Raw genomic sequence first — 144,179 nt, forward strand, 5'->3', positions numbered from 1 at the left:
GTGACCAAGGAGGATGGGAGGAGAGGGAATACATTCCACAAAGACCATTCTGATCTATGGATAGAGAGGCATGTGGATAGATTTTGGATAAAAATAAAAATATATCCTATGAGATATACACATTATTTTAAACAAAACTCATAATGCTCCATTGTATAAACATTGTACAATGTAATCAAAACATCAAAAAGATGAACATTCATTATTCATAGAAACCATTACATTGCATATTACACCTAGTAGCATCACTTTACATGTTGCACCCACAATCAATTGCTGGAAGGCTTTGGTTTTATAGTGTTGTTGTCCTATCCATGTAAGAGATTATTCATCACGTGCCCTAGCTACTCATACTCTGTGGATAGAGGATAGATTTTGGATAAAATAAAAATAGATCCTATAAAACATACACATTATTTTCAATAGAACTCATAATGCTCCATTCTATAGCCATTGTACAATTTGATCAAACATCAAAAAGATGAAAATTCATTATACATAGAAATCATTACATATCATATCACACCTAGTGGCATCGCTTTATATGTTGCACACACAATCAATTGCTGGAAGGCCGTGGTTTTGTAGTGATGCTCTCCTATCCATGTAAGAGATTATTCACCACTTGCTCTAGCAACTTCATCAGTTTCTCTTCATCCACCTTTGCGATGATCCCAGTTCTCTTCCAACAATTGATGGAAAATTTATTCTTTTCATTCAAGTTTTGCAATGAATGTATTTTGATCCTCGTGCACATTTGATAAAGGCCATACATTTCCACCATTGTACTGATAGCATGCTTGAACCATTGATTTCCATATGTTGCTTCACCATTGCGGATGAACTCAAGGGCATCCCAAGCAGATTTGATGGACGTCTCAAGATCATCAAACATTGTGGTTAGAGAAAGTAGTGCATAATGTTAGTTGTGCACCACTTTAGTTAGTCGTGCACAACATTATTTGCTAAGTGGTGAACAAAAGAAAATGTGAACATGAAGCTATTTTATAACAATTGATGGCAAATTATTCTTTTCATCCAAGCTTTGCAACGAGCGTATTTTGATCTCCGTGCACATTTGATAAAGGCCGTATAGTTCTATCATTGTATTGATAGCGGGCTTGAACCATTGACTTTCATGTGTTGCTTCAATGTTGGGGATTACCTCCAAGGAATCCCAAGCAGATTCGGTGGATGTCTCAAGATCATCAGACATTGTGGCTTGACAAAGTAACGTTGTGCACCATTTTAGTTAGTAGTGCACAATATTATTTGTTAAGTGGTGAACAAAAGGTGTGAACACAAAGCTATTTTATAACATTTAAGAGGCTATTAAATTAATATTCAATTAGATTACTAATTTGACACCTCAACAATCTCTTTCCTTACGACACTAAATAAAAGAAATATTTTAAGACAATGCTCTGTACAAATAGGGCCAAACAAAAAACATATATTCAACAAACATTCATTGATGGAATTATAACATGGCAAACACATTGAGGAGAGATAACAACAATTGTTGTGGAGAAAAGAAGATCCAAAACCAACTACATATCTATGGTACTATAGGTACGCTCTCTATTGACTCCTCCCAATAATTGGTTCGTGGATAAACATATTCTCGTTTTGGCTTAAGCCTAGGCTTAATCTTAACATTGCTTGCGTGCTATACGATCTTGAAAATCTGGGCATGAATAAGTTCAATCTTTGCAAATTTGAACCTCGTACATATTCACATGATTATGCTCTCCATGTGATTCGACCTTGACAACTTCATACACTCTAGGAAATTTTCTTTACCACCCTTGCCTTCAAAGCTAAATCCAAAGTTGTGCGACTTGCTTCTAATGAGATTGTGGTACGGTACTTTGTTTGCACCCCATCTTGAGTGTTGGAAGGACCGCTTTGTGATGACTTCATCACTTTCTCAATGGTATTCAACGTCTCCAAAATATCTTGTAATTTTTCCAGTTTCTACTATTGAGAAGAAAATGAACAAAGCCTGTTTAAAGAGACTTGAGTTTGAAATGTAATGAGAACTTGCCAGATGATATCAAAGGTTGGTATTTTTGGAATCTTAAGCACAACTCTTAAATGATGACATATTTGAGAAAGTTTATGTAACGCAGCCTCGTAGTTTTGTCATTGAAGGGCACGTGGATAAAGTGTGAAAATGTAAGAAACCTTTGTATGGGTAGAAGAAATCTCCTCGTGCTTGGTATGCGAAAGTTGAGACTCATTTGGTCAAACGAGACTTTTGTAATAGTCCAACAGAAAGCACATTGTATATAAAAGTGTGAGGGCGATGTACTCCTCATTGTTGTTTTATATGTGGTTGATTTGTTGATCACTAGTACGAATGAGGCACATATTGCTGAATTTAAGGCTCATTTGAATGCTACTTTCAAGATGAAATATTTGGGATTGTTGCATCATTACTTGGGCATACAGTTTAAGCAGTGTGATGGTGGTATTTTCTTGTGTCAAATGAGCTACATAGAATCATTACTATGTAAGTTTGGACTTGAGGATTGTAAACCTATTGCTACTCCCAGGGAAATAGGTTTGAAATTGAGTCTTCATGATGCTGGTGATCATGCCGATGTCATTCTTTACCAAGCTGTTGTTGGATACCTTATTAATGTATGCAACACAAGGCATGATATTCAGTTTTCAATCTCACATGTAAGCACATTTATTCGTAGCCCAGGGTGTAAAAAATTGGCAAGTCATCAAGAGGATTTTTCACGACTTGAATGGCACTTTACATCTTGGGTTGTTTTATCCCAAGGGGGAATCATTACTGCCAGATTTACATGCTTTTTTGGACTCATATTGGGCTGGTTGTTTTGATACGCCAATGTCCACAAGTGGTTTTTGTTTCATGCTCGGTAGTTCATGCATATCATGGTTGAGCAAGAAGCAACCTACTGTGGCCACTTCCAGTTGTGACATTGAGTGCATGACAGTTGTGAGACTGAGTACAGGGCAGTCGTCACATCTACGGTTGAGTGTGTATGGCTCAGACGCCTTATGACTGATTTGGGTATTTGACAAGACACTGCCAACATCATCTATAGTAAACAGTTAGAGCGCATTGACAATTGCAAGGAACCCAATTTTTAATGCTCACACAAAGTACATTGGGGTGCATTATCCCTATGTCAGGGAAAGAATATTAGCAGGAAAGACCAACTTGGCTTATGTGCCAACAAAGGACAACCTTGAAGATTATTCACAAGGGCATTGTCTCATCAGGAGTTTGAAGCTTTCCGCAAATCTTTGGGCTTACTCCCCTTTGTGGATTGATCATGCACTCAAGGCATGGCACTTCTCTATACATTATGTGCTAGCTCTTGTTCACCGCATCACTCCTAAGGGGGATTTGTTACCATACATATGTGGTAGTGATGTGTGTGAACACACTTAGGACTATCGGAGCATTTTTTCCCTCACTAGGAAGTTTTTCCCCCCGTGCATTGTTTATATACCCATCATTCGCTAACTTATCTTTCAATTGTGAACTAAGCATTACTACTCTCTGTTGTGTGCCTTGAGCTTCTTCGTCTTCTCCAAGTTGTGTGTGTTTTCGTACAACCCTATTTCCAATAAGAAGTTGCACCAATTTAAAGCTATGATTGTACAAGAGATAGTGTTGGGTTGCGGGTGAGTGTTTAGATATCAAGCTCGACACATGGTATACATGAATAACTGCACATGGTAACAAACACGAGAATCATTAATAATGACAATACAATTGGACTTTGCTGGCTTGGTCTACCTACCAAGAGTGATGGCCACTTATCTAGCTATTCACTGGCGGTTTCACATTGACCACCATTGTAAGTCTTACTTAGTTGTATTTCCTACTTATGTTTCATAGACCATCTTCGTAGTTAAGAAGAATCTACTTTGTGCATCCATCTCCATTGTGTGGTGTCTTAACAGTGTGGATTGTGTTTGTAGGGTGGATATGGTCTATGTGGTTACATGATTGTAACCACCATGTCACCATCATTAGTGACATGGTGGCTACAACTTGCATTGTCCTTACAAGGAGGATGTCTTGCAAGAGATGGTCAAATGCCACCTATATCCTTGTACTTAAGTCTCTTTGGGGGATGATTAGAGATGTCCTATTTGGCCGCCTCCTGGTTCCAAGTGGTCTATCCCTTTGCCATGAGTAGCCATGTGCAATGGATCTACTGAGAATGCCTCACAAAATTACTTGTAGCAATGATGGCATACTCAATCAGATTCAAATGCCCATATGTGTGCGTGGTTTAGGGGGAGACACTATTTGTCATGACATAAAATATTGTTGTCCACTTATTACTTGGCTTGATTGCTACAAACTCATTCTGGTGCTTCTATTGCCCCCATTTCATTGCTTTATGTTGTTGCATCCTCACATCTTTGTCAATCATACATTTCCTCATATTAGCTTTCTAAGATTCCAACCTAGCACTAGTCTCATTCGTTTTCTTGTCGATCACGTTCACCTTCGATGTTAGAAGAGCTTGCATTTCCTTTTGAGTACTTTAAACCTTCCAAACACCATCTGATCCATACAATACCTTTTCTATGATGTTATGTAACCTTTTTTCTAGGGAAGTTTGGAAGTGTCAAATCGTCTTGATAGCATAATACTTTAAACACTCAGCCCTAGGCTCCCACACTCTTGCCATTAATGCCAGTCACTCATTTGAAAAGCTATTCAATAAGTAACAAGAATTCATCACCAAGATCTAAGTTCTTACCCTTTGGCCAAAGGTATTTTATTTTGCTTGTTTCCTCAAGTCCATTCTTATGCCCGTGTAAGTATAAGGTGCACAAAAATGACCTTATATTGGGAGCTGAAATACATGTTCCTACATTGAATTGCAAGATGATAGTTTAAAGGGCCAATTGTCTACGAGAGGTTTGTCAAAAACCCAAATTGTCTAAAAAAGGTTTGTCAGAAAGCACAATCAACATCGATAGAATAGAGAAAATAAGTCATGGAGCAAGCTTAATGGAAACCTACAATGCGAGTCTTCAGGTGAGTACAAGACAAGTTTGATAAACCAATTGAAGATTCCTGCAAAGAAGAAGAGCTTATTCAGAATTGGCTATGCATGACTTCGGGGCTCTTATTTAAAAGAAGAGATACATTCAAGAAAATCAAAATAAACAACCATCATCACTTTGCGTTTTGAAACACAAAAAAAGTAGGTCAATCCATGAAAGGAACAGACTTTCTATGCTAGTACCACCTGAATCTAGCCCATGTTTCCATCAATTCAAGAGTATATTCAATTGATGAGACATCAGATCAGCTTGATAAAATGGGCTGGGACTGATGACGCACACTTCTTTCTTCTTCAATCAGCTAGGACTGAGCTTTCTTCTGTGCTGGCTCCTTTCACGAGTTTATCTCAGGAGAGAATTTCTTCTTTCTTTTTTTTCTGTGATGGCTCCTTTCACGAGTTTATCTTTCTTCTTTCTTTTCTTTCTGTGCTGGCTCCTTTCACGAGTTTATCTCAGGAGAAAATTTGGGATTGATGTAGTTTAATCATGTCATGTATGATGGGTTGAAGAACAATCCATTTTCTCTTCTCATCCATATAGTCACCTTGCATAGAAAGTTCTTCAAGTTTACACGCTTGACACCACCACCTTTTTCAACAAGAGCTTTAACCAAAGACATTTCTCTCAAAATCACTTTTATTTTAATTTTTGGCATATTTGATATCGTCGGTGTCACGTGTACATAACTTTCTTTTGTTTCCATTGTACATCCACCCATTCAATTATATGCATTTGAGTTAATGAATACAGCCCGGGACAACAACCTACTATCATTGTCAACCTTTGAAAACCCACCTGTTGCCTCAAAATCATTTTGCTGCTTCTGAGGACAAAAGCAATTTAGAGTGGGGGTAATGGTAGCCGACAACAACCAATCAACAATCAAAGATGGTCAAAGCAAAGCCAACCATTGCCAAAGAAAGCCAGAGTAGGTAAATCCATGCTAAAGTGGTGCTAATAAGTTAAATGAAGCAATATGAAGCCTAAAGAACGTGCAAGGACCATATTTTTACATGTTGCTAGAATCTTGAGGTCAAAATGGTCACATGTTAAAAAGTCTATCATGGAGTGGCCAAGTATGGTACTCTAGTAGTAGTTTTTTAAAATGGGCATGAAGAGTAGAGGAGGACTACGTTTCACCTTATTTAGAGCTATAGAGAGCAAGTTTATGGTAAGATGGAGTCGAGCACCTTCTTACCATTCTGTTGGTTCTGAGGGGTACTTGACTTGTTCTCCTTCGGCTTACCTTTATTGTGCTTCATTTCCTATGCGAGAGCGTTTCTGGCAGCATCATTGTAGTCCTTAAACCAAAGAGGAAAGCCTCTTTTTGCAATCCTCATCCGAATTACGCAATTGAACACCAACCTGCAAAATATGGTTAGAAAAAGACATAACGGGAGTTCCATTTTTCTTGAGGCCTCGCCAATCTTCTTTCAATCGATCAAGGTACTGTGGTGGCATAAAACGAGCCTTGAGCTTGTCTTGGAAGTCAACCCAACTGAAAGACAATGGTTTGCCATGGCACGATCAAGGTGCTCGACCATCTGTGCCTCTTGTCACGCCTCATACCAATTAATGGCATCACCCAACAAACATGGCAGCAGTCAAAACTTTATTGTTACTGGTTTTCTTATTAGCCGCAAAGTGAGCATTAAATTGATGCAACCAAGAATGAATCACAGGAGCACCCATCTTACTGAATGTCAACTTCTCAATGACTGAGTTGTTGGAGGCGTCGTCTCTACTTGGGCTACGTGATGACTTGCCGGCCTCCTAGAGTGGCTCGCTCTTCGAGGATAGGACTTGTAATACCAACTCTTGCATGCGTTGGTCTCACTTTTCTTTAGCCGCTAGGCGTTGAGCTTCGTGTGCTTGCTCCATAATTGTCCTTGTGTCTTCGGCTGCTATGCATTGAGCTTCACGTGCTTACTCACGATCTAGCTCCATAGCTGCCCTCTTTTCTTCAGCCATTATGCGTTGAGCTTCGTGTGCTTGCTCAAGCTCGAGCTCACCCTCCGTTCTTCACGTTCCCTTTCCATGGCAGCCCGCTGAGCCTCTTGTCGTAGCATCATCTTCATCATGGACTTCATCAAAATCTCCATAGAATTTGGTGCAATCCGTGGCGTAGATGGGGATGGAGGAGGATGAAACCGGCCCGTAGGGCGGTAGGCGTTGGCTTTCACCCGAAATTCTTTACTTTATACACACACACACACAACACTTTGCAAAGAAAACCTGCGACGGGAGTTAACACTTGAATACACACACGGCTCGGAAGCTAGAATGCTCCGAGCAAACGCCGACAACCTGTAGGCCCCAAAATTGGCGCCCCTTTCGGTATTTCTTTATTCTTTAGGAGGGTAAATTACAAGGTAAGGTCCTGGGAATCCTTCACGTGTATCCACCTAGATACCATTTGATTTGGCCAAATTTCGGCAGCATAACAGCCCCAAAACTTGCGCGAAACCAATTCCCCTGCTGGAACTCGCTTGCACTGTCATATACCCTCTGATTCCTGTCCAAAAACAGTAAATTCAGCACGCTGTATTTACTGGTTTTTGCCCTGTTTTCAGCCCCAAACAGTCCCCTAATTGTCCTTTGCCAGTGGGGCACGATTCCCAATGGTCCTGGCGTCCGTATGGCTGAAAAACAGTGAAATTACAGCGCATACACAGCGCTGATTTTGCACCTGTATGGTGAGGTTATGACCCTCACCAGTGCCTGCTTTGGAGCAGCAACTAGCTACCCCTGTTCCTGCTCAAGGAGGCTCTTGCCTCAGCACAAAAGCATGAACCCACACAACTGTACATCAGTCAAATGAGTAGCCCTCTTGTGGGGCATCACATAACTGCACGTAGGGGAAAGAGAGAGTAGTGTGTAGTGTGCAGGGCATCACTCCTAGCAGTACACTGTACATGAGAGGGAAAGAAAGCACTCCATAGCTCTTAACCTGTGACAGGTTGCAAATGAAGCCTCTCCCTTCTCTAAATTCAGCGCCAATTCTTCTGCAAGAGGAAAGTGCATGAAAAGTTGACACTTGGCGCATTTACAAGCATTTGCCCGTTTCGGGCTTGCCGCTTAAAAATATCCTGACCGGTTGCCCAGTTGACTTCGCGGCAGAGTTGTAAAATGTTTCCCTAGTCATACCGGAGGTAATGACGCGAACACATTTCACGGCCCAAAATAGCAGTTCCCTAAATTTTAGGAGATGCTTCCGTTGGGCTCCCACTGGTCTTCTGACCATCTATCCTCATTGGGACCGCATCCAAAATTGCAATGTGGCCCAACTGTTGGATACTTTTTGTTGGTAGTCCCACCTTGACTTTACGCCTTAATTGAGTTCACTTCCTAGTATCCACCAACTTGCTAAGTGCGACGGGGGGACCTATATGATCTTGCTCTGAGCCTAGACATCCTCTTACCATACGAATTCCAGTGCCGACCACTTCCCGTCTGCGGGTGAATCTACTGTTCACATTGGCCATACAATGTCCAACCGTTTGCTACTTCAAAAAGAGGGTCTCAAAACAAATAAAATAAACCCCATTGGAAAGAAACCAACAACCAAGGTTAGCAGTTGCCACATCTCTGTGACATGGTTAATAACTGCCACGTCCTCGTGACATACCCCCCTCTTGAAATCGCAAACATCCTCGATTGCATACCATAAATACACGCCACTGATGATCTTGTGCTATTAACACTCTTTTATCATCGCATGTATCCGCAAGAAAGGTCGTAACATACATAGATACAAATGACTTAATGAGGCCTTCATACTTTTGCCATTTCAATCTATGGCACTGAATTCATATGTACATTTGATGTACTAGCTCTATCATTACCCCTCCTTTGCACACGTTGGGTTGGGGCATAAGTAGGCTGTAACCCAAAGGCTTCAAGGTAAAGCTGCAATACATTTGGTGACTCTGACAGTTCATGCTCTTCCATCCACTTTGCATCCATAGGCGGATAGTTCTTGAACTTCACCAAATAGCATCTTGCAACTTGTCCTTTAACTTTTCTGTCCTTATGTGCCAAAACTTGCTCAGGTACCAGGATCTCATCAAGTTCCTCAACTTCTAGCTGATCCTCAACTGGCATATCTTCTGGCACATCACCCACGAAGGGTCTTAGAAGACTCACGTGAAACGCATTATGAATCTTCCATGCATCAGGCAATTTCAACCTGTAAGCCACATCGTTGATCTTGTCAAGCACTTGAAAAGGCCCATAGTAACGCATGCTGAGCTTAGGAAACAGCCGTTCCTTGCCCTTCATCTTCTTTAACCTTGCCTTTTCGAACCTTAAGAGAACCCAATCACCAGGTGATAGTAACAATTCACGACGGTGACGATCAACAACCTTTTTCTGTTTTGCCTGAGTTTTCTCCAAGGCAACTTTAATCTTCTTATACATCTCATCCATGTTCTCAACATATCGATCTGCCTCAAAGATCTTGTTCTTTGTATGCAAAATGGGAGGAACCTTTTTGCCGCCTTCAACAATTTCAAAAGGTGCTTTGCCAGTAGACGAATGCACCGTATTATTGTACGCATACTCAAGCATAGGCAAATACTCTTCCCACTTGCCCTTATTATCTGACACATAGCATTTCAGCAGATCTAAGACAGTAGAATTGGCCTCTTCTGACTGTCCATCAGTTTGTGGATGAAACGAAGACGAGAACTTGAGCGTAGTACCCATGTTCTCAAACAATCCTCTCTAGAACAAACTGGTCATGCGAGGATCACGATCACTGATAATCGATTGTGGCATACCATGGTACTTAAACACATTGTACATGAACAAGCGTGCCATCTGATCAGATTTTATCTTCTTCCTGACAGGGATAAAATGGGCCTGCTTGCTGAACCTGCAGATAATGGTCCATATACCATCATTCCCTGTTGGCGTCCTTGGAAGATCAAAGATAAAGTCCATAGCAATGCTTTCCCATGGCTTATCCGGAATCGGCAGTGGTTGTAAAAACCCTGGTGCCTTTTGCCTGTCAAACTTGACCTTTTGGCAAACTATGCATGCTCGCACAAAGGCATCCACATCTCTCCTCAAGGTAGGCCAATAGAAGAACGTCTCTACCGCTTTAACTGTTGCATCAATGCCACGATGCCCTGCATACGGTGGGACATGACTCTCTTCCATGACCTTATGTCGCAATGGCCTAGTGACACAAAGTCTGCCATGCATCATCATAAAACCGTCTCTGAGGAGGTAGTGCTCGTGATGTTGCCCCTCTTGTAACTGTTCAAAGATCCTTGCAAAATCTTCATCAACAGTATAATGTTCCTTCATGTCATCTAACTCATGATGATAAGGAATTGACACAGCTGAAATTTGTGGCTTTCTTGATAACGCATCAGCCACAACATTCTTCTTGCCTTCCACATGCATAATCTGGAAGTGGAACATGGAAAGAATGTTTGCCCATCGCATATGCTTTTCGGATAACTTTGACTGTGTCAAGAAGTATCGCAAGGTCTGATGATCTGTTTGGACAACAAAATCAGCACCTAAGAGGTAGTGCTTCCAGCTAGAAAGCGCATGAATAACGGCCAAGAGTTCTTTCTCATAGACTTGCATAGTCCTCTCTGGCCCTTGCAAAATTCGGCTTTCATATGCTACTACCCGTCCATCTTGCATTAGCACTGCTCCGATGCTACTGCCACACGCGTCACATTGGACCACAAATGACTTCCTGAGATCTGGCAAAACAATAACTGGATCTGAAGTCAACTTTTCCTTTAAGAGACTAAAAGCTGAAATCTCTTTTTGGGTCCATCTGAAAGTGACCTCTTTCTTTTGCAATGCGTGAAGAGGCGATGCTATCTCGGCAAAATTTCTGATAAACCTTCTATAGTAGGAACACAATCCCAAGAAGCTTCTGACATCGTGCACAGTCTTCAAGCCTGGCCATGTCTTGATAGCTTCGACCTTTGCGGGATCCATTCTAACACCATCCTTTGAGACTATGTGGCCCAGAAAGTGGATCTCTTCCAGGAAGAATTCACTTTTCTTAGGATTGACAAGTAACCTGTGACTGCGCAGCTCTTCGAACACAATGGTCAAGTGACGCCTATGCTCCTCTTCATTCTTCGAATACACAATCATGTCATCGAAGAATGTTCCAACAAACTGTTGATGCGAGCGAAAAATCCGGTCCATCATTCTGTTGAACGTGGCAGGAGCATTTGTTAGCCCAAACGGCATCACTAGAAACTCATAAAGACCAAATGTCGTTCTAAACACAGTCTTGTGCACATCCTCTGGGCTTATACGAATCTGATGGTACCCACTCTTCAGGTCTATCCTGCTGAAAATTGCAGCACCCTCTAAACGATCGAGAATATCATCAATGCGAGGAATAGGAAACCTATTCTTGATGGTATTCTTATTCAACGCACGGTAATCGATACACATGCGCCATGAGCCATCCTTCTTCTGCACTAGGAGCACTGGGGAGCAAAAAGGTGAAGAACTAGGCTGGATAAGCCCCTTCTCTAATAACTCCTCAATTTGGCCCATAATCTCTTTCTGCTGCGCCGCACTAACCCTGTAGGGAGGTCTATTTGGCGGACTACACCCTGGCACCAAATCTATCCGATGGTCCTCAGGTCTCTCTGGCGGCAATTGCGACGGTAATGAATCAGAAAAACAGTCACTAAACTTTTGCAAAAATGCTGACCTTTCTTTATCTAACACAGATAAATTTGACTGATCACTATCTGAGACATCACGTGCAAAAATCAAGTACACAGAAAGATGATTCTTTATTACAGAAGTGATAGCAGAAGCAGATACAATAGGGACTGACTCTCCTTTAAGCTTTACATCCAAGATGTGAGTTTTGCCCCTATGCTGTACAGTGATCTTTTTGTTGTAGGCATCCAAGACTCCATGCACTCGGAACATCCACGGGATCCCCAACAAGGCGTCACAACCTTCCAGCGGCATGATGTAAAACTCTTTAGTGTCCACATACGACTGAATATGCAGACGCAGTTTTCCAATGATGGGAGTAACACACTCTGAGTGGCCAGGACATGCCAACCCTGCCTCTGCGGTGTACCCCATCTCTTCAGCTTTGATGCCGAGCTTCATAGCTAACTCTGGTGAGATAAAGTTGGCTTTGGCACCTGGATCAAAGAAGATGAGTGCCGTCTGATCCCTAACTTTACCCCATGCCCTGCATAACTCACTTGCATCTGTGCTGGGCTTGTCACCCACCATGTCTGGCACTAAACCTGCCGTGGGTTTTGGCTTCTTGCCTTTCTGGTCTTCTTTATCCTCTGAGTCAGCTGGCCTTTTCCTTTGTGGACAATTGATAGAAATATGACCAGGCTGCTCGCATATAAAGCATATGTTCTCAGCCATTAGGACCTTCTTTTCCTCGAGCGACTTGCGCACAAAAGGCTTCCTTTTCTGTTTCTTTGCCTGCGCTCCAGAAGTCCCAGCTGAATCCTTGTCCTTGGTGGCCTTTTCTAACCCCTGTGACGCATCAGGAGCCGTCTTCACAAAGGGCTTCTTCGCTGAATTTTTCTTTTGCTGCCCTCCTTTATCACTGCTCGGAAATCCACTGTCCTCTCCTTTCAACAGGGCAAGACCAGTGTTCGCAACTTCCATAAGCTGAGTAAGGGTAGCCACTCTATTCTTTGTACAGTAATCGCGAAGCCCTTTAGGCAGCCCACAACAATACTTCTCTATCTGCTCTGTCAATGGCACAAATCTGTAGGAGGTCACTGAGAGTAATGCTTTACAAAACCTCCTATTGTACTCCAGCAAGCTCTTGCACGAAGCTACCGTAAGCTGGTGCCAATCTGTCAAGACATCGGCTTCAAATTCATTTGATAGCCAAGCAGATGCAAACATTTGCTTGAAGTAAACCCAAGTGGCGGGTGCCTGTCCTTGCATTAACAATGTCGTCCACCATGTAAGCGCATTGTCCTTTAAGAAAGTGGCAGCTTTCCTGACCTTCAAGGCCTCTGTAAAATTCCCTCCCGCATAAGCTGTATCAAACTGCTGGAGGAAAGTGAGTGCCTTTGTCTTGTCCTCGAAACCACTGAAGGTACTGAACTTTACCGCTGCACCACCTTCTTTGTAAGCCTTCGGCTTCTCTAGTGCCCTCAAATTGTCATACGGAATGGTCTGCAACATGGGCACTGTACTAGGCATGATCGGCACCTGTTGGCCATTCACATTTTGCGTCAGAGGTGCGATATCTGGCTGCTGTCCAGAAAAACCAGCCATGCCAAAATGACCCTGTGGCACCCCAAACTGGCCCTGGTTGCCGTGGAAACCTTGCTGCATGCCGATAGTACCATACATGGGGTTTGGCATGATGCCTTGCATACCCCCGAACACTGTTCCTGGCATGTACGGCTGACTTCCAGACGCATAACCAGCCATACTTTGGAACACTGATCCACCCCCGAAATACCCAGGATGTACCGTGGGTGGTGGAAAAACTGAGTGCATAGCCTGGTATCCAGCTCCCTGTCCATTCAAGACAGCATGCTGGCTCTGAAAGGTGGCGGGCTGAACTGGCATAACCTGTGGAATAGGCGTTCTAGCCACCTGTTCAAGCACGGGAGGAACCTGCTTTGGAGCCCCCGACTCCGCAACATGCGAGTGTTCCCTTTCCTCCTACGCCTCATGAAGTACCTGGGCTTGAGCTTCAACAAGCTCCGTACGCGGCGTAGGTTGCCTATTTTGATGTTGCACTGTTGGCGCTTGCAAGAATTCCATAAACCTCGGATTCTGCACCAGCTGCGAAAAGACATTCACCGCGGCAACTAACTGAGTCTTAAACGCATCATCCTCAAGTTGCCCTGTCATAAAGCCCTGTACTACTGGAGAGACATTCACGTTGACAGGAGGTACAGACTGACGTGGCCGTGAGCTCTCGCCAATCTCAAAAACCATAGGAATCTCCTGCCTGTCCTTTAGAGAGGAACCCTCTTCCATAATTCCCTTCCCCTTGTCGGCCATAGTGTAATCCCCGCGTTCTTGCACTGTGTGTCTTTACCCTGAACAATCCAGGCTCACTCTTTGAGGAAAAAGTGATTGATATCCCGGCAATGGAACCATGAAACCGGCCCGTAGGGCGGTAGGCGTTGGCTTTCACCCGAAATTCTTTACTTTATACACACACACAGCACTTTGCAAAGAAAACCTGCGACGGGAGTTAACACTTGAATACACACACGGCTCGGAAGCTAGAATGCTCCGAGCAAACGCCGACAACCTGTAGGCCCCAAAATTGGCGCCCCTTTCGGTATTTCTTTATTCTTTAGGAGGGTAAATTACAAGGTAAGGTCCTGGGAATCCTTCACGTGTATCCACCTAGATACCATTTGATTTGGCCAAATTTCGGCAGCATAACAGCCCCAAAACTTGCGCGAAACCAATTCCCCTGCTGGAACTCGCTTGCACTGTCGTATACCCTCTGATTCCTGTCCAAAAACAGTAAATTCAGCACGCTGTATTTACTGGTTTTTGCCCTGTTTTCAGCCCCAAACAGTCCCCTAATTGTCCTTTGCCAGTGGGGCACGATTCCCAATGGTCCTCGCGTTCGTATGGCTGAAAAACAGTGAAATTACAGCGCATACACAGCGCTGATTTTGCACCTGTACGGTGAGGTTATGACCCTCACCAGTGCCTGCTTTGGAGCAGCAACTAGCTACCCCTGTTCCTGCTCAAGGAGGCTCTTGCCTCAGCACAAAAGCATGAACCCACACAACTGTACATCAGTCAAATGAGTAGCCCTCTTGTGGGGCATCACATAACTGCACGTAGGGGAAAGAGAGAGCAGTGTGTAGTGTGCAGGGCATCACTCCTAGCACCACACTGTACATGAGAGAGAAAGAAAGCACTCCATAGCTCTTAACCTGTGACAGGTTGCAAATGAAGCCTCTCCCTTCTCTAAATTCAGCGCCAATTCTTCTGCAAGAGGAAAGTGCATGAAAAGTTGACACTTGGCGCATTTACAAGCATTTGCCCGTTTCGGGCTTGCCGCTTAAAAATATCCTGACCGGTTGCCCAGTTGACTTCGCGGCAGAGTTGTAAAATGTTCCCCTAGTCATACCGGAGGTAATGACGCGAACACATTTCACGGCCCAAAATAGCAGTTCCCTGAATTTTAGGAGATGCTTCCGTTGGGCTCCCACTGGTCTTCTGACCATCTATCCTCATTGGGACCGCATCCAAAATTGCAATGTGGCCCAACTGTTGGATACTTTTTGTTGGTAGTCCCACCTTGACTTTACGCCTTAATTGAGTTCACTTCCTAGTATCCACCAACTTGCTAAGTGCGACGGGGGGACCTATATGATCTTGCTCTGAGCCTAGACATCCTCTTACCATACGAATTCCAGTGCCGACCACTTCCCGTCTGCGGGTGAATCTACTGTTCACATTGGCCATACAATGTCCAACCGTTTGCTACTTCAAAAAGAGGGTCTCAAAACAAATAAAATAAACCCCATTGGAAAGAAACCAACAACCAAGGTTAGCAGTTGCCACATCTCTGTGACATGGTTAATAACTGCCACGTCCTCGTGACAAAGGATCGGAAAACTGTCCTCCCGGTGTAGAGACTTCTTCTTCTCCAATTCCACTCTCATCACCTTAACACAAAGTATCCATTCCGCTTTTGGTGATGACCATGTACTCAGTACTTGGGGTACTTGGTTTCTTGGGCTACTTGGGTACTTGGGGTTCTTGGGATTCTTGGGTACTTGGGATCTTCGTACTTGGTACTGCTTGCAATCTGTGTTTAAGAAGGCTTTTCTCTTACCCAAGGTCAACTCCTTCCTGCCGATGCACCCCTTGGCAGCCTTGCGCTCACACCAAGGTTGTTTTTTCCCACCTCACATCGATTGACAAGTTGCAATGTGCCAGGTCCACTCTGATTGAGTGGAAAAGAGAAATGAGGGAAGGTTGGACGAGCCCTTCTTTTTTTGGGTTACCTGTCACTCTTCAAAAACACAGATTAGAGAGATCGACATGCCCAAGTAGGCTTAAGTTGCATGGAATCTCACAACCTAAAGAAAAAAAAAAATATAGTTCTTTATGGCTTAATTGACTTTAAGACAGAGCAATGAAGACGGGAGTGCGTCCGATGCGCGATGAACTAAGGGTGGGAGTGGCTAACAAGTCTGGGGTCGAGACACGAAGATTCTTAGAGAAAAAATTCTGAGAGAGATTCTTTAGGTTCTTTTCTTGAGTGAGGATACCGAACACTGCCAAAGAGCTCTAATACCAATGTTATGTGCAATAGAAGTGATAAATGATGAATGCTTAGGATGAGTGCTCAATGCGTACTCAAGCTTCTTTTTAGTAGAGGAGAGAGGGCCCCCCTTTTTACTTCATGAGAAGAGAATGAAAACTGTGAGTGAAAGAGAGAGAGAGAGAGAGAGAGAGAGAGAGAGAGAGAGAGAGAGAGAGAGACCAGCTCAATGACACTTGGGATGAGAGCATTGCTTGTCATTTAATCTACTCTAGCTTTGGGATCGGCTAACTCGGTCAATTCTGAGGCTGATCTGCTTACTATTACTCTCACCAAATTTCTAAGAATTTCAAACGGCTTCTCAAGTTCAAGAATGGAAGATGAGCAAGTGAATGCTTCTTGACAACATTTATAATGTGTGATAAGTGTGGTATAAGCAATATCCTGATAGACACCTTGAGGGTTTTACCAAGTAAGTTCCCTTCAGCAGGCAGATAACATACTACATAGATGAAGCTATGTCCAGGGCTAGAGAGAGATATCCTCAGCATGTAATCAGCTGCCTCCGGATCAACACCTACACATTCTCATACAGCAAGCAAGTGCTCATTGCCAGCAATCCCTTTGACTGCATCTAATCCCAGCAAGCAAGGGTTTCCTCCCTTGAATCACAGGTATCAAAAAAAACATGTGGGCAGTCATACCAATGACAAAAATGAACAGAAATGACTCCATCTCATAACCATTCTTGATAATTACAGAAGTCTACAGCCAGCAGCATTGGTTGCAAGAGCCCTTCCTCTTTCACAACTCATCAGCCGTAACCTGTACGCCTACAATCTTGCAAAGGCTCTTCAATGGCTTTACATAACTGATTCTGGCCTTGCATGTTTTATGCAGACCATACAGCATGCGAGGATTATGGTGACACTTCGCTTCACGAAGCTCTTACACGCCCTATAGTGAACGGTGGGCCTCGTCAAATTCATTAGCTTTCGACAATACATCTATCAAGTTGTTGTTCTTCATTATGCTCGTACTGCCTTAAGGCTGATACATCAAGGTGTATCAGGTCCTTGTGAACTTTTTTTAAGGCTCCTGTATGTAAGGTGTATCTGGTTTGCAAGCACTTCTTAGCATCTAGGATTACTATGACACAATGCTTAGCAAAGATGCTTATCAGGTTCATTTGCCTTGAGCAGGCCATCTGTCATGCTCCTGTAGATGATCTTGTTTAGGCTGCGTCCCCTTTTGAAATCTGGGTTAGTTCATCAAGGGTCTTATAATCGTCCTTAACCTGCTCTTTCAAGCAGGCTGCTATTTGTTGCATACGCATTTGCATTTCATGATGAAGTCAATGCATCTCTTCACTTGGGCGAGCCAGAAACCTGACATTTTGCAAGCACTTTTCAAACTCACTATGCTTAATGACTAATGATAGGCATGTGCACCTTATGCCCTTCTGCATCTAAGGGCAAAATTTACAATTGCCCTTCCGATGAACAAAAGAAAAATTTGCATACGACGTTAAAAAATTTTCTTGGTTGTCCCAATCAAGTGTTAGAAAAAAACCGGGGTACAGTGTATTTTAACCGGCTAAAATCACAAAATCTTGGTTAGATTTTGAGCTTGCCTCCAAGAAAACCAGTAAATTTACATAAGTTTTAGTGTGAGTACCGGCAAAAGCTTCAAAATTTGACCTAAAAACCGGTAGAATTTCAACTTTGCCCTTATTTTCTTCCGTTACGAAAAATGTATTTTTCTAGCCCTGGTCCCAGTTCTCTCTCGAGTATAGGTCTTGGGTTCAAGACACCTCAAATAGATCTTTTAGGTCTCTTGAAATGGTTCTTATGACGTCAAAGTTTTTTCTTGATTACCCTAGTTCCCTTTGGAGTATAGGTCTTGGGTTCATGACACCTCAAATAGATCTTTTTGTCTCTTGAAATGGTTCCTACACATTCAATTTTTTTTCTTGATTATCCTAATTCTCTCTAAAGTATAGGTCTTGGGTTCAAAACTCGTCGAATAGATCTTTTAGGTCTCTTGGAATTGTTTCTATGTTGTCAAATCTTTTTCTCTTCTCACTCTTTACTCAAAGACCTACTAAATAAACGATGTTTAATCAAACACCGTATTGTCTCTCTCTAAACTCTCCAATTTCCATGGTGCTAAAACATTGCTTGAAAAAATATTCTAAAACTTCCAGGAATCTGTAGACACTAAACAATCTCTATTGAGAAGGCACAATCATTCGCAAACTTACAATATAGGGATACTTTGGTTTTATAAATTCATAACCAACTATCATGCTGTTTAAATACACTAGTACCAAATATGAGAGTACAAAAAGTCCAGAAAAAAGATGGTTCTAGAAATAGACTAGGGACTTGAGCGCGGTTCCCTTGGTACCGTCTAAACAGTAATGTCAAAGAAAATGAGCACAGATAGACCACTGTCAGAGCCATACAAAGTAGTGAATCACCTCCTTTGGTGGCGAATCCTAAAATCTAGAACATCATGATCCTACAAAGAAAGCGTCATATGCAAGTTAAGAGAGACTATTTAACCACTATCAAGTTAAGCTAGTAAAAATAGAGTTTTGGAACCGGTGGAATACAGGCTTAAGTAATAAGCGTTCGCCCAACACTGGAAAAGAAACTCAAGAGGCAAAACAATTAGCGCATGTTGCGAGCTTTAGGCAGCTATCAGAAGCCCACGTCTCAATAGAGCTGGCCGCTAGTAGCCACAAGCCTGGAAGCCTGAAGGTGGTGTCTTGTGGGGCTTGGGTGCCAAGCCCATAGTGAGCTCGGAGTGACAATGGTGAACAAGGCCATCAGAGAGAGAGAGAGAGAGAGAGAGAGAGAGAGAGAGAGAGAGAGAGAGAGAGAGAGAGAGAGAGAGAGAGAGAGAAATGAAATGTTATATTAACGTCTTCAAAAGGCCAAAATGTCCTATCAGACCAATGATCAATCTGTTACAAAATGGTGAATCTAATACCACGTCTGGGTACAAAAGAGCTAGAACAAAGATACTACTACTAAAATCCATCCTCATTTGCACTCATTTGCACTCTAGATGTTGAGAGAGTATGGCTCGAATCCTCGACTGTAGTCTCCGTCAATGCTCTCTCCTCAATCGTGGCCATCTGGATCTCCATAGCTCCGGTGCTCGGTCGATGAGAGTGCCGGTAGTGGTCGAATGAGTGTGGGCCGAGCTCTGCACTGATGGCTGATCCTCTGGCTGTCCCATATCTAGTGAAAAGAAACCTGTAATCTGTCTCTGGGACTGTCTCTCTCTCTCCCCCCCATAAAGTGTCTCTATATCTGTGTAACTCAAGTAGATATAGCCCAAAACATCTCTCATTCTCATAACTCACGACCCTAGAGAAAGGACCGAAACCCTCTCTGAATAAGTAGTGGAAAAGGCCCCGTATCTCATAGTACACTATGCAATGACATATGTAATGTAGCTCTGTCTCTGGCTCTAGCTGGCATAAGCAGCATATCTTGCTGTCTGCTGGTATTCCTTTGAATCTAATAGTCTCAATCTCCAGCTGATGTGAGGATGTGCATATCTGACCAATGGCACACCGCAAACCATGAGACACGTCCATGTAGCTGGGTCGAATCATAAACCCATCTCTTGTGAGGTGAAGAAGATGCTTGTCACAAACGGGAGCGCATGACAATATAAAATACATTCGGATAAATAGGATTTCACTTATTACTATAGCCAAAGGATATAGAGAGAAATAAATAGAGAGAGAGATAGAGAGTGAGAAGATCGACACAGTACTGGGGACCAGAAGATGGGCCGGTCCCCCCGTAATAGTATCTTTATTACTGAGGAGAAGTCTATACAAGCACTTGAACTGAACGTATTACCACGTTCGTTCTAGAATAAGACTCGTAGTTTTGTCATTGAAGGACAGGTGGATAAAGTGTGCAAATGTAAGAAAGCTTTGTATGGGTAAAAGCAATCTCCTCGTGCTTGGTATGAGAAAGCAGGGACTCATTTGGTCAAACAAGGCTTTTGTAACAGTCCAACAGAAAGCACATTGTATATAAAAGTGTAAGGGCGATGTACTTCTCATTGTTGTTCTATATGTGGATGATTTTGATCACTAGTACGAATGAGGCACATATTGCTGAATTTAAGGCTCATTTGAATGCTACTTTCAAGATGAAATATTTGGGACTACTGCATCATTACTTGAGCATACAGTTTAAGCAGTGTGATGGTGGTATTTCCTTGTGCCAAATGAGCTACATAGAATCATTACTATGTGAGTTTGGACTTAAGGATTGTAAACCTATTGCTACTCCCATGGAAATAGGTTTGAAATTGAGTCTTCATGATGCTGGTGATCATGTCGATGTCATTCTTTACCAAGTAGTTGTTGGATACCTTATTTATGTATGCAACACGAGGCATGATATTCAGTTTTCAGTCTCATAGGTCGGAACATTTATTCTTAGCCCAGGGTGTAAACATTGGCAGGTTGTCAAGAGGATTTTTCACTACTTGAGTGGCACTTTACATCTTGGGTTGTTTTATCCCAAGGGAGGATCATTGCCGCCAGATTTACACACTTTTTGCGACTCAGATTACGCTGGTTGTTTTGATACACCAATGTCCACAAGTGGTTTTTGTTTCATGCTCGACAGTTCGTGCAAATCATGGTTGAGCAAGAAGCAACCTACTGTGGCCACTTCCAATTGTGACATTGAGTGCATGACAGTTGTGAGACTGAGTATAGGGCAATCGTCACATCGACGGTTGAGTGTGTACGGCTCAGACGCCTTATGACTGATTTGGGTATTCGACAAGACACTGCCAACATCATCTATAGTAACAGTCAGAGCGCATTGACAGTTGCAAGGAACCCAATTTTTCATGCTCACACAAAGCACATTGAGATGCATTATCCCTATGTCAAGGAAAGAATCTCAGCAGGAGAGATCAACTTGGCTTATGTGCCAACAAAGGACAACCTTGCAGATCTGTTCACAAAGGCATTGCCTCATGAGAAGTTTGAAGCTTTCCGCAAAGCTTTGGGCTTACTCCCCTTTGTGGATTGATCATGCACTCAAGGCATGGCACTTCTCTATACATTATGTGCTAGCTCTCATTCACCGCATCACTCCCAAGGGGGATTTGTTACCACACATATGTAATAGTGATGTGTGTGAACATACTTAGGACTGTTGGAGCATTTTTTCCCTCACTAGGAAGTTTTTTCCCCTGTGCATTGTTTATATGCCCATCACTCGCTAACTTATCTTTCATTTGTGCACTAAGCATTGCTACTCTCTGTTGTGTGCCTTGAGCTTCTTCGTCTTCTCCAAGTTGTGTTTTCGTACAACCCTATTTCCAACAAGAAGCTGCACCAATTTCAAGCTATGCTTGTACGAGAGATGGTGTTGGGTTGAGGGTGAGTGTTTAGATATCAAGCTCGACACATGCTATACATGAATAACTTCTCAGCTACATTCATTAATCGCACATGGTAACAAACACGAGAATCATTAATAATGACAATACAATTGGACTTCGCTAGCTTGGTCTACCTACCAAGAGTGATGGCCACTTATCTAGCTAGCTCACTCACTGGCGGTTTCACATTGACCACCATTGTACATAAGTCTTACTTAGTTGTATTTCCTACTCATGTTTCATAGACCATCTTCTTATTTCAAGTAGTTAAGAAGAAGCTACTTTGTGCATCCATCTCCATTGTGTGGTGTCTTAGCAGTGTGGATTGTGTTTGTAGGGTGGATATGGTCTGTGGTTACATGATTGTCACCATCATTAGTGACATGGTGGCTACAACTTGCATTGTCCTTACAAGGAGGATGTCTTGCAAGAGATGGTCAAATGCCACCTATATCCTTGTACTTACTCTCTTTGGGGGATGATTAGAGATGGCCTATTTGGCCGCCTCCTGGTTCCAAGTGGTCTATCCCTTTGCCATGAGTAGCCATGTGCAATGAATCTACTGAGAATGTCTCACAAAATTACTTGTAGCAATGATGGCATACTCAATGAGATTCAAATGCACCAGGGTAGTTTTCGTTCGACGTACGGGACGTCTAGTACCGTTCGGTCGGACCCGTTCCGTTCCGTACGTTTAGTACGTTCTGTACGATCGAAAAATGTAGCCGTTTATGACCGTTGGCGGCAGTTTTTGCACGTGTTAGTGGGCGTTTAGGGAGCCATTTTGGAGCATGTTTGCAATCATGTGGCATGTACCAATGCCTATTGCCATGCTCTCCCTCTCACATCCATAATGCCCCATGCTCTCCCTCTCCCATGCTCTTCCTCTTCCTATAATCTATTTAAGCAACTCCTCCACCTTGTTCTCAACACAACTTACAAGCTACAAGCTCTAGCCTCTCAATCCTCTCATCATCCATGTGCTCCCATTGAAGCTCTCAAGTGACAAGGCTCAAGCTTTCCTTCTCTCCCTTGGGTTTCTCCCCCTCAAGCTCCCATTGAAGCTCTCGAGTCTCAAGTGACAAGCTCTCCATCGTCTCTCCCTCTCAAGCTCTCATAATTGTAATCTGTCTAAATGTCAAGTTTCTTTAAGGCCTAAGCCTTAGGCTTAAGAATTATTTGTTTTTTTTTATTTTGAACGTACATAACGTCATCGTACATCATAATTTTTTTTAGTTCGTTTAGTACCGCACATCGTTGTACGTGTACAAAACGTACGAGACCGTACGAGACCACCCCGAAATGCACATATGTGTGCTTGGTTTAGGGGGAGACACTATTAGTCATGACATAAAATATTGTTGTCCACTTATTACTTGGCTTGATTGCTACGAACTCCCCATCCATCCATTATGGTACTTCTATTGCCCCCATTTCATTGCTTTATGTTTTTTCACCCTCATATTAGCTTTCTAAAATTCCAACCTAGCACTAGTCTCATTCATTTTCTTGTCGATCACGTTCACCTTCGATGTTAGAAGAGCTTGCATTTCCTTCGAGTACTTTAAACCTTCCAAACACCATCTGATCCATACAATACCTTTTCTACGATGTTATGTAACCTTTTTTCTAGGGAAGTTTGGAAGTGTCAAATCGTCTTGGTAGCATAATACTTTAAACACTCAGCCCTAGGCTCCCACACTCTTGCCATTAATGCCAACCACTCATTTGAAAAGCTATTCAATAAGTAACAAGAATTCATCACCAAGCTCTAACTTCTTACCCTTTGGCCAAAGGTATTTTATTTTGCTTGTTTCCTCAAGGCCACCCTTTCTGCCCGTGTAATCATAAGGTGCACAAAAATGACCTTATATTGGGAGCTAAAATACATGTTCCTACATTGAATTGCAAGATGATAATTTAAAGGGCCAATTGTCTCCAAGAAGTTTGTCAAAAAGCCAAATTGTCAAAAAAAGGTTTGTCAAAAAGCACAATCAACATCGATAGAATAGAGAAAAATAGTTAACTTCTTAATCTGCATCAACTATCACATTTTCCATGCCTAATAACAATTGTGCCAACAAATAAGGTCACATCGTTTTAAGGTCCAGGAATCAAACTTGCGTCTTTACGCGCGCACACATCCACCCTAACCACTAGATTATAATCCCATTGAATCTCACACCATTTATTGCTCAAGCATGCCATCAAATTTAGCATAGATATTAACATTTAACACATGAAAGTAGGAGCCATGCCTTCAAAACTTTTGAACTCTTCGAAGGGTGAGGTCATGGAGCAAGCTTAATGGAAACCTACAATGCGAGTCTTCAGGTGAGTACAAGACAAGTTTGATAAACCAATTGAAGATTCCTGCAAAGAAGAAGATCTTATTCAGAATTGGCTATGCATGACTTCAGGGTTCTTATTTAAAAGAAGAGATACATTCAAGAAAATCAAAATAAACAACCATCAGCACTTTGCATTTTTAAAGGAACAGACTTTCTGTGCTAGTACCACCTGAATCTAGCCCATGTTTCTTTCTTCTTTCTTTTTGTGCTGGCTTCTTTCACGAGTTTATCTCAGGAGAAAAATTGGGATTGATGTAGTTTAATCATGTCATGTATGATGGGTTGAAGAACAATCCTAGGTAGTGTTACACTACATTTCTCCATTTTTTTACACAAAATCCCTCCTGCTATTTTCTCTTCTCATCCATTGTCAACCTTTTTTTTGTTTCCATTGTACATCCACCCATTCAATTATATGCATTTGAGTTAATGAATACAGCCCGGGACAACAACCTACTATCATTGTCAACCTTTGAAAACCCACCTGTTGCCTCAAAATCACTTTTGCTGCTTCTGAGGACAAAAGCAATTTAGAGTGGGGGTAATGGTAGCCGACAACAACCAATCAACAATCAAAGATGGTCAAAGCAAAGCCAACCATTGCCAAAGAAAGCCAGAGTAGGTAAATCCATGCTAAAGTGCTGCTAATAAGTTAAACCAAGCAATATACGTACAAGGACCATATTTTTACATGTTGCTAGATTCTTGAGGTCAAAATAGTCACATGTTAAAAAGTCTATCATGGAGTGGCCAAGTATGGTACTCCAGTAGTTTTTTGGAATGGAGCAATATCCTGATAGACACCTTGAGAGTTTTACCAAGTAAGTTCCCTTCAGCAGGCAGAGAACATACTACATAGATGAAGCTACGCCCAGGGCTAGAGAGAGATATCCTCGGCATGTAATCAGCTACCTCCGGATCAACACCTACACATTCTCATACAGCAAGCAAGTGCTCATCGCCAGCAATCCCTTCGACTGCATCTACTCCCAGCAAGCAAGGGTTTCCTCCCTTGAATCACAGGTATCAAAAAAAACATGTGGGCAGTCATGCCAATGACAGAAATGACTCCATCTCATAACCATTCTTGATAATTACAGAAGTCTACAGCCAGCAGCATTGGTTGCAAGAGCCCTTCCTCTTTCACAACTCATCAGCCGTAACCTGTACGCCTACAATCTTGCAAAGGCTTTTCAATGGCTTTACATAACTGATTCTGGCCTTGCATGTTTTATGCAGACCATACAGCATGCGAGGATTATGGTGACACTTCGCTTCACGAAGCTCTTACACACCCTATAGTGAACGGTGGGCCTCATCAAATTCATTAGCTTTCGACATCGACAATACATCTATCAAGTTGTTGTTCTTCATTATGCTCGTACTGCCTTAAGGCTGATACATCAAGGTGTATCAGGGCCTTGTGAACTTTTTTAAAGGCTCCTGTACGTAAGGTGTATCTGGTTTGCAAGCACTTCTTAGCATCTAGGATTACTATGACACAATGCTTAGCAAAGATGCTTATCAGGTTCATTTGCCTTGAGCAGGCCATCTGTCATGCTCCTGTAGATGATCTTGTTTAGGCTGCGTCCCCTTTTGAAATCTGGGTTAGTTCATCAAGGGTCTTGTCAACGTCCTTAACCTGCTCTGTCAAGCAGGCTGCCATTTGTTGCATACGCATTTGCATTTCATCTTGAGCATGTCGTGATGAAGTCAATGCATCTCTTCACTTGGGCGAGCCAGAAACCTGACATTTTGCAAGCACTTTTCAAACTCACTATGCTTAATGACTAATGATAGGCATGTGCACCTTATGCCCTTCTGCATCTAAGGGCAAAATTTACAATTGCCCTTCCGATGAACAAAAAAAAAAATTGCATACGATGTTAAAAAATTTTCTTGGTTGTCCCAGTCGGTGTTAGAAAAAAACCGGGGTGCAGTGTATTTTAACCGGCTAAAATCACAAAATCCCGGTTAGATTTTGAGCTTGCCTCGAAGAAAAACCAGTAAATTTACATAAGTTTCAAAATTTGACCTAAAAACTGGTAGAATTTCAACTTTGCCCTTATTTTCTTCGGTTAGGGAAAATGTATTTTTCTAGCCCTGGTCCCAGTTCTCTCTCGAGTATAGGTCTTGGGTTCAAGACACCTCAAATAGATCTTTTAGGTCTCTTGAAATGGTTCTTATGACGTCAAAGTTTTTTCTTGATTATCCTAGTTCCCTTTGGAGTATAGGTCTTGGGTTCATGACACCTCAAATCTCATATAGATCTTTTATGTCTCTTGAAATGGTTCCTACACATTAAATTTTTTTTCTTGATTATGCTAATTCTCTCTAAAGTATAGGTCTTGGGTTCAAAACACGTCAAATAGATCTTTTAGGTCTCTTGGAATTGTTTCTATGTTGTTAAATCTTTTTCTCTTCTCACTCTTTATTCAAAGACCTACTAAATGAACGATGTTTAATCAAACACCGTATTGTCTCTCTCTAAACTCTGCTAAAACATTGCTTGAAAAAATATTCTAAAACTTCCAGAATCTGTAGACACTAAACAATCTCTGTTGAGAAGGCATAATCATACTCATGGGCATTCGCAAACTTGCAATATAGGGATACTTTGGTTTTATAAATTCATAACCAGCTATCATGCTGTTTAAATACACTAGTATCAAATATGAGAGTCCAGAAAAAAGATGGTTCTAGAAATAGACTAGGGACTTGAGCGCGGTTCCCTTGGTACCGTCTAAACAGTAATGTCAAAGAAAATGCGAACACATCCTCTCCAAGCCTCCCAAGGTTGCAAAAGCTCTAGTCACTCTAGTCTCTGCTGCTCTCCCCAAAGAAAACCTCGGCCCAGTGAAGACAACCCCAAGGTAAGTGTATGCATCTGTATACTCTACAATCTCCTGACTTTATGTGAAAGTCGGTGTTGATCTCCCGATCCACTGTGGTGTGGTGCATATCCTCTGGTTGCACATAGCATGATCATAAGATTACAGTCAGAACCCACAAGGAGCATTTTCTAGTGCATTAAACCTATTTTCCCTATTTTTGACATTTTTCGGTTATTATTTTTAAGTGACTTTTGTTGGAAACTAGGTAGGGCAATTTTGCTAAGTTTGTATATATAGAAACCTAGCGCTAGCACTTTCTGGCAGAAGAGACAACAGGAGCACTTGCTCAACAGGCACCTTCTCAGCAAGACCCCCAACAGAGGAACTCTAGCGTTTTGCAACAGGCAAGACCTAGCGTTTTCAGCAAAAGACAAATCAACCAGAGCTTTGCACTTGCACTTTCCTGGCGACAGTAGTACCTAGATCAACCTTGGCATCTTTACATTGCAGAGCAGCCCGGCAACAACAGGACAAGAGATCCCTAGCGTTTTTGCAACAAGGACAAGAATTCAGCCCCTAGCGTTTTTGGTTTGCAAATCAACTTCAGTGTTTTGCTAGATCTTCGCAACGGAATCAGCCCTAGACTCAGCGTTTTCAGCTTTCAGCAGTTAGAACCCACAGAAGAAGTCCCAAACCTCGTAGATCTCACCTTCCCGCGGCAGATCCTCGCCGCACGATCAGATCCAGCACAGTTTGCAGATTCAGCCCGGACAACGCAGATTTCAGCATTTGCGTTTTCAGCGCATCATCGTCGCATCGTCTTCATCGACATCGTCACCGACATAGAGTCGGAATTCAGCAAATAAAGATTTGCAGCTTTCAGCCCTTAGCATTTTCAGATTTCAGCCCGTCTCGTCGTCGACATCGTTGGCAAGTCCAAGCATTGTAGAGATTTGTGCAATCAATAGTAGACCGCTCTCGCCATAGAGAGTGGGGCCTTCGGAGGAGAGTTTGACAACATTCTGGTGTCATATTCTTCTCTCTCTATCTCTCAGTCTCAGCACCTTCATTCACAGTGTTCACCACTTTGTATGTGTCCATAGAACTCTCTCACTAAAGGAACGGAAGGCTCTCCCTTCCGTAAGTAAAAAAAACCCTTGAGCACAGTTCGGAGCACTCATCTTGAACAAAGTTCAACATTCATTCCACTCCACCTTACATTGGTATCAGAGCTTTGGTAGTGTTGTGTATCACTCAAGGAAAGAACCACAAGAACCAGAGATTTTTTTTTGCTTGTTGCGGTCGCACGTAACCCAAGTCCACTTGGGCGTGTCGATTCCTAATCATGTTTTTGAAGAGTGACAGGAAACCCAAGAAAGAACGGCTTGTCCAGCCTCCCCTTGTGCCTCTATTCACTCATGAGAGCGGACCATGCACTTAGCGGCCGGCCAATCGACGTGATGTGGGAAAAAGCAACCTTGGTGTGAGCGCAAGGCCGCCAAGGGGTGCGCCCGCGGAAAAGAGAAGAGCTTGGGTGAAGAGAAGATCCTTCTCTAATACAGATTGCAAGCGAAAGAAGAACCTCACGACCCCCAAGAACCCAAGAACCCAAGACCCACAAGATCCCAAGTTCCTTGTGAACTTAAGAACCCAAGACTTCAGTGGATGGTCATCACCCGAAGCGGAATGGATACTTTGCATGAAGGTGATGAGCATGGAGTTGGCGAAGAAGAATTTTCCCGACCAGGAGGTTTTTCCAACCCTCCCTCTTCCCCATCTACGCCAAGGATTGCACTAACTCCTATGGAGGAGTTGGAGCAGATGTTTATGGACAGCAAGTTAGAACGCGAAGCAAGAAAAGCAAAAATACAGCATGAACACAAAGAAAGAATGGCAGCCATAGAGCATGAGCACAACGAAAGGAAAGCCGCCTTGTTCCGATTCTTTTCTCGAGTGCAGGCACAGATGCAAGAGATTCGGGAAAAGGAGACTCTCTCAGTTTCTTCTTCTTCAAAGCACGACACATGATTCGGTTGATAATAATGAGCAGGATGATTTGAATGATGATGATAAGCATGATGATTTGAAGGATAATGACAAGCATGATGAATTGCATGATCAAGATGTGATTATTCACAAGCATGATGATTTGCATGATCAAGATATTATTATTCACGAGCATGATGATTTGAAGGAAGATGATGTGATTGTTCACAAGGATGATGGTTTAGTTGATACTTTTTCTAGTGAAGTTAACCTCATTGTAGATTCGATCCCACACGAAGAACCGATTTTGGATCTCGAGCCTAGGTCCAGAGACTCCGCATAGGAAGTATTATGTGTTCGAATGATTAGTCAGCACGCATTGTTTGAGTGTTTCATTCGTGATGCTTTCCTGTATTTTAGTCAGCGTCTTTATGTGATCCCTTTTCCTAGGCATGATATATTGTACGTTGAGCACGATTCATTAATGAATGAGTACAAATGTATGTGAATTACTCATGAAAAGCTGAAAAGTATACATTCAAGGAAGTCACATTCCATGTCTCTTCCTTGCCACAGTTGATAGATTTAGATCAGAAAGTCAAGATTCGACCCCATTGTTTGCGTGTGTTTTATGAACAGTTTGGCACTCCGTCACTTTGTTCATCTGCATTGCATGCATAGTTTTTTGAGGGAATAGTCTTTTTCCAATCACTTGACATGGAATGGGTATATTCATGTTTTGTTGGAAGTGGTTTCAGGAATTTTCAGCTTCGGAGATTCTTGATGAAGGTAGACGCATGAATATAGACGATGTTAAAGCATCGAAGGAGCCACAGAAGACTTTGTGTCGCTTTCGGCGCGGCCCAAAGAAGCAAGCGTTGTAGACCTTTATGAAGTTCAAGTATCGCATGACCCACGCATCAAGGTAGGCCGGCGAAGAGTCCTTTCCAAGATTCCAGACCTTGTTCGCGATCTCTCTCGACGCCATACAGTTCGGTACCAGTACCTCACTTAGAAAAGGAGGGAATGTCACGTGACACATCCAACCCTATGTGTCCGTGGACAAGCTACAGCATGACCAGGGTTCAGTTCAGTCAAGTCAGTCTAGAATAGGAAGCGATCTGGTACTTTTGTGAGTCTATTCGCAAACCGTGCATGCCCAGACACTTAGAGTAGATGCATATCCTCTGGTTTCACATAGCATGATCATCAGATTACAGTCAGAACCCATCAGGAGCATTTTCCACTCCATTAAACCTATTTTCCCTTATTTTGACATTTCTCGCTTATTATTTTTAAGTGATTTTTGTTGGAAACTAGGTAGGGCAATTTTGCTAAGTTTGTATATATAGAAACCTAGCGCTAGCACTTTCTGGCAGAAGAGGCAACAGGAGCACTTGCTCAACAGGCACCTTCTCAGCAAGACCCCCAACAGAGGAACCCTAGCGTTTTGTAGCAGGCAAGACCTAGCGTTTTCAGCAAAAGATAAATCAGCCAGCTTTTAGCACTTGCAGTTTCCTAGCGACAGCAATACCCAGATCAGCCCTGGCGTTCTTGCATTGCAGAGCAGCCCGGCAACAATAGGACAGCAGATGCCTAGAACTTTTGCAACAAGGACAAGAATACAGCCCCTAGCGTTTTTGGTTTGTAGATCAACCTCAACGTTTTGCAGATCTTCGCAACGGAATCATCCCCAGACTCATCATTTTCAGTTTTTAGCATTTAGAACCCGCAAAAGAAGTCCCAAACCTTGCAGATCTCACCTTTCTACAGCAGATCCTCGCCGCACGGTCAGATCCAACGTAGTTTGTAGATTTAGCCTGGAAAACGCAGATTTCAGCATCTGCATTTTTAGCGCGTTATCGTCGCACCATCGTCATCGACATCGTCACCGACATAGAGTCAGAATTCAACAACAGATAAAGATTTGCAGATTTCAGCCCTTAGCATTTTCAGATTTCAGTCCGTCTCATCGTCGTCCTCATCGTCGTCGACATCGTTGGCAAGTCCAAGCATTGTAGAGATTTGTGCAATCAATAGTAGACGCTCTCGCCATAGAGAGTGGGGCCTTCGGAGGAGAATTTGACAACAATCTGGTGTCGTATTCTTCTCTCTCTATCTCTCACTCTCAGCACCTTCATTCACAGTGTTCACCACTTTGTATGTGTCCATTGCACTCTCTCACTAAAGGAACGGAAGGCTCTCCCTTCCGTAAGTAAAAGGAACCCTTGAGCACAGTTCGGAGCACTCATCTTGAGCAAAGTTCAACATTCACTTCTGTAGCACCCTACACACACACACATATCTGTGTGTGTGTGTGTGTGTGTGTGTGTGTGTGTGTGTGTGTGTGTCTGTGTAATAAAGAGGAAACCATGGTAAAGAGAAGAAAAACCGATGAAATATGTGAGAACTTAGTTCAAAAGTCCATAAAATTTAAAATTTTTGCTAGTGTTTCCGGTTCGCTTCTTTGGAAGGAGGAAACTCGATCGCTTAATAAAAGAGACATTCCTGAACAATCCTTCACCTTATGTAATTCTAGTTAAGCTCAATGTAATGATTTTATCACTTTCTTATTGTTTTAGAAAGCAATCGTGACCTTTTCACTTGTTGGCTTTCTAAAAGAAGCCTTAGAGAAGTGTTGGGTTATGCATATTTTCAATGTTTTCAATGATGATTGAGACTTATCTTAAATGTTATTTTGGTTTTAAAGTATTAAATGGATATTTTTATTTCACCTTTCATTTCATTTCCTTACATGGCTTGACTTCTCTTGCATTCTATTCTTTTAGAATGATAAAGTGAAGCTTCACCTTGCATAATTCTAGTAAGTTCTATACATAAACATACACACACACACATACACACACAATATAAATAAGTAAATATATAATATATGTTAATGAGTTATTTTTATTATATATGTAAATTTATTTCTTTATTTATCTATTCACACACACACACACACACATATACACACACAAAAAAAAGTAGATATATAATATATGTTAATAAGTTATTTTTATTTTATATGTAAATTTATTTAATTATTTATCTATTTTCACACACACACACACACATATATACACACACACACACACACACACACACACACACACACACATATATATATATATATAATTTATTAATGAGAAAACCATGGTAAAGAGAAGAAAAACCGATGCAATAATGTCAAAACTTAGTTAAAGATTTTACAAATTTCAAAAAAATTGCTAGTATTTTTGGTTTGCTTCTTCGCTTAGTAAAAGAGACATTCCCGACCACTGCTTCACCTTATATAATTCTAGTTAAACTCAATCTAATGATTTTGTCATTTTCTTATTGTTTTAGAAAGCCACCGTGACCCTTTCACTTGTTTTTTTCACCATCAGTGCAGGGAAGGTAGTAGGGAGAAACTATACACATATCATGTATTTACAACTGTACATTGTTGTACATTACACCCTCGAGGGGCAACCGTGAGAACCACTCCCAACCCCCCCCCCCCCAATAGAGGAGGATAATACACCCAAGAGAATGCAACTCGTGAACCTCGAACCCTCAACCTTGGGGTTACATCACAAAGGTCTCACCAACTCAGCTAGGGTAGAGGAGCCGATTTAGAGATGCCGAAATCTTGACACATCTAGCAAGAGCTTCGGTTAGCCATTTTGAGTTGGGAAGGGTGCAAAGGATGCACCATGAGCGCGCGCATTTGCAGCAAAAATGAGCAAGTCAAATGGTGCTCGCTACCTCAAACGCAATACAAAAATACGATTTCCTGTGTAACAAAAATGGGGGTGAGTTGCAAATCCATCAAGGGGGTAATTAGGTACAAAGCTGCCAACAAGACTTGAACATGTGATCCAATGGCCAAGATTCTCTAAAAGCTATGCTAACCACAAAAGCATTCAAGCTTTCTTATCTCTAATCTGGTGCATTTTGGTGATATTTTTTGGAGGTAGGACGGGTCCTAAAGAGGGGCCCATACTTTGACTGGCACCTCTACCTTACACTTTTTGGCTTTCTAAAAGAAGCCTTAGAGGAGGGTTGAGTTAGGAATATTTTCAATGTTTTCAGTAATGATTGAGACTTACCTTAAATGTTATTTTGGTTTTAAAATATTAAACGGATCTTTTTATTTCACCTTTCATTTCACATTTTCACATGGCCCGACTTCTCTTGCATTCCATTCTTTTAGAATGCTAAAGTGCAGCTTGACCTTGAATGATTCTAGTAAATTCTATACATATATACATACATACACACACACACACATATACACACACATCACACATATTATAGGTTAATGAGTTACAAATAACTCTCTGTCATCTAGAGCCACTACCATCTCCTGGGGGAGGTCGACAGAGGTATCCATCTCTATGAGCGCCTGTGGGTGCCATGCAGGGATGTACTCCCCCCTAGGTCTTCCCCCTAGGACTTTCCCTAGTTGGGCCCCAATGACACGAAGGTGATTATGGAAGTGCAAAGGGAGGTTCGGAAACTCCACCCACACAGGGTAGTTAGTGAGGGCATCTCTTTCTGTGTTGTACTCCATGTTTAACCCAAAATTGGCATTTGAAAGGATTTGATGAGATGCGATACAATCTGCACCTTTCAAACACTTTTCGTAAACATGATAGATGTTTTTTCAATGAAGAATAAACACAAAGATCACTTAAAAAATCTTCGTAGAAATCTCTTAAATATTCCCTAAAAGCAGTGTTTATTAATCTTTTGGTCCTCTAGCGCAATCGTGATTTGATTGTAACCAAAGTACCCATCTAAAAAGCTATAAGCTTCCTTTCCTACAATTCGTTCAAGTACATGTTCTGAAATGATGGCAATGAAAAGTGATCTCTCCTAGTGGCTTCATTAACCTTCTTGAATCTACACACACTCGAAGTTTCCCATTCTTTTTTGGCACAATAAGTATTGGACACACCCATTCTGAGTGCTTGATACGGTATACAATCCACGTTTGATAAGTTTTTTGAGTTCTTATTCGATAATCTTTGCATACTTAGGATTCATTGGGTAGGATCTTTGTTGGATTGGTTTAGCAGTGCTAATCATTGGAAGTGTATGTTGCCCTATGGAAGGTGGAATGCCCTTCATGTCATGATACTTGGGCAATGAAAATAGGTTTGGACTCCTCACCTGGGTCCGCTAACTCTATTTCTTTAACTATCGCCAGACCATCATAGACTCCATTACTTCCATTAGTAGGTGTTCTTTGAGCCTTTGTATACACAACCTTACACTCCTCCGTTTTGCAAGATTTAAAATTATGAATTGTGAGGTCTTGTTGCTTTATGGACTGTGATAATGCTTCCGCTTCCCTTAGTTGTCAAGCTAACTCTCAATTTTGGCATCTCCTTACAGTATGGGTCAACTTTGGCTTCTCGGCGACCTCTAATTGTGCAATGTCAAGGGGTTGTGGACTACACCACATGACGCTTCGAAGGTATTCACCCCAATTATCTACCAACTTTTGATCAGCATCACATGCCCCCATATAACTGAGCCATTTTGCAGTAGATTTCTTTTCATTTATCCTAGCATGTATATTTTCTCGATATCGTCGCCTCTTATATCGCTTACGCTTCTTATATAATTTTTTATTATGGCCGGTCTCTAGTGCACAGTAGGCTAGACCCACTACTTGTGTCTTCTCCTCTCTAGGATAGATTGTCATCTTGGGTACCACTGGGCCTTGAATGGTTTGTCCCCACATTTGTACCAATATTTAACTCAGATTCTTCATCCTAAGAGTCAATGTCAACTAATGATTCCAACTCCAAATTATGTGGGCTATAGTTTTTTGAGACGCTACTCGTTCCACTATTAGTCAAACATTCATCTTGTAGGTCATCAGAAGCTATATGTATTGCTCTTGTCATATTTAAAGGTACAAGTTGTGGAACTTTGTCCCCCTCAAGTGTCACCCAAGTCCTCCCTCTATTTCTCCAAGTGTCTATTATGGTGGCTAGGTGGACCTAGTCTACGTTGTCAGACTCAACCATTCCAAGAAGAACATCCAGATAAGGGGAATCTTTCCCAACATCAGTGTCCGTTTTACACGTGTAACAATACTGCAAGGGAGCTAAGTGAATTGTGGTGTCAGATCGATGGTCAATTATAAATCTGTTTCCTAGAGGATGTGCTCAATCAGTCACAAGATCAACTCGAATGATAGAGTCTTGGAACTGTAAGTAGACATGGTTTTTTAGACCAGTCATGCACCATCTTTGCTTCTCTCATGAAAGGACGTTCTAATATCATCTCAGATGACATAGTGCGCTTGGAAAATCCATAATAATGAAGGTGTTCCTTACCTTGTGTCCAAGAACCTGGATCTTGAGATCTTCCAACATCCCAATAGGTTTATTGATGGTCCCATTGGCCATCTTTACCACTATGTTTGTAGACCCAAGGTGGGTCTTCCCATAGATTCCCAACAGTTTTTAGTTACAATGCTAACCCCAATGCCACCATCAAGGATTCCCTTCACAGTTAATCCTTTGATAATGATTGGTAGGGTTGCATCGGATTTATCGCCTTCAAAGTACTAGAGCATCACACTGTTTAAACTGTATGCCCAAGTAATGATGCAACAACCCCAAATCTTTCATCTTGAAAGTAGCATTCAGATCAGCCTTAAATTCAACAATATGTGCCTCATTGGGACCAGTGATCAACAAATCATCCACATAAAGAACAACAATGAGAAGTACATCGCCCTCACGCTTGACATACAATGTGCTTTCTGTTGGACTGTTACGAAAGCCTCGTTTGACCAAATGAGTGTCAACTTTCTCATACCAAGCACGAGGAAATTGCTTCAACCCATACAAAGCCTTCTTACATCTGCACACTTTGTCTTCTTGTCCTTTCTTGACAAATCCGCGAGGCTACGTTACATAAACTTCCTCAAATATGTCACCATTCAAGAAAGCAGTAACAATGTCTGATTGATATACATCCCAACCAAAATGAGCTGCCAATGCACATAGAAAATGCACAGTAGTCATACGAAAAGTGGGAGCAAAAGTTTCTTCATAGTCTATGCCTTTTTGTTGTGCATAACCCTTTGTAACAAGTCGAGCCTTATGGTGATCGATCTCACCATCCGGCTTGCATTTCAACTTGTAAACCCACTTCGTACCAATGGCCTTGTTGCCAGGAGGCATTTCACATAAAGTCCATGTGTCATTTTCTATAAGTGCATCATATTCTGATTGCATGGCAGCCATCCAATTTTCTGAATTCTGTGCTTCATCAAAAGACAGAGGTTCCTCAACATCATGCAAGCTAGACAGAGCCAAAGCATAACAATCTGATGTATAAGATGCATGGCGAGAGCCTGAAAGAGTGCGACTAGACAAAGGTGCATCCAATTTACTGTCACGCAAAGTGTGCACCAATCATTTTGACATACCTCTAGAGCCTGCTCATTTTCAGCCCTTTCCTCATCAAGTACATCATGTACATCTGCATCAGTAATAGGCTGATCTATAACATTTTCGGAAACCCCCATAGGCTGTACATTTGCCTCATTGGAATTTACATTCGAACTTCCACCACTTAAAAGAGGCAACAAAGTGTCATAAATGTCCTGTGAGCTTACATTACTGTCTCTAGTACATGACAGCAAGGGCTGAACAGAATCTTCCACAAACACTACATCCTGTGAAACCAAAATACGCTTTGTTTGCGGATGATACAACCTATAACCTTTGGTTTCAGCACTATAACCAACAAAAATACATTTGATAGCCTTCTCATCCAATTTTCTGCGATGTGTTTGCGACACCAAACAGCCAAAAACACGCATGTGCTCAATAGACGGCTTTCTATCATGCCATGCTTCATATGGAGTAATAGACTGCAAAACTTTCGTAGGACACCTGTTAAGTATATAAGTGGCACACATGATGGCCTCAAGCCAAAAAGAATGCGACAAAGCTTTGACTTTTGACCATACATCGTGCCATTTCTGTAAGTCACCTATTTTGCTTCTTAGCAACACTTTTTTGCTGAGGTGTATAAGGCATTGTACATTGGTGTTTTATCCCACGACTAGCCAGAAATGCATTAAATTCATGAGACATATACTCCTCCCCTCGATCGGAACGGAGGGTGCCTATAGTACATTTCGATACATTTTCAGCTATAGCCAGAAATTATTTGAAGCACATAAAAACTTCAGACTTCGCTTTAAGCAGAAATACCCATGCATGCCTGGAGTAATCATCAATGAAAGTCACAAAGTAAAGATAATTTCCCAAGGACGGAGTTTGCATGGGCCCACAAACATCACTATGTACAAGCTGTAACCTGCATGTGGCCCTAACTCAATCATCCTTTGAAAACTTAGAACGCTGCATTTTACCCAAAATACAGCCTTCACAAACATGTTTGACAGGCGGCAAAGAAGCAACCATATCAGATTTCTGTAAACACAGCAAACTGGCAAAATTCAGATGCCCAAAACGTACATGCCACAGTTTTGCATCTGAAACATCCCTTGAATTTGCAACTGCATTTGCAAAATTTTGTCCACACTTGTCATACAAAGTGATCTTATACAACCCACGACACAAAAGGCCAGATGCTACAATTTCATCACCAAAACTGAGATCATGAACTGTACATCTGTCATCCACAAATTTGACTACAAATCAAAGTCTAGCAACTGCAATTACAGACAAAAGATTCTTCTTGATCCGAGGTACATAAAGTGCATCGACAAGTGTGAAAGAACTGCCATTTGTAGCAGTAAGCACAATCTTTCCAACTCCCTGAACCGGATAAAAGACATTGTTGGCACAAGTGACTAAATTCCCATGAGGGACAGACTCGAGAGAGGTGAACAATTCTCGATGTGAGGTAATGTGCTTTGTAGCACCACTATCAAATTACCAACATGTGAATCTGCAGCAACTAACATGCATGCATCATGGAAAACAGAATTATAAGTGCACTCTGCACTAAAAGCCCATTCTGCATCAACATCAGCATCACAGTCTCCTTCCACAGAAGACTCAACCATGACTGCATTTGTAGTGGAACCAGCATTTGCAGTGGAACCACCCTCTTTCTTCTTAGCCTCTTTGGCCTTCAACTTAGGACACTGCTTGATCAAGTGATCATTAGCTTTAAAATAATGGCAACGCATCTTCTTTTTGCCCTTATCACCAGAGTTTCCAGACGAATTGCTGCCAGCAGAAGCATTTTGCCACTCGCAACAGAACCATAAGAAGTGGTTGCATTGCTGTTACCACCCTTTATTTGATAAGCAATAAAAGCCTGTTTAACTGCATGCTGCCTAGTCCTGTTTTTTCTGGAAAGTGACTCTTGCAGCAGCAATGTGCATAATGTATCAAACTTGACAACTTCAGGATTTCCTTGGGTCATAAGTCTCCAAGTACTAGAAAAAGTCTGATAAGAATCTGGTAAGGCATCAAGAATAGTCTGCACAAGGGAACTGTCTGAAATGACTTCACCTGCAGAAATAAGTTGCTCATTCATATCCTTGACACCAACAAGGAAAGTGTCCATATCATCTTCCTCATGCATAATCTTCGATTCCAACTCTTTACGCAACAAAGCAATTTTAGCCTCATTGCGGCTTGCATAAAGACCTGCTAGAATATCCCAAGCATGTTTTGCAAATTTAACTGAATGAATGTGAGGAGTAATGGTGCGCTTCACAGACAACGCAATCAACGCATGAGCCTGCGCATCCTTTACATCCCAACGAGCTTGTTCTATCGTAGGCAAAACAACTCTAATAGCAACAATCCTTGCAGCAAGACCTGCAACATCCTCAACATCGCCTATATCCTCAGAACCAGGACGTACATCAGTGCCCTACACAATATTCCGGACGCCCTTTGACACAAGAACATGTTGCATCATGTAAGCCAACATAGGGTAATTGTCACCATCCAATCTGTCCTCAGCAGCAAACATCTTGAACACATTTGTGTTGTTGTCAGCCATGGAAAATAACTGCACCTGATGTGAAAACTGCCCGAAATAAGGAGAAACTGAGTGAGACCAGCACATGTTATATAGCACAACCCGCAGCAGACTATATGGGACTTGTTATGCAGTAATTGGCGCCGAAAAAAATTATGCACAATATGAAGAAATTGCCTATGCAGACCTGGTTGTAGTGGAAACGGAGGCCGAAATGAGCCCGAATCAGAAATATGAGCAGACTCAGCTCTATGAGTTCTCTCAAAATTTTTGTCGACCTGCGAATGCTCGCCAAAGCTCACAAAAATTGGAGAAAGTGAGCAGGCATGTCATGGAGCTGCTGGCGACTAAGCCCGAGAGGACGCAACCTGCTCTGATACCAATTGTTGGAATTAGGGTTGCACAGAAACGCACACAGCTTGGAGAAGACAAAGGAAGCTCAAGACACACAACTGTGAGTGTGTTACTCAATGTGCAATGGAAAGATAGATAGCCCTAGAGTAATGGACGTATATACAATGCACGGGGAAAAAACCTCCTAAAGAGGGAAAAAATACCCCGACGGTCCTAGTGTGTTCACACACATCACTACCACATGTATATGGTAACACTAACGTCGTCAGTGCCCAATAGTGGGTGTAGAACTAGGTACTAACATATGCTCCTCAACACAACACACACCACACGCACACACATGAGCATACATCAACACAAAAGTTCAACGTACTGAGTTTCTGTCATGAATCCGGAGATCAAGGGCAGACTCAGCCATAATGAAGCCTAGCACTAAAAGAAGCATTAAATCGAAAAAATTAGCACAAAAATGAGGTAGTTGATAGGGCATACGCACCACAAAAGATAGAAAGAATTAGCACAATATCAACCGGTCCTAACTCGAACGAAAACTTCACAATGTGAAGTCTGCATGTTCGATATACGACTAAAAAATGTACCTAGATGAATCCAGGATAAGCCGAGATTCACCCTTGAAGGAAAGTGCAAGGTATAGACCCATGGTAGTCACCCACAAGACAATATAACCATCAGCTCCATCATGCATAGTATTGACTAAATACCATGACATCCCCACTAACATCGTCAGTGCCCAATAGTGGGTGTAGAACTAGGTACTAACATATGCTCTCCAACACACCACACACCACACGCACAAACACATGAGCATACATCAACACAAAGTTCAGCGTACTGAGTTTCTGTCATGACTCCGGAGATCAAGGGCAGACTCAGCCATAATGAAGCCTAGGAAAGCTTAGGAAGTGTTCTGGTACCCTTGTAAGCCTGTACGCAGGACCTGCATGTCCAGGAACTTTAGATTAGTTGTATACCCTCTTATTGCACATAAGCATAGCCAATGTTTGCTATGTGTAGGCACTCGGGAGTGTTCCAATATAATTGTATTAGTACCCAGCCTAGGTATTTATCTGCATGTGAAGCACCTCTTATTAGTAATTCATCAACTTATTAATAAGTGACATTTTAGCATCATTTTAGAAGGTCGTGGGGTTCAATCTGACACTGCTCACCCAACTATAATCCCCTATATAAGTGATCCCAGGGGTCACTTTTCAAGCATAAGTCAATACCCTCAGTACCAGTACCAGTACCCAGTACACACAGTACCATCAGAATCCATGGCGTTTTTGCATCAGCGTTTTCAGCCATGACCAGCAGACCATCAGTGTTTTCAGCCATCAGTAGCAGATCGCATCGCCGTCAGTTTTCAGCCCTAGCATTTTTCAGAAGTTGCAGATTTCAGCCATAGTCCCAGCGTTTCCAGATTTCAGCCCTAGCCATATCGTCAGATCAGACTACCATGTTAGATCAGCCCTAGCGTTTCAGTTTCGAGCCCTTAGCATCGCAGATCCAAAGCGTCTACCGCAAGATCCCATCAGCATCTCAGCATCTAGGACCATTGTATCAGCATTCGTGCAATCTAAAGTGAAAACCTCTCTAGCGATAGAGAGGGGGGCCCTTGGAGGGGGGTTGAGACCCCCCTCTGGTGTTAGTCTTCTTTCTCTCTCCCTCTCTCTTATCACTTACAAAACCTTCTCATTCACAGTATCATTCTAGTCTTTGCACACCTCTCATAAAGTGGAACCTTGAGTACGCACGGAGCATTCATCCTGAGCATTCACCATCAATCAAAACTGAAGCACATTACATTCGAAGGTCTGCATAAAGCTGGAAGCCAACAGCAACTGTTCTTACAAAGTGTTAGTAGAGTTCTTCATCGACCTCACCCAGAAGAGTCAAAAGCAGGAAATGTTTTCCGAAAACCTAAAAAAGAATGGCACTGAGCTTCCTTGGCCAAAATTTTGCTCATCGTTGTTTTCCCCCCTAAAAGCAAGACCGCTGGCAAGGAGAAACACGCGCTTTCTGTGTGTGGGGAGAACCAAAGATCTGCAAAAGGAGCCTAAGCATGAGGATAAGTTGAAAGAAGAGGGACAACACAAAAGCGGTGGTGATGGTAGAGATGGTAGCAGAAGTAAAAACGACGCTCATCATGAGGGCAGCAGAGATGAAGATTGAGATCACAGTAGACACGTGATGGAGATCGCAGTAGACATGAGAAAAGGTATTAAAGAGACCATGACAATAGAGGATGAGTACATAAGGGTTAGTAACCACAAGGCTAGTGATTAAAGGACTAACAGAGAGCATCATTTACAACGATAAAAAGAATGGATATGCTGGCAGTGACAATGATGATGGACAGAGAGACCGGAGCAATCAATGTTGGGGTGAGACAATGCCGACTCTCCACCATACTTCTAAAAGAAACTTTTGTATGATGTGCACTATATGCAGTTTGTAGTTTGTGTCATTTCCTCATTGCATGATGAAAAGTTAAACTACTCACATGGTTTACTTCTAGCTTGACAAAACAACACTCTCTGCACACTCAAATGAGACACCTACTTGATTATGTCCAATTTAAATTTTGCATTTGTCCACACTACAATCTACTATCTCTAAACATATTGTTTCTAACTCACAACAACACATCAATACTAAATCGCATCAACAAATTTCTTTGGCAAGGCCAACCAAGCAAGACTGGTTGGCCTCTTAGGCTAGCATACTACCTGAAGGACTTACATAAGTACATAGAAATGTGTTTACGTCCTCCAAATACCACATCAACTTGTTGGACAATGTTGAGAAATTTTATCATGGCCATTAGTGTCATCATAAGAGAAAATTAACAATTAATGCTCTTCCCTCCTCAACAGCTATTAGAGTTGGCACACTCTCTTCAAGCTAAGTGACATTTGCACACTTTCCTTCCTGGATTTTTGGCAGCAAAGAGTCAGATGGTATAATCGAAGACGATTGAACCATGATTGCGGACACTCCCACATGCTACTTATTCTTTGGAAGAGAGGAAGCCATGCCTCAAACCACTTTGGACATAGTATTCTGGGCAATATTATCCTTTGAGAGCGCACGACCGTCTATAAGATTCCCCTCATCTTGTTTATTCTCATAGATTTCAATTCCTCTCTTGCTTGCTCTAGTGTTTGGTTTAAAACAAGTGAAAAAATCACAAGGCCTGCCTAAAAGCATTGGTCATGAGAAAATTCAGAATGATTAAAATTTTTAAAAGGGAAAATTACCAAAATACCCCTCTAATTTGTGGAAATTCCCAAAATACCCCTCAAATTTCAAAAATTCCCAACATACCCTCAATATTTTGCCATAAATTCCCAAAATACCCCTGGTTGTGAGATTAAATTTCTCCAAAGATAAACTTTTTTGTAGCTTTTAATAAGAAGACTGATTGTCTTTCAATACAAGATGCTAAAACTAGAATTTGGGTTGATTATGTAGGCTTTGAAGATAGACTGCTTCATTAATTTTAGACATAATTGCCCTTTTTGAATGGTAATTTGTGACAAATTACATGCTAACCACTCAAAAATGAATCTCAATTGTCAAAAGGGAATAAAATTAGAAAATATTGAACAATCCAACCAAATTAGATACAAGGGTATTTGGGAATTTCCACAAATTAGAGGGGTATTTTGGTAATTTCCCTTTATAAAAAGCAACTCTAATAAGTGGGCGTGTGTTCATCAGCCACTATATGTGTTCATGGTACCAATGGTTAACGACCTTTACCACGAACCTGCTAAGAGTGGGGTGCGACTCTTACATACTAGACGACATATTTATGTCATGATCTTATTCCATCTTGCCAACTTGTGCATCGTGGCATGATGAACGATATCACTATCTTGTATGACACTATATGAAAGAAAAAAGAAAAAGAAAGAGAGAGAGAGAGAGAGAGAGAGAGAGAGAGAGAGAGAGAGAGACCCACTCCAACTAGGCCCAGCTCGCCATTAAGGTTGGAATGCTTCAACGACAACTCTTTGTGTGTGTGCACACAACACACAATACAACTGTGAAGTTGTGAACTTGGCTCTCCCCCCGCCCCCCACACACACGCGTGTGTAAAAGAGAGAGAGAAATGAAATGTTATATTAACGTCTTCAAAAGGCCAAAGTGACCTATGAGACCAGAAAGTTACAATGTGGTGGATCTGATACAAAGTCAGAGTCAGAGTAACAAGATGACAACAATGACAAAAATGAAATGACAAATGTCACAATAAAATACTATGGAATCCTAAACTACTAGGTGTGAACAGCAGCTAGCTGGGATAGCTAGATCACAAGAGATCCAACATCGGTCGCTGGAGGATCTCATCAATCTCCTCCATGGTCAGTAGTCTGACCGGGCATCGTGCATGTCGAGCCAAAGTGATCCGAATCCTCTGATGCAGCCTCCGTCGATGCTGTGTAGTCCTCCACAGTCGTGGGTGTCTGGATCTTCCAAACTCAGTCGCTCGGTCGATCAATGTTCCTCTGGTGTGAGAAGACGAGCTCTGCTGTGGTAGTAACTCCTCCGGGTGTCCAGTGGCAGCTCTAAAGAAATCTGTGATCTGTCTCTAGGACTCGCTAGCCTTCCCTCTCATCAGGCTCTCTCTGTGTCTGCGTAGCTCGAGCAAAACAAACCCAAGCATCTCTGATCCTCGTACTGCATGACTCTGGAGAGAGAGAGAGAGAGAGAGAGAGAGAGAGAGAGAGAGAGAGAGAGAGAGAGAGAGAGAGAGAGAGAGCTGTCGCTGAAGCATTCCAACCTTAATGGCGAGTTGGGCCTCGCTGGAGTGGGTCTCTCTCTCTCTTTCTTTTTCATTTTTTCTTTCATATAGTGTCATACAAGATAGTGATATCATTCATCATGCCACGATGCACAAGTTGGCAAGATGGAATAAGATCATGACATAAATATGTCGTCTAGTATGTAAGAGTTACACCCCACTCTTGGCCGGTTCCTGGTAAAGGTCGTTAACCATTGTTCCCGCCTAATTGATTACGAGCAGCCAATAGCTACCATTGTTTGACAAAGGTTTGCCTCAGCTTAGCCTAGAGCCGGTTGAAATTGGCGAAAATCCTTTTGCTGCACTAGTCCATCTCTTTGCATCTGCTGAAAACAGCCCAAAGCTTCCTGGCCCTGTCCCTGTAATCAATAATGCACTCCAGGAGACCACATTCCGGACAAGAAGCTCCTGGAGCAAGAACTGGTGGGGCCTTGACTAACAATATCATCATGAATATTATCAGTGTCTTGCATAGTGCCACATACCTTCAAAATGCAAGCGTAGGTGACTGCATCTGGAGAGATGCCCTCGCTTCTCATCCGCTGAAAACAGCCCAATGCTTCTAGGCCTTGCCCTTGTTGGGCGTATCTTACAATCAAGTGTGTTCTACGAGACAAAGTTCCGGACAAGAGCCTCGAGGGGGGCATCACGTTTCTGTATTCAACGAGAGCAGAATCATCGTGCTACATAAGACAAGGGAGAAGGCAAGCCTTCCATTAAAGGTGAGATCACTTGCACCCACTATTTACACACACAATAGTTCACAATAAGCTTCAATTCAGCCCCATATCAAATTTGGGCGTCCCCTCTTGCTAATGAGTGGAAAATTCACTTGGAGCTTCCATGTGTCCTCTTTTGAGTTAATTTCCAAGTACCCATCAACTTATAAGTGTCGCGTGGGGCCTAAATGACTTGAACAGAGCCTAGACATACTTTTACTCCTTGGATTTTAGTGCCGACTGGCCCGACCATTTCGTGGTGACCTGCCCTTCACTGCTATGGGTGAAACTCTCGACCGTCGATCGTTTCACATTGGCTATACAATGTCTAGCCATATGTGACTTCAAAAAGAGGGTCACAAAAATTAAATAAAAAACAAGGGAAAGAAACCAACAAGTAAGGTTAGAGGTTGCCATAGCCTCGTGACATATCCCCCTCTTGAAATTGCAAACGTCCTTAATTGCATGCCAGATATACATGCCAAAGATGATTTAGTGTGATTAGCACCCTTTTATCATCACATGTATCTGCAGGAAAGATCATACAACATAGATAAAAATGACTTAATGAAACCTTCATACTTTTGCCATTTTTATCTACGATAGAAGTGAACGTTACACCTTTAACATTTGTAGAGGAGTGGCCACTTCTATTGCACTGAATCTGTATGTACATGTGATGAGCTGGCTCCATTATTTCTGATCTTTTGAACACGTTGAGTCGGGGCATACGTAGGTTGTAACCCAAAGGCCTCTTGCTTGCTAAACCTGCAAATAATGGTCCATATACCATCATTCCTTGTCGGCGTTCTTGGAAGATCAGAGATAAAATCCATAGCAATACTTTTCCATGGCTTATCTAAATAATAGGCAGTGTTTGTAACAACCCTAGTGCCTTTTGCCTATCAAACTTGACCTTTTGGCAAATCATGCATGCTCGCACACAGGCATCCATATCTCTCCTCAAAGTAGGCCTATAAAAAAATGTCTCGACCGCTTTCACTGTAGCATCTATACCACGATTCCTTGCATATGGTGGGACATGGATTTCTACCATAACCTTAAGTCGCAATGACCTAGTGACACATAGTCTTCCATGTATCATCATAAAACCGTCCCTAAGGAGATAGTGCTCATGGCATTGTTGTTAGATTTACACCACTATGCTGCTTCACAGGTCTAGGGCATGCATGTACGGCTAGTGTGCCTCCAAGTTGGCCACCCATAGCATAGGTTGTACCTTGTCCGGCCGCCCGAGTTTGGGGGCGGCCGTCCACTTTGTCCGGGCACCCTCATACTTCATTTGTTTCTTGTTAGGTCGTGGGGGATTTTCCAGGCTTTGCCGTACCCTTCCTTAGGTGCCTATTTATGGGGGCAGGGGGGTACCCACTTCCATCATCTGGTTGTTGTATTGGGTCTTTTGCTCATGGTAGTCATGGGGGGATTGATCGCCCACTCTTCACCACTCATAGCGTTTGTGTTCTCTCTCTCTCTCTCTCTCTCTCTCTCTCTCTCTCTCTCTCTCTCTCTCTCTCTCTCTCCCTCTCTCTCTCTCTCTCTCTCTCTCTCTCTCTCTCTCTCTCTCTTCCGCACACGCGCACTCTCACATGGTATCACTCGCCAATTCACATGGTATCAGCAACTTCGGCTTTCCATGGCCTGGGACCAGCGCTTCATCATCGCATCAGGTACCCCTCCCAAGATCATATCTGCCAGCGTTTTGCAAAAAGCTAGGCAAGCGGTGAAATTTGGAGTTTTTCATCGTGGAGGACCCCCCCTCCACCTGCGTTTTTGCAGATCAGGCCAGTGTTTTTGCTTTTGTCAGCAAGCATTACACTTTTTGGGCTCTTTCATCGCGGAAAACCACCCCAACCTATCTGCGTTTTTGGCAGGCTGGAGCGTTTTGCATAAGAAGGGGCAGCGCCAACAGCAGCCCTCTACAGATCTTGCCTATCCTACCCAGCTTGGCATCCGGTGCTTTGCTGGCAACAATCCTCTTTATCTGCTACAAATTCAGCGCTGTTTTTTCTCTGTTTTCATCCATCCGAGGTTGTGACATTGATTCCCCACCCTCCCCAAACCCTCTGCACCGCTTTGAATAATGCTTTCAAGGACATACTATCAATTTGTTCAAAGATGGACGTGAACTGGTTTTACACATGCTTTATCATGCGAAACGAGTGATTCGAGCCTCACATATACGAGTCAAACGACATGATACAGTGGATTATGAAGAGAATATGATTTTCGATGCAGATGCAGATATTATTATTAATGAATTTTTGAATTCATTAACTTCTCCTGAATCAATTAATAAAGACAAAGATGATTTCAAGCAAGAAGTTTTTCCAAGTGATACTTCATTACCAAACAGAGATAAGAACATAGTTGCGGATTCCGCGTCTGAAGACGACTATGCTTTCTTTGATTCGTTGTTTTTTTTTTTTTCCGAGAAAAAGATCCTTCTATTAGTTAATGAAAACTACCCATAGGGCTACAACCACCTCTGCAAGAGAGGGATACAACAAGCATGATGGGGAGACTCTCCCAATGAAAAAACAACATATATACAATGGGGCTAGATCAAGAGATGGGAGGAGGGAAAAGCCACACAGGTGGACAGTAGTGCCATCTGAGCACCCCCTGGACTATGGTGTAGAAAGGCCTAGGGCGCCAGAGTCGAAGGAAAGCCTCGCGGTGCTCCCGCATGCGGTCGGAGCTGCCCTGTAGTCCCTCAAGCTGTCCTCTGAGAGTATGGATCAGCTCTAGCCAAAAGTCACGAACAGTCTCTGATGGTGGCACAAGGCGAGCCTCAAAGATGCGGAAACAACGGGCCCGCCAAATGAACCAAAGTGTCAGGCCACTGATGAGCTCCCAACACTCCTCTCTCTCACTGCACCACTCCTGTGGAGTAAGCTCTGTAGCAGGCTGAAGTGTAGGTCGCCCTCCCTGTATCACTATCATCCTGCTGGTGGAAGATAGCTCAAACTGAAGTGCCGGGCCCGTGAGGGTGGACCAAGCCGCTGCCCCCCAAGTGTACTGTCGAGCCGTGGAGAGAGCAGGCATCAGCCAAAGAACTCGTAGCCACACCTTCTGGGCCGAGGGATAGTCCCAAAGACAGTGACGCTGACTCTCCACCAAATGGTCACAAGCTGCACATGTGGCCGAGAGACCACTATGCACAAGCCAGCTCCCTACTGTTGTGGCTCTATGTGCGACCAGCCACTGAAACAAGGTGACTCGCCTCAGCTGTCTGGAGTCCCACAGCCTCTGCCAAAACGCTGCCAAGAACTCGACAGTGAGGCCCTCCTCCTGCCAATGACGTGCTGCAGCGGGGCGGGCCTCTCTCTATGCTGCAAGTATATGACGTCCAAGCCGAACAGTGTACTGAAAGAAGGGGACTCCTGGGCGCTCTGCAGAAGAGAAGGGGTCCCTCCATAGCCACTCACCAGCATCCCACTGTACTCGTGCCAGTGGACAACACTGCCAAGCCCATAGTCTCCAGTGTCCTGTCTCAAGAGCTGCTGGGTCAGGGTCTAAGACGCAAGTCCTCCCACAAATGCCCACAACTCGGATCCTCTGGAAACAACACTCTGCTACCTGTGGGGCCTCTACTGCAACTCGCTGTAAGCGTCCCCCACCCTAAAGCTCGAAGAACAGGGCTGGGACAATCTTTGAGCAAGCCCTGACTGAAATGAGAACCTCCAGTCGTGTGAAGGCTCCCATCCACCGGGATACTACTGGCTCGAGAGGCGTGAGCCACTCAGCTGGAACTGACTCTGAGATGTCCTGACAAATGCTCTGAACCCCTCTCATGCCCTCTAGTTGGACAACCTGCACCTCCTCCAACAAACCTGTGAACTCTAGCCAGTCACCTAGAGAGCGCGCTAGACTAGTTGCCATGGAACCCCAAGAAACATGAGACCGACTCCCAACCAAGTGGCCTCTCTGAGTGCTAACCATGGGTTCCAGATGAGGGGCTGCCGTAGGCGCTCCTCCGTGCAGGCCGGCGGTCTCTGCTCTAGACCACGCCGTAAGAGCTCCCAAGATCGAAGCAAACTCACAGCAAATCGGTCCTCCAGTCTCCTGCTCAAACCAACTCGGCGTAGCTCTGTAAAGATCCATCTGGTGGAAGGTTGCCAAGGGCCTCCTGACCGAGGCACCCTGGCACGAAGCCTCTGCAACAAGAACTCCTTCCAAGGCTCCTCGCCTGGAAGAAGTGCTCTGACTACGAACTTCCCAAGAAGGGCTCTGCTCTGCTGTGCTCGATCAATGATCCCAAGCCCTCCCTGAGAACAAGGAAGTGTGATGACCGACCAAGCCACCTTGGCTCGGGCAATCTGAGTGTCGCGACCTGACCAAAGGAAGTTCCTGATCAGCCTCTCTACCTGGCTGATACAAGAACTCGAGAAGATCCAACAAGAAGTGATGTACCACATAGTCGCCAACAACACCTAGTTAGCAACTACTACTCTACCAGCCAGCGAAAGTCGTGCTGAGCTCCAATGTAACAGCTTTCTCCTGATGCACAGGAGAAGAGGAGCAATCTGCTGCTCGGGGGACAAGTCCAAACCAACCTGACAACCCAAGTACCGAACTGTAGTCCCTAGAGGAATCCACCTGAAACCCTCTCCTGGCATCCAATCTAGCACAGGAGCACTGCCAACCGAGAAAGCCACTGTCTTTCTCCAGTTGATCAGTGCGCCCGATGCACAACAGAAGGTCTCCAAAGCCTGCTCACATTTGTGTAAATTGGCCTCCTGGCCCTCTAAGTACAAGGCCGAGTCGTCGGCAAACTCAGCGTCCAGAAGCTCATCTCCCCGTATAGGGAGTGCTAAGCCCCTCAGACCAACCTCCTGTGACACAAAAAATCTGCTCATCGCCTCCGCAAAGAACAGAAAGAGAAAGGGGGCAAGAGGACAACCGTGTCTGACCGATCGTGTGAGCATGAAGCGCTCACCTCTACCGCCTGCCAAAAGCACCTGACTCTGAGCCTGTCTGCACAAAGCTGACACCCCTTTGATCCAAGCATCTGAGAAGCCCATCCTGCGTAGCGTGCCCTCTAGAAAGTCCCAGTCCACTTTGTCGTATGCCTTCTCAAAATCGAGAAGAAGAATCACAAGGTCCTCCCCACGGAGTCGTGCCAGGGAAGAAGCCTCCCAGAAGGTGAAGATGTTGTCAAGGATACTGCGTTCCTTGACAAAACCTGTCTGAGTCCCATGTATAAGGCTCTCCAAAAGTGGCTGAATCCTCAAACTCAGAGCCTTGGCAAGAATTTTGTAGGCTGAGTTTAGGATGGTGATGGGGCGCCACTGTCGAATCTCATCCACGGAGCCACCCTCCTTTGGAATGAGGTAAATCAGGCCCTCACTCATGCTATCCGGCATCACTCCTGTGAGCAGAATGTACTGAAAGGCATTACACAGATCTGGGCCAAGCAGGTTCTAGTACTCCAAGAAGAAACTGGGAGTGAGCCCATCCTCACCTGGACAGCTACCACGAGGGAGGGCCCTAAGAGCCGTGTGCAGCTCCTCAAGCTGAAGAGGTATCTCTAGCCTCTGGCGCATCTCCTCAGTCACAATACAAGGCATCTGTGCCCAAACCTGCTCCCTGCATGCATCTTGTCTCTCTGACTGGGGCTCAGCCGACAGCAACTCACGGTAAAAGTCAGTAGCAACTGCATGCATATCCTCGGGCTCACAAACAACTGACCCATCTGGTCTCCTCAACTGATTGACCTTGGCATGCGAGTGCCGAGGTCCCACTGTCTCAAAAAAAGCACCTGTCACTCTGTCACCCACCTGAGTCCACTGAGATGCCTGTCCGTGAAAGGCAAACTCATGGCGCCTCTCATCTGTGTAAGCAAGCTCCTGTCGAGCCTGCTGTAACTGCTCCTCCAACCATGGATTGTCTGGATGCTGCTCCTGCATCCTCTGTAGTGAAGCAATGACTCGTCTGAGACGCTGCTCCTCCTCTCTCGCTGCAGCCCGTCGAGCCAGAGACTCCTGTAGAAAAAAGTGGCTAAGCTGAGCTAGGCCTAAGGCCACTCTGTCTGCACGTAGAGCCTGGCTGTCCATGCCCTCTGTCCAGGGAGCCTCTACCCTCTCTCTGAGTGCTGAGTCCAACAAGACCCGCTCTGGGATGCGAAGCATCATGCTCCCACTCGTCTGCATGTCTGCCACTGTGAGAATCACTGGTGCATGGTTCGAGAAGGATGTCCCTGCCACGATGCCCACTGATCCCCCAAGTCACTGAAGTGGTCACTAGTGTCGAAGCGATCTATCCGCGATAGATTCACTCCTCCCACTCTGCGGTCCGATCTAGAGAAGGCAAGACTCTCTGGAGGCCTCACAAAGCCAGAATGCTGCCATGTATCCGAGACCCTCAAAGTCATACACAACCTCTCCCAAGCTGCTAACTCGACTCCATGCACAGTAGCATGGCTGCCTCCGATCCTGTCAGAAGGCTCCTCCAACATGTTGAAGTCCCCTCCTACACACCAATGGTCAACCTGTGGTAGGGACTCAACAATCTGTGACCAAAACTCTGCACGAGCACTCGCCACATTGGGCGCATAGATGTTCAGGAAGCCCACAAGGGCACCCTGAACCTACATAGTGATCCACTGAGCCCTGCCTGGCACAATAATCCCTCTGTCCACAATGGCCTGCTGCAATGAGTCCGCAATAGTCATACATACCCCTCCCTGGATGCCTCCAGGTCCAAAAGCAGCTGACCAAAAGGTATCATAACGTCCACGCAAAATCTGACCACATCGCCGAATGCGGCTCTCAGACAAATGGTGCTCCTGAAGCATAAGGAGATCAGTCTCTCCTCCCACAAGGCAACATTGAAGCTCCTGACGCAATCGGCCCCGCTGTCGCTGAAACTGGGGCCCACCTAGTCCCTGCACGTTCCACGAGACGATCCTCATGGGGAAAGAGAGAGAACAGATGCTGCCGCAGCAGCAAGACGGGCTATCTTCGAGGCTGGCTTGGATGGGGAGTAATCCGCATCCAAGCGTCCTCTAGATAGACGAGTCTGCAGTGAGTGCCTGGCCCAAGCCCAAGCAGAGCGAGCCGTGCGTAAAGCAACCTCCTCTGTCCAGGAGTCCTCATGAATGTATACATAGCAAGGCAAACACTACGTATCAGCAAAAAAGTACTCCACAATGTGCCTACATCCTGCTGAGTCTGGGGGTGTCACCGCAAACTTGGCCAGTGGCCACAAAGTCTGTAGCAAATCTGTAACTCCAAGTTCTCCCATGTGGTGAGAGAACTTGAGAACGTGTATATGCAACCATCCCACCACTGAGTAAAGGGACCACTCTGTCTCGGTCCTACCACAGAGGGGGAAGGAGAAACCAACTGCTCAGTCCAAGGCCTTTGTCCCCCTAGCGGCGAGGAACAAAGCATGTACCCTGAAGCAGGCTGCCTCGTGGTCTGCTGCGGAATCGCCAAGAAAGCGAGTGAACCCGTAATCGAAGAAATCCCAGCGGCGTTGGAGGTCAATGCTCGTCAGACCCCGAGGGATAGCTGCAAGGGAAGATCTCTGAATCTGCAGAGGGGGCCGCAAGAAAGGCTGACCTTCTCTCGCTAGGCGACTCGTGGCAAAAGCGCTGCCAAGAGATCTCCTAGCCGTCGGCGAGGGACCAGTCTCTTGAGTCGACTGTGGTACTGAAGCAGGAGGAGGGGGAGAAGAAGCTGGGGGGGGGGGGGGCGGAGGAGAAGAGAAGCGGGGTGGGGCGACAGAGGCAGGGGAGCGAGGTGGGGAGTGGACGGGAGCAAAAGGCGGGGGAGGGGGGATGAGGAGGAGGAGGGGAACTCTGAAGGGGGGGCGGCTGGCGAGGGTGAAGCGGAGGTGGATGCTAGTGTAGGAGGCTCCTCCTGCTCAAGAGGACCAATGGGGTTCCCCGTGGGAACCCACTGCTGCTGAGTAGCCACCTGAGGGCCACTCTAAGTGCCAAGCTGTCGCTGTGGCCCCTGGCGTCGACGGCCACGGGCCTGCTGCCACCCCTCCTCCGCTGGAGCCCCAGGCTCAAAGGGTGGCTTTGAATCTGTGCGCTGTGCCGCTGGCTGTGGCTGCGGCCCAGCCTTGGCAGGCTGGGGCTGAGGCTGAGGTGCAGGTCGTGGTCTCCTCCGTGGACAGGCCTTCACTAGGTGGCCCATCTGTCTACAAATGAAGCACTGGTTCGGGAGACCCGAGTACTCCACACTTTTTCTAAACCAACCCCCACTCACCCGAGGCAGAAGGATGACCTTCGGGAGCGTGTGGGTATCTCTGACCGAAACTTGAACAGAAGGGATGCCAGCCGCCTTGGCAGCTACTGATGCTGCCATACGAGGTGTCTCTAGGACTGTCCCGATGGCGGAGCCAATCCTGGAGAGAAGTGGAAGGTACTCCCTCCGTAAACCCGGAAAGCATACTGAGATGGGGATGTCTGCCTCCTCTACTAGCAGATCCGAAGTCGGGTCAAAACCGTGTCGCCACTGTCGAAAGTGGGCGCGTGATGCTCGGATGGCCAGTGGACTCATAGCAATGACCTTGGAGGCCATTTCGGAAGTCTCGAACTCGATCTGGTAGTACCCTTGTCCGAGAATCTGGACATCCAAGATCTTGCCCACCTCTGCGAGAAGGCGGGCATGGAGAAGGTCTCGCAACTCTCCTCTGCTAGGTCGGATGCCGAGAACCTTGCAAATGACCGAAGTCGCGTGCAAGTGCTCTACCTCTGCGGCAAGGCTCGCTTGCTCTGTCGGCGAAAGAGCAAGTCGAATGGTGGGCTCAGCGGGGTCGGGCGAGGGGGCTTCAGGCGAGTCCCTCTGTGGTGAAGCTGGAGCCTCCATCTGTGTCTACTGCTGTGGCATAAGAAGAGGATGGCGAGCGGACTCTGCAACTTGATACGCTAGGCACTACCCCAAAAAACGGAGTCAATGTTGAGAGTATCGATGTGCAGGATGTACCAGTGAGGAACAAGAGCAGGCAGGTCGAAGGGGGGGGGGGACAGCGGGTGGAGACGGCTACTGCGAGAGCACTAGTAGCAGCGGGCGGGGGCAATGGCGGGAGCGGCGCAACAGGGGGGAGTCGGTAGCGAATGGCAGCGGTGGCAGTGGCGGGAGGGGCTACAGCAGCGGCAGTGCCGTGATCTGCTACAGCTGGGGATGGGCAGCGCACGGACACGCAGGGCAGCAAGGGGGCAGTGAGGGCTGGCGGGGGGGGCAGAGAGAGAGCAGGCGGGCAGCAATGGGGGGGAGGGGGGGGAAGGGGGGGGCGCAGCGCAAGGCAGACAGTAGCAGCCTCTTTGATTCTTTGTTGGATGATGATATGCCAATTGCAAGTCATGAAGTGACAGTTTCTGAAGATGATTCTGAAGAATTTTGGGATTCATTATTGGACGATGATTACACTCCCAATCCAAAATCCTCTCCAATGATTACTAAAGTTGAAGTTATCCCATCTGAAGAGTACATTGAGAAGATTTCCTCTTCCCCAAATATTTCGCAGTTACTGGAAAATTTTGAACCAAAAATCTTACATCGCAAGAAGAATTTTGAAGATCAACCTCTTGTTGCAGTTAACTTGATTATGCCATATTCCTCTAAAAAGTCTTTGTATAATGCAATGACATGGGATTTAGCAGTCAAAGTAAAAAGGATTCACAAGAGGCAAATGTTAAAGACAAAGGTATAAGATAACTCAAAGATTGAAGATTTTCGAAGATTCAATGCTTTTTCAGAGTTCTATCGACATCATAAGTCATTTCTTTGACACGGGCTCTCATTTTAAATAGGAGGGAATGTCATGATTGTGACTATGTTAACAACATTACATCTACTCCTAGTTGTAGATACGCGAAGTGCCATGCCAAGGAGGACCCCTATGCTTGAATGGTCACACCCCTTCGCTCAAGAGACGTGCCTCTTCGCCAAAAGCCACACTCCTCGACGATTGGTCACACCCCTTCACTCTACGGGTGCGACTCTTCGCCCAATGGTTGCAGCTCTTCACCGAAAGGATGTGTCTTTACGTCTAAAGTCGTGTCTTCACCAGGAGACGTGTCTTTTCATTTGTCTCTTCGTCTCCTATATAAGGAGCCCTTGTATCACACATTCAATCAATCAACACAGAGTCTTCTAAGTCTTGTTTCTGAGTTCAGTTCAAGTTTCTCAAGTCTTAATCATGAGTTTAAGTACTTAATTAAGGATTAGTACCTAGAATCCTGACACGGCTCGTGTGAAGACCAAAAGAAAAATCCTTGTTTCGATTGCCACCAGACCGGCCACTTTCGCGGCAGTAAGGCGTGTCCCAAGCAAAAGAAAAAGACGTTTACCTCCGCAGTGACGAATACTTTTGATAAATTCCATCAACAATTCAAGTACTTTATGCGTAGATATGTATATGTTGCCTCACATGGATGACTTTATAGATCGATTTTCAGGTGCTCGTTATTTCATCAAGATCAATCTACGTTCTGGGTACCATAAAAAACAGATACTTCCACGTGATGTCCCAAAAACCGCGTTTCATACACAGTATAAACATTACCAGTTTTTGGTTCTACCCATTGGGTTAACCAACCATCCTCCCTGTTGGAGCTATATATGGCTCACTCTACTCAACTTGGTCTCACCTATATATTTGTATCTTGTCCTCAATATGAATCAGTCTTTGGGAGCGTATATGGTGTGTATCTTGTCTCGTCTCTCTCTCTTTCTCTCTACATCTCAACATAGTATCAAAGCAGTAACGATCACGCGCCGATTCAATTCATGGTGACAAAACAGTATGTGTATGCGATTTGCATGTAAGATTCAAAAATTGCTACAAAATTTATTTTTGAGCATTGATTCTTGTTAACTGTGGTTGTTTTGTGTTAAGAAGAATATGATTAGTGTTTTGTGTGGCGTTTATTGCTAATCAATCTAATCGTTGATTACATTTTCTTGTTGATGACACCCTGAACTTCATCTCAATTTTTCTTGCTGTTCTGCTCAAAATTTAGAGAAACGGGAAAAGCGCAATGGGAAGAGCGCTGTGCGCTCCTTGCCGCACTATCGAAGCAAGGGACTTGCCAATACACCGTATGCGAGCCACAAACGGCTCCAAGCACACAACAAGCCTAAACTAGCAAGCTCAAGAAAACAAAGGGTGTGTCACTCACCGCTCTACGCTCGCCTTCGTGGTGGATTCCTCGCCGCGATGAAAAAGAAGCTGCAGTCGTGCCGCGCTCAACCGCTTCGCCGCCGTCGTGCCTTCGTAATGCTCGATCGCACACACACTCTCCCTCTCTCTCTCTCTCTCACACACACACACACAAGGAGGTGAAGAAGAAGAAGATGGAGATGGAGCAAGAGCACTCTTCAATTGCACAAATGAGAGAATGAGTAAAAATTAGGTTTAGTTGGCTTTTATAGGAGCTCACCCCATTCACACTTGGGCGCCCATGCTTAACCAACTAATCCCTTAAATGTCCAAGTTAAAGTGCGCCTCTCATTGGCGATCACTCTACCTTTCCCTATTGGACCGACAAGCCCGGTACCTGACTCTACCGAATACATAATACACGTCCGTCGTAGGTGGTGGGGTGTCCGTGAGCCGTGAGGGTTAACATTCCCCCCTTCCTGATGTAGATTCCGTCCTCGGAAGCTATTGAGTTGAAGCTGGTTCGTCGAGGTGGAAGAGCATTTGAGATGAATGTCCTTAGCCTTCTTCAGTCACTGCAAAATCAAACAACATTGGCACAGTAATGGCATTCTCTTAAAAAGCATATGCAGTTTTAGGTAGAAAAATTGATTGGTAAAAGAATTTCAAACAATTTGTCAGCAATGAACATTAAATTGCAATGTAATCAAATGCATAAACAGATGTAAAGGTAGAAAATTAAACAAGTCTGGGGTCGCTAATTTGACGGTCGAAAGGCACTAGAGATCGAATATTAATACCATGGGTAAGCTTCTTAATTTTCTGTGGTCAATTAAGTTGTTTAATCGCGAGAGCCAAGTATTCATGTTCGAGGGCTGACTAGAGGCTATATCTAGAAGACTTTGTAGTTAAGCTACCATAAAAGGAATTTCTCATGAAATCATCGCCTGACTGATTACTTTTTCTTTGACCCCCCAAGGTCTTTTCACATTGATTCAATTATGATGTGTGTGCTTATTTTGTATGCCTTGGGTTTTTTGCTTTTCAAGGAAAAGCGCCCACGCTGGGAACCTCTAGGGCTCTAGTACCATAGGCGATACATGTGAGTGAAGTACCAAATCAAGCTGAGATTTCTCTTCCAGCTTAAAATTTTACATTGTGGCACTTTGATTTTTTATTTGTTCATTTTCATCATTTTAATTTTGTAACTTTGGGGGGTCATATAACACTGTTACCCTCCCCAGGCTCATCACATTAGTAAACTCCCTTTATAATACTTACGCTAAAGGTCAATAGGGTTAAGCCCACTAGAAAGCCCTAGTACATTTCATACAATGCTGCCTAAATCGGATTAAGAACCTAAGTAACCATTGCTTATTAGAAAGGCATTCCCCATGGTATTAAGAGAAGATTTCTAATACCTAGCTTGGTCAAACTAGCTTAGTCGGACTGCTTGATTTTTAAACCTAGACAAGTGATTATGACAAAACATTACATTGAATTAAATGTTTGATGCTAAGCCAATGCGCTGAAGATTATGCTACCAATCACAATCAAAGCAGACAAACATGGATGCAAAAAAGATAAGGGCAATGCTAATGGATAAGAAACACCTGTTTGTGTTGATGGTCGCGCTTGATTTGAAGGTGCCATGAAGGTCCAAATCCTATCAATAGCAACACGCTCCTGTACACACTAGGAAACAAAAGGAATACCTCCAGGAGGCACATTAGTGGGAAAAGAGATCTTTGCTAATCACTCAACTCTAAAACAGAAACACTCCTATCGTACTAATCTTACCTACCCTCCATCACTCAAGTGATGAGGATCAAAAGGTGTTTTATGGCATAGGTTTCTGTTTCACTGTACCAGATGTGACATGTGTAGGTCTGAGTCAATGTTTTGACTTTTAATGTGCATACTCGTTTGCTAATTGCTCTTGCTCTTTATTTTTTGTGAGTATAAAGCTTTATATGTACATTCCCTAAGATCGGAGATTAAGAGGTCAGGGAAAAAGGTTGAGAGGGAAACAAATGAATGAGGACTGTCAGCAAACACTCCCCCCTTCCTTGGGTAGATCATACCTTTTGAAATGAGCTTGTCACCCTTTGAAACCAATTGTTCCAGTTGGTAATAGGTGAGGATTTTTGCCAGTAGTTTGTTATTACCCTAGGTGCCTTGTCAAGTTGCAACGGTGGTAAGGTACTCTCCCAGGATCGAACTTGAAGTGGTTCATTAGGTGATTCTTGAACACTGGAGGTGTGGATTCTTTTGTAGCTTCATGGAGGTCCACTACTATAGATGGAGGCGGTGTAGAAGCTTTTACCTCTATAGATGTATTACATGATGAGCTAGAAGCTTCATGGGACTCCCCCCTTCCTGAGCTAGGTGGAACAATTCGTTCTTTCTTTGGTACCCAAACTAGCTCGGGAGCGGGTGTGTAACATTCTGTGATTTTTTCCTTTCCACGATCATTGATTCGTTTTGGAACTACGGGATTGGGCTCACTTGGACCAGGTGACACGTAAGAGCACAATCTACGTTTTGGCACCCAAATTTGATCATTTCCTTGATAGTAGCCTTGGGCTTCCAATAGTCGTTTAGGGATCCATCGCAACATTTTCTTACTTTTCTTGGAGCGAGTGGTACGTTTCTTACAAGGCTTCTGTTTTTTAGCACTAGCTATGGTCACTAAAGAAGCTTTAGGGACCCACTTGTATGTTTTCTTCGTTACATTAGGATGAGTCTTGTCGGAAGCGATATGCATTGCTTGTAGCATATTTAAGGGTATAGGCATTTCATCCCCCTCAGGTGTTACCCAGGTCGTCCCCCTACTTCCCCAAGTGTCTATGGTTGATGCTAGGTGGACCCAATCCACATTGTCTGATTCTGTCATACCCGGTAACACATCCATGTAAGGAGAATCTTGGCCAATGTCTGTATCCTTCTTACAAGTGTAACAATATTGTAGTGGGGCCGAGTGAACTGTGGTGTCAGAGCGATGATCAATAATGGTTTTACTCCCTAAGGGGTGTACCTTACCAGTCACCAAATCCACTCTAAGGACAGAGTCTTGGAATTGCAAATAGACATGATTTTTAGACCAATCGTGAACCATTTGTGCTTCCCTCATGAATGGTCGTCCTAAAATCATTTCATATGACATAAGGTGTTTAGAGAAATCCATTACAATGAACGTATGTCGAACCTTGTGTCCTAGAACTTTGATCTTAAGATCCTTGAGCATCCCCATAGGTTTGGCTATGGTACCATTTGCCATCTTTACCACAATGTTAGTAACACTGAGGCGGGGTTTTCCCATGGATTCCCAACAATCTTTTGTAACGATGCTAACTCCCGCACCACCATCAAGAATTCCCTCTATAGTTAATCCCTTGGTAGTGATGGGTAGGGTCGCATTAGACTCGTCGCCTTCAAAATACTGCCCTAATTCGTTAATGGGTACCTCGATCACAGACTCGTGTCCATCTAAGTCAAGTGATTGCACATGATTTTCCTCATCAATCATAATCGAGTCAGGCCTATTTGGTTGCGCAAACTGCGGTAATCCCGTTCGTAGCTCTCCGTTAAGGAATGCTCGAAGTGCAAGGAATAACTCGGGATCTCCATACAGCTTTGCTATGATCGTGGTTCGGACCTCAGAAGACATGAAGTCCACTAGTTTGGCAACATTCATTGGCGTTTTGCAGGGTGTAGGTCCTTGACTAGGAACTGGTGAGGATGGAATCTCATATTCCTCAATGGGATCAGGTATTCCTTCGTTAAACATCCTTTCCAACAAGAAGGGTGTATGCTCACTTTCTGATGTCCCGTCCTCACTCCCTTCTTGGATGATACTAGATATGGCTAACGGTCTATGGTTCATGTGGGGTGGATGAACTTGCGTGGGAAACACTGTGTCATGAATTTTGACCTGCATGGGTTCTGGTTCTAGTTTCCTTTGAGTCTCCTCCACTAAACCTCTTAGATGTTTCACCTGCTTAATCTCGTCTACAGGGTTTGGGTACGTCCCAATCTTCTTTTTACGATTCTTCCCTTTTTGCCCCTGCGGTTTATCTTGGGGGTCTTGGATTGGATTTGGAAACACTTGTGGTGTTTTCAGAGGCTCTTTATGGTTTTCTCTCATTCGGTTTTCATTTGGTTCCATGTTACGGTTTTCTTTGTCGGTCTTTCCCTTTGTGGTATTGGTTCTAATCTCCATTGTCTCGACTGAATCTGAATCATCCTCGAGGTCATTCATATACACGGGGTCATCTCCTGTTCCTATGTTTGTTTTGGAACTTGGCTTTGAATTTTCCGTATTCTGTGACTTCTTCCTTCGTGTCTTCTTTTTCTTTGCTTGGATAATTGACGCGGTATCTCTCTCTTCGAGGATATGTCCTGGCCCTTGAAGCATGGACCGTGTAATCGCATAAGCGGGTGCGACGGGTGGTATTGGCGACGTCACACTAGCAATTTCGACCAAATTCAGGGGTGTGATTTTAGGCGCATTTGGGTTATAGGGGCATTGGGCAATCAAGTGATCTATGCCACAACGATTACATGTGAGTATTGGCATTGCAGACGTGCTCCCTTGATTCACTTGCATCTGTGCAGCATTCTTTTGCAGCCTAATAGGACACTCCGCTACTCGATGTGGTCCACCACACTCGTAGCATTGAAGAGGTGGCCTCCTAGCCTGGGTGTTGATATTTTGACCTCTGGATGCGAGAGCAGCAGCTTGATAAACCGGCTTGACTTGTCCCCAACAATCTTCCATGTAGTATATAGGACACTCTTCCAATGTATCAAGTCCGTAGGCAATACTAGTGTCTATTTCCTCCTCACAGCCATCTGCATAAGCATTTGATGGCTCGCAACCCACTTGGTTCATAGGGGCGACTCTTGGATGCGGGGGCTGCGGTCCTAGCACAGGAGGTGGTAGCAGTGTAGCTTGTACAACATTTTGAGATCTAGGGACCATGTGTTGCGGTAGTTGCTCAACAGGTGGAGTAGGCATCAATACAGGAGCTCGAGGCGCATCCGTCCAGGCTACAGGTGGTCTATTTGCCATCATACGTTTGATCATTAAACAATCCTTAGCTTGGTGACCATACCTACCACATGCGTTGCAAGTTCCATTAAATTTTACTCTAAACGTAGGGCACTTACTAGTGCTATGTGGACCTAAGCAAATGGAACACCATTGTTGCTCCCTTCTTGGATACATGTGACTATTTTGAGGGGGTCGATTATCCTTAAGAGACTCTTGGATTGCCTTGGTGAGGTCTGTCAAGAATGTCTCAAATACCTTTGGCTCATTGGCAATGGGCTTTGCAGTCATGGGTTCATACTCAATGGCTTGTGAGCTAGTGGATCTCGTGTCAGTAGACACCCTCATGCCTGCTATCATCAAGTTGTCCTCTAATTGGATTGCATTGGCAGTGACATCTTCCCAGGTTGTGATACCTCTAATCACTAGTCCATTATAGATTCCTTCATTCCTCAACCCTCGAATGAATCGATCAAGCAGTTGGTTATTGTTGAAGCGCTCATTTACAGGGCAACGAGAGTTTAAGTGCTTTAGACGACTAATGAAGTCCCTTACTGACTCGCCTTCCTTACGTTCGGCCTTCTGTAGCTGAGATGCTACACCCCAAAGCACACCTTCTCGTATGTACTCCTTTAGAAACAACCTTCGAAGGGTAGGGTAGATTGTTTTCTCGTCCACCCTTAGGGTCCTATACCAATCTCCAGCCTTCCCACTTAATGTCAAGCTTAAGGCATTGCACTTATGTAGTTCGTTGTGTTCCCCTAAGGAATCACATACTTGTTCAAACACTTCAATGTGTTTCCTAGCATCTTCGTCCCCATTGAATTTTTGCGTGAGTTTGGCAATTTGTACTGCCTTACTTCTAGGCTCTCTATCAGATGCGTGACGCATATTTTCCGCGATAGATCGACCTATGGTTTGAGCAAACACTGCCAAGTCACCTATGTGAGGAGGTAGGGCCGGTGGAGGTACTCTTGGAATCATATGTGGGAGAGGAACGGGTACCGGTCTTGGCATATATGTGGATGATGCAGGATATGGAACATAACCGGGCATAGGTCCACTCGGATAAGGGCTAGGGAGCGGCACTCGAGGAGCATAAGCAAGTGGTACAATTGGAGGTGGGGGGGCCATGTGTGCATAAGGGGCTAGAGGTACATATGGTCGAGGCCCCATATTAGGTACTACGACACTAGGTAGTGGCACTGCGCTAACCGTAGATGTCATCGGTACATTCTCTGTCAGGCTTATCCCTGGAGTGAGCACTGTGTTTTCCTTGATAGAGGGTTGAGCCAAGTTAGGGAAGCTAAAGTTTTCGCTCGGAGGCTCAGATTGCATAGAGACCCCAGGTGAAATGACGTAAGATGGGTCCATGGGACTCATTAGAGGAGTCTCCATTTGAGATAGAGTAGGCTGTTGAGCCTTGCTCGTATCCAGAAATCTCATGGGGCCAGTTGAGAGTATATTTACCCCTCGGTTTTGCCTTTCTGATTGAATAATGCCATGGATAACATTACAGATCATTTTCTGTTGATCTTCGATGCTCGTGGCACTAGAGGTGGATTGTACAATCTCTATCCATCCTACATGGTAGGCGTGGCCAGAGTGTAGATCCGTCAACACCTCAGTGTGGAGGTCGTATGTCCAATGATCATTAAGGAACAATCCTTCTAGAGTCGACGTGCTAACGGTTTCTTGTGAGGTAGAAGCAATGTTGCTCCCCGTGGTTTTACTTGTCACCAACGGTACTCTAGAGGGAACTTCTGAAGGAGGCAGCTCAACAGGGCCTTCTTGGTAAGAAGTTGGCAGGATATCCACATGGACACTCTTTGGGGGTGTGGGGTCCACGTGCGATGTGAAAGAAGATTCCACTTCCCCACCCCCTTCGCGTGCTTCATTTGCATCAGGTTCCGAGCGAGTAGCTCTACCTAATGTTTCCATGAAACGGCTAAACATACTAGTACTAGGTTGTGGAGCTTCGGGAGGTGCATGGCCTTCTCTCTCAGTGTTTTGGGTAGGGTATGCTTCCATGATTTCTGAGTCGGAGGAGGAATCACTAGCGGCTATTTTAGGGTCTTGGGTGGTGCTACCTTGTGTCCCCGCTGAGGGTCTAGAGCTTATCGTGGATGGGTAATGGGTGTCCGTATGAACAGATGCACTCTCAATATGCTCGTGTTCTAGCACCCGCCCAGAGCGTAAGTGCATGTGCTTTTGATACCCTAAGGTGTCAAAAAGCTGCTCTAGGAGGCCTTGTGACTAGTTTTTAGCGTGTTTTTTGTTTGTTTTTTTGCTAGATTTTTTAGAGCGTGTCGTGGAATGGGCCGTGTGATAGCTCGAAACGAGCGTATCGGTCAGAGGATCGTGCCGTGCTTTACAGCCCTCCGTTTGGTCACTCTATGCCCTCGGAATCCCTAAAACTGTCAATTTCCAGTAGGGAACTAGGCCCAAACTAGAAAGTCTAAGGGTGCAAGTGGGAAGAGAAAGGAGGAGAGTGGAGGACTTGTCCCACATGCTCTCATTCTCTCTTGAGGGAGTAGGGTATATATATAAGAGTGAGTTTAGTATATATCATAAGACTGAGGACTGAGGCCTGGGCTTGGGCTTGGGCTTGGGCTTGGGCTTGGGCTTGGGCTTGGGCTTGGGAAAATGATCCCGATCCTGATCTATCTTTTATACAAACCAACCCGTCCGTTTTAAGAGTCACGTTTTTTATTTTCAAAAAATTTAGCCGCCCGCTCGCTCGCGTTTTTGATTTCCGTTTTTTTTTTTTTTTTTTTTTTAAGAAAAAATAAAAAACCTTTTTTTTTTTTTTGGCTGCAGAAAATACAGGAATTGAAAACGCAGATATGCAAAAAATGCAGAAAACGCAGATATGCAGAAATTGAAAAAACGCAGTTATGCAGAAAATTGAAAAACGCAGAAATGCAGAAATTGCAGAAATTGCAGAAAATAACGCAGAAAATGCAGAAATTGAAAACGCCGAACTTGGAAATGCAGAAATTGCGGAAATTGAAAAAACGCAGACAATAGCAGAAATTGAAACTTGACAGCAAATGCAGAAAACGCAAAAAACAGAAATCTCCACACACCCCTTCCCTGCCTTTCCTATGATAGAAATTGCACCACAAGGAAGCGTAAAGTGCTAACCGAGCTTAGTGTAGGGCATATCTCCGGCAGCGGCGCCAAAAATGTGCGCTCCTTGCCGCACTGTCAAAGCAAGGGACTTGCCAATACACCGTATGCGAGCCACAAACGGCTCCAAGCACACAACAAGCCTAAACTAGCAAGCTCAAGAAAACAAAGGGTGTGTCACTCACCGCTCTACGCTCGCCTTCGTGGTGGATTCCTCGCCGCGATGAAGAAGAAGCTGCAGTCGTGCCGCGCTCAACCGCTTCGCCGCCGTCGTGCCTTCGTAATGCTCGATCGCACACACACTCTCCCTCTCTCTCTCTCTCTCTTACACACACACACAAGGAGGTGAAGAAGAAGAAGATGGAGATGGAGCAAGAGCACTCTTCAATTGCACAAATGAGAGAATGAGTAAAAATTAGGTTTAGTTGGCTTTTATAGGAGCTCACCCCATTCACACTTGGGCGCCCATGCTTAACCAACTAATCCCTTGAATGTCCAAGTTAAAGTGCGCCTCTCATTGGCGATCACTCTACCTTTCCCTATTGGACCGACAAGCCCGGTACCTGACTCTACCGAATACATAATACACGTCCGTCGTAGGTGGTGGGGTGTCCGTGAGCCGTGAGGGTTAACAAGCGCAATGGCACTTTTCATCCAAAACTTGTTCGTCTCCTTGAGCTCTTCGATTTGAGTTCTAGGTTTGCGTCAATCGGAGTTCGCACCAGAAAGTTATGCTGTTTTTTACTGCAATTGAGCTTGACGCAGCTTTCTTCGTCCTACTTCTTCGTGAAGCGTCCACGATCGTTTTTCTTATTTTGGCGTTAACTTTTTCGAGAAGATTTAGCTTTTTGCTATTCGTATTGTGGCCGTCAATCTTGCGTCTCACGCCACTCTATTTTGAGGACTCTTTTATTATTAACGTCTCCTTTACCCTGCCTTTTTTGGGTGACGTCTCTCACATCTTTGGACGTTCCTTGAGCATCCTTCTTACGTTTATCGTTGACAGAACGTAGTCCTCATATCTCTCTCATTCTCAATTGCGGCCTTCACCATATATGGTGTGCAAATTCTGCGATCTTATCTTATACGTCTTCTCGCAACAAGATATGGCTATGAATATTCTCGTCAACGGCTTTCCTTCTGGCCAACGTTCTGTTCCTCCTTTCCAAGGTCAAGGTTTTCCAGGCTGGAAAGCAAAGATGTTGTTAATTCTTGAAGGCGATGAACTCTCCGATGTTGATCTTGGAAATCGTGTTTGTCCGCCTCAGCCTGTTGATACGGATAATGATAACGTGCTTATCACTGAAGGACCTATATTTGAAGATTGGAATGTTGCCTATACGGATTGGCAACGACGTGATAAAGCAGCTCGTCGGTATATTCTTTCTGCTCTTACTGATTCCCTTTTGCTTGATATGTATGAACTTCCTATTTCCCACGACGTATGGAAGTACCTTATTGCAAACTTTCAGAAGAAATCTGTCACAAAAATACTTTATTGAGAGGGTTGCTTAACAAGTTACAATATGAAGTTGGTACTGCCATGACGGGACATATTGAATCTTTCAAATCTATTATTAATCAACTTGCTGCTGCCGGTGGTCCTGTTCCACAAAAGCAACTGATTACACTTCTCCTTGATACGGTGAAGGACTCTTCTTATGATAACATTGTTACTATTCTCTCTAATAAAAATGGTCTTGATTTCGACCAAGCCTGCATGTCTTTAATTGAATACTCTCAACGTCAAGAACGTCGTAATGCTGGTCATGATACAACTATGATTTCACAAGAGGAGACTGAGTCACAACAGATGGAACGGGCTTTTTATGCTCGAAGGCGTCCATTTCAACGAGGAAAACGCAAAGGTGGCCGTCGCGATAATATTTTCTCTCGTCTCAAATTTCCTAATAAGCAATGTTCTTACTGCAACAGAAATGGCCATACTGAAGATGATTGTTCGGCACGTCAATATGATGAAGAACACAATATTACCACAAAACAACCACGTTTATCTAGAGACTCTTCTTCTTCTTCTTGTGAATATTGTGGACGATCTGATCATCCCACTCATATGTGCTATAAGCGTGGATTCGACACAGATCGCAATAGAGCATATACTACTGAACATCGAAACAACATTGTACCAAAAACAAGCTGCGTCCTATGTTCACTTGCTCCAGACAGAATACTTCATGTACGCGATGGATCACTTTTTATTGTCGATTCTGGTGCTACAGGAAATATGACATATCAGTCTAAGTAGCTCCATAACTATCATCCACTGCCAGTTCAACGTGTTGTTTATTTTGCTGATGATACTACTTGTCAAGTAAAGGGTATTGGAGACTTATATCTTGGTACCTTATCTTCTTCCACTCGAATTTTGCGAGGAGTATTACATGTATCAGATCTTCAACGTCATCTTCTTTCAGTTGCTAGACTTGTTGATCTTGGTCTGTTTGTTGGATTTGATCATACCAAATGCCAAATTGAGAAAGATGGACGGACTATAGCCACTGCTCCTCGAAATGATAATTTGTTTGAACTCTCTCTCAACGATGCTGTAGCAAATGTTGTCACTGCTCCAGGTGATCATGATTGCAAAGTATGGCATCACCGTTTTGTTCATGCTGATTTCTCAAAAATCCTTGATCTTCGACGTCGTGATCTTGTTCATGGCATGGATCTTAAAGCCCATCCCCATATGGGAATTTGTGAATTTTGTGCTCTTGGGAGACACAATCGAAAACCCTTTCCTCTTTCAAATACAACTCATTCTCATGACATATTGGATCTTGTTCATACTGATATATGTGGACCTCTACCTTCTTCGAGATCACAATATCGCTACTTCATTACTTTCATTGATGATTTCTCAAGGTATACGACTGTATTTCTACTTAGACAAAAATCTGAAGCCTTATCTGTTTTCAAACAAATCCACAAGGCTGCGGAACTTCAAACTGGTCGTCGCCTTAAGAAGCTTCGTAGTGACAATGGAGGGGAATATGTTTCTCGAGAGTTTGTGAGTTACTGTACTGACAGTGGAATTCATCATGAACACACTATTCCATATTCGCCTCAACAGAACGGTGTTGCTGAACGAAAGAATCGCACTATTCTCAATGCTGTAAGATGTATGCTGATTCATTCTGGCTTATCTCGTGTTTTCTGGGCTGAAGCTACTTTGACAGCAGTATTTATTCAAAATCATCTTCCTACTACTGCACCCTTTGGTAAGATACCCATCACAGCATGGACAGGTGACATTCCTTCTGTATCTCATTTTCGAACCTTTGGATGTATTGCTTATATTCATGTTCCCAAAGAAACACGAACAAAGCTTGATGCTCCTGGTCTTAAAGTTATTTTTATTGGATATTCTGACACTTCCAAAGGCTACAAATTCTATGACCCTTTCTCCAAGAAAGTAATTGTGAATCGTGATGCTACTTTTAACGAACAGCTTATGGGAGGCTCATGGTCCATGGATGATTCTCATGATACTAAATCATTGCTTCAGGCTTTTCCATTTCTTTCAGAAGATGAAACTCTTCCTATAGAGCAACTTTCCTCTTCACAACCATCCATTCCGAATGTTGCCAATGATGATATTGATATTTTTGTTGATCTGCCTATTGATTTTGAACATGGCTCATGTCATGTTTATGATGATGATATTGCTGATAATGCTTTTTCTACTTCCGAAGATCCCATTACTTATGATGAAGCTATCTCTTCACCACAAAAGGATCAATGGCAAGAGGCTATGGAAGCAGAGTACGATTCTCTTATCTCTAAAGGTACATGGATACTAACTGAATTACCTCCTGGTCGTACAGCTATTAAATGTAAGTGGGTGTATAAGACAAAAGTAAAAGCAGATGGATCTTTTGACAAGTTCAAGACGCGTTTAGTTGCAAAAGGTTACTCCCAAGTAGCTGGTGTTGATTATCAAGAGACTTTTTCACCAGTTGTTCGCATTACAAGTGTTCGAGTTTTATTGGCATTTACTGTTCAATTTGATTTAGAAGCTCATCAAATGGATGTCCGAACTGCTTTTCTTAATGGTGACTTGGAAGAGGAAATTTATATGGAACAACCAGAAGGGTTTGTTATTCCAGGTAAAGAAGACCTTGTTGCTCAACTCCATAAGGCACTATATGGTCTCAAACAAGCTTCGCGAGCCTGGTATACAAAATTTGATCTTTTTCTCACCTCTAAAGGATTCATCTCTTGCTCGTCCGACCCCAACTTATACATAAAACGCCAAGGTAGCAGTTTTGTGATTCTTGCTCTTTATGTGGATGATACCATCCTTGTTTCCAATGATTTGGGATTTCTTCAGCAAGTAAGAAAGTTATTGTCTTCTGCATTTGATATGGTGGATCTTGGAGAGATTCACTCGTGTCTTGGCATTCAAATCGAACGGAGCCGTACAAAAGGTATTTTATTCCTTCGACAGTCAAAGTTTATTACAGATACTATTCAAAAATTTGGTATGGAATCTGCACATTCAGCCAACACACCTTGTCTTGCGAGCTCTACGAAGAACACTTCTGACAATGGCGGTCAACTTGTCACAAATCAACCTTATGCTAACTTGATTGGATGTCTTCAGTTTGTTGGCATGAACACTCGTCCAGATATTCTGTTTGCTACTAGTTATCTTGGACAACATCTTGCATGTCCTTCTCTTAAGCATTGGTCTGCTGCAAAGCGTGTGTTGAAATACTTGAAAGGCACTACAGATTTTGGTTTAGTCTATCGACGACAACTCACATCGGATTCTATGCAATCTCTTTCTCTTTTGGGTTACACAGATGCAGACTGGGCAAGCTCACATTTATCTATGCGATCTACTAGTGGAAATTGCTTCTTTATAAATGGTTGTCTTGTTTCTTGGACCAGCAAGAAACAACGTTGTGTTGCAGTTTCTACGACTGAGTCAGAATATGTTGCGGCATCACTTGCAGCTCGTAAGTTGATTTGGCTTCGACAAATGCTAGTTGATATTGGTCACTCTCCTCTTTCTAGCACACCCTTGTGGTGTGACAACCAAAGTGCTATTAGTCTTGCAAAAGACTATGTTCAACATAATAAGTCAAAGCACATTGCTGTCCATTATCATTATGTCAGGTATGAAGTACGCAAAGGAACCATTGTGGTTGAACATTGTCCAAGTGACCAGATGATTGCAGATATTTTGAACAAAGGCCTCAACGAGTCACGTTTCATCCTCTTGCGCTCGGAGCTTGGAGTTTCTTCGACCTCACTCTTTCTAGATTAGCTTCTTTGCTATTGTAATAGCTTTGTACATATGACATTGTAATCTTTTAGGTACCATGCACTATGCACACTCCACATTTGCACATTGTGATCTCTAAGTCACTTGAATATTTGTACATAGATGCACAATTCACTTTCACATCATCATCGCTGGTTCATATTTTCACATTGTATAGGGGCTTGGGTTTTTCCCTTGAACTCCCCGAGGGTTTTTTCATCCAAAGCTAGAGACCTTTGTTTCAGTGGGGTTGTTGGAGCTATATATGGCTCACTCTACTCAACTTGGTCTCACCTATATATTTGTATCTTGTCCTCGATATGAATCAGTCTTTGGGAGCGTATATGGCGTGTATCTTGTCTCGTCTCTCTCTCTTTCTCTCTACATCTCAACACTCCCACTTTCCACCAAATGATGAATGACCTCTTTCGTTCGTAACTGAAAAAGTGGGTTGTCGTGTTCCTTGATGATATCTTAATTTACAGCAAAACACTCGAGGAGCATCTGCAACATCTTCGTTGTCGGCGGATAAGTATGCGAAAGGTGAGCCGGGAAGGCACCGGGCCCCTGGCTGTAAGAGGTGCGGGGAAAAGAGGTGCAGCGGACACAATTAACGAAAACAGAGCTCAAAACAAATAGTTCGCTTAATACCAATTAATCAATAGTATCCATGATTAATCAATCTCTAATGGAGGCTTTATGCTCCTTACAAGGTGGAACCTGTCTTAATCGAGGTGCTAATCGAGACAATTATTATTTATCTGATTCGTTACCTCCTACTGCTTCAAGATTGAAAGAGAATCGATTTCCTTCCGCTTTGGCTATGGGAGCTTAATGACTCGAGTTCAGGCTTGGTTTGGATAGATTAAGCTTCAGATTAGGCTTAAGGATTAAGGTTTAGGCTTTGGCTTAAGGGTTTAGAGATTAGGCTTAGAGTTTAAGAGATTAGAGAGCTTGAGATAGGATTCAAAGCTTGGCTTATGAGAGATTAGGATTAGGAAAACTTGGCTTAGCTCGTGAGAGATTAGAGATTAGGCTTAAATAAAGAAGCTAAACAAAATCCCGGTTAATGATTGCTTAAGCTTGACTAATGAAGGTGAGGTTAGTCTTACAGGCTTAGGAATATGAGTTTGAGAAGCTTTGGCTTGGTTCCCTTTGAAGGGAGAGCGCTCCCAATGAAAGAGGTGAGCCCCAAAAAAAATCACAGGAGAGCTTCAAGGAGAGTCCCCCCTTTTCTTTTATACTTTTGCATGAGCTTTTCTTGCTAAAAGGGTTCTACCCATTAGCGATGTCGCTAATGGGTACCCCCCTGGTGACGTGGCAAGCGATTAGGAGCTGCTCGAAAACCAGCACCGCTGGTGCCGAATCGATGCGCGAGGAGGTTCCCTGCATTATTCGCTCCCGTGGCGAGGGCGTTTGAGCGCCATACTGGCCGGCGCGAGTGAAAACTCAACTGGCTGCGCTGCCGATTTCGCCCTGCTCGCCATACCCTCTTCCCCTTCACACAATGTAAATTTTAACTTAAAAACGGAGGGCAGCCTTGGTTCGCTTGGGCGGGCATTGAATTAGGCCCTTGGGCGGCCTCTTTTAATTCTAGTGGGCGGCCGGTCTTAAAGGGCGGGCAGCCTTTGGCTTGCAAGGGCACCATATTTGGTACACATTTCGGCCGAGCAAGGCTTCACATCTGGCATGCATATCGGCCAAGCAAGGCATCACTTCTCCATGGTGCGGCCTTCAAATACCGTAAGGGATGACATACCGGCCCCATAGCCCTTGGGTCCATAAATATCGGGCAAGCATCGTCAAGCACAACATCTTCTCCAGTCGCCATCGATTAACAATATCATCATGAATTTTGATGTCATAAAAAATCTTCAATAGTGCCATATGCCTGCAAGAAGCAAGTGTAAGTGATTGCTTTTGGAGAGTTGTCCCGTCAAGGCTAGGCATATTATAAAAAATGCTTCCGCATCGGCCCACATTTGGCATACACATCGGACACCGCACTGCATTAAGCCAAATGAATGTGACTGATCAGGGCAACAAGGGCGGTTCGAACCCGGCCCTCGGCGATACTTAAACTGGCCATATCTTGCCAACCGAAACCCCGATTGACGAATTGAAAAGACCGACATGCTCTTGAAAGTGAGCACTTCAGAGTCATGCATTTCTTTCATCTTTGACCTTTTATCAGCAACAAGTGCTCAATCTGGTACTGATATGCTACTGACTGAAATGAAAACTATCATAACTTCTTATCCGTAGCTCCGATTGACGAGCTGTAAAGACAGGCACGTAGGGCCCTTCAAGTACTTCAACTTTGATTAATAAAATCCAATCTATGACCACATCAAGCATACTCATTGTTTAGCATTACCAAGACATCTTTTGGTCCTTAGAGCCCCATCTGGTACACTTTTAGCTTTAAAATTGGCTTGTCAGCAAGCCCTTATAGCTGCTAAACAATCATGGAGGATTCAAATTCACCTGATCGGCATTCCTTTGCTCATTTTCTTGTCATGGGAGCGGAGCGGTACGACATCCACCCCCTCTGAACCTGCACAACCTCCGGTCTGTGCCAATTGCAATTAATCAGCTTCATTACAATCATCATCAGACATATCATCTGATGTATACATAACATGATCCTCTGGAGGCGGATCTGAATGGGAATCTTCAAGAACAATCTCGCCTTCTCGCTTCTTGAACAACTTGATCCTTTTCCCTGCAATAGGCACCTTGAGCATAGTGCCGTCTAGTTCACATAACTGATATGTCGCATTATAAAAAACATGTTGCACCACATATGGTCCAAACCACCGTTTAACCATTTTCCGCATAGCAGAGTATTGGTCTCCAAGGTACTGTCATAGACAAGTACCCAGTCACCATCTTTGATAGCATGTGGTCGTAGTCTATGCTTTCCAACAAATGCTGCCTTATTCTTCAATCTTGCCTCCTTAAGCTTCTCTTTAGCATGTTCGATATCCACTTGACGCCTCTCAAGCTGGCGAATACGTAGAGCAAGCAAGTATTCAGTAGACATACCTTCTTCCCATGGCATTATGGTCTAAGTCGTAACTGCTTCCTCTGTAGGCATAATGGGTTTTTGCCCATGCATCAATTCAAACGGCATAAATCCTGTAACTTAACTGTGTGTAGTGCGATCAGCCCATAAAGCAAATGGCAAGAGTTTAGGCCAATCACCAATATGTCCTTCACACGCCTTCGCTAAAGCTTTAACAATAGGCGGATGTCCTCTTTCACTTTTTCCGTTACCTTCTGGATTATATGTTGTAGTGAGAGCGATTTTAATGCCCATACGAGAAAAAAATTCTTGAGCTTCATCTGCATCCAGCTCTCCTCTATCTGCAGTAATTCTGCCAACACATCCATACCTGGAGATAACATCTTCAAGCAAGAACTTGCATACTGAACTGGTAGCTTTGGTAGCTCTGCCTTCAACCTGATTAGTAAGCTCTTCCCTTGCAAGAACAATATATCTTAGTGGCATTGTAATAAGGTCCACCACCCACTTGTAGTGCATAGCCATTGGATAGGTGGGATGCAATCCATCTCTATGTCGCACATTAGAGTATTGTTGACATATTAAGCATGACTCCACAAATTGAACCACATCTTTGTACATACCTTTCCACCAATATCGGTCTTTAATCTTAACAAAGGTTGCTTAGACTCCTCTGTGTCTAGCCCATGGACTTTCATGAAACTCTTTAATCACCTGCTGTTGAGTTGCTTTGTCGCAAATAATTCGTTGTGGTACCCCTCCTGGGTGCTTCGGTTGCTTCCATAAATGTCCATCTTTCAGGAAATAGCCATAGGCCTTTTTCCTGATCTTCTTGAATTCTTGGTCACTCCACCCTTCTTATCTAGTGAGAGTACTTAGGTAGCGGCCAATCATAAGCCACTCTCCATCATAAAACTCTTCAGAAAAGACTTCAAAAACATGAGCAATATTTCCACAGTTGACATGTAGATAAGAAGACGTGTAGAACTTCAAGCCAAGATCATCACTCATGGTCAATATCTCTTCTTCATCTTCAAACTTGGCTCTTGATAACATATTTGCAACAGGGTTATCTCTACCTGCAATATGACAAAATTCAAGGTTAAGAAACTTAATATAGGCTATCCATCGTAGCATGGCAATATTGGAGTAGAGCAGTTTGCAATCATCCCTATCAGTGGCAAGCAATCTGTTTCTACCATAATAGAAGCTTCAATAAAGTATTCTTTATCGGTCCTTAGAGGAGTAGCAACGCCCCAAAGTTCCCTCTTAACCTGTGGATAACCTCGTTGACGAGCATTGAGCACCTTGGCTCCGAATCTCACTGCATACCTGTGTCCTTCAGTGTCATCTTGACCTATAGCCCATCCAATACCTGTCGGGCTAGTGTCAACTGTTAAAATAACTAGCCTGTCGCATTTATAATCAAGTTTCCTCAAGGTCGGAGCCTCAAGAAGCATCTTCTTTAATTTTCTGATAGCTTGTGTGTGAACTTCTTCCCAAACAAACCTTTTACCTTTTCGTAGCATTTGATACAGCACCTCTACAACATGAGCAAAGTGTGGCAGCCAAATACGATAGAACACACATGCACCCAAGAATCGACAAACCTCAGTAACCGAAGAACATCTTTCCTTCATCTTGTGGATTGCTTCGACTTTTGCTGGACTTGGCCTTCTACCTTTAGAACTGCACATATGTCCCACAACTTTTTTTATTTTTATTTTTTGAGAAAAAGATCCTTCTATTAGTTAATGAAAACTGTCCATAAGGCTACATCCACCTCTGCAAGAGAGGGCTACAACAAGCATGGTGGGGAGACTCTCCCAATGAAAAAACAGCATATGTACAATGGGGCTAAATCAAGAGATGGGAGGAGGGAAAAGCCACACAGGTGGACAGTAGTGCCATCTGAGCACCCCTTGGACCATGGAGTAGAACGGCCCAGGGCGCCAGAGTCGAAGGAAAGCCTCGCGGCGCTCCCGCATGCGGTCGGAGCTGCCCTGTAGTCCCTCAAGCTGTCCTCTGAGAGTATGGATCAGCTCTAGCCAAAAGTCACAAACAGTCTCCGCTGGTGGTACAAGGCGAGCCTCAAAGATGCGGAAACAACGGGCCCGCCAGATGAACCAGAGAGCTAGGCCGCTGATGAGCTCCCAACACTCCGCTCTCTCACTGCTCCACTCCTGTGGAGTAAGGTCTGTAGCAGGCTGGAGTGTAGGTCGACCCCCCTGTATCACTATCATCCTGCTAGTGGAAGATAGCTCAAACTGAAGTGCCGGGCCCGTCAGGGTGGACCAAGCCGCTGCCCCCCAAGTGTACTGTCGAGCGGTGGAGAGGGCAGGCATCAGCCGAAGAACTCGTAGCCACACCTGCTGGGCCGAGGGACAGTCCCAAAGACAGTGACGCTGACTCTCCACCAACTGGTCACAGGCTGTACATGCGACCGAGAGACCACTATGCACAAGCCAGCTCCCTACTGTTGTGGCTCTGTGTGCAACCAACCACTGGAACAAGGTGACGCGCCTCAGCTGTCTGGAGTCCCACAGCCTCTGCCAAAAACTTGCCAAGAACTCAACTGTGAGACCCTCCTCCTGCCAATGACGTGCTGCAGCGGGGCGGGCCTCACTCTGTGCTGCAAGTATATGACGTCCAAGCCGAACAGTGTACTGAAAGAAAGGGACTCCTGGGCGGTCTGCAGAAGAGAATGGGTCCCTCCATAGCCACTCACCAGGATCCCACTGTACTCGTGCCAGTGGACAGCACTCCCGAGCCCATAGCCTCCAGTGTCCTGTCTCAAGAGCTACTGGGTCAGGGTCTATGACGCAAGTCCTCCCACAGATGCCCACAACTCGGATCCTCTGGAAACAACACTCTGCTATCTGCGGGGCCTCTACTGCAACTCTCTGTAGTCGTCCCCCACCCTGAAGCTCGAAGAACAGGACTGGGACAGTCTCTGAGCAAGCCCTGACTGAAATGAGAACCTCCAGTCGTGTGAAGGCTCCCATCCACCGGGGTGCTACTGGCTCGAGAGGCGTGAGCCAGTCAGCTGGAACTGACTCTGAGATGTCCTGACACATGCTCTGAACCCCTCTCATGCCTTGTAGCTAGCCAACCTGCACCTCCTCTGACAAACCTGTGAACTCTAGCCAGTCACCTAGAGAGCGCGCTGGACCTGCAGCCATGGGACCCCAAGAAACATGAGGCCTACTCCCAACCAAGTGGCCTCGCTGAGTGCTAACCATGGGGTTTCAGACGAGGGGCTGCCGTAGGTGCTCCTCCGTGCACGTCGGCTGTCTCTGCTCTAGGCCACGCCGTAATAGCTCCCAAGAACGAAGCAGACTCACAGCGAATCGGTCCTCCAATCTCCTGCTCAAACCAACTCGACGCAACTCTGTAAAGATCCATCTGGTCGAAGGTTGCCAAGGGCTTCCTGACTGAGGCACCCTGGCACGAAGCCTCTGCAACAAGAACTCCTTCCAGGGCTCCTCGCCTGGAAGAAGTCCTCTGATGACGAACTTCCCAAGAAGGGCTCTGCTCTGCTGTGCTGGATCAATGATCCCAAGCCCTCCCTGAGAACAAGGAAGTGTGATGACCGACCAAGCCACCTTGGCTCAGGCAATCTGAGTGTCGCGACCTCACCAAAGGAAGTTCCTGATCAGCCTCTGTACCTGGCTGATGCAAGAACTCGAGAAGATCCAGCAAGAAGTGATGTACCACATAGTCGCCAACAACACCTGGTTGGCAACTACTACTCTACCAGCCAGCGAAAGTCGGGCTGAGCTCCAATGTAACAGCTTTCTCTTGATGGACAAGAGAAGAGGAGCAATCTGCTGCTCGGGGGACAAATCCAAACCAACCTGACAACCCAAGTACCGAACTGCAGTCCCTGGAGGAATCCACCTGAAACCCTCTCCTGGCATCCAATCTGGCACAGGAGCACTACCAACCGAGAAAGCCACTGTCTTTCTCCAGTTGATCAGTGCGCCTGATGCACAACAGAAGGTCTCCAAAGCCTGCCCACATCTGTGTAAATTGGCCTCCTGGCCCTCTAACTACAAGGCTGAGTCGTCGGCAAACTCAGCGTCCAAAAGCTCATCTCCCCGTAAAGGGAGTGCTAGGCCCCTCAAACCAACCTGCTGTGACACCAAAAATCTGCTCATCGCCTCCGCAAAGAACAGAAAGAGAAAGGGGGCAAGAGGACAACCCTGTCTGACCGATCGTGTGAGCATGAAGCGCTCACCTCTACCTCCTGCCAAAAGCACCTGACTGTGAGCCTGTCTGTACAAAGCTGACACCCCTCTGATCCAAGCCTCTGAGAAGCCCATCCTGCGTAGCGTGCCCTCTAGAAAGTCCCAGTCGACTCTGTCGTATGCCTTCTCAAAATCGAGAAGAAGAATCACAAGGTCCTCCCCACGGAGTCGTGCCAGGGAAGAAGCCTCCCAGAAGGTGAAGATGTTGTCAAGGATACTGCGTTCCTTGACAAAACCTGTCTGAGTCCCATGTATAAGGCTCTCCAAAAGTGGCTGAATCCTCAAACTCAGAGCCTTGGCAAGAATTTTGTAGGCTGAGTTTAGGATGGTGATGGGGCGCCACTGTCGAATCTCATCCACGGAGCCACCCTCCTTTGGAATGAGGTAAATCAGGCCCTCACTCATGCTATCCGGCATCACTCCTGTGTGCAGAATGTACTGAAAGGCACTACAAAGATCTGGGCCAAGCAGGTCCCAGTACTCCAAGAAGAAGCTAGGAGTCAGCCCATCCTCTCCTGAACAGCTACCACGAGGGAGGGCCCTAAGAGCCGTGTGCAGCTCCTCAAGCTGAAGAGGTAACTCAAGCCCCTGCCGCATCTCCTTAGTCACAAGACAGGGCATCTGTGCCCAAACCTGCTCCCTGCATGCATCCTGTCTCTCTGACTCGGGCTCAGCCGACAGTAGCTCACGGTAAAAGTCAGTAGCGACTGCACGCATATCCTCAGGCTCACAAACAACTGACCCATCGGGTCTCCTCAACTGATTGACCTTGGCATGCGAGTGCCGAGGTCCCACTGTCTCAAAAAAACCACCTGTCACCCTGTCACCCACCTGAGTCCACTGAGATGCCTGTCGATGAAAGGCAAACTCATGGCGCCTCTCCTATGTGCAAGCAAGCTCCTGTCGAGCCTGCTGTAACTGCTCCTCCAACCATGGACTGTCTGGATGCTGCTCTTGCATCCTCTGTAGTGAAGCAATGCCTCGTCAGAGACACTGCTCCTCCTCTCTCGCTGCAGCCCGTCGAGCCAGAGACTCCTGGAGAAAGAAGTGGCTAAGCTGAGCTAGGCCTGAGGCCACTCTGTCTGCAGGTGGAGCCTGGCTGTCCATGCCCTCTGTCCAAAGAGCCTCGACCCTCTCTCTGAGTGCTGAGTCCAACAAGACCCGCTCTGGGATGCGAAGCATTGTGCTCCCACTCCTCTGCCTATCTGCCACTGTGAGAATCACTGGTGCATGGTCCGAGAAGGATGTCCCTGCCAGGATGCCCACTGATCCCCCCAAGTCACTGAAGTGGTCACTAGTGTAGAAGCGATCTATGCGCGATAGATTCACTCCTCCCACTCTGCGGTCCGATCTAGAGAAGGCAAGACTCTCTGGAGGCCTCACAAAGCCAGAATGCTGCCATGTAGCCGAGACCCTCAGCGTCATACAAAACCTCTCCCAAGCTGCTAACTCGACTCCATGCACAGTAGCATGGTTGCCTCCGATCCTGTCAGAAGGGTCCTCCAACATGTTGAAGTCCCCTCCTACACACCACTGGTCAACCTGTGGCAAAGACTCAACAATCTGTGACCAAAACTCTGCACGAGCACTCGCCACATTGGGCGCATAGATGTTCAGGAAACCCACAAGGCTACCCTGAACCTGCATAGTAATCCACTGAGCCCTGCCTGGTACAATAATCCCTCTGCCCACAATGGCCTGCTGTAGTGAGTCCGCAATAGTCATACATACCCCACCCTGGATGCCTCCAGGTCCAAAAGCAGCTGACCAAAAGGTATCATAGCGTCCACGCAAAATCTGACCACATCGCCGAATGCGGCTCTCAGACAAATGGTGCTCCTGAAGCATAAGGAGATCAATCTCTCCTCCCACAAGGCAACGCTGAAGCTCCTGACGCAATCGGCCCCGCTGTCGCTGAAATTGGGGCCCACCTAGTCCCTGCACGTTCCACGAGACGATCCTCATGGGGAGCGAGAGAGAACAGATTCTGCCGCAGCAGCAAGACGAGCTATCTTTGAAGCAGGCTTGGATGGGGAGTAATCCGCATCCGAGCGTCCTCTAGATAGGCGAGACTGCAGTGAGTGCCTGGTCCAAGCCCAAGCAGAGCGAGCCGTGCGTAGAGCAACCTCCTCTGTCCAGGAGTCCTCATGAATGAATACATAGCAAGGCAAACACTGCGTATCAGCAAAAAAGTACACCACAATGTGTCTACATCCTGCTCAGTCTGGGGGTGTCACCGCAAACTTGGCCAGTGGCCACAACGTCTGCAGCAAATCTGTAACGCCAAGTTCTCCCATGTGGTGAGAGAACTCGAGAACCTGTGTATGCAACCATCCCACCACTGAGCCGAGGGACCACTCTGTCTCAGTCCTGCCACAGAGGGGGAAGGAGAAACCAACTGCTGAGTCCAAGGCCTCTGTCCCCCTAGCGGCGAGGAACAAAGCGTGGACTCTGAAGCAGGCTGCCTCGTGGTCTGCTGCGGAGTCGCCAAGAAAACGAGTAAACCCGTAATCGAAGAAATCCCAGCGGCGTCAGAGGTCAATGCTCGTCAAACCACGCGGGATAGCTGCAAGAGAAGATGTCTGAATCTGCAGAGGGGGCCGCATGAAGGGCTGACCCTCTCTCGCTAGGCGACTCTCGCTAGGCGACTCGTGGCAAAGGCGCTGCCAAGAGATCTCCTCGCCGCCGGCGAGGGTCCAGTCTCCTGAGCCGACTGAGGTACTAAAGCAGGAGGAGGGGGAGAAGGGGCTGGGGGGGGCGGGGGAGAGGAGAAGCGGGGTGGGGCGGCAGAGACATGGGGGGGGGCGAGGTGGGGGGTGAGCGGTAGCAGAGGGCGGGGGAGGGCATGAGGAGGAGGAGGGGAGATCGAAAGGCGGAGCGGCTGGCGAGGGTGAAGCGGAGGTGGAGGCTGGCGAAGGAGGCTCCTCCTGCTCAAGAGGCCCAAAGCGGTTCCCCGTGGGAACCCACTGCTGCTGAGTAGGCACCTGGGGGCCACTCTGAGTGCCAGGCTGTCGCTGTGGCCCCTGGCATTGACGGCCACGGGCCTGCTGCCACCCCTCCTCCGCTGGAGCCCCAGGCTCGGGTAGTGGCGCTGAATCTGTGCTCTGTGTCGCTGGCTGTGGCTGCGGCCCAACCTTGGCAGATTGGGGCTGAGGCTGGGGTGCGGGTCGTGGTCTCCTCCGTGGACAGGCCTTCGCTAGGTGGCCCATCTGTCTGCAAATGAAGCACTGGTTCGGGAGACCCGAGTACTCCACACTCTGTCGAAACCAACCCCCACTCACTCGAGGCAGAAGGATGACCTTCGGGAGCGTGTGGGTATCTCTGACCGAAACTCGAACTGAAGGGATGCCAGCCGCCTTGGCAGCTACTGATGCTGCCGTACGAGGTGTCTCCAGGACTGTCCCGATGGCGGAGCCAATCCTGGAGAGAAGTGGAAGGTACTCCCTCCGTAAACCCGGAAAGCAGACTAAGATGGGGATGTCTGCCTCCTCTACTAGCACATCCGAAGTCGGGTCAAAACCATGTCGCCACTGTCGAAAGTGGGCGCGTGATGCTCGGATGGCCAGTGGACTCATAGCAATGACCTTGGAGGCCATCTCGGAAGTCTCGAACTCAATCTGGTAGTACCCCCGTCCGAGAATCTGGACATCCAAGATCTTGCCCACCTCTGCGAGAAGGCGGGCCTGGAGAAGGTCTCGCAGCTCTCCTCTGCTAGGTCGAGTGCCGAGAACCTTGCAGATGACCGAAGTCGCCTGCAAGCTCTCTACCTCTGCGGCAAGGCTCGCTTGCTCTGTCGGCGAAAGAGCAAGTCGAATGGTGGGCTCAACGGGGTCGGGCGAGGGGGCTTCAGGCGAGTCCCTCTGTGGCGAAGCTGGAGCCTCCATCTGTGTCTACTGCTGTGGCGTAAGAAGAGGACGACGGGAGGATGCTGCAGAAGGGCGCGCAAACACTGCTCCAAGGAGTTGGAACAGATGCCGAGAGTGCCGAAACTGCAGGGAGCAACTGAGGCGGGGGGCCCAAACTGATGGGTGAACGGGCCGAGACGGGGGGGGGATAAAGCGGGTTTGGGCTAAGGGATGAGGGCATGAGGCGGCAGCATGGGATGAGGCTGAGGACGGGTGGCGGCAGCAGGGGGCTGAGGACGGGCAGAAAGGCTGGAACAGGGCAGCGCGAGGGGGGAGGGCAGCCGGGGGCAGAGGGCAGGTGGGAGGGACAGCAGGCGGGGGGCAGCGGGGGCTGAGGGCAGCACGAGGAGGACAGCGGGCAGCACGTGAGGGAGGGAGGGAGGGGAGGGGGGGGGGGGGGGGGGGGGGAGGCGATGGCGATGGCGATGGCGCAGCGGGAGAGTACAGCAACAGCCAGCTCCAAAGGTAATCTAGACACTCCTATTTGGATGTGTGGAGCTTCAGAAAACGAGAGTTTAAAACGAGAATAACGTATCTTCATGTCCCACAATTATGACCTCCTTAGCACCAAAAGTCGATTTTTGACCTGAAAGTGTTAGGCTAACTTCTTCAAGCCTCGATAATATAACATCACAGCCAGCAATATGTTGAGTAACAAACTGTCGACACCCCCTCTGGTCTTTTGTTTCATCTTTTGAGCCTTCTTCACAGCCCTTAATTGGTAGATCATCAATGAAAGGCATAGTAACATGTGGGATAAAGTCCCTTAATACCTTATTCATGCCGTTCATCATATGAGCTACTGGAGTAGTAGCACCCTGTGGCACTCTCGCATGCGGTCGGAGCTTCCCTGTAGTCCCTTAAGCTGTCCTCTGAGACCATGGATCAGCTCTAGCCAAAAGTCATGAACAATCTCTGCGGAAACAGCGGGCCCGCCAGATGAACCAAAGTGTCAGGCCACTGATGAGCTCCCAACACTCCTCTCTCTCACTGCACCACTCCTGCGGAGTAAGCTCTGTAGCAGGCTGGAGTGTAGGCCGCCCCCCCTGTATCACTATCATCCTGCTGGTGGAAGATAGCTCAAACTGAAGTGTCGGGCCCGTGAGGGTGGACCGAGCCGCTGCCCCCCAAGTGTACTGTCGAGCCGTGGAGAGAGCAGGCATCAGCCGAAGAACTCGTAGCCACACCTTCTGGGCCGAGGGACAGTCCCAAAGACAGTGACGCTGACTGTCCACCAAATGGTCACAAGCTACACATGTGGCCGAGAGACCACTATGCACTAGCCAACTCCCTACTGCTGTGGCTCTATGTGCGACCAGCCACTAAAACAAGGTGACTCGCCTCGGCTGTCTGGAGTCCCACAACCTCTCCCAAAAGTCTGCCACGAACTCGATTGTGAGACCCTTCTCCTGCCAATGACGTGTTGCAGCGGGGAGGGCCTCTCTCTGTGCTGCTAGTATATGACGTCCTAGTCGAACAGTGTACTGAAAGAAAGGGACTCCTGGGTGGTCTATAGAAGAGAAGGGGTCCCTCCATAGCCACTCACCAGGATCCCACTGTACTCGTGCCAGCGGACAACACTCCCAAGCCCATAGCCTCCAGTGTCTTGTCTCAAGAACTGCTGGGTCAGGGTCTATGACGCAGGTCCTCCCACAGATGCCCACTACTCGGATCCTCTAAAAGCAGCACTCTGCTACCTCCAGGGCCTCTATTGCAACTCGCTGTAGTCGTCCCCCACCCTGAAGCTCGAAGAACAGGGCTGAGACGGACTCTGATCAGGCCCTTACTGAAATGAGAACCTCCAGTCGTGTGAAGGCTCCCATCCACCGGGGTGCTACTGGCTCGAGAGGCGTGAGCCACTCAGATGGAACTGACTCTGTGATGTTCTAACACATGCTCTAAACCCCTCTCATGCCCTGTAGCTAGAAACCATGCACCCCCTCTGACAAACCTGTGAACTCTAGCCAGTCACCTAGAGAGCGTGCTGGACCTGCTGCCATGGGACACCAAGAAACATGAGGCCGACTACCAACCAAGTGGCCCCTCTGAATGCTAACCATGGGGTTCCAGACGAGGGGCTGCCGTAGGCACTCCTCCATGCACGTCGGCTGTCTCTGCTCTAGGCCTTGCCGTAAGAGCTCCCAAGATCGAAGCAAACTCACAGCGAAGCGGTCCTCCAGTCTCCTGCTCAAACCAACTCGGCGCAACTCTGTAGAGACCCATCAGGTCGAAGGTTGCAAAGGGCCTCCTGACTGAGGCACCCTGGCACGAAGCCTTTGCAGCAAGAACTCCTTCCAGGGCTCCTCTCCTAGAAGAAGTCCTCTGATTACGAACTTCCCAAGAAGGGCTCTGCTCTGCTGTGCTGGATCAATGATCCCAAGCCCTCCCTGAGAACAAGGAAGTGTGATGACCGACCAAGCCACGTTGGCTCAGGCAATCTGAGTGTCACGACTTGACCAAAGGAAGTTCCTGATCAGCCTCTCTACCTGGATGATACAAGAACTCGAGAAGATCCAGCAAGAAGTGATGTACCACATAGTCGCCAACAACACCTGGTTGGCAACTACTACTCTACCAACCAGCGAAAGTCGTGTTGAGCTCCAATGTAACAGCTTTCTCCTGATGGACAAGAGAAGAGGAGCAATCTGCTGCTCGGGGGACAAGTCCAAACCAACCTTACAACCCAAGTACCGAACTGCAGTCCCTGTGGGAATCCACCTGAAATCCTCGCCTGGCATCCAATCTGGCACAGGAGCACTACCAACTGAGAAAGCCATTGTCTTTCTCGAGTTGATCAGTGCGCCTGATACACAACAGAAGGTTTCCAAAGCCTGCTCACAACTGTGCAGATTGGCCTCCTAGCCCTCTAAGTACAAGGCTGAGTCATCGGCAAACTCAGCGTCCAGTAGCTCATCTCCCCAAGTAGGGAGTGCTAAGCCCCGCAGACCAACCTACTGTGACACCAAAAATCTGCTCATCGCCTCCGCATAGAACAGAAAAAGAAAGGGAGCAAGAGGACAACCCTGTCTGACTGAGCATGTGAGCATGAAGCGCTCACCTCTACCTCCTGCCAAAAGCACCTGACTATGAGCCTGTCTGTACAAAGCTGACACCCCTCTGATCCAAGCATCTGAGAAGCCCATCCTGCGTAGAGTGCCCTCTAGAAAGTCCCAGTCAACTCTTTCGTATGCCTTCTCAAAATCGAGAAGAGAATCACAAGGTCCTCCTCACGGAGCCGTGCTAGGGCCGAAGCCTCCCAGAAAGTGAAGATGTTGTCAAGGATACTGCGTTCCTTAACAAAACCTGTCTGAGTCCCATGTATAAGGCTCTCCAAAAGTGGCTGAATCCTCAAACTCAGAGCCTTGGTAAGAATTTTGTAGGCTGAGTTGAGGATGGTGATGGGGCGCCAGTATCGAATCTCATCCAAGGAGCCAACTCTCCTTTGGAATAGGGTAGATCAGGCCCTCACTCATGCTATCAGGCATCACTCCTGTGTGCAAAATGTATTGAAAGGCACTACAAAGATCTGGGCCAAGCAGGTCCCAGTACTCCAAGAAAAAGCTGGGAGTCAACCCATGCTCACTTGGACAGCTACCACGAGGAAGGGCCCTAAGAGCCGTGTGCAGCTCCTCAAGCTGAACTAGCATCTCTAACCTCTGGCACATCTCCTCTGTCACAAGACAAGGCATCTGTGCCCAAACCTGCTCCCTACATGCATCCTGCCGCTCTGACTGGGGCTCAGCAGATAGTACCTCACGGTAAAAGTCAATAGCAACTGCACGCATATCCTCGTGCTCACAAGCAACTGACCCATCGGGTCTCCTCAACTGATTGACCTTGGCATGCGAGTGCCGAGGTCCCAGTGTCTCAAAAAAAGCCCCAGTCACTCTGTCACCCACCTGAGTCCACTGAGATGCCTGTCGGTGGAAGGCAAACTCATGACGCCTCTCCTCTGTGCTAGCAAGCTCCTGTCGATCCTGCTGTAACTTCTCCTCCAACCATGGACTGTCTAGATGCTGCTCTTGCATCCTCTGTAGTGAAGCAATGCCTCGTTTGAGACGTTGCTCCTCCTCTCTCGCTGCAGCCCGGCGAGCCAGAGACTCCTGAAGAAAAAAGTGGCTCAGCTGAGCTAGGCCTAAGGCCACTCTGTCTGCAGGTGGATCCTGGTTGTCCATGCCCTCTGTCCAGAGAGCCTCTACCCTCTCTCTGAGTGCTGAGTGGAGCAAGAACCGCTCTGGGATGCGCAGCATCGTGCTCCCACTCCTCTACCTGTCTGCCACTATGAGGATCACTGGTGCGTGGTCCGAGAAGGATGTCCCTGCCAGGATGCCCACTCATCCCCCCAAGTCACTGAAGTGGTCACTAGTGTAGAAGCGATCTATCCGCAATAGATTCACTCCTCCCACTCTGCGGTCCGATCTAGAGAAGGCAAGACTGTCTGGAGGCCTCACAAAGCCAGAGTGTTGCCATGTATAAGAGACCCTCAAAGTCATACACAACCTCTCCCAAGCTGCTAACTCGACTCCATGCACAGTAGCATGGCTGCCTCCAATCCTGTCAGAAGGATCCTCCAACATATTGAAGTCCCCTCCTACACACCAATGGTCGGCCTGCGGAAAAGACTCAACAATCTGTGACCAAAACTCTACACGAGCACTCGCCACATTGGGCGCACGGATGTTCAGGAAGCCCACAAGGCCACCTTGAACCTGCATAGTAATCCACTGAGCCCTGCCTGGCACAATAATCCCTCTGCCCACAATGGCCTGCTGCAATGAATCCGCAATAGTCATACATACCCCACCCTGGATGCCTCAGGTCCAAAAGCAGCAGACCAAAAGGTATCATATCGTCCACGCAAAATCTGACCACATCGCCGAATGCGGCTCTCACACAGATGGTGCTCCTGAAGCATAAGGAGATCAATCTCTCCTCCCACAAGGAAACGCTGAAGCTCCTGACGCAATCGGCTCCGCTGTCGCTGAAGCTGGGGCCCACCTAGTCCCTGCACGTTCCATGAGATGATCCTCATGGTGAGCGAGAGAGAACAGATGCTACCGCAACAGCAAGACGTGCTATCTTCGAGGCTGGCTTGGATGGGGAGTAATCCGCATCCGAGCGTCCTCTAGATAGGCGAGACTGTAGTGAGTGCCTAGCCCAAGCCCAAGCAGAGCGAGCCGTGCGTAAAGCAACCTCCTCTGTCCAAGAGTCCTCATGAATGTATACATAGCAAGGAAAACACTGCGTATCCGCAAAGAAGTACACCACAATGTGCCTACATTCTGCTGTGTCTGGGGGTGTCATCGCAAACTTGGCCAATGGCCACAAAGTCTGCAACAAATCTGTAACTCCAAGTTCTCCCATGTGATGAGAGAACTCGAGAACCTGTGTATGCAACCATCCCAACACTGAGTCGAGGGACCACTTTGTCTCGACCCTACCACAGAGGGGGAAGGAGAAACCAACTGCTCAGTCCAAGGCCTCTATCCCCCTAGCAGCGAGGAACAAAGCATGGACCCTGAACCAGGCTGCCTCGTGGTCTGCTACGGAATCCCCGAGAAAGCGAGTGAACCCGTAGTCGAAGAAGTCCCAACGGCGTCGGAGGTCAATGCTCGTCAGACCACGAGGGATATTTGCAAGGGAAGATGTCTGAATTTGCAGAGGGGGCCGCAAGAAGGGCTGACCCTCTCTCGCCAGGCGACTCATGGCAAAAGCGCTGCCAAGAGATCTCCTAGCCGTCGGAGAGGGACCAGTCTCCTGAGTCGACTGTGGAACTGGAGCAGGAAGGGGGGGAGAAGGAGTTGGGGGGAGCGGAGGAGAAGAAGGGCGGGATGGGGCGACAGAGGAAGAGAGGCGAGGTGGAGAGGCGAAATGAGGAGGAGGAGGGGAACTCTGAGGGGGAAGCGGCTGTCGAGGGTGAAGCGAAGGTGGAGGCTGGCGTAGGGGACTCCTCCTGCTCAAGAGGACCAAAGCGGTTCCCCGTGGGAACCCACTGTTGCTGAGTAGGCGCCTGAGGGCCACTCTGAGTGCCAGGCTGTCACTGTGGCCCCTGGCGTCGACGGCCACGGGCCTGCTGCCACCCCTCCTCCGCTGGAGCCCCAGGCTCGAAGGGTGGCTCTGAATCTGTGCGTTGTGCCGCTGGCTGTGGCTGCGTTCCAGACCTGGCAGGCTAGGACTGAGGCTGTGGTGCAGGTCGCGACCTCCTCCGCGGACAGGGCTTCACTAGGTGGCCCATCTGTCGGCAAATGAAGCACTGGTTCCGGAGGCCCGAGTACTCCACACTCTGTCTAAACCAACCGCCACTCACCCGAGGCAGAAGGATGACCTTCAGGAGCGTATGGGTATCTCTGACCAAAACTCGAACTGAGGGGATGCCAGCCGCCTTGGCAGCTACTGATGCTGCCGTACGAGGTGTCTCCAGGACAGTCCCGATGGCGGAGCCAATCCTGGAAAGAAGTGGTAGGTACTCCCTCTGTAAACCCGGAAAGCAGACTGAGATGGGGATGTCTGCCTCCTCTACTAGAACATCCGAAGTCGGGTCAAAACCATGTCGCCACTGTCGAAAGTGGGCGCGTGATGCTCGGATGGCCAGTGGACTCATAGCTATGACCTTGGATGCCATCTCGGAGGTCTCGAACTCGATCTGATAGTACCCCCGTCCGAGAATCTGGACATCCAAGATCTTACCCACCTCTGCGAGAAGGGGGGCCTGGAGAAGGTCTCGCAGCTCTCCTCTGCTAGGTCGGTGCCGAGAATCTTGCAGATGACCGAAGTCGCCTGCAATCGCTCTACCTCTGCGGCAAGGCTCGCTTGCTCTGTCGGCGAGAGAGCAAGTCGAATGGTGGGCTCAGCGGAGTCGGGCGAGGGGGCTTCTCGCGAGTCCCTCTGTGGCGAAGCTAAAGCCTCCATTCGTGTCTACTGCTGTGTCGGAAAGGAGGAAAGAGAGCTAACGCTGTCAATGACCTTGACGAGCACTGTACCAGGAGGAGTACTGCCAATGCTAGCTGAAGGAAATCTTCGGGAACAAAGGCGAAAAAACAAAACAAAGGAGAAGGCCGGGGGGGGGGCGCAATTCGGATATGGCAGCGGCAGAGGGGTAGCGGGCTGAGCGGCAGAGGCACCGGGCGGGCTGGGCGAATGGCGGGCGAGGTAGCGGGCTGAGCAGCAGAGGCAGCGGGCGGGCTCGACGAATGGCGGACGGGGAAGCGGGCTGAGCGGCAGGGGCAGCGGGCGGGCTGGGTGGCACAGCGGGCAGCGGGTGGGGGGGGGGGGGCGCGCTGAGGGGCTACGAGCAGCAGCTGCAGGCACAGGGCGCGCGAGGGCAGGGGGGGGAGGGCAACGATGGCGAGAGGGCGGGGCGCGGCAGCAGCAGCGAGCCAATACAATTTACCATAGTTTTAGTTTCAAAGTCGCTAAACTCACGTTTCGGCCTCACGTTTCACTATGCTCTAATTTTGGATTGAAACGTTTTGTAGTGAAACGCCACGTTTCAGGGTGAAAGGTTTCGGCCTTGAAATGTTTCACGGTTACGTTGCGTGATTGTGCTGGATTTGGCCCATTCTTCGCACGATCACACAAGTAAACTCCTTTTTGGGTTTTACGGGCTTCTTTCAGAAATTTATCAAAACTACGCTCGTATTGCACAACCCTTTACTCGTCGGTTAAAGGGCGTCCAAAGCAAGCGTAGTGTCAGCCCGTTTGTTGAATGGACAAACGAGCTTGATCAATGTTTCCAAACATTGAAGCGACTTGATACTACTACACTGATGTTGCAAATTGTGGATCCGAACAAATCCTTTGTGGTGTAAACGGATGCCAGTGATTATGCAATCGGCGGTGTTCTATATCAGGATGAGCGGCCTGTAGCATTTGAGAGTCGCAACACGTTATTCCACACAGGACAAGGAATTGTTGGCAATCATTCATCCCCTGAAGGTTTGGCGTCACTACCTCTTTGGTGCCCACTTCGTGGTATGGACGGACCACCATTCTTTGAAATCTCTGTGATTAGCCGGACCTCCACGGTCGAAAGGCGAGGTGGACCGAACTCATGCAAGAGCTTGATTTTGAGATACGCTTCAGTGAGGGTGCTACCAATATGGTAGTCAATGCCCTTAGTAGGATCTCTAAGGTAAAATACTCTTTCGTTTACTAAAATTTCGACTGACTTCTCTCTTTCAAAGGGCATTGCCAAAACGATCGTCACTTTGGTGCAATCTGGCCACGAGTCCAAGAGGGAATACATAGCCCGGAAAACTATGGCGGTCCGGAGTTCACGAGGATATCCGCAAGTAAATTTTGTTCGAGTGTCATGATGCACCAAGTCCAAGGCGCCCTGGCATACACTGTACTTTGGCCTTGGTTAGCGGGTATTTCTATTGGCCACACATGAAAGCTATTATTGAAAAGTATGTGCGGGAATGCGCGCTATGTCAGCTCAACAAAGTTGAACGTCAAAAGCGCGTTGTGTTGCTACATCCTATGCAAATTCCCAGTAGCAAATGGGCAAGAATTTTACCCCGAACCAAACGTGGTCACGATACCATTTGGGTCATCGTCGATAGACTCACGAAGTTGGCGCGATTTATTCCTACGCGTTCCACTGTAAAGAGCCACGAGTTAGCTCAGCTCTTTGTGGAACATTTATATACATTATATGGTTTGTCTAACGAAATTGTCAATGACCATGCTTCAAAATTCACAGGCAATTTTTGGCAAACGGTCTTCTAAAACTTTGGAGACCCATCTATTCCAGATCACCCTGAAACTAATCGATAGACCGAACGCACAAATCAAACTATGGAGGACATGATATGAGCATACATCTCTCGACGTCAATATGATTGGGAACGCTATCTCCCATAGATTGACTTTGCTTAAAACATCACAAAGCACTCAGCTACTCGGTATAGCCCGTTTATGTTTATATACAATTATGAGCCAAAACCACCAATCACCACCGGATTCAAGGGGATCAAGATACAATCGATAGTCGATTTCTCACACGATATGCAAGAAATACTCCAGATCGCAAAAGAGAGCATAAAGGCAGCACAAGATCGTGCCACTTTTTACGCTAATCAACGTCAACCACCCCGCCAACTCCACGAGGGCATGTGGATATACCTTAGGATACCGAAGGATTCTGAAACGATCCTAATTGGTCCATGCTCAAAATTATCTTCTCGCTATTGTGGTCCTTTTCAGATCACAAAGAAGATAAGTGGGGTTTCTTATAAGTTGGACCTGCCTCAAGGCATTGTTGTGCATCCCGTGTTTCACGAAAGCCGTCTGAAGGAACGGCCGGGGCAAGATGACGTAGTGATTCCTCCGGAGTAAATCCGGACCTTGGAAGACACCGAATCGATTCTCATTCAAAGGGTGTGCAAGTCTCGCAAGACTTCATACCCTAAAGTTGACGTATCAAGCCACTGAAGAACAGAGCCAACTTGCAGATCCCGGCTGAGGGGCTTGAAGCTTAGAAGAAGCAAAAGCATGAGAAGAAGAAGAAGAAGTCGTACTAACTTATGGATGGGACCCAAGGAACCTAAAGACATTAAAATAAAGTAGGACAACCATGCGCGCACACACACACACACACACACACTCAATTTCTTGCGAGCAGTTGATGACATGGCATTGTTGTACGGCCACCCGCATTTTGCACTAAGAGTGCCACATGGCAAACTGTTGTGAGAGTACCCGTGTGCGGAAGCGCGCGCGTGCATGAGAGAGAGAGAGAGAGAGAGAGAGAGAGAGAGACGAGGGGGCGATCAGCCTCCCATGACTACCATCAACCACAAGACCTGCAAGTACAATCGTATGTCAGACTATCTGAAATGAGTACCCCTTGTCCCCATATGTATGAGTGCTTAAGGGAGTTCATATTGGGCGAGCGGCACGTCTCATAACGACCAGACAAAAGTGCAACCAATACAAGGGTGGCCGACCCGGAGACATACAAGCCGGAATAGGATCGTGCTAGCTAAGGTGGGTAATAGACAAACATTGTGCACACAAGTGAGTGTGTGTAGGCTAGATTGTTACTCAAGCGAATTAGGTTTGAAGATAGATTACTTGGACTCATAAATAAGATCTTGAGTAGTTTGCTAGCCCACCATCAGAAGCTCACCATAAACAAGAGACATTTAATGCAAACTTGGAATGGTTGTTTATTCATGAAAGGAGCTTTAAGTAGCTCTACAGGCTCACACCTTTACATGTGGGATAATTCCACCTCTTCTCTCATTCACTCACACTCTAGTGACTCTTAAGACAAAGCTCATACCTTACAATCCCCCCCTTGAGGTTTGGACTTGGATAATACACTGAAGATTCATATCCACTAAGGATGACACATAGTATCCACACAGGATGTCAATACATATCCACAAAGGATGACAGACCCACAAAGGATGACAAAAAATCCTCCCCTTGAAGTTGAGAGGCTACAATCTTCACTATATGTCGTCGTAGTAGACAAGGTTGTTCTCGCCTTTGTCTTCTTTTTCTTCTTCGTCCTCCACCACATGAGTTGATCCTCTTACAAACCTCTGTAGTTTCTGCTGTTGTTGCCACTGCTGCTTTCTCCACTGTTGTTGCCTCTACTTGAGTAGCATCGAGAAGGAGGATGCCCCTTCTTACCACATTTGTTGCAAGACTTATTCGTGTAGAAATCCTTTGCTACATGTCCCATTCTTCCACAATCATAACACTTCTTTACACTTGATGATGATGTTGAACATCCTCCCCTTGGTGATTATACGACAAAAGCTCCTCCTGATGATGTCGATGAGCCCTTTTGCTTCTTCTCTTCTGCTTGAAGAGAATTGATGACGTCTTGAAATGTTGGAGCTGGTTCTTTTTCTTCAAGGATGGTGACTAAGTGGTCATAGAAGGGTGGAAGTGCACTCAAAAGCATGGCCACTTTGTCGTCTTCTGGTACCTTGCACTGGATGTAAGTGAGCTGCGTGACAATGCTCTTAAGCTTGTTAACTAAGCTAGCAATATTCTCCCCTTCAATCATGGTGAGCTTGTAAAGTTGTTTTTGAGACTGACCTTACTTCTTTTAGCCCTAGCTCCAATTGTTGTCTAGAACTCTCCAAGCTTTATGTGCATGCTTACATTCGTCTATAAAATGCACATAGTTATCATGCAAGGAAGTGATGATAATTCCTAACGCTTGTTATCTTTGGCTAAATTTTGTGCAGTCGCTATGAGCGTAGATTCTCTAGTATGGACTCCATCGGCTTCGGCTAGTTGCTCTTAGGTTGTGCTAATAATAGACCACAAACATTTCTTCATGAGGTATCCCCTTAACTTCGTTTGCCAAGTGTGAAACCCCTCCCCATTCAACTTCTCTATTCCCTTTTCCCCCATTGTGCTATGAGGACGGTCTTATCTTGGAGACTCTCCAAGATAATGTTTAACTCCTCTAACAATGACAAATACCCCTTAGGAGATGATAGAAAATTTATTTGCAAGTTATTGTGCTTGGATGCGATTCTTTTGTTATTAATAATGTGTGTGTGTGTGTGAGAGAGAGAGAGAGAGGGAATGCTTTCTTTCTTAGTGAAGCTCCTCTTCACAATCTTTAGTTGCTTTGGAATGTTTTTGAAAACCTTTGGAAACCTCCAACGAGAAATGCCCTTGTTGACTTGGCTAGCCGTGGGAAAAAGGTCCTTAAATTGCCTAAGCTTTTGGGGAGCTCCGACTCTTGGGAAGAGGTTGATGGCCGTGGGAAGGTAGCCTTAGCAAGGATGATTAAGTGCCTCTTGAGCCGAGCTGGGCCGCGAGAAGGGGGGCCTCTCTGAGGCAGACCATTGACTTTATTGCCGCGTTGAAGTCCGTCAGTGCCTCAAAAAGGTTGTGATGCCGCAGGATTGCACCCCTACGGACCCGACCGAAGCAGTAAACGCATTTGAGGGAGTCACCACACGTCTGCCGACGTTGCCCTCCTACCAAAAATTTCGGTTGGGGGATTTGAACCACCCTCCACACTCCCAAATATAGTGTGCTAGAGATAGCCACTTGGACTCAACCCCTTGTGTAGAAATAGCCGACAACAGAGATGTATTAAATTAAGCAGAGGCACTCACACACACACAAAAATCTACACACATTTAATAATAGTAAATCATATTAGATGGGCTCGGAATGGGGCAATCGAGGGCTCTATGGAGAGCTTGCAAGGAGACCTTCGGGATGAGATTATTAATGTTTGATGAATGCAAGAAGGGAAAGACTAATTGAATGTGCAAGCCACAAAAAAAAACGGACACAAAACAACCTAAATGCAAACACAAAATTGGATACTAATCCTCTCCCTAACCAAGCCTACCTAGCCATGGAGGGTAGTGGCCTCTTGGGTGTGCCAAGGACATGCCCACACATGGCTCACATAGCTAGATTAGGGCTTAATTAGTGAGAGATGCAACTAGTTATGGACAATGCCAATAGACCGTAACGATGATTAAGAAATACGAATTACCCTAATGAAGATGCTAAATACTAACACACAAAATCATAACAACAAACCTAGCTAGCACACCATAGCTCTGACACAACTTGATGGATGGGATCGTGCTAGCTAAGGGGGGTGATAGAAAACATTGTGCACACAAGTGAGTGTGTGTAGGCTAGATTGTTACTCAAGAAAATTAGGTTCCAAGATAGATTAACTTGGACTCATAAACAAGATCTTGAGTAGTTTGCTAACCCATCACAAACTCACCATAAACAAGAGACATGTAATGCAAACTTGGAATGGTTGTTTATTCATGAAAGGAGCTTTAAGTAGCTCTACAGGCTCAAACCTTTCATGTGGATAATTCCGCCTCTTCTCTCATTCACTTACACTCTAGTGATTCTAGGACAAAGCTCATACCTTACATGAATATGCTCTTTATTAGATGAGATTTTTCTAAGAAGCCAACGACCCAAGATATCAAGAGCTCCAATCTAGAACGAGACTCCTTATTGGATGAGATTTTTATGGGAAGCCAATGACCCAGGGTATGAAGAGCTCCAATCTGGATTGAGAAAACTCATTGTCTGTCAGATTGTCCCTCGAAAATTTTTGAGCTAACTTGAGTTGTTTTGCAAATATGTTGTAATCGCGCACGATTAAATTCTTTCAAGAAGGCGGGATGTCACAAACTGCTCACGTGTCAAGCCACTGAAGAACGGAGCCAACCTGCAGATCCCGATCGAGGGGCCTCAAGCCTAGAAGAAGCAGAAGCGGCAACAGAAGAAGAAGTCCTACCGGCTTATGGGGCCCTGTCCGATGGGGCCTAGGGTACCTAAAGATATTAAAATAAAGCAAGACGACCACACATACACTCAATTTCTTGCTAGCAGGTAATGATGTGGCACTGCTGTACGGATGCTTGCATTTTGCGCTGACAGTGCCACATGGCAAACCGTACGGAATTCCGCAATTCGCGTTGACATGCTGACATAGCAACTGTACGTATTTTTTGCTGACTGATTTGAGCGCCAGCTTTTGGGACCAGATGCTTTTGAGTTTGATGCTTCTCAAGTAAACTGATTTCCATAGACCAAGGGCCTTTAAATATAAGCCAAGGGCTCATTCTCTGGTATGCTCTTCTGGGTAAAGGTGCAGAGGATGGAGTGCCGGCGATGTACTGAGTTCAAGCAATATAAAGAAATACCAAAAGGGCGCCAACATTTGGGGCTAGTGTTCTCTTGGGATGGAGCTCCGTCACTCGCCATCTCATGTGTTGTGCATCTCTTTCTGTTCAGTTGTTATTTGAAGTGCTTAAAGTTGTTTAGTTTGTTCTTTCCCGTTGGCACGTGGTGCTCGTTCCCGTGACAAATCCCATGTCACTTGGGAGTGAGCTAGGTCGTTAAGGACTCGTTTTCCCAGTTTTATATCCGAGGATATTGCTAAGCACGGCAATTAAAAATAAGGGGGAAGTGTTACGTCCCCAGACATCAAGATGGGTGCCTGCGGTATGTCCGGCTAGTGTGAACATGCCCTTTGATTATGAAGTCCTATAAATAGGACATGAGTCTCATTTGTAACACATCTTGTGTGATCACCACACTTGGACTCTTGGCCCTTGGCAGCTCTGCTCGCACACCCATACTAGTGTGGGCTTGGTGATATGGGACACTGGCCCTTGTGATAGAGGCTTGCCCGCTTGGCTGCACGCTCGCGGGAGAGACCATATTGGCTCTATGGTTGGGAAGTGAGACTGATGTCCGCTCACTACGTGTCTTTAGTTGTGAGTTTGGCTTGTGTCATGTCATGTGTGTAGGATGAATCCGGCTAGGGACTAATAATTACTTTATGTGCAAAGGGGAGAGATAGCTGCACGAGAGCAAAATCATCGCGCTACATGAGACAAGGGAAAAGGAAAGCTTTACATTAGAGCTATGATCATCTGCACCCACTACTCACACACACATTACAGTTCACAATGAATAAAATCAGCCTCCTCTCTCAATTTTGGGCTCCCTCTCTTGGGATAAGATATTCTGGAGTGTGTGTTGGCCTGCAAGTTGCTCTCTGTCTATCGTAGAAGTGAGCATTATACACTTTAACACTTGTTAAGCAATGTACACTTCTATTGCACCGAATCTATATGTACATAAGATGTGCTAGCTTTAGCATCACCCCTCTTTTGAGCACATTGAGTTGGGGCATACGCGGGTTGCAAACCAAAGGCTTCCAGGTAAAGCCGCAATACATTTGGTGACACTGCTAGTTCACTTTCTTCCATCCACTTTATCCTCTGAGTGAGTTGTCTCTTCTTCTTTGGACAATCTGCAACAAAGTGACAGGCTGCTCGCAAATAAAACATTTATTCTCAGCCATTAAAGATGTCTTCTCTTCAAAAGACCTGCGCACAAAAGGCTTCTTCTGTTTCTCTAGGAAGCTTTAGGAAACGCTTTTGCAAAGGTCTTTGTTGCTGAATTTTTCTTTGATTGGCCCCCTTTCGCGTTGCCCTAGAATCACTGTCTTCTCCCTTCAACAAAACATGACGAGTGTTGGCAACCTCCATAAGTTGAGTAAGGGTAGCCGCTCTGTTCTTTGTACAATAATTTCTAAGCCCTTTAGGCAGCCCACAACAATACTTCTCTATCTGCTATGTCAATGGTACAAATCTGTAGAAAGTTACTAAAAGCAACACTTTACAGAACTTCCAATTGTACCTATCTAAGTTCTTGCAAGAAGCCACATTGAGTTGGTCCCAATCTGTCAGAGATCAACTTCAAACTCATTTGATAGCCATGCAGATGCAAACATCTACTTGAACCCACGTGGGAGGTGTTTGTTCTTGCATCAATAATGTCGTCCACTATAAACGCGTATTTCCTTTCAAGAAAGTCGCAGCTTTACGGATCTTTCGAAGCCTCAATAAAATTCCCCCCTGCATAGGCAATATCAAACTGTTGGAGGAAAGTGAGAGCCTTTGTCTCGCCTTTGAAACCACTAAAAGTGTCAAACTTCATAGGTGCACCACCTTCTTTGTATGGTTTCGGCTTGTCTAGCACTGTCATATTATCAATAGGGATGTGTCTGTAACATAGGTACAATGTTAGGGATCATCTGTAACATATAGGTACAGTGTTAGGGATCATCTGTGCTCCTTGGCCATTAGCATTGTTTGTGTGGATAACTTCTCACTTATATTTATCAATGGCCCGAGGTAGCAGAGTACAAGCATCATCACCAGTAGTGATACATGTGAACTTCACCGAGATGGTCTACCTGTGCAAGCGAGGGGTAACCAAGTGCTTGTTTGATTTTGTTTGTTGGTGATTCCATGCTGAAATTTTCAGTCTATACACTCATTGAGAGAGATATATATGTGTATAGAGATATAGCAAATTAGTTGCGTATAGATGTGGATAACTTGAGAGACTAAGAGAGACAAATTAGAGAGTTAGGGAGAGAAGATTGGGAGTGACACAATGTTGACCCAGAACGGCGGGGCCGTTGACATTCTTCTACCATGAAGTATAGTTACCACTCACTACACTCCAGTTTGTAATTCCTCTAGGAGATAGGCCCATTGAGCATCCTATAGCTTCATTTTCCAAAAAAAGAAAACAGCTATTTTCACGGCCATTCTATCACTATATCATCCAACAACTACATACAAAAGCAATCCTCTTTCTGTAAGTGAGTTTATAAGAGCTATTGGCAATTCGTCTGTTTACAAAAAAAAAAAAAAAAAATCATGCATCTTTCAAAAGTGAATTAGCCCTTTTTTATCCTTCATTACAGTTTCTAGTTTCTGTAAACAAACTCATTCAGTTTACAGAATTTGCAGTGAAACACCATAGAAACAGACACTAGGCAAAGAACAAAATGAGGAGGCCAAACATGGAGCCTCAGGCAAAAAATGGAGCCTTAAGACAGTGAAGTCCAAAAATCACCGTACTCGGAGGCATCCAGGAGTATGATTCCCCAATCAAATGCGTCCGGAAAAAAACTATGCTCTCTGTAACTATCTAATACCACCTGATGTCTTCAAGTTTTAGCAATCAGAGTAACCAAGTACAAACTAAGGCAACACAGAGACATGGGTGACAAATCTTGCAAAAGTTAGCACGTCAATGTCGTGAAAGCCAATCCTGAGCGAGGAAAAGATTCCTAACCTGTCTCAGAATAAAGTGTCGCAATGCCGGCCACCCGACGTAGTCGGTTGTATGCCTCTGACGTTTGAACTCCTCACTTCTTTGCAACTTCAGCTGCCACGGGCTGAAATCTCACGCGTTCCTCAGAGCACGCATCCGACGCAGCCGTTGTAGCGTCAGTTTGTTGTAGAGCAACCCAGGCACAACTCTACAACCAGGCACAAGCTCACAAGCAGAGTCACAACAGTTTCCTCCAATATCTCATTAAAAGTTAACTCCCCGGCTCCTATTCCAATTGGCATAGTTGGGGAGCTGCATGCATAGTAGTACATAGTTATTTACGTGTGACCATTGTACAACTATGCGTCGTGTCACCATTGCCTCACTAAGTCCCGAAAAAACTAACCAGTGTGTCCCACTCTGGTGTCCAAGTCGGTTTATAGATATAGAGTTGAGGGACAAAAACAAGGAAGATATAGATCCTAATCTTGGATACATAAACACATGAAGGACCCAAACGTACACGTGCAATTTTCATTTCATCTACCTCGCTTCCCATGGTGTTGCATCTCTACATAAATACTATTCCCCTCCCAATCTCCTTGCTCATGTCTTGTAAGACTCCTATATAGTGATGATTCCATAGCCTTACAAAACATTAGCTCTTATCAACCGACATGTGACATTAACTTGTACTCTTTTTGCACTACGACTACTATGTGTGTGTGTATGTACGCACGTGCGGGCGCTTGTGTGCACATGATCTATGTATGTTTTAAATAAAATACTTAAACACAAAGGAACCCCACGTTCAAAAGACAGTTGGCTCCATACAACAAAGAATTATCTACACAAAAACACCTATGTATTAAAAATATTTTTGTATATTTTAGTCAATATGAGGATTCATTCTAACTATTGTATAGATTAGGACAAGAAGTAGGTCATCATCAAGGTCGGATTACAATTAACCTAAAAATCTTTAAGCAAGGATAGAACTCTTACTTTCATCCATATAAACAAGACAACAGATTTATTAGCTTTAGATAGGTATTACAAGTCTCAAAGAGCCTATTAGTTGTTATCCATGTCATCACTTAAACATAACTAGTTTAACTACTATTCTGCGAGTTTGTGAAATTTTAATTTATAAGAGTAAAGTCCTAAAAAAAAGGTAAGCAATAGCCTCCTCAAAATTCCAATTAATATCATTATTTTTCTTTTTTTCATATAGTTTCAAGTATTTAGGGAAAAAAACCTCTTGGTTTCTAGCAGGCCATGACCCCTTTTGATGCTCAAGGCAAAAATTTCAAAATTTTATGTTCAAAAAAGGTATTCTAACATCATGTAGTTTCAACAAATTCTTGAGCCATAACACCCTTTTGTAGACAAAAGGACCTAACATAATCATATCTAATGGCATTTCTAATGGCTTCAAAAAAATTAAATGCACTACCTTACACTTACATGGTGCAAGGAAACTAAATTCTTAATAAAAGGTAAGGATGAAGAAATGGATACTAGGCCAATTCTTTATATGGATTTGTATGGAGATGAAAAATCTTCTGACTTTCCATTTACATTGGAATTTTCATTTCTTATTCACCTTTCACTTATGCATTTGAGATTTTTTGAAAGTATTGTTATTTTTCTGAGATTGGGAGACCCTACTCAAGCTTACCACTATTCCCCAAGCCAAAAGGAATCAACCTATACATTTTTGTGCTGCTAAAGGCCTTATATCCATATAGGTGAAGGTCGTCCAAATTTGTTTGCTTTACATTTGTCCCTTTTAAAATTGAAGAGAAAGAAAGCAATTCCTTTCAAACACTATTTCCCAAAGCTGCTTTCATTTTTTTGGCATGCCAAAAAAGACTTTAAAGAACAAAGGATCAAAGAGTATTCATAGGAGTTCGATCCATAATGTGAAGTATTGATTCACTACTTTTTGGCCTGCTAAAAAAGACTAAGGAGCAAAGGATTAAAGAGTCTCCATAGGAGTTTGATCCATATATCATGTGAAGTATTGATTCAGTTTTCTTTTAATACTCTCACTTGTGAAGAGTCCTTTTCTTTAAAAACTTCACCAAGATTCATTTTTGTAATTCATGGACTACAAGTGTTTGAGTTGCAAGGTACTTGTTATTGAGGTACACTTAGTACAACCAATAGTGATGTATGTATGATTTTCAGGTGTCTCTTTAAAAAATGAAGAGAAAGAAGGAATTTCCTTTTAAATGCTATTTCCCAAATCTACTTTCTTTTTTTTTTGGCATGCTGAAAAAGACTAAAGAGCAAAGGATTAAAGAGTCTCCATAAGAGTTTGATCCATATATCATGTGAAGTATTGATTCAATTTTGTTTTAATACTCTCACTTGTGAAGAGTCCTTTTCTTTAAAAACTTCACCAAGATTCATTTTTGTAATTCATGGACTACAAGTGTTTGAATTGCAAGGTACTTGTTATTGAGGTCTGAATTGCAAAGTACTTGTTATTGAGGTCCACTTAGTACAACCAATAGTGATGTATGTATGCTTTTCACCTCTGTGTGGAGGCTATGGCGGCTTGTTGAAATCGTTATGTTTATGGGCCAACAAGTATGTCCTCAAGTTTTTAGTTGTGTGGATTCACAACCATTGTCTTTAAGTAGTAGTGTAGTTGATGTGCCATGGTAGAGTGGGGGAGTGGGAAAGTGGCGATGTGCTTTGTGTCCCACAGAGGAACACAGAGGGATATGACCTTCTTGCATGCATTTTGATGATGTAGACTTGATGTCTCATGGCATGCAAGTATTCTTTTGGTAGTGGAATAAATAAGTCCCCATCAGCCTTCATTGTAAGTGAATTTGATTTGAAGGTACTATATAGTACAAGGGAGTTATCCCATGGTGTGATATTTAAGATAAGAAATTTTACAAAGTAGGAGTGGCTATCTATGGTGAGCTCTATATGGGGATATGGTGTGTGAAACAACCCTCCATCCTTCTCTCACTAGGTGGTGGTATTCCAAGGGGCCATTAGGCCCCCTTAGGGACCTAGTGCCCTCCATCTAACATGGTAAGTGACTTGCCGGGTAGGTGAGAATTGGTGTGTTGGTTGATAGCTTTTCACGATGGATGTTCTCATAGCATTTCTTTATGTCAATTGAATAAACACTATGTGCTTGTGGGGCTAAGTTGATTACAACATCATATAGAGAATCAACGACCAACCATGATTGAATTTTTAAGTGATAGCATAGAAGTGCTTGTTGGTTGAGTAGGTGTGATTATCTTTTGATAATAGGTATGCATGTTTTTAGTATGCATGCTAGAAGTAGAGGTATGCTAGAAAAGCAACACCTTGCTCCATTAATGATCTATCTAAAGGAATTTTTGTGGGCCTTATAATTGGACATTAGGTAGGGAAGTCGGTGTCCACTTGGTATTTAGATCAAAACCTATATATGTGATTGAAACTTCCTTATGGTGCTCATTGGTGTGGTAATAAGTTTGCCTCATGTACTCTTTTGTGGGGTTCTTCAATCATGTAGGATAGGATTGTTGGGGGCCTTGTCCAAGCATGTGATATAGTATGACATTTTCAACTGGTTAGCTACATGGTCTGTGTGGGGGATGGACTTGATGAACGTTTGCCCATGTAAAAGGAGTTCACAAAAGCTCCAAAATAGAGTCTTGATAGAGTGTGTAGACAAGTGGCTTAGTGTGTGTGTGTGTGTGTGTGTGTGTGTGTGTGTGTGTGTGTGTGTGTGTGTGTGTGTGTGTGTGTGTGTGTGTGTGTGTGTGTGTCTCACAACCTTATGCAAATGAGAGACAAATTTAGTGCCTACGATCATGTTGGAGGCATTGAGAAAGCTACATCAAATGGGTGTTGGCAATTGTTGTGGGCAATGATCTTTAAGATAGGTCTTAAGTTTAATGTTGCAAGAGTCATTGAGCAACATCACTTGATGTGATTGTTTGTAGAATTCATTTATGGACTTATTGGATAATGATTGGGTTTGAGTTCCCATCCTCAATGGCTAGAAGAAGTTTCATGTTGGTTTCATTAGTGCCAATGTAATGTCGGAGGGTTGCAAAAGAATACTACATGTCCCCTTTATTTGGTTTCTCAAGAGCACCTTGCCCTAGGAAGGATCTCTTAATGGTTTTCTTGAAGAGTTGGTAAATCCCATACTTTCTTTTAAAATGATGAAAGGCAACCAATAGCATCTTTGGGGATGTTTTCTTAAAGAGTTGGGCACTCTCACACTCCCTCCTAAAAGGCTACCACTCTAAGAAGACTCTTGTGACCATTGATCTACAACCTTTCCAGAATTTTCACTATTGCTCTCTCTCTCTCTCTCTCTCTCTCTCTCTCTCTCTCTCTCTCTCTCTCTCTCTCTCTCTCTCTCTCTCTCTCCCCCCCCCCCCCCCAGCTTGCATAGCAGTAATGTGGGCACCCTTTTGTGTAATTGGTTGCTACATTCCTCATAATGATTCCCCCTTTTTATGTTTTTATGGATAAAGATTAGCCATTTATTGATTTAGAGGAGGACATTGCTTATTTTAAAGGCAAAGGTGATGTTTTTGTCTTTACAAATATGAATGCATGTGCAAAAACATTGCAAGACGATACACATGGAGAAACAATTAAGTATGAAAATATTTGTCAAAGTGTTGAAAACTTGTCTCTTTGTATGGATTTCAAACTAATGCATATTGAAATGGTCAAGCAAAAGCTATGGATGAGAAATCTCCAACATGATGCACAATTTTAAAACTAAATGGGAAGCTTTCAAGAAAATTATTTGTTCTTGTGTGGCAAAGAATGCTTTGCCATTAAGCATGTCAAAGGTATCAAACAAAGAAAGTGACACAAGAGGTGATTTAATTAAGAGTATCAAAATGCTCAAAAGTCCTTAACAAAGTTATCTGCAACTAAGAACAAAGATAACTATCAAATTCATTTGCATGGAGACAAAACACTGGTCCAAACGAAGTAAAGAAGATGGGAAGTTAAGAGCCAATTCTTTCAAGTCCAAGAAAAGTCATGTGCATGTGAAAGATTTTGGAGGAATCTAAAGGGCCGGTGGGTTGAGACTTTTGGTAAATTGAGTCTTATGGATATGATGATACACATTGTAAGCAACTATATGAGCAACCAAATGCCACTTTATGGTTCCCTCCCATGTATGTTCTATTTTTTTAGTAGTATTGGAGATATATGTAGTGGACTTAAAAGGTTAGCCATTTTCAAAGAAGAAGATCTTCAAGATATTAAGCCAAAAATGATTAAATAGATGGGAGATTCGTCAAATCGTTGGATGTGTGATATGTTCAACCTTGCACTTCAACATGGTATGCCTTATGAGAGGATGTAAAGAATGTAAATAACTACCGAACTATGATCGTTTGGTCCCTTATGGAAAGGCTATTTGAATGCATAATGGAGATAAAATTGAGTGGATGGGCTAAAAAGAATCGAAAGCATGCAAAAGGACAAACAATTTTTTTTCAACATCATAGCACCATTGACCATCTTGTCACTCTTTGTCTTCTCATGGAGGAAAGCCAGCTATAAGGTAAGCGATTGTATTGTTGCTTTTTGGAATTGCATGTAATAATTTGTGGAGAAGGATGGAAGAACTCCAAGTACCAAGTGGGCTTGCGGTTTTTCAAATCTATGAGGTGATATGTTGATTATGCATCGGGAGAGGAATTTCACATTTTTTTGCAAGAACTATTGGGGTTAAACAAGGATATCTATTGTCACCAATACTGTTTGGTCTATGCATTATCAATCGGAAGAAATGGTACTTGCCTTTATGCAAAAAGGAGGCATTGAAGAGGTTACTATTTGCAATGCAGTAATCACATTTTTTTTTAACATGGATGCAGTGTTTCTATCACATATTGCAACAGATGCACAAAAGCTTATGGTTTGTAAGGTACTCACTTTCTTTTCTACTAAAGTTAACATTCTTTTATTATCAATGACTAAAGGGAAATCTAAATTGGGTGAATTATGATACTTTATGAATCTTAAGTTGAGCATTACTTCACGCAAAAAAATTCTACTTTGAAATCTGACAAATCTAGAGCCTTGAAACCTAGGTTGGAATTTTACTAGAACCTTAGAATTTTGCAAATCTTTGGAAAAATTTAAGAACTAAAAATATGCAATCCTATTGGCTAGAATGGATAAGAAATCACATGGGTTGCACATGGTGCCACATTGGGACACTGTGGCTCTCAGATGAAGCATGGAAGCTACTGCAAGGCCCGAAAGCCCTAAACTTGACCAATTGGGTAGTGTAGATGCATTGGGTTGCCTCCATGATCTCCTAGGTCTAAATTAGTCAACTAGGGTGAGCTAACAAGCTAGGGGCTTGCTTTTGTAGTAGGGAGAAAGCTTCAAGCAGACCCCATGTTGGACAAAAGCTATAAATAGGTATTAAGTTCTCACATACTTATTGTGTTGGGGATACTTTGTCGCACTCAAGATTTTTACTTCTCCCAAGAGAGAGGCATCCACAAGCCACTTGGAGATAAAAAAATCAAGTGGATTTATGAGATAACGAAGTAAGTTTTCTTTAGAATCTCTATGCAAAATGCCAAGCCTGTTTCAATGCTGGAATCTCTATTATTTACTCATCTTGTTTGCCTAAACAAGAGTGATTATGATAATCATGCTTAGCATATTGTGCATGATTAAGATTAATTGATTAATAATAATGGTAATTATGCACTCGTTAAGCATAAAGCATCGTTGATTTATTAATCAACTACTACACATACTTATAGTTACGAAAAGTATTGATGAGCTTAAATTTTTTAGTAAAAGTTAGATAAAATATAGTCTAATGATTCTCTATTGCATGGTTAAGAGACTTGTATTATTAGTTTTTGTCAATTTTTAGCCACACACCTAATTTTTGGCCTATTAAAATAGTGATGTTCTAATGAAAATTGAATTTGAATTTAATTTTCCTAGATTTTTAAGATATTGGAATGGCAATGGTAACATTGTGCTACTTGATTTTTCACTTTTTGTATTCTTCTAACTAGTTTTAGAATTCTTAGGATAAAAGAAATTGCATCAATTATTCATATGACATTAAGAAATGAAACCCTCATGACCAAAGGTGTGTTTTAACTTTATTTTTATTTTTTAAATTTCAAAAACTTTAAAGGTATCAAATTATGAACTTTGATCATTTTTATCTAAATAATACTAAAATTAGGCTTAAAATCTAGAAAAATAGCTAGCAAAAGAACCAATAACTTACATCTAGTAGTTACATATTATAATGATAGAAAAAAATTAGGATAAGAATGAAACCATAATTTTTCTAATTATTATTAGTAAGATTGTCTTTTTTAACACATAAATTGGGTAGGAAAATTACAAGTTTATTTTAGTTAATTATGAGACAATTATGGTAGATAGCTCCTAAGTATATCTACCTATAGTTATTATTAGAGAGCATGTTTAGCTAATAGGAATCTATAATTTGGGTATTAATACTAAAGATAACTATAAAATTAAGGAATTTAATTAAAAAATCTACCTAAGGTTTATGAGAGTACATCTAATGGCCTTAGTGCATTCTTAGATACCCTTAGAAAATAAAAGAGACTAATGAAGTAATCTAAGTGTAGTAGCCATGGCACCTCCCAAAAGAGTTCGAGATGAGGCGGTGAATGATCATGAGGCAGGTCCTAGCAGCTTGGCAGCACCAGGGGAGCATGAAGAGACGATACCAACTACGCCTGACATGGATGTTGCACATGTTAGAAATGTCATTCAAGTTATGCATACATTTCATAGACAATCAATAGAAAAACCCATCTTAAGAAAAGCATTGGCCGAAACATAGGGTTTATTCCTATAAACATGGAATTAGGTCATAAACTAGGAAAGAAATGTTTGGGACGGCGGGCTGATTGATTAGGAAAGAATGTTTCACAAACCTTTTGGTATACTTTCTCTTAGACTCTCTACTTACTAGCATTGGTATCACCTGGCAGTTATTGTGGTGTGAGATGATGCCCAAGGTACACTGTTGTCGCTCTATGACAGGAGTACATCTAGGTTGGCCCAATGGAATAATGCAAACTTCTTGTTTTGCCATGGCATGAGACGATGTCTAGGTTGGCCGTGTTGTTTCTGTGGCGGGAGTATGTCTAGGCTGGCTCAATGAGCTACTTGTTCAGTAGTATGGGATGCTCAAAAATGGAAAGGGATTTTTAAGAATAATGTATATACAAATATGTCCTGATTGTGCAAGTTGAATTTCTTAGCGAAACCTATTCCAAGAGAGTCTTGGAGAAAAATGATCACTCTTTTGTTTTTGAAAAAATATCTTCAATAGTGTTTGAAAGCCTGATGTAACTAACATGTGAGATAAACTAATAAACAACTTGAATGCTTTTTTCATCTCATAGTAATAGAAAACATAAAAGCAAACTAGTGTGGGTACGGTGTGAAAAGTGGGAGAATGAAGCCACAATAACAACTTTCTATGGATGTGTGAACCCAATCAATTAGATAGGATTTTTTTTTTCTTTTTGTTAGCCTAGTCGGTGTCATCCCTTAGGGATCAATGAAACTTGACGGTTGTGCCTCTGAAAGCTATGGGGTAAAAAGTGTCAAGTTTAGCTGCCCTAGAGTATGCACTTTCCATGTTGGCTTTTGTTTAGATGTGTAATGTTGTATGCTATAGAGAACAATAGTCAGTGACTCTTTCTTGTGGATCTATGATGTTGAGACTCACAAACCTATGGTGTCTATGAAGATTTAAGAAGAAGAATGTTATTGTTGGGTTATGTTTTCCCTTAGCTTCCGCATTGCAACATAAGACCAACCCTTCACTACTGGTTTGTGCCTAAAGCTACAAGTGTAGAAAGGGCAATGTCCACTCATTCTCTCTCAATATATGGAAATAGGGTTAGAGACTTATAACAATTAGCACATACTTCATATTAATTAGATGGGGACCTCATATGGTTGTCCTTGAAATTTTTTTCTAGCATAGTGGCCTAATTGTGAATGAATCCAAAAGGTTATACTTATGAACACCAACCATAAGGTGAAGCCATGCATTATGTACAACAATGAGACACTTGAAGTTGTTGAGAGCTTTAAGTACCTCGGCCTTGAGGTTCTAGACAATTACAAGTGGTATGAATGTCCTATGTATCATTTGGAAGCTAGAAAGAGAGCACACTATACATTTGAGCACATGTATAATGATCTCAAATGTTGGGTTCTCAAGTACCTTTTGACGCATTGCATCTCAAAGTCTAATTGGAAATAGCATTTTCATACAAAGTTTTTCCAAGTAAGACACTAATAGCCGTTTTTCGGCTATTCAAAATTGTCATAGTCAGCTACCTTACCCTACCAAATTCACCCAAACACTATGGCTATCCCTACCATTTCACTGTATATAGGCGTGTGTGAGTTAGGGGACTTTTCCCATATTTTCATAAAAACCCTCAATTAGCTAGTCACTGGGCTAGTTGAGCCAAAAAAATAAAAAAATAATTAAAAAAGGTATATTATGGCCTCTTTGTGTGTAAATATTTCATTATATATATGGCCTAAATATAGGGATTTTTATAATTATTTTGATATTTTATTCAAATATTTATACCTAGGTGTGTGTTTTATTAAATTTATGTATGCCTTCTTTCATCCTCTTCCACCATAAGTGTATTTTTTGCCAATGTGTACATACTCTAACCTCATATTTTTCTTTCATACAAATCACCCCCACATTTTCACCCTCACGCTCGTGAAATTTTTTTTTTTGATTTCTACTTTCTTAGTCATGTTTATTATATTATGTTCATTTATTTGCATACCTTTTCCTCTTTCACCCAAAATAATACAAAGAGGGACCATATCATATGATTCCAATATCTTTCCATATCCATAATTCCTCCATATTTTTATTTTTATTTTTATTTTTACTCATTATTCTAACACCATGTGCTCATTAAGCTAAAATCCATGAATAGTCCATACACTAGTCCCACCATGTATATATTCCTTTATTCACCAATAATCCTCCTCCATGCATGTGTAAAGGGAAACTTGGATGCTTTGTATTATGATATGACAAAGGAGGGGCTCACTCTTGGATACATTGTACAAATTCAACAAAGGAGGGGGCCACTAAAAGACTTTTGTAGGCATAAAAAACAGGCTTTTTGGTGAGAATTTTGGCACCTATCTCCGCTCGGAATTTGAAGAAGTAATCAACAGAGAAAATGTAGCCCACAATCTGAATAATCACCTCAAATTTTTTCATGATTTTTGGAGCTACCAACGGTGAGATAGGATTTTTTGAGTGGACCCCAGTCTGTCCACTTTTCTCACAAAGTAACCCAGAGTCTTCTCTCACCTTCTTTCCCACTTCCACACACATACACTCATTCCTCTCCATCCCTCACTCAAACCTGCAACTTTCATGGCTTACTTCATCTTCTTCACCATTTCCATCTCTCCTTACTCCATAGCTCAAAAGATTATCATCTCTACACACATATAGCTAAAATTTCATTTACATCTTGTGGTTTCCACCAAATTGTGTATATTCTCATTCTTCTCTTACTTTTTATCGTTGTATAAATCATATAATGCACCTTGAGTGCATATGCCATGTAATTTTACCCCATCCTACTAACTTCAAACTACTAACACTAACTGCTAACCCTTTTTTTGTAATATGCACCCACTCTACTCTACCGTGGAGTAAGCAACCTCACAAAAAAAATCACTCACCTCTCTAGAATCTTCTCTATTTCACCTCAATAATTCTCTCCTCTTGAGCCCACATCCATGTGACTCAAGAGACAAGAGAGCCCCACTCTCATACGGACATGTAAAAAATTTCATAAACATGATTTTCTATGAAAATGTTGATTAGGTATAATCCTAATTAGGGCTCTCCTCACCTATAAATAGAGCCCTTCTCCCTTTGTAAAAGGCACGATCCCTGCACTATTGCTCACTACTTTGAGCGTGCCATTCACCATCTTAGTTTTAGGGAGTGAGAGTGAGCTCTCTATGCAGCATTACATGTGGTGTATAGGAAAGCTTCTTTGAGCTAGTTGTAACATTGCAAGGGAGTGAGTGATTCATAACTTCCAATCAAAGTTGTACCTACTCTTGCGCATCAATTTAATCAATAAGTTGGGTGCAAATCGCGGGTCAAAACTCTCTTGAGTCTCTCCAATTCACGCCTGGAAACCTCATCTCGTTTGGTTTAAGGTGACGCGTTTTTATTTTGAGATTATTTTGTAGTATCTGCTTGTATGTGACTCAAGAGCTCTTGTGTTTGTTTTTGTTGCTTGGGAAAATATTATAAGAGGGTTGTATGGTGAGAGGTCTCCCATAATCCTAAGATAATGTGTAGATTGAAACATCATCAAACTTAATCGTGTCTCTTGACTCTCCTCCAAGCTATTCATTCACCCACGTCAATCATTAAAATTGAAGCTAAATTCTTGCACAAAGATCTCTCTCTTTTTGTGTGGGTGTGTGTGTGTGTGTGTGTGTGTGTTTGGTGTGTGTATTGGTAGCATTTAAATTAGTGATAGTGTACCCTTCCTTCTCGCTTGTATTGCTAAGGGATTCTCCTCTTTTGCGTCCTAGTTCGCTCTCTAACTAGGTGGTGCCCCTATCTTGTTTGGGTTTGGTTGTGGGTTAGTTGTTGTGTTGTGCTTGTGGTTGCCCCCAGCCCCAATTGAGCAGCACGGGAGCCTTGAGGGGTGTTTAGAGGTCTCCTCTCTTGTTGCCCACCCCGGACCGCCTCAACACATACACCATATATGCTCCTACTACGTGAGTTGAGATCTCTTCCAATTGAGGTTATGGGCATGGAAAGGGTTGTGGAATACATGATAAAGATGCGTAAAAACCCCTCACACCAGACCTCTTACAATGTCTGGGAGGGCAATAAAAAATTTCAAAGAACACATAAAAACAAGATATTGAGCACGTGATGGAAGACATAAAGTTCTTTGGGAGATAGAATACATTAAACTTTCTATATGATTCCTCAATAGACTCGCAAATGAATCTCAAATGAATGAAGCTATTCTACAATGACAATGTATTATTTCTTGGGAGGAATTTGGTTGGTCACGCTTCATACATTGTGCTACCCATGTTTCCTCCAACTACAAAACCATGTTCTTCATTGGAAGAGGAAACTTTACTCACCCTAACATGCTCGAGTCTCTTATCTTGTCTGTGATACATACTATCACAACCATTTGGCTTAGCTCCCACTCCCTTCAATGCGAGACAGAGTGTTGGTGAAATGGAGAAGAGATACATCGAGTATGCACATTATGCTCATTGCAAGTTTGAGAGTCTCAATACCACACACTACTAGAGTGCTCAGCTTGTGCTCACATCCGAACTTACTTTCCTCACATTTTCAACCATGACTATGAACATTATGCTCACTGCAAGTTTGAGAGTCTAAGTACCACACACTACTAGAGTGCTCATCTTGCATTCATATTTGAACTTACTTTCCTCACATTTTCAACCATGACTTAGACCTACACACTTTCCTCTCCCAATCACAATTTGGAGTCTCTATTGCAATTCTCATCACCACAATATGAGAGCATTGAGAATCACTCATCAGCCCCACATATAGTACATCACACGTATCTTTGGTCCCATAGGTCATATTTGACCGTCAAAGATGATAATAAAATCTCTGAGTGTGTGTGTGTGTGTGTGTGTGTGTGTGTGTGTGTGTGTGTGTGCACGTGCAAGGCAAGAGTTTAGTTGTATAAGACTAAGTGGTGAGCCATGTACTTGTTAGAGTGGTTTAAATTTTAGGTTAAGGATGAGCAAAGGGTACTTCTCTTAGAGCACACATCATGGATGATATGGAGCCACTATAAGCACTTCACCATGAATGGAGAACTCTTGGGTGAGTGCATGGGTAGCAGGGGCACCATATGAGGCAAAGCAAGTTGGCAATGGTGGCTAGGTGGATGGTGGCATCGCTGCATTCATGGTAGTCAGTGCACATACAATGACAATAGAATCAAATGGGACTTGAGAACAAAGTGTTACCATATACATGTGGTAGTGATGTTTGTGAACACACTTAGGGACCACCACATCATTTTTTCCTCACTTGGAGGCTTTCCCCCCCGTGCATTGTATATATACACCCATCACTCTAGGTCTAACTTATCTTTCCACTATGCACTAAGTAATACTATGCTCTATTGTGTGCCTTTAATCTTCTTTGTCTTCACCAAGCAATATGTGTTTCCTTGCAACCCTATTTCCAACAATTGGTATGAGAGCAGGTTGCATCCTCTTGGCCATAGTTGCCAGCACAAGCATGCTCACTTTCTGGGTGAGCTTTGCTGAGTGTTAGTAGGTCAAAAAATACTTGGGTCAGCTTGTAGAGCTTGGTTTGCTCAATAATTTCATTCGGGCTTATTTCAGCCTTCGTTTCCATTACAGGAAGCACTACGCAGGTAATTTTGTCCTTTTGAGTAGTCTCTCTATCAATAATATTTGCTGCATGAGAAATCCCTTATCATTCTTGATTTGAGGCACCTTTTTGGAACATTTGGGAACCATAAGAGTTTCATACAAAAAATAAATAGATCTACATGACCAAAAATTCAATTTTTGGGACCCTAATTCACTAAAATAGCAACTCAAAGCATGCGACAATTTGCCATGTAGCTGCTTCTAAACATCCAACACAATATGTTTTATAAGTCAAATAAATGGAATGAAGACCACACTTTAATTCTAAGAATGGCACATGAGCTACCATAACTTATTGAATTTGCATCAAGATAAGCAAGAGCCAAGCATAACCTTGGCCTAAATCATTAATTTACATATGACAATGATCTAGGGAAAGCTTGCCCCAAATCATCCCTAAACATGACCATAATCCAGCTCACAAATGAGCCATAAGCCTTGCCATAATCTTGGTCAATAATCAACCATAGTTCAGCCATAAATGTTGCTATAAGCTAGATGGGAATGAGCTACCAAATCAGCCATAAATTTTGCATAATTTGGGTTACAAATCAGCCATGAATCAGCCATGAATGTTTTCATAACCTAGTTCACACTTGCTGCCATAACTTATGGCTACAAATCAGCCCAAAAGCAGCCCCAAAGTTGCCCAAAACAATCCTAATAACACCAAACAACCTGATTTTGATAACCTCAAGGAATCATCAAACTAGTATTCGGCAATTGTATGATCTTGCAATGCGCCGCGTACATGTAGCATGTAGGTCATGTCCTGCCATTGCATGATACTTGTAGAAACATGGTTCTACACACAAAAACTTTCGACACTTTGGGCATCCATATAGAGTCCTTGTTGGCTTAGACCCAACAACTGCTTTTCCCTCACGCAAAAACCTTTTCCTCTCACTTGCGCACACATAACAAAACTTACTTGCACGAGAGGCCAACTTCATTAGGGTATGCCCACCCATAGGATCACTAGTGTACGTGTATGCCCTTGAAGTGTGTAGTCCAACAAAATGGTTATCCACAAGTTTTTCTTGTAATCTTACCATAAATGCAAAGCGACTTGTGCCCTTTTTACCATGTAAGCATCTCCAACTTATATATGCATTTGTAAACGCCGAATCAATCATACCCCAAAACAATGCATGCCACCATTTCCAACCATGAATACTCATCTCTAAACTGTATAGCCATTGAATCAAACACATCACAACCAGCTTTGTATTTGTTGTATTGGATAGCAAGGTCTAGACACACGGGAGCAATCTTACGACCATTTCCAACTTGGCATTGTACCTCCCCTCTCTTCATTCCGTACACATTGAAAGCAAACACAATCGGTTTTTTGTCCAACGAAGAGCATGCAAGAAGACCTTTCTTTGCATCAAAATAAAAACGAGACGTTCCTCGTTGACAACGATCCATATGTAGCATTTGAGAATTTGGCAAGATCTTTCTATTTGCCATGTAAGTTCCCATAGCTCCATATCCCTCATGAGACAAATGCATCAAAAGTTTCATAGAAGTAAACCATCGATCGAAGAATACATGGTGACCTCTCTGCTTCAAGTCTTTCACAAGCCTTGCAACAACATGGAAGGACAACTCTGGGCATGGCAACTTATCATAAACACGAAAAGAATAGTTATAACTAGTTTCTGAATCACACAAATTCCATAGCTATATCCCAAACTTATGTGGATTTTTCGGATTGTATACTCTACAAGGGTCCAATTTACATTTTGAAAGGATTATCCTTTCATCCACAGTTACATGTTTCCCACAATTGAAATGCAATTGAAACGTAGCATTAATCTCTTTTCCAAAGGCAAAATCTGCCATAACTTATGCTCACAAATTCCCTTTACTAGTGGTGGTTGAGAGTTATCCCATACATGCAAAAATCTCTTTATCTGTTGATACTCTGTTTGTCCCATCTTCTCCGCATAATTTGGATAACGAACTACACCACAAGTCTCTCCCTTCTAGTAATAGTTTTTTTCAGACATGAATTGCAAAGCCATGCCAAGTGACACACCCAAAAAACGCATAAAAGAATGTCTTTCAATTACATTCCATTTTCTAGTGGACTCATGTTTGGCCAGGACTTTGTCACGCATCTCCATTGCATATTGGTTTGTCTCTTCCACAATTGCATCAACTAAATCAAGAGGAAAAAGTGACAAGAATAGCTGAATTTCAGCGAATTCTCTTAGAATATGGCCCAAGTCAGGACGTGCAATGTCCACAAATGATGGTAGCTCTCGAAATGTCCCATCGGGCTCAATAAGCATCTTATCCCCACTCTTCCATATTGGCATGCATGTATTAGACCAATGAGCCTCATCTTCACTATCATGTAGCACTGGACCTTCTGCTTCCAAAAGTTCATCTTCACACTCATCTTCCTCTCTAACCGAGGCATGCTCATCTCAAAAATCATTCGATTCTTGTGCATCTGAGGGTCTACCTTTTGTTTTGACCAACTTTTTCATCTTTCCCCGCTTCTTAGCAAGTGTATATCCCTTACCACATGCATGATTCCTCTCATGCGTGGTTTTAACGACAAGGGCATCATGCCTCCCCTCACCGCAAGCATCAGAAACATCAACCAAATCAGCATTTTGCTTTGGGCGTCCCCTTCCCACAATGGTATGCTTTGGAGGGCGACCTCTTTTACACAGCGTAGGTGGTCTACCAATACATCCAACGATAGGCATATTTGCAATCTGAGCATGTCCGGACACACCCAAAGATTCCTCATGCTGTACATCTTCTCCCTGCAAAGACATGAGTTTCATAATCAAAGCATCATCCATAGATTTCATGAATTGCATCGTATCTCCATCGGCATCAACTACGTCATCCACATAAAAAACCACGGGTGGCTCCACACAAGGACATACATTTGAGCATCCTGCTTTGTCCCTTCCCTTCTTTTGGGATGCCTTAAACTCTGCCAAAGAGACCTCATCATCAACATCAAAATCAATTACATTCTATGAATCAAGCATTGCTTGTGCATCTAGAACAATATGCATGCACAAATTCTCCCACGAGATTATGAAGCAGGCCTTGTCACCCTCGAACATGCATTTAAAGATCTGCATGCGGGAGTTGAATGCAAGGATTGTCCCCTTGCAACACTTACTGTGCCAATCAATAGGATAGGCCTGCTTTGCCCAATCCACCTGTGGCCAGATACAGAACCTCGTGGCCTTCTAAACTTGTACAAAATTGCGTGGAGGGAAGGTCTTCACCTGTAGAAGGTAGCATCATCCTGTTTGCACGCAAGCAGCATGTTACCCGAAACTATAGTGCAATGAATTAACACCTCTGTTTTTTGTAAGCGAGGCCTCTTCCACTCATTTTCGGGTAGCATGTTTCATTCTAAACCAGCTTGAAGGCTTGGCATGTCAAATGGCCACTTAAAATTTGAATTTGCTTATCAATTTGGCCAAAGAGGCCCTAGCTCAAGCAATGCCTCACACGAAGTCATGCATGCCAAGATTTTGCATGGCATGGAAAGCGGGTGTATGCAAAATTTCATTCCATAGGCACCTAAATTTTGCGCACTAGTAAGCTCTAATTTAACTGAAACAAAATTTAGGAGCGTAAGTATACTAAAAAAATCAACCAAAGTTCATTTGTTTGCAAGACACTTTAGTGTCTCAGGACACTTGAGTGTCTAATTACAGGACTAGTGTTAATGTGACTGTCAGTGGTTGTGAATATTTTTGAGGTTCTATTTTTTACTAAATATAAGATGAAGATATATGTTTTTTTTCTCCCAAAAAACCAATGTGTCTAACCAAAGTGGTTTGCTTTGGCTTCACTTCTTTTAACATGAAGATTACTAAACCAAAGTGGTGTTAACTCCTTTTGCATTTATGTACATGATGTTATCAACTTCATCTCATTATTCGTAATTGCCAAGGCTATTATTACTTTGATTTATTTAAAATATGTCATATCTAGTAATAATCAAGGTGTATGCATGTCTTATAAATCATGCATAAATTAGGTCTTACTAAATACAATGTGTATTTTTTGAATATGTATGGTTATTGATTGACACAAGAGCAAGGGGGGGGGGGAGAGAGAGAGAGAGAGAGAGAGAGAGAGAGAGAGAGAGAGAGAGAGAGAGAGAGAACCTTGTATTTGGACTTGGGAATTTTATGAGGAATTTTAATCATTTTTAAAACATTTCTAGCGTTAGTTACTAACATAGTGCTAATTATCTTTGTGAATGGCACATAGCGTCTTAATTTCCTTTTTTCACAACTATGACATCAAACAACATAAGCCTTTTTAAGAAGAAAAATCATGACAATGTCATGGTTATTTGGATTAGCTTCTATAAGAGGAAAGCATGATTAACTTGCATCATTGTGGAAAATGAATATAGAGACAGAAGTAGAGTACATATTGGCCCAAAAAGGAGCATTTTTATAATAAGAATCACATGTATTAGAGTAGGATGGAATTTGGTACATGTACCTAAACCAAACAATGAATGATAATGTTAGGGTTCATTACTTATTTTGGTGTTTTTAAACACCACCATCTATTTGAGATATCATCAATTCCTATATTATCTTTAAATAGCTCTTTAATTTTCCAACCATTGACATCCAAAAATATGTGTGTTTCTTAATTTCTTGTAATATGTGAATTATTAGATTAGTTTATCTATAATGCAATACAATTATACTAATGTCACTTTTCTTGGTGTTTCTAAGCACCATATTCTTTTGGGATCCCATCAATTCAGATGTTCTTCATGAAAATGTTTTATTTTCTAGGTAGTCTTGATATAGTCAGTGCAATCATAACAACGGACAAATTAAAATCCATTCATATCAAGTATTTTTTACATATGGAAAAATTGAGAGTTTAGATAAATTTCTAGGGCATCCTTCCAACGTTCATGTTTAGTGTATTCTTCCATGTGATTTTATACCAACACATTCATATATTTATTGAAGAAGGGATACATTTTAATGGCATAATCAAGGGCTTGCAAATAGATGGTATCTCCAAATACACAATAATACTCAAATTTCAAGTACCCTTTAAAGAAATGGGACTTGAATAATTCCCAAAATTCCTAAATATGTTGTCATCCCACATTCCTACATTAAAATCTATATGTTTCTTCTAGTCCTCACTCCCTCATTCTATCACTCTCCTTGATCTATCTAAAGTAAATTGGTTAGATTAAGGCATTCCCATGCCACTATCCCTGTCCCTCCCTCCCTCCATCTCTTTGTGTTTCTCTTGTGCAAGGAGAGTAAGAGGGCTGGGGTGAGGGAGAGAGATAAGAGGGCCGGGGTGAGGAAGAGAGATAAGATGAGAGTAGAAAGCACAAGAGTTGGTGAGAGAGAGCTATAAGTTGAGATTATATAAAATTTCCAATGCCTCTCACTTTTTATAAACTCAAATTCTCTCTCTTCCACATTGATTATCCCTTAGTTTCACTTTCTCTATAGTTAATCGAGAGTTTTACCAAACACCGAGCGAGTTTTCTCGAGCAAAGGGAAAGTCGAGCAAATCTAATCAAACCTTGTGATTGAATTGTTTGATGTGTTGTCTATCATTACATTACCCCTTCCGTGATCTCTATTCACAAGTATGTAGTATTTACCACTCTTTATTTAAACACGTGTTTGTGACAGAGGATAGACTTAGAGGTTCATCCCATTGAATTTTGTAATCTATTGATGTAACAATTTCCATTAGGTGCTAGAAAGAATTTGTGGCACTATCACACTATAGCGAAAAGGCTATGCAAGTAGCATTAATGTTCCCAAATTTGCAACTAGAACACACAACACTTGTGGGGAAGATTGGGGTGGTTGTCGCCTATAGGATTTAAGGGAGGGTGTGTACAATGGTCTTAGCAATGACTTGTTGATGGCCATGGATGGTCGAAAACTCTTACATCCCATAAGGTTAGGTGGCACCAAGCCAACAATCCACAACTCCACAAAGTTTTGTTGGATTATATTAGTAGCTCTGCTACTCAACCTGCTAGACTCCTACTAATACTTGCTACACATGGGTAGAACTTGAGGGCTTGACAACTAAGAGCTACAAGAACAGATTGTATGGCAAGGTGGGTTCAAAACCCAAAAACATCATGAGCTTTCTCTAGAGATTTCTCTTGAAGAGAATGCAAATGAAACTTTCAGTTTATTAAAATTGAAACGTTCTTAGACTCAACTAAACAACACACGTGGGTTCTAATTTACAAAAAGATATGCATCAGCTGGTCGCCTACACCCCCTATGCAACCCTCCTGTCTTGTTTGTCGGGAGCCATGAAGTCTCATGATTACATTGGATGGGGCAAGTCAATAGTTGTTGGGGAGGGTAGTGAAAAGAGCTCGTCATTGTGGTAGCACTGTTGTTCGCCGGCTACATCCAATCAAAGGTGAATTTTGCAATTAACGACGATCCTACTGATTTTGAGGACATAAGAACAAAAAGTTTTGACTTTTTATGTGACATGACTCAGCTTTAATGGGTGCATTCTCTCTCTACTTGACCAGCTAACTACCGGTTGAAGGACAGGGTATTTGGCGATGCGATGAGGTCCTATGATCTCTCTCTCTCTCTCTCTCTCTCTCTCTCTCTCTCTCTCTCTCTCTCTCTCTCTCTCTCTCTCTCTCTCTCTCTCTCTCCTGGGAACCATATATATTTAACATCGACTGAACAACATCAACGAAGTTCGGACTGAAGTTGGTGGTGTGGGTCAGCCAAGTGATTGCACAAGTTCTCGGTGATGATGGGTAGGACGAAGAGGTCGAACATGGCATGTCTGCCGTTCTTGAACTCCTCCATCTTCAACTAGGCGAATGCCTCTTGGTTGTTGACCAATTAGCCAAGGGAGACGAAGAGGCTGAGCGAATGCCTTTTGTGCACGCGCCCATAAGAATGACTTGGCAGGCAACCGGGCTACCTCACCAAACTCCCTGTTCTGAGGGTCTGCGGACAGAGCAACTGTGTTGCAGCCATAGTCAGTGGGAAGCTCGCCGGTGAGATAGGATGGGGAGAGTGGCCATAGAAGGGACGCAGGTGTAGAGGGCAGTCGAGACTGACAGATGAGGACTTCTTGGGGGACATCATCTAAATGCGGGCCTCACTGGCTCCAACCTTGTGAGATAGCTCATTAACAGGCTTCAGTTGCTACCTGTTGAAGACACAGGAGGGGGGCGGCAGGTGTTGCTACCATGATGACGTCTATCTTCCTGCTATCATTTCTTGCAAAGTTCCGACTCTGATCACTTTGCCTCTCTCTCTTCTTTCTCTCTCTCTCTCTCTCTCTCTCTCTCTCTCTCTCTCTCTCTCTCTCTCTCTCTCTCTCTCTCTCTCTCTCTCTCTCTCTCTCTCTCTGCGCAAATGTGCATAGGCTAAATCACACCTCTCCATCTAGCGGCAAATGCATGTCTCCTTTGAAACTCTCTCTTCTTGCCACGTGGTGTGGTGTTACTGAGTGACAGGCATTGAAGCAGCTAGCAGAGTTTGGAGCCTAGAGCTTATCTTCTCTTGTGTTCACTGCAATCGCCCCTTCCATGATCAACATGACACTGAGGATCAACGTTAATATTGTACAGGAGGCTGTGATAAAGAAACCCTTAGTATTCTCTGTAGCCATCCACGCCGGCGTGGATGGCTACAACTAGATTTTTTTTAAAGGAGAGAACTTGTATTGCTGCCTTTACTTGCTAATTACGTTTCCTTGTAGCCATCCGCGCCGACGCGGATGCCTACGTGTAGTTTTTTTTAAAGAAAATATTTTGAAGTTGTATTGCTGCCTCTATTTGTCAATGATCAAAATATGTTTTCTAGTAACTATCCACGGCCGCGCTTTATGGTTACAGATAGTATTTTATACGAAAATAATTTAAAGTTCTACGTTTGCCATTTGCACCGACTACGTGTAGTTAAGATAATTTAAAGCCATTTGCACCGAGTACGTGTAGTTATTTTTTTATGAAATATAATTGAGCTCATCTAATAAATGATGGAAGATGAATAAGCGATCCATGCAACATACTTCCCAGCTTGGTTGCAACCACACGTACCTTGCCCAACCTAGCCTAGGTGGTGCAGCATGGGCATGGCTACACATTTAGTAGATTACCATTGCCCCACTAAGTTAAAAAACAATATTTACGGTGAGGCCATCTACCCATCATCAAGGACAAATGCATAGTCAAGGACCTTGTCTCCATTGCTTTCCGCCAATTTTTCCACCTTTCGCCCCCACATTCATCACTAGCTTGCTAGCCATCAGCTTGTTCTTTTGAGACGGAATCAACCTCTCCATTCATTTGTCATCCTGAGCCGAAATTAGCCCCATTACCACCTTGCTAGCCATCAACCTTCACTAGTAATCCGTCGATGGCAAGGTCACTTATACCGATAGAAATGCCAAAATGATCAGTTAACCCTACGGTATCTTAGGGATGCCCAAGCTACATCTTTATGTTCATGAGATACGTTCTTACTAGTGCATGTAGCCATCCACTATGTTGTCATGGACAATTACAAGTAATTTGTTGAGGGGGAGGTTCAAAGTGTGACAAATGCTAAATATTGTAATCGCTACCATTAATTAAAGAGCATAATCTTTTGTTTCTTATGCTACTATGATGGTATCCACACTAGTGTGGAAGGAAATAAGTTTCCCATCAGGGCATGTTCTCATGGAATGCTCTAGATCAGCTTGTTTTAGGTTTATTTTAGAGGAAACATTGGGGCTATATTAAGATCACTAATTGAAAGCTTAGGTATAGAGTAAAATATTTTTACTTAATCCGATATGTCACTATGTAGCAATGGTACAAATCTCAAGGTCTGATCATTTTTCATAAATACTAATTTTGGCATTGATTTCTCAAATAACTAGGGGCTAATCCTAATCTTTATTTAGTGATTATGTAGTGGGACTCCTGCTACTAGCTGCAATATATCTATTTGTGGCTAGCTAGTAGCACCACTTGCATGGGATGGGTTGTGATAATTGCTCCCAGGCTAAGGGTTGTGTTTCTCTTATGTAATATAGAAGTGTAAGCATGTGCCTTTTTCTTAATTCAAAACTTAAGACACAGCTTACAAATGCGCCTTGTATATTAAGTATTTTTGCAAGCATTTGTCTTGTTTGATTTGGTTCATGAGTTCTAAGAACATATGAGAAAGATTCAGTTGCTTTAATATTTACAAAAGGTAGAGTTGAGAACACTTTATCAAAAAATGAATTGATCTCGGGGGTATTCACTAAGGACGATGGTATGGTACCACATGAGTATACAATAAAGGAATCTCCCTAGTAGTGCTAGTGAATCCCCTTGGTAATTGATAAAGATAAGGCATCCATGGTTATATGGGCCACACATATTTCAAATATCTTTCTAGGTAGGAACATGTAACCCATAGTTTGCATTACATTTGTCCTAAGAATTTCCACATCTATTATTTGTATTTTGATGATGTATATCATTGATTTTTGCTCGGTTTTGGTATCGCTCGAAAACATTTTCTTGGAGAATGAAACTCCTCGTTAATCGAATGCTTAGCACCACCCAATAGTGTGCAAGAGAGAAAGAGATAGAGGGAGAAATAAAATTTTCTAGTGGATTGATAAAAAAGATGAGAGAAAGGCATAGAAAGAGGACGTATAGCTCTAAAAACAATTAATCTAACATAAATCAAAGAGAAATCTAAAATCCTATACAAAAGACCATTTATAGGAAAGAGACAGTGGGGGAGATAGAGACTAGGCACCCGAGAGAGAGAGAGAGAGAGAGAGAGAGAGAGAGAGAGAGAGAGAGAGAGAGAGAGAGAGAGAGAGAGAGAGAGAGAGAGAGAGAGAGAGAGAGAGAGAGAGAGAGAGAGGCTAAGCGATAAGCTTTTGACTGCTTATGATAACCATACTATTGAAGGGAGAAAATTGTCATATTTAAGTGCTTATAAATTGCTAGAACTATTTTCTTTGAGTCCCTCTCTCTCTCTCTCAGTCACTCTGTCCACCTCTCTCTCTCTCTCTCACACACACACACACACACACACACACACAAACACACACACACACACACACACACAATTACATGATGTCTTGCACTTGGCTCATCTCTTAAATTTGACAAAAAAAAGCTTGCTGATAAGTATCTTGGGATCCCTTCATCTACATCTCTATCAAGCCGCCCATTACATGATCACACAAACAGATGTCGCAGTAAAAGCATGTGTTTGGACGCTCAGATAAAGGTAAGATACGAGTCACCAAGACTACCCCATACGCCCGGGGGTGTGTGGTGTACTGTTAAAATATCCTCTTCGTGGATGACCATAACTACGATACAAAAAAAACTTATGAGGTGGAAGGAACTAGGCTAGTAGGTATAAATGCTCAGAAAAACCTGGCTTCAGTGAATGTTCTATGTAATAATACTGTGGCCCTAGGCCCGGAGCCTCAGTTACCATCGCCAATCTGATATTATTCCTAAAATGCTCGCGACCCCAAAGGGTCACACACGTCACTCGGCCCTGATATGTCCACCATTTAGTTTGAGATACAGAGGTTCCTAATTGTGGAAATAGATGAAGTTCATAACGGAGTAATGTCGCTCTCCGAGTAGATTCACTTGACTGATGAAGATGAGCTGTTGCTATGGCAAAAACCAATTCTTGACGGTAAGCCATATTAGGATAGATACACCTGAGGAGCAAATAAGCTGGATATGTTAACTCGGGAAGAGTTACTCCACACCAATACTATGGAATTGGTTTGGTAAAAATGTCATCTATCTTTTATAGAACCACCTTTTGACTTCGAGACAAAATTGGAAATAATAAAAGGTTACCTGAAATCAACATCTTTATGTAGAGTAACTCACACCGTTAAGATTGGGGCATGGATACTTTACCCCAGTGGATTAATGTATGACATAAAAGTCATTGTAGGTTTTGTAGTATGGATAACGGGTTGTGTATCATCAACCTGGGCTAGGTACAATAATCACGTAATGGATTACGGACCATGTATCGACCATGTGAACGGTGTTTTATCGATTGCCAGGGTGTAACTGGAGATAAGGGGACTTGACCTTGCATTTAACTTTATAAAAATCTCTGCTCTATACACAATAGAGTACTGTGTAGCATTTAAACTCTTCTCTGCATTTAGTATTTGTGCTTCTTGTTGCACGCTACCGCATGTGTGCTAGGGTTTTGTCAGCAGTTGAATGTAGCAGCGAATGTGGTGCGACAGTGTCTGGAACATCCGGATCTCTAGCTGAGGACAATCCCTGAGTATATGGCCCATATGGGCGACCTCGAGTGTGGTTAGCCTGTCCGATTCTGGCGTATCTTCTTCTGATGGACATCAATAGATATAAAAGCCTCTTAAAGGTGAGTACCCATACTCACTTAGCATCGTGCTTTGTATTCACTTGTGTGTGCATTCTAAACTGTGCGAGATAGAAGATATTTTACTACTCTATGCTCAACATGACGAAAAAGAATGGGAAGGACATCATGGAGGCTTCTGCGTCTCCTAATCTATAGGTTAACAGAATATTTGTTCTTGTTCTCGAGACTGTCAATAGATACTGTGAAGCTATGCTGAAAAAGTTTTGAAAGGCTTCGAAAAACCAGTAATTTAGACTTTTTTTAATAACAAACCTGTTCCGGAAACTGTTCCTACTGGTTTATGGGAGAAATGTGAGTGGGAGTATATGTCTGCTTTGGGACAGATGGGAAGTTGTGATTCTCTTTGACTAATGATGTATGATTTCGTAAAATAACCGAAAAAAATATATATAACCTGGTTCTGGAAACTGACTCTTACTGGTTATGAGAAGAAGTGTGAATGGCTCATTTAAAACTAAGAACTACCTAGTTTTTTTTGAATGATGGAAGTAATAAGTCTGGTTTCTGTAAAATGTGCTGTAAAACTGGTTTTTTTGAGGAAAAATTTGTCCTATAAATTTTTTAAAAATGGGGGACTGCCACGTATGAAGGCTATCTTAACATTTGGATGCATTGAAAAGAGGATGGTTTGGTACTTAAAGGAAATGGTTGTATATATGGTTGATGATGCTATGTTCTGTAAAATAGCTACTCAAAAGATGTAATGTACTTTTGAAAGGGATACTGCAGATGGAAAAAAACCAGAATTTTACAAAAAATGAGCTGTAATGATCTTATAAGATTTGAAAGATATTTTGGTTTGTTGTAACACTACATTGTTGAGGTACTTTGGGTAAGAGGACAAACCCTAGACTGATTCATTTTCTAGTTCTGGTGCCTATTCTATTGAATCTGCTATTATTCTGAGGTCACTGAATACAGGTTTCGAAAATGTTGCCCTGTCTTCTGATATTATGTAGGTAGTATGTGGCATCACATACCCGATTGTAGGAGTAAATATTGTTTTTGCAAATTGACTTGAACTTTTTTACCATATTACATCACCTACTAGTAAGATTGATTTGTTTTTTAGAGTAGATACCTATCTTACTGAATCGGCTAAAATTTATTTGTAGTTGCTGAGTACTAGCTTCTGATAGGTTGCCCTTTCTTTGATATTCTATAGAGATAGAGTGGCATCACATACCGGATTGAGGTAGAAAAAAGGTGGTTTCAAATTTACTTGATCTTTTTTACATCACATGCTATGAAGATTATTGATAATTTCCGGTGACTTATCACCGATTCAACGTAGTGACAGATTTCTGATGGTCATGGTTGGTTTGACCCTCGGCTATTCAATAAAATTTTCTTGTCATCATCTGCTCGCTTCTTAATTTCACTCAAGTATATATGAACTGATCTTTACCTACCATCTTGCAGTATATACAAAAAAGCTTCTAGTGGGTTGGTTTAAAAGGTTCTCAGTACTATAAGAAAAGTCATATATTTCCCTTAGCTGATCCTTGCTGGTTAATCTTTTGTCATGTCTTTCTCGGATGAGGTCTGAGCTGGATCTTAAAAAACCTACTTAAAACTAATGTTAGAAAAAGAAAATTTTAAAAAGTTAAATCGAGAAATAACCAGCTGCTCTATGGGGATTTCACTTTCCTTATCGGATTGGCAATAATCCAAGGAACTTTTTTCTTTAAAAAAAACAAGATACAAGTTAAGAACTGTGTTTTCTTTATTATGACATGGATAACAACTGGGATGCCTAGCATTACCAACGTACAGTCACGTGCTAACGAATTGTTTTCTTGTGGCTATGGGTGCAGGTGAGGGCTACCTTCTTTGATTAAAACATTATGTCCTTAACAAGTGGCAGATCTCTTAACGTGAAGCAAAATTTCCCAGATTTTGGGATTGTAGTTTGCTGCAATATATTCTGTTATCTTCATTACCTTGTACATAATTTATTTTCGATTGCAATTAAATTAATGTACAAATCCATTGTACTATTCTAGAATTGTTGGTCTGTGAATAGGTAGTGTTCGTTTGCATATATATATATATATATATAGATTTAGAACTGCTACACAAACAATAAACACAAAAGAAAGATTTTTTTAGTTGTGGATCTCTCAGACAATGACTCTAGAAATAATCACCTGTTATAGTATAATTCGTTATACTCTAATAGGCTGGGGTGGTGTCACACAGTCTCAGTGGTTCTTTTTTACCTGACTGGTGAAAGGCTGGTATCACGACCATTCCACTCTATATTCATGATTCTCATTCTTACTTTACTTTAAATACTATCATTTCACAAGTTATTACTTTTGTTTACCAGGTTCTGGGAAAACTCACTGCAAGAATTAAGGTCTGCTCTGACCCAGAGAAAAGAGCTCTGATTTCGGAGAAGTTACAACTGGCTAAAGAAATAGAAAAGACCTTCCCAAATATCTCTCTTAGGATTAGGCCTTATCTTCATAGGGCTGTAAAATTTAAAAAGATGTAACACTATGCATTAGATCTTCAGATCTACTCAACTCTTCCAAATATACGGAATTCTAACTACTATCATTTTTGCAGATTGTTTCCCTTTCCCAAGGGCTCACTCTTCCCGTGGAACCCCTTTCCCTTGCTTCTCTTCTTGTTCTGAAATGTATACAAGATAGAGAAGCCTCTACCTTAATATTTGATGCTTCAAATTAAAGGAGTCTAGTTTGTCTCTTGTCCAACTTATTTCATTTGACCTCTGGGTTAAAGTTCTAGCTCTACTAGTTAAGAATAAATCGGATGGTATCAACCTTCTGATGGAATTTACTTCTAATTTGGTCGATCTTTCCAAAGCCCATATTTAGGACTTAGCATCATTCTCTTCTAATGGCTCTGAACTATCCAATCTTCTTAGAAAATTTTGCGGACTTAGTCCCATCTTTGTTACGGCTCCCTGTACTCCTATTGTCCCTCCACCTAATAGCCTCTTTTGCAGAGATGCAGCTGCCTTAGAAGCTAAAAAAGAATTTCAAAAGGATCTTTGTTCACTCAGTGAAGCTTCGCTTTTGGATATGGTACCGAAAGTCTCTAGGGCCTTTCCTTTTTTACCATCATGACAGATTGAAGTAGAATCCTTGGGGGTAGAGCATAGGCTGTGGATGTTCCCAAATAAAGGGTTCCTTGCACCCATTTCTATGGAAACTTGGTTCTTCCTTGCCAACTTGACCCCTGCTACAATTGAAGAATGCAAACTTAAAGTTCTTAAAGGGATCCAGCTCTTGGATAAAGGAGATTTGATTAAAGCTCCATTCAATATGAGTTTCCTCGATGAAAAAAAATGTAGTTCAAATACAGGTTTATATGCAAGAACCAAAGGTGTGATGACCTTTAGTAAAAGTAATGATGATTACTACATTGAGACAGTGTGGAATGTGTTCAGACCTTATCTTAAGTGTGCTTGCAGATTTTTAGACCCCAAAGGTGCTTGTGAATCAAGCATCATTTGGTTTGACCATGCTATTTGGTACGCCCTCAACAATCTGCCTATTATCTTCCCTGACAAAGCAGAAGAATTTCACCTTTCCCTCTTTTGCTCTTGGCTTGGTGGGCAAGCCAAAGATCTGGTCTTAGCTCAAATCACCTTTATTCAGTACAGATCAATTATGTGTGACATGCTTGAAGAACTTGGTTCTGAAGGGTGTGGTACTCTGCTAACCACTTATGGCGGCTTTAAAGGAATCAAAAGTATTGTTGGGCAAATCAAGCCTAATATTGAAAATGATGAATCTCAAGTTTCCAAACGACCTAACACTCTTGTCTCTCTGGCGGTTTCGTACACCTCTTTCTTAACTCCCTCCTCGAGTGAATATGTTTTTGGGAGAGGGAGAGGTAGAAGTTATGTTAGAGGACGGGGGAGAAACCTACCAATCAGAAACCTATTGGATATGTAATGTGCAGGTACGAAGGAATGCGTGTGGAAGACTTTACCTACCTCCAAAGGAAGAAACGTGTAATAGGATAATCTCACATTGCTTATTTACTAGCAAGATTTTGGATTTCTTTACTCCCCAAGCTATGTTTTTGAAATGTTTTGGACAAATTTTTGGATCTAATCTGTTACTAAATGAGGTAATGTTTGGATGGAAATACTCGCCGCCTATCAAGAATCTTTTTTATTCAAATGATTTTCTCCATAATAAAGTGATTCCTATCTGCTCTTGTCATCTATTTCAGAGATTTTGTAAAAGTTTCACTAACTTTGGATTACATGTTTGTACCTCGAACTTAGAAATCATTTCTGATCCACAAGTAAGGGGCCTCTTAATAAGGGCTTGAATCATATTCCTCCCTTTCCACTAAATCCTCAGATTGCCTTATTGTCTCTACTTGAATGCCAGGCTGACTTGGCCTTAAAACTCCAACTGGAGGAGGAAGTTCACATCCAACTTATCTCAACACTTAAAGAGATTTACTAGAAAAAGATTATCCTTATGTCGCAAGTATGGCTTAGTACTGATTCTACCTGGCTTACGTCTAAAATTAAGACCTCTATTTCTGACTCTAAGGAGAAATGGCTCATAATTGGCCTAGATAAAGCCTCAAACACTACATCCTTTATATGTAAAAGATTAGCATTTGAAGCTTCCTATTCAAGACTCAGTAGTAAGGATTTTCTTAAATTAGAGACCTCTCCGCTATGTACTGCTACACTATTAAGTGATGAACTATCAGGACTTGGTTATTTTCCTAACTCTCTGAAAATTCCTGTACTCTTCCCAACTTATAAGAATCATAAACATAAATTTAGATGGATTTCTGACGCATCCAATAGCCTATTTTCTGGTATTACGAATGACATCACCTACTGCTTAAATTTTGTTATGCTTGAAATTGAAGCTATCTGTGGCATCAAGCATAGAGATCTAAAAAAATTCAGAAACATAGATTATTGCCCATTTTGGATCATAAAAAATGCACCTGAGGTAGCTATCAACCTCCCAAAAAACATTTTCTCTATCTTTACGGCAAACATAACTCAATGTTATGAAAATATCCCCTTAAATGGACCGTATGGACTTATTGATACCTTATCTAAGCTTTTAAAGATTGCCTTTTCTCACATAAAAAAACTAGGTTTTACATGCATCTCACTAAAAAGGAATAAAGGATGGGTAAAAAAATCTAATAAGTCTGCACCTTACATCTTGAAAGAGGAAGATTTATATAAGTATATCGTCTGGCTACTTGATAATTGTTGTATCCAAGTTGGTGATACCTGCTACAAACAAATTTTAGGGATCCCGATGGGATTTTCATGCTCTCTGATTATGTGTAATCTCTATCTTTGTTACTTCGAATACCAGTGGCTCTTAAAAATATTAATAAACACTGCTAGTGCTTCGATACTCACACACTTTGAACATACGTTTAGATTTATGGATGACCTATGTAGCCTGAACAATCCCTTGTTTGAGGTTACTCTTAAAGATATATATCCACCTTGCCTTAATATTGAACCTACATTTTCTGATAGAGTTCTATGGCAGGATAAATGGGTAATTTCCTGGACACATTTCTTGAATATTGAGTTTACTTTGACTCCCCCATTTGTGGGAAATTTTTATACTCGCTTTTTTTGGAAAAGAGAAAAGCTTAATCTTGTATCCTCATAATTTACTAAAAGGAAAAGCAATAGACCTTTTAAGAGTTCTCTTCACACCTATTTAGGAATGCTGTTTCTGATATTGTATGCCTCATCTGACACTTTTATGGCATATGAAGAAATCAATACTCTGATTACTAAGTTCGTTAATAATGGGTTTTCTATGAAAGACCTTGTTGCGTGTATCTGCAATTCCCTAAGGAAACACAACTAGACTTACCTTAAGTTGGATTTAAAAAATTTAATAAGTCTCCTTAAAGCAGAATAAAATGTGCTACAGCATCGCATGTCGCAAATTAATAAAAACACTTCCTAAGGTAGTAGGCCCCTATTCTATGGGGTCTACTACCTCATAGGATATGGTGCCTGGGAATGGGTGGGCACACACACACACACAAACAAAAAATTACATGATGTCTTACACTTGACTCATCTCTTAAATTTGACAAAAAAAAGCGTGCTGATAAGTATTTTGGGATCCCTTCATCTACATCTCTATCAAGCTGCCCATTACATGATCACACAAACAGTTGTCGCAGTAAAAGCATGTGTTTGGACGCTCAGATAAAGGTAAGATACGAGTCACCAAGACTACCCCATACGCTCGGGTGAGTGGTGTACTATTAAAATATCCTCTTAGTGGATGACCATAACTACGATACAAAAAAAACTTATGAGGTGGAAGGAACTGGGCTAGCAGGTATAAACACTAAGAAAAAACTGGCTTCAGCGAATGTTCTATGTAATAATACTGTGGCCCTAGGCCCAGAGCCTCAGTTACCATCGCCAATCTGATATTATTCCTAAAATGCTCGCGATCCCAAAGGGTCACACGCGTCACTCGGTCCTGATATGTCCACCATTTAGTTTGAGATATAGAGGTTCCTAATTGCGAAAATAGATGAAGTTCATAACGGAGTAATGTCGCTCTCTGAGTAGATTCACTTGACTGATGAAGATGAGCTGCTGCTATGGCCAAAACCAGTTATTGACGGTAAGCCATATTAGGATAGATACACCTGAGGAGCAAATAAGCTGGATATGTTAACTCGGGAAGAGTTACTCCACACCAATACTATGGAATTGGTTTGTTAAAAATGTCATCTATCTTTTATAGAACCACCTTTTGACTTCGAGACAAAATTGGAAATAATAAATGGTTACCTGAAATCACCATCTTTATGTAGAGTAACTCACACCGTTAAGATTGGGGCATGGATACTTTACCCTAGTGGATTAATGTATGACATGAAACTCATTGTAGGTTCTGTAGTATGGATAACGGGTTGTGTATCATCAACCTAGGCTAGGTACAATAATCACATAATGGATTATGGACCGTGTATGGACCGTGTGAGCGGTGTTTTATCGATTTCCAGGGTGTAACAGGAGATAAGGGGACTTGACCTTGCATTTAACTTTAAAAAAATCTCTGATCTATACACAATAGAGTACTGTGTAGCGTTTAAACTCTTCTCTGCATTTAGTATTTGTGCTTCCTGTTGCATGCTACCGCATGTGTGCTAGGGTTTTGTTAGCAGGTGAATGTAGCAGCGAATGTGGTGTGACAGTGTCTGGAACATCAGGATCTCTAGCTGAGGACAATCCCTGAGTATATGGCCCGTATGGGCGACCTCTAGTGTGGGTAGCCTATCCGAGTCTAGCGTATCTTCTTCTAGTGGACATCAACAAATATAAAAGCCTCTTAAAGGTGAGTACTCATACTCACTTAGCATCGTGCTTTTTATTCACCTGTGTGTGCATTATATACTGTGTGAGATAGAAGATATTTTACTACTGTATGCTCAACATGCCGAAAAAGAATGGGAAGGAGATTGTGGAGGCTTTTGCGTCTCCTAATCTACAGGTTAACAGAATATTCTTTCTTGTTCTCGAGACTGTCAATAGATACTGTGAAGCTATGCTGAAAAAGTTTTGAAAGGCTTCGAAAAACCACTAATTTAGACTTTTTTTTTATAAGAAACCTGTTTCGGAAACTGTTCCTACTGGTTTATGGGAGAAATGTGAGTGGGAGTATATGTCTGCTTTGGGACAGATGGGAAGTTGTGATTCTCTTTGACTAATGATGTATGTTTTCGTAAAATAACCGAAAAAAAATTATATAAAGTGGTTCTGGAAACCTCTTACTGGTTATGAGAAGAAGTGTGAATGGCTCATTTAAAACTAAGAACTACCTAGTGTTTTTTGAATGATGGAAGAAATAAGTCTGGTTTTCGTAAAATGTGCTGTAAAACTCGTTTTTTTGAGGAAAAATTTGTCCTTTAAATTTTTAAAAAATGGGGGACTGCCAGGTATGAAGGCTATCTTAACATTTGGCTGCATTGAAAAGAGGATGGTGTGGTACTTAAAGGAAATGGTTGTATATATGGCTGATGATGCTATGTTCTGTAAAATAGCTACTCAAAAGATGTAATGTACTTTTGAAAGGGATACTGCAGATGGAAAAAAAACCAGAATTTTACAAAAAATGAGATGTAATGATCTTATAAGATTTGAAAGATATTTTGGTTTGTTGTAACACTACATTGCTGAGGTACTTTGGGTAAGAGGAAAGACCCTAGACTGATTCATTTTCTAGTTCTGGTGCCTATTCTATTGAATCAACTAAAGATTATTATGAGGTCCTAAATACAGGTTTCGGAAATGTTTCCCTGTCTTCTGATATTATGTAGGTAGTATGTGGCATCATATACCCAATTGTAGGAGTAAATATTGTTTTTGAAAATTGACTCAAACTTTTTTACCATATTACATCACCTACTAGTAAGATTGATTAGTTTTTTAGAGCAGATACCTATCTTACTGAATCGGCTAAAAGTTTTTGTATTTGCTGAGTACTGGCTTCTGATAGGTTGCCCTTTCTCTGATATTCTTTAAGATAGAGTGGCATCACATAACGGATTGAGGTAGAAAAAAGCTTGTTTCAAATTTACTTGATCTTTTTTACATCACATGCTATGAAGATTAGTGATAATTTCCGATGACTTATCATTCAACGTAGTGACAGATTTCTGATGGTCATTGTTGGTTTGACCCTCGGCTATTCAATAAAATTTGCTTTTCATCATCTGCTCGCTTCTTAATTTCACTCAAGTATATATGAACTGATCTTTACCTACCATCTTGTAGTATATACAAAAGGTTCTTGGTACTATAAGGAAAGTCATATATTTCCCTTTAGCTGATCCTTGCTGGTTAATCTTTTGTCATGTCTTTCTCGGACGAGGTCTAAGATGGATCTTAAAAAACCTACTTACAACTAATGTTAGGCAAAGAAAATTTTAAAAAGTTAAATCGAGAAATGACCAGCTGCTCTATGGGGATTTCACTTTCCTTATTGGATTGACAATAATCCAAGGAACTTTTTTCTTTAAAAAAAACAAGATACAAGTTAAGAACTTTGTTTTTTTTATTGTGACATGGATAATAACTGGGATTCCCAGCATCACCTGCGTACAATCACGTGCTAACGAATTGTTTTCTTGTGGCTATGGGTGTAGGTGAGGGCTACCTTCTTTGATTAAAACATTCTGTCCTTAACAAGTGGCAGATCTCTTATCGTGAAGCAAAATTTCCTAGATTTTGGGATTGGAGTTTGCTGCAATATATTCTGCTATCTTCATTACCTTGTATATAATTTATTTTCAACTACAATTAAATTAATGTACAAATCCATTGTACTATTCTAGAATTGTTAGTCTATGAAGAGGCAGTGTTCGTTTGCGTATATATATAGATTTAGAACTGCTACACACACAAACAATAAATGCAGCCGTTTTTTAACCTAGAGGACAACAATTCACTCTTTTGATCATAACTTCTTTATCCAAACTCTGATTTGGGTGATCTATGGCCTCAATCGAAGAGCACGATGCCTTATACTCATTGATGTAAAGATTTACATTTTTAGAGTTATGGAATTCATTTTTGTAGCATTATTTCCAAAGTGAACATGTTCAAGAAAGTTGACTCTAATCTCTTATTTAACATACAATGCCTTCCGACACTCGCAAGGGTTCTTCTTCTTTAAGAAGGTCCACAACCATTGTGAAAATGATTCAAAATCTGCTAACTGTGGAGATAGAAACACAACCACCCAACCAATGACATCAAAAACCATGATCATCGCATACTTGGTATCGTTGCAAGAGACCGTAAACAAACAAGGCGAAGACTTACGAGCACTTGCAATGGAGAATGGCACATTAAGGGTACTTGTGGTTGAGAATGAGAATCTCAAGAGGACACTTACATGTTTGATGCAACTTGAAGAGGAAGTCAAGGAATGTAGATGCTCTCTTGTGAATGATTTGAAGGAGCGCATGAGCAAAGTAGAGCGTGACCATGTATTGAAAGAGGAGAAATTTGACACCATGAGCCAGGATGTATGCGACATGAAAAATTTATGCACAAAAAAGACTTGGGTTGATGTATGTGGTAACAATGTGGTTCCTAAAATAATGTTGAGAATGTGGATGTGGAGGAGTTGAAGGAATGGGAGCAACACTCCAAGAACATTGTTATTTGTGGAATTCCCACAGAGAAGTTAGAGACACCTCCTTCCCTTGCCATTGTTATCAAAGATTTCTTCAAAACCCACTTTGGCATGTCCGGAGTTATGGTCTATGGATCACATAGAGTGGGGAAGCAAGGAGATCCTCGCTCGGGAGAACGGCCAATTGTATACACATGCCAGATAAGACCATATGAAAGATTATCCTTGATAATAGTTGGATCTATTTAAGGGATACAAATGTTTTGTATGTGAAGATCGCACTATTAAGAAACAAATTATGCGTTGCAAGGCATATGAGGAAAAGAATTAAAAAAACAAGGGGATATCTCGCGAAGAAAATGTGTCCAATGAGGAGGCAAGTCTCTCAAGAAAATAGGAATGCGTGACCTATGAGACTGAGTTACAATTAAAAATATGCTTTTGGAATTGTAATGCATACCCATGGAATGCAGGGGTTGGCATTGACGAACTAACAAGCAAAGCTGATGTTGTACTTCTTGTTGAAACTTGGGAGCACGATACACAAAGGATTAACGGCTTGGAGGATTACAATGTATATTCACTAATGTGGTCAAATAATCTCAAGCAACAAAGAGGGCAAGGAGTAATAGCATGTATGGCTAAAAAATAATTGGAAGATTTTGTATCAATTGTAAAAGATGACAAGTACAAACCTTATGTATGGCTAAAAATTATGACACCAAAAAGAGAACCCATTTTTGTAGCCTGTTGCTACATTCCTTATCATGATTTCCCCTTTTATGCTTGCATAGATAGAGATCATCCATTTTTTGATTTAGAAGAGGACATTGCTTATTTCAAAGGCGAAGGTGATGCTATTGTATTTGGGGATATGAATGCTCACACAAAAACATTACAACATGATAACAATTTGATATGCCATACATTTCAAGGGAGTTGGAGGAAGATTACTTGTATGATCGTACTTCAATGGATGAGAAAGAGCCAGATCACTATGGAAAGTTACTTTTACACATGTGTAATAGCACGGGTATGCTCATTGCCAATGGTGTATCTTTGTGAGGTGGAACCAATGGATTTACATGTAGAAAAACTAATGGGGATAGTCTGATTGACTATATGCTACTCTTCAAATCCATCTTGTATCACATATGTTTGGCCAATGGACCCTGGAATCTGATCATCGGACCTTATATATTAACCTTTCATGTGGAGAATCAACTAAGCATGATAATCTCAGCCAATGGGAAGAGAAATTATTACTATGTATAGATTTCAAACGGGCACCAATGTACATTGAAATGGTTGAGCAAAAGTTATGGATGAGAAAGCTTCAATAGGATGTACCATTAAAAACTAAATGTGAAGCTTTCAAGAAAGTTATTTGTTCTTGTGCCAAAGAATGCTTTTCCATAAAGCACCTCCATGGTATCAACAAAGATAGATCAGGAAAAGGGTGGTTTGATAAAGAATGTCAAGATGCTCAAAAGTCCTTAATAAAGCTTGATACAACTATGAACAAAGACATCTATCAAAGTCATTTGCATACATACATGGCACTAATTCAAAAGATGAGAAGAAGTTGGGAAGTAAAGCAACAACTTTTTCAAGTCCAAGAAAAGACACATGCATGTGGAAGATTTTGGAGAAACTTGAGGGGCAAGCGGGTTGAGAATTTTGGTAACTTGAGTCTTGTGGATATGTACACACATTATAGGAAATTTTATGAGCAAGCAAATGCTGAAAAATACCATTTTATGGTTCACTCCCATGTATGCCCTCTTTTTTTTACTATTGAGGATGTATGCGGTGGGCTTGAAAAGTTGGCCACTACAAAACGGGAGATCTTCAAGGTATCAAGCCGGAGATGATCAAATGGACGGGAGATTTTACCCATGAGTGGATGTGTGATATGTTCAACTTTGCACTTCAACATGGTATGCTGTTTGAGGACAGATTGAACGGACGTCCAACTGGTCGGACATGTAGTCGGACCCCACATTTGTAGTCTATTATTTTGCTGAGCTAGTGTAGTAATAATCTGTGTAAATCTTGATTCTAGAGTAGTGGATCAATTCCCTCAGTTGTAATGCTGTAATGATATTTGTAAAGATCCATGTGAGTCGGCCACTGGCCATTTAGAATGCCCTAGGTATAAATGTCAATAACTTTAACGTGAAAGGAGGCTTATCTTTAGAAGAAGAAGGGAGATATGAAAACGTATGCTCAAGCTATGAGCTGTTCCGACTTGTAATCATCACAGTTAATGAATGGGTAATTAGTTTTCAATTCCAAAACTTGCATTGTGTTCCTCTTTCTTTGCTCTTTCATTCTAGTGTAAGCATTGTCAGTTTTGTTGTGGTTCGCCAACTACGTGTTAGTGAGTCTTAATTGCAAATTTGAGTGCTTAAATCACTATTTTTAGTCGTTTGGACCATAGGAGAGTGTTCTTAGACCATAGGATGACATTTATGGCATGTTCTATTGCAGTTTTCAGAACCTTTTTCATGATGGATCATGATTTTGGTACCTTGTCGGATTGCAACTAAACTTGCTAGGATAGTGCCCCTAGGTGTCCTAGACCTCCTCCTAAATTTCGAGTGCCAAAATGGCGTGATGACCTAGAGCTGTGAGAAAGGACATAGGCAGATTCCCTGATTATTGAGTGTTGGTTTGCTTGTTGAGCTAGTGTGCTTGCTTGTTAAGGTTTACTCCGTGCCCCATCCGAGTCACTTTCCCTGAGTATTGACATTATCTTAGTATGAAAAGGCTATGTTGTAGACGTCCGTCGCGGCGAACCGCTAACATATGCCTTATGATTGGAGTACTAATTGGGTTCAGCCTTTGCATAAAGGAGGGGATGTAAAGAATGTAAACAACTACCGGACTATAATGATTGGGATTCTTATGGCAAAGTTGTTTGGGTACGTAATGGAGATGAAATTAAGTGATTGGGCTGAAGAGAATGACAAGCGTGCAAAAGGACAAGCGGGTTTTTGTTGATGCCATAGCACCATTGATCATCTTGGCACTCTTCGTGTTCTCATGGAGGAAATTCGGTTGAAAGGAAAGCGATTGTATTTTTGTTTTGTGGACTTTGAAGAAAGCCTTTGATATGATTCCACCACGTAACAATTTGTGGAGAAGCATGGAAGAACTCCCAGTGCCAAGTGAGTTTATGCTTGCGGTTTCTTGAATCTATGAGAAGGTGATTTGTCAATTGTGCATGAGAAGAGAAGGTGATTTGTCAATTGTGCATGAGAAGAGAAATTTGTCAATTGTGATTTGTCAATCGTGCATGAGAAGAGAAATTTCAACAATTTTTATAAGCACTATTAGGGTTAAACAAGGATGTCCGTTGTCACCACTTCTCTTTGGTCTATGCATTGATCAATTGGAACATATGGTACCTGACTTTATGCAAGAAGAAGGCATTGAAGAGGTCACTATTTGCAATGCGGTAATCATGCTTTTGTTGTATGCGGATGATGTAGTGCTTCTAGCACACACTTTAGAAGATGCACAAAAGCTTATGGTTTTCCTTGAGAACTTTTCTTGCATAGTGGGTTCCTTGTGAATGAATCCAAAACAAAGGTTATGCTTGTGAAAACCAACCATAAGGAGAAGCCATGCATCGTGTTGAAGTTGTTGAGAGCTTTAACACTAGGTTGGTAACCTAATAGGACATAAAAGTGTCCTTTCAGGGTTTTGAAAAAAACCTCCAAAACCATAGTAGATCCACTCATTTTGTAAAATCCTTTCATGAGGTTATAGTTCAAGGCCTACTACACATGGAAAAAATAAGAAACTTGTAAAATTTCTCATCTTTTGGTCACACCAAGCCTCCAAAGTTGATGGACTAGCGCATTTTCATCAAAACAGTCATTTCTTACGTTTTGTTGCATAAAAATAAGATTAGGGATTTTTGTAGGACTTGAGATAAATTCCCTAGTTACCTTCAATGGGTTGGTGATTAGAACATATGACTGCTTCTCACTCACTAGTTTTTGTTTTGCCAAAATAAATAGGTACAAAAAAGTTGAATTTTTACCATTCTGCAAACCTATCATCAAAGTTTCATTAGCCACACTCAATAAAAATAATATATGCATGTTTTCTTAGTTCCCTATTGTCCTTTATGTTCATAAGGAGCCACGGAGCATGTCAAAATAATAATACATCTCTTACCAAGGGGAATCTTGGGGACAAAGATGAAGTGGTAAATACAGCAAACATGAAAAAACTGGGTTCAACATTATGAGTTGTAGAATCCCATAGAAACTATTCAATATCTATTCAAATTTGATCGCTATGACTAGATATGGTTACTACCTACAAAATTCATGTAGTTGTCACAAGAAATCAACAATATTGAAAAAGCTATACTTGATATACTAGAATGTTTCGTTTTCTTCTATAATTGAAAAAATCAACCATCGTTGTGTACTATGAAAAATAAGGTATTAGGTGCCCCAAAACTCAAGGAATATTAGCTTTATGTTACAATATGAGACATAGAAAATAAAAAATGCATTTGGATATCATGAAATCCACCAAAAAAATCATAGAAGAGCTAAAATTGGCTAAAAAACAGGATTTGACAATTTTTGTAATTTGGTCATAACTTACAACTTTAATATTTATTTCTCCCTAGAAGCATCAGGACATGTTGAGGACTACTAAAGATAGTTCTCTAGCATTATAGACCTCACAAAATTGAATTCTAGAGTGGTATAGTTGGCAAAAGTTGAAAAAAGCCAAAAATAGGACCCGTTTTTTCACAGAGTTTAGGTTGTGAAATGTTGTGCAAGGACAAGGTTAAAGATGGAATTGATATTCCAAAAAAATGTCGAGTTTTTTTCAGCTCACGAGACAACTTTCTAGATAGATAGCACCTCAAAATCCATTTTGAAACTCTTGACATAATTCAAGGACAATGGTCACTTAACAGGACATAAAAGTGTCCCAGGACATAAAAGTGTCCCATTACCAACCTAGTGTTAAGTACCTTGGCCTTGAGGTTCCATCCAATCACAAGTGGTATGAATGTGCTATGCATTGTATGGAAGCAGAAAAGAGAGCATATTATGCATTTGAGAACATGTGCAATGCAAGAAACATCAAGTGTTTGGTTCTCAAGAAGTATCTTTTTGATGCATTGGTGACACCGGTTCTTCTTTATGGAGTTGAAGTGTGGGGCGGGAGCATCTCAAAGTCTACTTGGAAAGATTTTGAGAATGTCCAAAAGCATTTTCTTACAAACTTTCTCCAAGTTAAGACACAAACACCATATATGCTCCTACTTCTTGAGTTGGGATCTCTTCCAATTGAGGTTATGGGCATGGAAAGGGTTGTGGAGTAAATGATAAAGATGCGTCGAAACCCCTCACATTGACTTCCTACAATTGCATGGGAAACAAGCAAAAAAGTTCAAAAGATGCATAAAAGCAAGATGTTGAGCACGAGATGGATGCAAGACATAAAGAAGTGGTTTGGGAGATGGGATGCATTACACTTGCTACATGATGCTTCAATTGACTCCCAAGTGAATGAAGATTTTCTACAATGCCAATGTATAACGGCTTGGGAGAAATCCGGTGGGTCAAGATTCATACATTACACCACCCATATTGTCCCTAACTACAAAATTATGTTCTTCGCTGAAAGAGGAAACCATACTCACACTTACATGCTTGAGCCTGTCCCCTTGTTGGCGATAGGCACTATCGCAGTCATTCGGCTTATCTCCCATTTCCTTCGATGCGAGATGACAAGGCGTTGGGGCAATGGAGAAGAGTCAAATTAATTGTGCACATTATGCTCACTGCAAGTTTGAGAGTCTGAGTACCAGACACTACTAGAGTGCTCAGCTTTTGGTTACATCCAAACTTGCTTCTCTCACATTTTCAGCCATGACTTAGACCTACGAACTTTCCTCTCCCATCCACAATGTGGGCTCTCCATTGCGACTCTCATCACCACAATTTTGGAGCATCAAGAGTCGCTCATCAGCCATACACATACTACATCACATGTAACTTTGGTTCCATAGGTCATATTTGACCTTCGAGGGCGATAATCATCTCTCTCTCTCTCTCTCTCTCTCTCTCTCTCTCTCTCTCTCTCTCTCTCTCTCTCTCTCTCTCTCTCTCGCTCTCCCCATTTCCTTGCAGTCAATAAGTGGGCACTTGGGAAGAACTTACATGGAGTCCTTTGGCTTAAGTAGGAGACGGTGAAAGAACAGAGTGGGAGATTTGGTCAAGAGAGAGAGGATTTGAGGGTCTATGAGAAGGAAAGACATAGTGCAAGGTATCATTTGAACTCATTCCTGAAAGATGCCAAGAAACAACACATGAGTAAATCATTTGCTTATGATCTTGGTCTCATGAAGAAAGGAGCATTAGTCAAGGTGAATAAGGCACTGATGAATGTAGGAGATTGATGTCTATGCAGGTAAGCATCTTGTAATGTTAAGGTTCATTACTATCAAGTTCAACTTGAGAACTAAATTTTTTAAAATTGCTTTAGATGGTTGAATAAAAATTTTTAAACATAAAAAGCGCCAAAAATTTGTATTATTTATTAGATAAGAATAGCCAAAACAACATTTTCATCCCAATGCAACTTGCTTGAATCTTCCAAATGATGAGAAAATGCATACTGATGTTGTTAAGGACAAACAAGAACGTACTCGCCAACATGCTCCTCACTCTACCACCTCCAAATTTACCGATGATTAGGAAGTTCTTGTGAAGCCTACAACTACCAAGTCTAGTGTGCAGGTCTCACAAAGAGATGATTCAGCAACGGCATCTTAGGTGTGAACTTGAATACTTTTGTATCAAAATTAATGATTGATTTCTTCACAAGATGCTAGTTTGATGTTATGTGACTCACCAACAATATGATATTGTGCAGCTTGAGTCACCCAAAGAGTTTGGAGGCTCCCAATAGCAAGCCTTTATAAAGCAAAGAATAGGTTTCATGCATTTTTTTCGTTGCATAAAATTTTTTGTAGCGAAACCAAAGCTTGCGATGAGAAATTGATTTGTTGTGTTAGGGAAAAAGGTGATCTGCATGACCTCCAAAGACATCATTTATTTCATGAGAAGTATAGAAACAAAGATATTGGATGTATTAGATTTGGCAATAGTGATGTAATCATCTGGTAGGTCTCCTAATGCCAGAGTTGGTATATTCATGAGATATTTGCTGTAATTGTTAGGGAAAAAGGTGATCTGCATGACCTCCAAAGACATCATTGATTTCATGAGAAGTCTAGAAACAAAGATACTGGATGTATTAGATTTGGCAATAGAGATGTAATCATTTGGTAGGTCTCCTAATGCCAGAGTTGGTATATTCATGAGATATTTGCTGTAATTGTAAGTTAAGTGTTTTTTGAGTGGAGCTTGAACTTGGTACATACAATCTTTGTAATTTTTTTAGTTACTAATGGCGAACATGTTCAAATTGCACATTATAGTCTAGACAAAACAGAGGAAGAGATGATGAACATTCTATTAAGCAAGCCTCGTCAAACCACATGGTCAATAATGGCCTCAATGTAATTTGTGAGGAGAGGTATGTGAATTCTATGATTAATGCTTCATTTCTGTTCCTTTCCACCAACAGTCCTAATAATGGGCTATCAGATATAATGATTCTCCAGTGGAACTAATTTGGTTGTTTGGCTTGTCTTGCACATGTAATGGCCGATAATAGAGGAGTTTTGTTTTGTATGTAATAGAAATGGACTATGAACTTTGAGAATAGTGGAATTAAGAGAATTAGAGAGAATATTTTTGTGAGACTACTTTGAGAGCATAGAGGGTAAACTTAATTGATGATAGCAACATGAACTTAGTACTTATTTAACTTGGCATAAATGGTACTTTTGCAAGAGAGAGAGTTTAGAAAACATACAACAATTGAGGACCGGATTTATGTGGATCTGGTATCGCCTCTAATAGGAATTTGTATTGTAGATTCCCCCACATCAAGAGAGACTTGGTACAATACAATCTTTGTGTTCCTTGTGACCTAGGTGATGCAATGAAGATGGAAAGCTTCATGCATTAGGAGCATATCATAAACTTAGCAAAAAGAATTAACTATCCCAAGCCTCAGCCCCTAGGCCTCAAACACCTTTGAAGGTGGAGAGAGGAAGCACGGAATGAGGGTAGGGAAGAGGAACAAGAAACATTCCGTAGGAGATAGAAGTAGCTCCTCACTTATCATTGCTCTTCTTGCTAGCATACATAATAGCAGAGTAATGAAGATGGAGAAGATGGCAAGCTTAAGCATTGAAGCATGGCTCTTGGTTGGATTTCCATTCCATAGCGAAGAGTGTTGGTGTAGGCTCTCAACTTCTCTACTAGCTTGGAGAAAGAGATGGAGCTCTTGCTCATTCACATTTTTACTTGTAGTAGCAAAAATCCAAAAAAGCTCCCATAAAAATCTCCCTTGTGGAAAGATCTTTAGGAGGAAGCTTTCGCCCCCCCCTCCCCCCCATCTCTCTCTCTCTCTCTCTCTCTCTTTCTCCATCTCTCTCCATCTCCATCTCCATCTCTCTCTCTCTCTCTCTCTCTCTCTATATATATATATATATATATATATATATATATATATATATATATATAGCACATAAATAGTACATATATTTATATATTTTATATATATATATATATATATATATATATATATATATAACATAAATACTTATTTAAATATTATATATATATATATATATATATGACACACACACGTGTATATATATAGCACATAAATACTTACATTTATATATATACATACATTTTTACATATATATTTGTAAATATGAGATTATGAGAGAGCTAGAGAGAGAGAGAGAGAGAGAGAGACAAAGAGAGAGAGAGAGAGGAGGGAGAAAGCTCCCTCCAAAATCCCACTCTCCTTAGGCCTTTCTAAGGGAGCTTTTCTTTTATTTTTGCTATTGCAAGTAAAAATTAGGAAAAAAGATTCTTAAAAAGTGCCCTCAAAAAGCTCTCTCCAATCCACTACTCATAGGCCATTTCCATTACATTGGTATCAGAGCATTTGGTTTCTCTTTTCTTGCTTAAGAAGAGAGGTCCTTAAGTAGACTATTATGGTTATGGTTGATTTTGTTAATTATATTAGGGCAAGTAGGATTGGGATCTATTATTGGTTTTGTTGAGCCCACTATGTGGGATATGGTGCACACCTCGGAAACTTTGGTCCTAATAATGGAGTCTTTTTAGACTTGGCCATTATTGAGTGTAATGTACCCAACATTTTTCAATAAAAGTATTCATTTACTTTACAAATATTTAGAGTTTAAATTTTATTAAGTCAAAGAGTATTCTAATGGAATGATCGGATCGAAAATCAAACTCTAAAACTATTAATTATGATGCTCATTCACTTCAAAACAATAGGTTGATGGGAAACTTAGGTCTCAAGACTATATCTAAAGATAAGAGTTAACCATTTAGGAAAAAGAGAATAAAGGAAGGCCATTTATCAAGTCGCTCCAATCTTCTCGAGGTTGGGGACCTCACAATTGGTATCAGAGCCTTAGGTCTAAAGTTTGGTTTCTAAACCTTCTTTACTATTCTTGGTCTTGATTGCATGAATACTTGCTTTTAACAATGTTACCCTATCTATTTTGTAGCACAAGTTTATGTACACCGACTGTTTAACTATCTTTAAGGCAATATATCACACTACTTGTCAATCACCAATATTTGAATTTTGTGAGAATGTGTTCCAAATTCTTGACAAGGTTTTTGCACCTCACATCAATTTTGACCCACCAAGTACATGGTCATATACAAGTCATTGGGTTCGTGGAACAACCTTTTCTATCCGAGCATGTCACATTGAATACTTGGAGGTTGACCTACATCGAATCAAGTGGGCTGAAGAATTGAAGCTGGTTTCGTACTTTCAATTTTACGAAGCACCGTTGACTGTCATGGCCCCAGATGGAGTCACAATTCGTAATTGATGGGTTTATGACAAAGTGACATCAATTATCCCTGCCAATTGAGTTGTTATCGACACCCACACTTGACCGACCTTCAAGGAAAAAGTTTTTATTGGCTACCCCGAGCTTCCTCTTGTGTTTCGTTGCTTACACCCACGTCATCAACCACGAATCTTTTATGACATGTCAGCTGATGTGTATTACAACTATGGTTGAAACCTCTATTATATATATTCTCATGGAGAGATCTTTTGTAGACCTCTATATGGCTTTTTGATAAGTTTATGAATAGTAATGTTTTGCTTCAAAAGATTGTTGACTGCTTAAGTCATTTGATTGAGTTGTTTTTCTTCAAAAAAACTGTATGACTGCTTTAGTCGTGTGATTGAAAAAAGTCATGATTGGTTAAGTCACGTGATTAAGTTTTGATGGACCGAATAAGTCAAAATTGATTAAGTCATATAGTTAAGTTTTAATAGACACTGGATAAGTCATGATTGGTAAAGTCATGTGGTTGAACCTTTAGTGGACTAGATAAGTCTAAGTCTAGAAAATACCCTAGTGTTTTTGGTTATTATGAATATTAACATTAATATATGCATATACTCAGGAGAACCATCAAATCACTCCTATAATGGAAAGCTCTCAGAACAATGCTATCTATACGGAGATTCAGGGGAAGAAGTTATTTGCTGAAGCAAATGTAACCACCTTCTTTTAGAGGCGAGGGTGTTGATATTAAGTTATGTATGATTACATCTTGGCTATAAAGACCACACCTGCAAACCAAGCGATGCTAGGGATGTTTCGACTCTCCGGTGAAGTAAACTTATGGTGGAAAAAATATTGTCGCGACATGGGAGTATTGGAGAACTCCCAGAGTTTGAGTGAAATTAAATAGGCAGTGAAGGAAAGATGCTTACCTCCTGCCCATGAAGCATTGAAGATGAATGAGTTCTTTACCTTGAAATGATACAAATTATTCTTGGAAGAGTACTACTCAAAGTTTGTAAGGCTTAGGCGTTATGCTCTGCCAATGACCATAGAACAGCAGGTAGCCCATTTCTGTCAAGGTTTAAGAGAACCAATGAGCTCGTGACGATTAGAAGCCATGAAATCTACTACTGTGCAAGATGCTATACTACGAGCTAAGCCCTTAATGAAGGAGCAAGGGATTAGAAGGAGAGTTGAATAAAATCAAAGTTTTAACGATGCTAGATGACCAATAAGGCTTGCCAATAATAATGGACAACCACAAAGAGCTTATGCTGCTAATGCTCAAAATCCTTCACGCTTGGATGTTTGATGCTTTGAATGTGGAGAATTGGGTCATTATCGGAACAGATGTCCACGTCTGACTAATAGAGCAGCAACAACAACTGAAGTAGATCAAAGACACAACTTTTGGACAAAAAAATGGATGAGGTAGAGGGAGAGGAAGAGCAGTCAAAGCCTTTGGAAGAGGACAAGGTAGGAATGCACATGCACATGCAGTCATGGGAGATCCTATCCTTGGTGAAGAAGAAGAGAGAGCAAGAATTTATGCAGCTTTGACAACCCTCGAGCTTAAAGACAATTCATTGTTATTCAAACACAAGCAACCCATCAAGGTAAACCTTTTAATCTCCTCATGGATTGTGGTAGTACTCATTCTTTTCTATCCTCGAAATGATTGCTGTTAGAAGCTGGACACACACCACGGAAACTGACTACTCAAAAGATTATCATTTTTTGTAATTATTCATTTATTGAGGAAACCTGATTTTTCACTTTGTAAATATTGGGGCTTACAGAAGTTTCCAGATTGTATCCCAGTTTTGATAGTTAGAT

At 43.0% G+C, this 144,179-nt stretch overlaps 1 long non-coding RNA gene across 1 annotated transcript; it reads right to left on the reverse strand.

Moving 5' to 3' along the window:
* Positions 1-23,760: 23,760 nt before the first annotated feature.
* On the reverse strand, positions 23,761-97,543 carry LOC147450727 (uncharacterized). Its single transcript, XR_015189154.1, has 2 exons — positions 97,249-97,543; positions 23,761-24,127 (listed from the first exon to the last, which is right to left on the reverse strand). It is a non-coding gene; the product is annotated as an uncharacterized LOC147450727 (long non-coding RNA).
* Positions 97,544-144,179: the final 46,636 nt, after the last annotated feature.

Source organism: Adiantum capillus-veneris, chromosome 9 (assembly GCF_014529385.1).
Source record: "Adiantum capillus-veneris isolate H3 chromosome 9, ASM1452938v2, whole genome shotgun sequence".
Classification (NCBI taxonomy): Eukaryota; Viridiplantae; Streptophyta; class Polypodiopsida; order Polypodiales; family Pteridaceae; genus Adiantum; species Adiantum capillus-veneris.